The following is a 115,166-nucleotide window of genomic DNA, read 5'->3' as shown; positions in this document are numbered from 1 at the left end:
CTCTGTGTATGTATGTGTGTATATATACACGTATATGTATAATATATGCAATATACCATAATATATTTCAAGTATGTAATTATTAGGGGGAGAGGTATGACAGGATGACCAATAAAAAACTTTGAACTTAACAAAATCTGGGAATGGTGGGGAGGGGGTTAAGGTAAATGAAAATGGAAGTTCAAGTTGCTCCTTGAAAGAACCACGTTAAGATTTCCGACTCCTGAAGTTGAGCCTTCTGTATATATTTTTTTCAATATATGAAATTTATTGTCAAATTGGTTTCCATGCAACACCCAGTGCTCATCCCAAAAGGTGCCCTCCTCAATACCCTTCACCCACCCTCCCCTCCCTCCCACCCCCCATCAACCCTCAGTTTGTTCTCAGTTTTTAAGAGTCTCTTATGCTTTGGCTCTCTCCCACTAACCTCTTTTTTTTTTTCCTTCCCCTCCCCCATGGGTTTCTGTTAGGTTTCTCAGGATCCAGATAAGAGTGAAAACATATGGTATCTGTCTTTCTCTGTATGGCTTATTTCACTTAGCATCACATTCTCCAGTTCCATCCACGTTGCTACAAAGGACCATATTTCATTCTTTCTCATTGCCACGTAGTACTCCATTGTGTATATAAACCACAATTTCTTTATCCATTCATCATTTGATGGACATTTAGGCTTTTTCCACAATTTGGCTATTGTTGAGAGTGCTGCTATAAACATTGGGGTACGAGTGCCCCTATGCATCAGTACTCCTGTATCCCTTGGGTAAATTCCTAGCAGTGCTATTGCTGGGTCATAGGGTAGGTCTATTTTTCATTTTCTGAGGAACCTCCACACTGCTTTCCAGAGTGGCTGCACCAATTTGCATTCCCACCAACAGTGCAAGAGGGTTCCTGTTTCTCCACATCCTCTCCAGCATCTATAGTCTCCTGATTTGTTCATTTTGGCCACTCTGACTGGCGTGAGGTGATATCTGAGTGTGGTTTTGATTTGTATTTCCCTGATGAGGAGCGACGTTGAGCATCTTTTCATGTGCCTGTTGGCCATCCGGATGTCTTCTTTAGAGAAGTGTCTATTCATGTTTTCTGCCCATTTCTTCACTGGGTTATTTGTTTTTCGGGTGTGGAGTTTGGTGAGCTCTTCATAGATTTTGGATACTAGCCCTTTGTCCGATATGTCATTTGCAAACATCTTTTCCCATTCCGTTGGTTGCCTTTTAGTTTTGTTGGTTGTTTCCTTTGCTGTGCAGAAGCTTTTTATCTTCATAAGGTCCCAATAATTCATTTTTGCTTTTAATTCCGTTGCCTTTGGGGATGTGTCGAGTAAGAGATTGCTACGGCTGAGGTCAGAGAGGTCTTTTCCTGCTTTCTCCTCTAGGGTTTTGATGGTTTCCTGTCTCACATTCAGGTCCTTTATCCATTTTGAGTTTATTTTTGTGAATGGTGTGAGAAAGTGGTCTAGTTTCAACCTTCTGCATGTTGCTGTCCAGTTCTCCCAGCACCATTTGTTAAAGAGGCTGTCTTTTTTCCATTGGATGTTCTTTCCTGCTTTGTCAAAGATTAGTTGGCCATACGTTTGTTGGTCTAGTTCTGGGGTTTCTATTCTATTCCATTGGTCTATGTGTCTGTTTTTGTGCCAGCTTGTCTGTATATTTTTAAAAATAGTTGTCGACTACATATGAAAGTCACTATGGTATTTGTATTTTATTGCTTAGCTTTGAAATAATAACACTTAAGTGACAATTTTGACATCAGCTCAGATCATGATCTCACAGTTGGTGGGTTCGAGCTCCATGTCGGGCTCGGAGCCTGGAGCCCGCTTCTGATTCTGTGTCTCCCTCTCTTGGCCCCTCCCCTGCTCATGCTGTCTCCCTCTCTCAAAAATAAATAAACATTTAAAAAAATTAAAAGAAAAAAAATATTTTCCCTAAGGCTGAAGTTTGTCATTTCACCCCCTTACAAAATTTTTTGAAGAGCTAAAATTGGTATCAAACCTCAGAATTCTTTGTCTTGCCTAGCTCTAGATCCTAAAGGTATTCTCTTATTTTTTTTTCTAGAAGTTTTATAGTTTTAGAACTTACATGTAAGTCTATGATAAAGTTTGAGTTCATTTTTTATGAGATGTGAGACTCTGGTTGAAGTTCTTTTTTTTTTTTTTAATTTTATATTGTTGCCTATGGATGTCCAATTGCTTCACCATAATTTGTTGAAAAGGTTTCTCCTTTGGATTGCTTTTGCAACTTTGTCAAAATTGTCAGTCTTTCTGTACATGGTATGTATTTTATGTCCTGCTCAGACAGGTCGTCCCCATTTCAATAGTAAAAATTAATCTACATTCTTCTCGATTTTTTTTTACATCTAAATTTTTACTCTATCTGAAGGTTATTTTAGTTTGATTTTTTTATTTTTTTTTTATTATTTTTTTTTTAATTCTTTTTTTCAACGTTTATTTATTTTTGGGACAGAGAGAGACAGAGCATGAACGGGGGAGGGGCAGAGAGAGAGGGAGACACAGAATCGGAAACAGGCTCCAGGCTCTGAGCCATCAGCCCTGAGCCTGACGCGGGGCTCGAACTCCCGGACCGCGAGATCGTGACCTGGCTGAAGTCGGACGCTTAACCGACTGCGCCACCCAGGCGCCCCTAGTTTGATTTAAAAAAAAAAACATTTATTGATTTCGTTTGACAGGGAGAGAGTGAGCTAGTGGGGGAGGGGCAGAGACAGAGAGGGAGACAGAGAACCCCAAGCAGGCTCGGCAGTTGTCAGCGCAGAGACCGACCCGGGGCTCGGTCCCTGCAACTGTGATATCACTACCTGACCCGAAACCAAGAGTCGATGCCTAACTGACTGAACCGCTCAGGTGCCCCAAGGTTATTATTGTATTTTGTAAGGAAGAGCTAATGATCCAGTTTTCTTTTATTTCCCCAAAGGTTACCTAATGTCCCACTATCCTTGTACTCCCACTGATTTGAAACCTCACTTTTATCATAAACTAAATTCCTAAAAATATTTGTGGCTGTTCCTGGGCTCTTCATTCAGTCCCAATGGCTTGTCTGTTTGTTTCCTCTCCACTCCCAAACTGTTGAATCTATTTTAATTGTTGTTATTTGGAACCGGGTAGAGCCAGTTCCTTCTACTTCTCCTGTTTCTCTCCTGGATATTCTCACATGTACTTTTCCTTAGGAAATTCATTGGCAGGTGTAGTTAGCTATCCCCCAGACATTCCTTCCTTCCTTCCACAGTGTTGGGATGATGGGTATGAAGCTGCTGGCCAGCCTCAGACTACATTTCCCAGCATGCCCCTCCCTCTAAGATGTGGTCATGTGACTAGGTCTCACCAATGGGATGCCAGGGGAAATGATAAGGGTCCTGCTGCCCCTGATGTGGCTAAGAAGTGGGTCTCCTTCCCTACCTTTTCTATTCTCCTTTTCTGACAACCTTGGGAGCCAAAAGTTTATAATTGTGGGGACGTGGGCTGGAAGCAGCTGGTCTCTGAATCACTGCGTAGATGGTCCCCTGCTGAACACTCAGGCGTGAGAACAAAAACAGCAAAAAACCCCACTGCACATTTGGTGTGTTTAGCCAGTGACATGAAAAGTTTGTGTCACAGCAACTCCTGGTATTTTAACGGCTTTAATATCACTTCAGCAAGTTCTCCAAAACTCCTCGTCTTACTTAGGGTGGCATTGAATTTATAACTCAGAGAGACCTAGTATCATCACAATATGGAACATGACATCTTTCCGTATAATTAGGTCTTCTTTTGTGACCATCAGTAGAATTTAAAACATCTTTCTTACCATCCAAAGATAGTGATAATTAATATATGGGGCTATATTTCGGGAATCTCTCCATGCAGTCATATACGGTATACATATTTACTTTTCCCTAAATGGAATCATATGACACATGCTGTAATTTTATAAATATCCATGTTTTTTCATGTTTATTTTGAGAGAGAGAATGAGCGGGAGAGGGGCAGAGAGAGAAGGGGATGGTTTTTGAAGCAGGCTTTGCACTGACAGCAGAGAGCACCTGAGCTGAAGTTGGATGCTTAACTAACTGAGCCACCCAGGTGCCCCTATAAATTACATTTTTATTCCAAAATTTATTTATTTATTTTATTCCAAAATGTACATAGAGATCTACATACAGAGGCTGGAAAATTTGTTTTCAAAGGCCAGAGCATTAATATTTTTGACTTTGTGGGTCCAGAGTGTATTATTACAGAGGTACTTAACCATTTAAAATGTAAAAACCTGCTTAGCTTTTATTCAATAAAATAACAGGCAGCCAGCCAGAGCTGGCCCACAGGCCATAGTTTGCCAATCGCTGGTACACGTCATCATTTAAAAAACTACTTACTTAAGTAGTCTTATGTTAATGTACATTGATGTGGCTTTCCATATCAATTTGCTATTATAAATACTGTGGCAACATTGTGTGTAAACCCCTTCCCGCTAATGTATTTACCCCCAAAGGGTAAATTCCTGGAAATAGAATTGATAGGTCAGAACATATGATATTTTACTCTGATACATACCATCAAGATATTCTCATTTATGTTTACAGTCTCATCAGTTATGTGCAAGACCTCCTGTTTCACCACATACTTATCAAAACTGGATATTATCAAACTTTTGATTTTTTCGGTCCAATAAGTGGGGAACAATGATGTCTCACTGATGTTCTTACACTTACTATGGCTGTCTTTTTGCATATTATTGTGAATTTATTATTTATGAATTCCCTCTTTGTGCATTTTGCCCATTTATCTCCGTGATTTTTTCACATTGATTTGTAACAACTCTTTGCATAATAGAGATAGTAACACTTCATCATTTGTGGGCAATATTCCCCCCCCCCAGTTTTCCATTTATCTTATTTCTCGTAATCATTTTTCCTTTCCATTTTATAAGTTTTATATTTTATCTGGTTCAGGTCGTTAGAAACTTTTACTATGTAATAAGTGTCTGCTATGCATTACCAAGCCTCTCCCCTTTTATGATTACAAAAGCATTCGCCTGTGTTTTGTTTTAGTGCTTTTATGGTCTTTTACATTTTAACCTTTGGTTTATTCAGAATTTATTTTGAAGATTCACCCTTATTTGTTTGTGTGGTTTTGTTTTGTTTTTTTTTTTTTTTGTAATAAGGCTAGCCAGTTTTCCTAACATTTTTTTAAATGTTTATTTATTTTTGAGAGAGAGAGACAGAATGTGAGCAGGGGAGGTGCAGAGAGAGAGGGAGACACAGAATCCGAAGCAGGCTCCAGGCTCCGAACTGTCAGCACAGAGCCCGACGCAGGGCTCGAACTCACAAACGGTGAGATCATGACCTGAGCCGAAGTCAAGACGCCCAACTGACTGAACCACCCATGCGCCCCTGTTTGGACATTTTTAATCCACGATTTTGAACCCCGTTACAAATTTCCATGCATTTAGCCTAAAAAATGTCATTGAAAAAACTCACCAGATATCAAGGAACTGAGTATTTTGATTCTAGCAAGTTATTCACTTCTGGCTTTAAATGAAGAATTCCTTGAAAAATGAGGTATGCCTTATCTTTGGAAGCTTTTTTACCTGATGGCAATTTGTGTATCAAAGATAAAAGTCTTATTATTCAGGTGGATAGGGTTGTTTGTATGTCCCCTGAGCGGACAGATACAATTATTTAGAATTGAGAAATACAGATACAATTATTTAGAATTGAGAAATACAGCTATACTGTTGCTGTGCAGCTATACTTTGCGTGTATGTGTGACCACGATTACAGACACGAACAAGTTTGCACAATGGGTCGCCAAACCTAAATGTGGGGTGTCCCGATCGGAACAGGGCAGGGGCATCAAATGTAGGGTGCTCTGATTGGGTGGCAGCCGGTGGTGCGGGAGGTGAAAGAATTCACCCAGAGCAGAACAGAAGAGATCAGAGTTTATGGAATATACTGCAGGGGGGCAGCGGGCAGGACAGCAAAGCAGAGACTGCCTTATAGAGGGGTGTTGAGGGGTCGCAGTTATAAGGCGGAGTGAGGGAGCCTGGGGATGGATGGAATTTTCTGTTTTTTGGGAACTTAGGCACTGTGCCCGGTTGTGACTGGTCAGTGAGGGCCTCTGGCTCTTTTAGGGTGGGTCGCCTAAACAGCCTGTTTGCATTCAGCTCGGTGGCTTTGGGCCCTTTGGTTTTGCTCTATGCTAAAGAGTTAATGATCCTAAGATGACGTTTCACCAAATTTAAAGAATAGAAAAGGCGCCAGTTTGGGTGCAGCCTTGCATCCAAATTCCAGCTCCAGAGTTTACAAGTCTGTGGTCCTGAGCGCGGCCCTTCCCATGTCTGGGCCTCCGCTCTCTCATCTGTAAAACGGGTTAATAAGTATAACACCAATCTCACACTGCTGTTGGCAGGACTGGAGGAAAGCTGTAATCTGCTGTGGCCGGGGTTAGCCGCTGACACCCCAGTGCCCTCACGCCTGTGGTCTTAAGGTAAACTCCCTTCCCACCTCACACCAACACCTCAGTTTCTGGTTTTTTTGTTTTTGTTTTTGTTTTGTTTTGTTTTGTTTTGTTTAACAAGGCACAGTACATGTAGCAGAGTCCTTGACCTCGGCTTTGTTCCTGCCCACCCCTCCCCCACTGCTCCCGGAGTCCTGCACCCACCGCAGTCCAGTGCCACTCAACTTCCATTCTCACGCCAGCCCAGAAAGCCCTGGCCCAGCGTGGGCGGGACCTTGTTGCTCCATCCAGAGCTCGCCCTGTCCTCTGAGCCCCCTCTGCATTGGGCTGCTGGCTGGCGTCCCACTTGGTCCCGCCACCTTTCCCTTCCCTTGGAGGATACTTACCCCGAGGTGTCTACATTCCCAGAGAGGATGATCGGGAATACAGATGTCTGCTCTTACTGTCCGACTTCCTGGCGTCATGACAAAGAGGCTGTCGGATGGCCCAAAGTCAGGTCATCAGGGTGGCAGCCATCCATTCCAGGGCACTTCATCGGAAGGTGGCTTTTGCCCTCACACTTTGCCTTCTGTAACAGTTCTTTATGTGCCTGGCACATGTCCCTGATTCACGAGAACTTATCTCTTAATCATCTCTATTCTGGGTAGGCTGGCGTGCCTCTGGGTGACTAAGGCCTTGCCCTGCCTCGCACCCACCAACAATTGTCTGTGGTCCTGACACACCAAGGACAGGTTTGCTTGCTCAGATTTCAGAATTCTGAAATCTGAAAAAACAAAGGAAAGCTGGGGAAGAAAAGAGTGTTGTAAGTAGGAGTCTTTTTTTTTTTTTTTTGCAAGGGAAAGAAACCCAGCTCCAACTGGCTGAAGAAGGACAAAGACCTGACCGGGGAAAATCCAGCCTGGCTGGCTCGGGGCCCGGTGGGTGGACAAAATATCGAGCTCATCCACCTTGTGCTCCGTTTGCTTTCTTCTCCTCAGTGAGTTTTCCGTTCTCTTTGGGCTCATCCATCATGGTGGCAGTGATGGCCGCTGGTGACTCCTGGTCCCTCCGCCCCTCCGAACCGCCACCCCCTTCCCAGGAACTCCGGAGGAATAGCACATCTCGTTCCCAAAAATCTCCAGAAAAAATGCCCGGAATTGCAAGTCAGGGCCTGACTTGGACCATAAGCTCATCCCCAAGTCAGTCAGGATGGCCTGAGTGTTTGACTGGCTCGACCCAGGTGGATGTCCTGCCCTTGAAGGGGTGGGGAGGACAGGTTGGGGAGCTGAGTGGTGGCAGAAGGCTGTCAGCTCTTCCCAAATTGTGTGAACCGAGAGAGCCAACGGAAGACCTGTGGTTTCCCCCGGGAAAATCAAGAGGCTATCACCCAAAGAAAGAGGGATTAGGTCTTAAGTAGACACTAATGCCAGGTATCCATTACAGGGACAGAGCAAGAGAGAGAGCAGATGAGAGAGAGACACATACAGAGAGACAGAGATATTAGGGAAGCCGACCACTGACACAGAGGAAAAAGACATTTGCAATTTTAAGAAAAGAAGTTCCTTTTTTTTTTTTTTTGCTAGCAATCAAGAAAGAATTATTATACCCATGTTCCTAGTAGCATTATTCACAATAACCATAAGGTGGAAACGACCCCAATATCCATCGATGGATGAATGGATAAACAAAATGTGGCATATCCGTGCAATGGACTATTATACGGTCTTTAAAAGGAAGGAAGTTCTGACACCTGCTCCCACCTGGGTGGCAGCTTCATCGCAGGATTTTTTACCCAATACCCAGGATTCGTGGTCTTGCCACTTTGAAGCGTGAAGAGGTGGACAAAAGTTTATTAGAGCATCCGATCAGAAAGGAAGATTAGCAGGAAAGCTCTCTTTACAGAGAGGGGGCATCTGAAAGTGAATGCCCACGGACTACAGGTGAGGGTCCTGTTTTATAAGGTCCTGGTCAGCCCTCCCTTCCCTTCCCCCTCGTTCTTTCTCAGGTCCTACCCTTACTGGCTGGATAGCTCTACGTGCTGGGCTGTGCGGTCCTGACCGGCTCGACTCCATTGTGTGAGAGCTCAGACTGGTCTGTGGCCATATCAGTCCTTGTGGGTCATACGTTTTATGATCCACTACTTATCTTTTGTCATGTCTTTTGTCAGATTCCTGAGGGGAACCTGAGGGGTGTAGGTGGCATCGGTTACATTCTTAAGAGGGACCTGACGCTGGAGGGGGTTTGCTGTGATTAGCCACTCCCAGCATTGTTCCAAAATCTGTTTTTTCCCATCCAGGGACCTCAGGCCCTAACCTTTCCCTCTCTTTTTACCTAATTTACCTATCTTTTCCTATCATACCTTGAGGACATTATGCGAAGTGAAATTAGCCAGACATAAAAGGACAGATACTGTATGATTCCACTTATATGAGGTAGTCAGTTTCAGAGACAGAAGGTGTTTGTGAGGGACTGGGGGGGCGGGCAGGGGGATGGCGAGTCATTGATGGGTAAAGAATTTTGGTCTGAGAAGATGAAAACATTCTGTAGGTGGATGTCATGATGGCTGCATGTAATATGAGCACACTCCTTCCCCCCCGAACCGCACGCTTACAAATGGTTCAAATATTAAATTGTCAGTGCGGGAGACAAGCCTCAGATGAGGAGAAAATATTGCCAAACATATCACTGAAAAAAGGACTTGTATCCGGAGTATATATGCTAGTCCCAAAACTCAATAGTGAGAAAACAACCAAACAGCTAACATATGGGCTTGAAAGATTCGAACAGACATCTTAGCAAAGAAGATAGGCACGCGGAAAAAAAAAAAAAAGTTCAACAAAATGAGTCATAATTAGTGCAAATTAGAACATCTGAACTCCAAAAGACTGGTCATACCCGCTGTTGGTGACAATCTGGAGAGCCCGGAAGTCTCATACACTGCAGGCAGGACCTGGAAAACAGCTTGGTGGTTTTTTAAAAGTTAAATTCACACCCACCGCCTTCTCTTAGGTAGTCACTCAAGGGAAATGACAACACATGTCACTGAAAGACTTGTACAAAAATGTTCACAGCAGCTTTTTGGGCAGCATCCCCAAATTGGGACAAGGCCCATCCAAGGGCGAGTGGGGGAGGAGGCTGGGGCATGATCACACCGTGGAGACATCCGCAGCAACCAGAGGCAGGGGACCTCGTGCGTGCTAGAACCTGGATGATGCTAAAATACATGCGTCCAGGGAAAGAAGCCAGATGCTTGGTTTCACTTATGGAAAATTCTGGAAAACTCAAACCTATTCATAGTGTGAGAAAACAGATTAGTGGGGCGCCTGGGTAGCTCAGTCGGCTAGGCGTCCGACTCTTGATTTTGGCTCAGGTCGTGATCTCACGGTTAGTGGGTTCGAGCCCTGGGTCGGGCTCTGTGCGGAGCCCGCTTGGGATTCTGTCTCTTCCTCTCTCTCTGCCCCTCTCCCGCTCATTCTTTCTCTTTCTCTTTCTCTCTCTCAGAATAAACATTAAAAAAAGAAAGAAAGAAAGAAAGAAAGAAAGAAAGAAAGAAAGAAAGAAAACAGATTAGTGTTTGCAGACAAGAACAGGGTCACTAGGGAACTTTGGGGGATGATACATCTGTGTTTGCTGTCTTCATTGTGATAAAGGTCTCATGGTGTCAAAACATCAACGTTTAAATATGTGTAACGTATTATCTATCAACTAAACCTCAGTAAAGTTGCTCAAGAATTGATAAAAAAAAAATCCAAAAGATACTTCTGGTTTCTATTTTGAGACCGTTTACCTGTGGAAAACAAACTGATTCTGAGCCCAGTTACCTTTGACCTTAATTGAGTTGCTGGGCCTTTGAACTTTGATTTCCACATTTGCAAAATGGGGACAATACCTGCCTCACGAGACTGCCCTGAAGAAGCAGCAAGGTCAAGTTTGTTAAATGCTCAGTAGGAGGTCTGGGAGCGGACTCGACCCCTAACTTTTGTTGTTATTGACAACAATTTCAATTACTGGAATACTAAAGGGTGTGGAGTAAAGCCTTCTGATTTTTTTTTTTTTAATTTTTTTTTCAACGTTTATTTATTTTGGGGACATAAGAGACAGAGCATGAATGGGGGAGGGGCAGAGAGAGAGGGAGACACAGCATCGGAAACAGGCTCCAGGCTCTGAGCCATCAGCCCAGAGCCCGACTCGGGGCTCGAACTCACGGACCGCGAGATCGTGACCTGGCTGAAGTCGGACGCTTAACCGACTGCGCCACCCAGGCGCCCCAAGCCTTCTGATTTTTAAAGGCAGTTTCTAAAATGGCATATTCTTATATTATGGGCATAAAACCTGGCAGCCCAGGACACAGAGACTGAATTCAGTGTTCTCTCCCAGGGACCCGAGATTGGCCTGCAAATTCCCTCCTGATTTTATCCAAAAGGTAACTTCCTAAACACAGACCGGTTTTATTTGTAACTTTTTTTTATTGAAATGTAATATACACACAGAAAAGCACACAACTGTAACAGCTCAGTGACCTTTCACAAATAGAACTCACCCTTGCCAGCATCCAGATCGGGAGACAGAAGGTGGCAATGCCCCGGAAATCTCCACGTGCCCTGTCCTTGGCTTTGCTTTGTTTGGAACTTTTTATATAGGACATGTGCTTTTTCATGTCTGGCTTCTTCCACTTTGTGACATGCATCTAATTGTTAGCCAGCCCACGTGATTTATATTTTCCATACTTTCTCTCTTGCTACCTTTACAAACATTCTCATATCTTTGTTCAGACTTGAAGGATGAGAGGTTTTGCCAGATTTAGAGAGCAGTGTGGGTAAAAGAAATAGGCCATCCAAAGGCTTGAAGGTGTAGAGAACTATGGGAGACATGCATTTGGGGTAGATATTTCCTACTTAGTTCAAGTGTTTTCATAATTATGATCTTTCAAGTAGTTTCCAGATTTTTCTACAACAAACAATGATGAAATCAATGTCCCTGTGTATATACTCTTACCTATTGGAGGTTATCTTTTGTAGGATTGATTTTCAAATATGAGGCTTGCTGGGTCTGTGAGTTTAAATATTTAATAACTATTGCAAGATTGTGTTACAGAATATTGTAGCAATTTACATTTCCACTAGCAATACAGGAGTTTACCTATTTCCCCATCGCTATCAGTATTGCTGTTTTTAAAAAGGGGGTGCCTGGGTGGCTCAGTCGGTTAAGCATCCGACTTCAGCTGAGGTCATGATCTCGTGGTTGTGAGTTCGAGCCCCACGTCTGGCTCTGTGCTGACAGCTCAGAGTCTGGAGCCTGCTTCAGTTTCGATGTCTCCCTCTTTCTCTGCCCTTCCCCTGCTTGAACTCTGTCTCTGTCTCTGTCTTTCTCTTTCTCAAAATAATAAACACTTAAAAAAAAAAAAAACAATGTCTGTTCTGGGGATGGCCCGGTGGCTCAGTTGGTTAAGCATGTGACTCTTGATCTCAGCTCAGGTCTTGATTGCTGGGTCGTGAGTTCAAGCCCCAGGCTGGGCTCTGCCCTAGGCACAGAGCCTACTTAAAAAAAAAAAAAAAAAAAAAATTCTGTCCTGTTGCTTTAATTTGAATTTTCTTTTTCTGGCTTTTAGAGAGACTGAGTGTCTTTTCATGTTTGTTGGCCATTTGGTTTTACTCTTCTGAGAGTTATTTGATTTGGATAGTAGACACAAGGATAAAAGCCAAAGCAAAAAAAAAAAAAAAAAAGAGAACATTCTAATCACGCATACGGAATAAGCTTGTGGTGTCCAGCCCACAGTAGGTCCTTAGTAAATGGTAGTCATTCTACCGTTTTAATTGTTCACCATTTACAGATGGTGACAGTGAACCTTATTGATGAGACTTAGCAGGCTGCTTCTTGAGTCTGATGACCCTCCTCTGGCTGTAAAGGGTCCTGAAATAACCCACATGACTGATGTCTTGTAACCAGTGACTCAAAAGGGATCAGTCAAGGAAAGGACGTGCTTAGGTTTATTTATTTATTTATTTATTTATTTTTAACGTTTATTTATTTTTGAGGCAGGGAGAGACAGAGCATGAACAGGGGAGGGTCAGAGAGAGGGAGGCACAGAGTCTGAAACAAGCTCCAGGCTCCGAGCTGTCAGCACAGAGCCTGACGCGGGGCTCGAACTCTCGGACCGCGAGATCATGACCTGAGCCGAAGTCAGCCGCCCAACCGACTGAGCCACCCAGGCACCCCAGGACGTGCTTAGGTTTAAACGAAACCTGCAGTTTCGCAGAGAGAAAAGTGGAAAAAAAAAAAGAAAAAAAAAAGCTAGACTCTTTTCCAACCACTAAGTTGCCCTAAGCCCCTGGTCACCGTACGCTGAAAACAACGGCAGGGCGATTTAGATAGAAATAAAGCCACTGTTTCAGAAGAGACAAAGAGTTCTGCCTTCAGTTTCTGTGATTGTCCATCTCAGGATCAGCCTGAATTATCAAGCATCTGCATTGCAAATACTGGCTGGTTTCAAGAAGAAATCATTCAATTGAAAGCCTGGTGTCGCCAGGCAATTGGGAGAGTGTGTACCAGCCGGAAACCTTCTCTGCTGCAAGCAATAGAAATCTCAACTCCCACTTCCTGAAACAGGACATATATTGTTCATTTCACAGGCTCCCAAACTGTCTTGGGTTCACAGCGTTCCTGGGCCAAAAGGAATGCCTGCCGCTTCTTCTCATTAAACAAATAGGTCCAAAAGCACGTAGCATTTATGTCCTAACAACTTAGCCATTTGAAAAGAAAATACACATATATGGAAAAGTATTTTATTTATATTTTTATTTCATTTTCAGATGACTGTACATAACTCAGTTGAATTGAGTCCTTAAATAACTTCCATTATTACATTCTACAGGTAATTACCATGAGATGTGTGTCCCTTGGGGCACTGCACAACTTCCCAGACCTCGCAGTCAGGTTGGAGACCCTCTTACCTACATTTCCTCTTCCACATTGATTTTTATGCAGTACTTGCTTTTTATTATGGCAACTCCCATAAAGCCAGCTTTGCAAAGATATGATGTTATTGGAGAGAATGTAGGGCCATTTGATATTACAGCCTTGAACAACCTTGAGCTAGTAATTCACATGGTGTTTGACAGATATCGAGAATCACTATATTTCCCTTGAAGTTTTATAAGCCCCCAAAGCCCCTGTGAGTTCAGCGTGGCTCTCTGGGGTGCCCTGGTACACAATCCGAGAAGATCAGGTTAATTTAACAAGGAAGTCAGAAGCAGTTGGTCTTGGGGTTAGTCTGGTGGCTTAGTGATATCATCAAAGATCCACCCTTCTGGCAAGTTGGACCTCTTGGTCTCAAGACAGCTGCCATGGCACCAACATCACATTCTTGCCCCACAGTGCAGCTATCAAAGTGAGAAAGGAAGGAAGAGCAGTGTGACAGGATGACATAGAACTGCTTTTATACTCCATCTGGACCTGGTGGTGGATGGCAGACAGGTGTCTACAGCTGCAGAGACATCTTGAACTAAACAAGGATCTAAACAGAGATAAAAATCAGAGGCCTCCGTCATGTCAACCAGACCTGGGATTGGAAGACTGAGAAGTTTGCCAAGCTAAGCAAGTTCTCAAGGAGACACTATCTCACTAGCCCACCGGTTATCCTAGTCGTTTGCGGGGGACCAGTGTGTTGCTTATGGAGATGGCAGTCCACACGAGAAATCTTGAGTTGTGGAAATATGTTGTGCCTGAATGACATTCGGGTTTTCTTTGGAGAGCCACTGTTTTTGGAGCTACCAAGACAGTCCCTGGATCTAGCGAGGGAGGCTGTGTCTGGAGAGGTGACATCTAGTTGACCAGGGGTCACGGGAGAGACACCCGATCTGAGATTTAAACGTGCAGTGCAGGTTGGCCCAGGGGGCAAAACAGGACTTCAAACAGAGGGAACAGCGCTGGCAGGGAGGGGAGTGGGCACATGGCTCATCGGACTGTTTAGGGTTTGTGTGACGAGAGGTGAGTCAGGGTAGGACTCACAGCCTGTGTGGCCGGCTCTGGGAGTTCGGTTTTGCCCGAAAGCCATAGGAAGGGCTGAAAGGTTTTAACGCAGGGAAGGATGTGATGAGGTTGATAGTCTGGGGGAACAACAGCATCTATCATGTGGCAGAAATTTCTGGTGCTCACAAAAAGCCTTTCTTTTTCCTCCTGGGCACGTGGTTAGATTACATTTCCCAGACTCCTTTGTGGTCAGGTGAAGCCATATGACGGACTTCTGGTCAACCAAACATGGAGGAAAGGGATATTTGCCATTTTAGGCCTAGCCCGTAAAAACGTCCCCCACGTCCTCTCTCCCCCATCTGCTGGCTGGTGCAGAAGATCTGGGGACCTAGATCGTGGGTCTCCAAGATGGAGATGGCTTGTATCCCTGAGTCACCATGTCATAAAGGGCGTGCTATTGTGTCAACAGTGAATCGATTTTTATTATGTTAACCCATCTAAATGTTGGGTTCTTTTTTACATGGGTTAGCCTACTCTGACGAAAGCCACAACAATAGGTGCTCTCGATGGGGCCTGCTCTGATTGTGGCACTGTCTCATTTAATCCGCACGACAGCCTTATGGGGATGGGGGACGCCGTCTTCCCACTTCTCCAAAAGAAGACACTGGGGCTGAGGGAGAAGCCAGCAGGCGATGGTGGAGAAGCCTGATCCCCACCTGCACCCAAGTGCTGAACCGTGCCGTGCTGGCTCCCAGTACAAGAGGAACAGATTAAAATTGGCTGAGGCAAGGGGACCAGATGAGGAGCTATAGTGACCCCAGCTGGGAGTTCCTGCCTGTGACGCGGGGAAGGTATCAGATGATTGTAAGTGTTAACCGAGAGAATGCACGTGAGGTGTCCAGTGCAGGGCCTAGAACCTGGCAGGTGTATCCTGAACGTTTGATTTTTTTTTTTTTTTTCAAGACACTAAGCAAGAACTCGCGGAGGCTTGGGTGAAACCAGGAGAGACATGTTCTGGAAGCAGCTCTTGGCAGGACTTGGGCAAAGCGTGAAGGAGATGGGGAAGCACAAGGTTGGACAACTGCCTTGTGTTGCCATTTGCAGGGACACGGGAGGAAGGGTGTGAGACATCTTGTACAGCGTGAGCTGGGTACAGAGGAGGGAGAGCACAGGGCTCAAGATAATCAACCCTAAACCTTCCGAGATGTGCAGATATTCAAAAGAGGGGCTGCATTCCTGAGCCTCCAGCTGAAAAGAGCTTTTAGCAAACTATCAGACCCTGGATGGATTCCCCCTGTCCTGGAGTGGATACTTTTTATACTTTTTATCTACACAACCTTGGGCAAGTTCCGTAACTCTTTGTGCCTTGGTTTATCTTTGTGCCCTGAAGATAGGGATAAGAGATCATGGGGTTGTTGTGAATATGTGCAGTGTGCTCAGCACAGTGTTAGATATGCAGTAGGAGTAGTAAATGGGAGGCGTTTTCACTACATTCTCTTCTCCCTGATGTTATTTCTCTATGGATCTCTATCTGCACAGAAAAATACTCAGGTAACAGATATGAGCACTGAAAGAATCTTTGCCCATCTTATTCACTGCTACATTTCCAATTAGCTCTTAGAACTAGTTCATGGCAGGTACTTAAATATTTGTTGAATGGATGAATGAAGGAATGCATGTCTCTCCTCTTTTTTTCTTCCTCCGTCCCTCCCTTCCTTTCTTCCCTCCCTCCTTTCTTCCTTCCCTCTTTCCATCCATCCATCCATCCATCCATCTACCCGTCCATCCACCATCCACCCATCATCCACCCACCCTTCCATCCATCCATCTTAGAAAGATACTAGACTGTAGTGGCTTAACCCACAAGTTCTTTTTCCAATTGTGGTAAAATACACATAACATAAAATCTGCCATTTTTAACCACTTTTAAGTGCATAGTTCAGTGGCATTAATTACATTAACACTGTTGTGTAACCATCCATCTCTACGACGTTTTCATCTTCCCAAACTGAAACTCTGTACCCATTAAACGGCAGCTCCCCATTCCCCTCTGCCCCCCGCCCCCAGCCCCTGGCAACCACCGTCTCCTTTCTGTCTCTAGGACTCTGACTGCTCCAGAGACCTCCCGTAAGTGGAATCATGCAGCCTTTGTCCGTTGTGACTCAACCCACACGTTTTGCAATCACAAAACCTATGTGACCCTGGGAAACGTAACTTTCCTGAATCTCCACCTCCCCTTGTGGAAAAGTAGGAGTACCTACGTCGCGGGCTTACTGTTGAAGTGAGATAATGCATAGAAGGTTCTTCGCCCGGTGCCTGGCAAAGTAGAAGGCTTGTAGAAATTGCTCGATAAATACTTGTTACACGTAAATATCTGTTCTTCATTAGTAGACACCGGTGTTGTGCTGATCGTGTGTCTGCCAGTGTCATAAGCTCTTTGTCGTATGAACTCATTCAAACCACAAACGCCCCTGTGTCGCCGGTTCTATCGCTATCGTTCACGCTTCACAGCGGAGAATACTGCGGCGCAGAGGGGACAGCAACACAGGGCTCCAGAGCCGGTTCACGGCTTGGGATCCAGGCAGCCTGTTCCCGAGGCCCGCAGGCTTTCCCGCGACGCACGTTGTTACCGTGGCTGCCGCTGGCCGTCGGTGGGCGGACGGTCATCCGTCTACACGCATTCAGTCCTGGATCAGGCAGTGAGGGTGAGGGGAGTTGTTGAGGCCCCAGATACGAGGAGGAGACGTCTGAGGGAATCCACGGAAACATCGCCGAAAATGCGCTGGCCATTATCTCCCACGTGCGGTCCCAGCCCAGAGGGGCCCTCTTCGTGCTCACACGCTGGTCTCCTTTGGACCCTTTTGGTGGCCGCGGGGACCCTTGTGGTGGCTCCACGTCCTGCTGGGGAAGGCCTGGGGCGCTCCCCGGGTGGTGCAGGTCAGCCGGTGCCTTCTCCCCTTGTTGGCAGAAAGCTTAGCGATCCTTGACCATCCCCTGCCCTGCCCAGTTGAGATTAAAAAAAAAAAAGAAACTGTTTCCTCTTCTGGGCCCCAGGGCCACCTCCCACCGCGCTTTATTGCTTTCTTGGCACCCTAGGGGAGCCTCCGCAGCCCTTTAAAAGGAGCAGAGCCCGAAGTAGAATGAGCAGCCCCGGTCTGAGATAAGAGCCCGACAGCAGGTGCACTCTCCCAGCCAGCTCAGGCAAGAGCAGGTGCGCGGGTCACTCGGGCCCTGATGTCTGCGGAGGTGAGCCCGCAGCTGGCCTCTGCCTCTGCCTCTGCCTCTGCCTCCACACCCTGGCCCTACAAGGGGTGCTGAGAATTGACAAGGCTGGGGCGCTGGGGGCTCCTTTCAGGGCTTGCCTCCCACCCGTGTCCGCTCTCCCTTTTCCCCGCTGCAGGGGGCTGTGTCTGTGCGTGACGCTGAGTTTGTCGGTGGCAAGGGGAAGCAGCCAAGCATGGGAGGCAGGTGTCGTGAATCCTGGTATGAGCGGTTCCTGCAGCCCTGTCTGGTCGAACTGCTGGGCTCTGCCCTCTTCATCTTCATCGGGTGCCTGTCGGTCATTGAGAACGGGCCGGACACTGGGCTGCTGCAGCCGGCCTTGGCCCACGGGCTGGCCCTGGGCCTCATCATCGCCACACTGGGGAATATCAGGTGAGACCAGTTCCGAGGGATCGGCCTAGGCTAACCTGGGCGGGCAGAGGTGGGGAGCAAAGCTATCAGCGGGGACCCTGGGCACATACGCGAGTTTCCCAACATTGTACATAGGAGCGTGGGCTGGGGACTCGGACTGCCTGGGTTCAAATCCTACCTCTGCAGCCTATGGGCTCTGTGGCTTTGGGCAAGTCCCTCTCCAAACCCTAAATTCCCCACCCGTAAGATGGGGAGAAGAGAGTATTTTTTGGTTTTTTTCCTCAAGCCCACACATACACAATGCTAACCCAGTGCCAGGCACTGTTCTAAACACTTCCTCCCTCTCTTCCTTCTTCCCTTCTTTCCTTCCTTCCTCCCTCCCTTCTTTCTTTCTTTCTCTTTCTTCCTGCCTGCCTTTATATATATATATATATATATATATATATATATATATATAAATTTTTTTACATGTTTATTTATTTTGGAGAGAGAGCCTGAGTGGGGGAAGGGCAGAGACAGAGGACAGAGGCTCCAAAGCAGGCTCTGCACCGTCAGCACAGAGCCCAATGCAGGGCTCAAACCCACGATTCGTGAGATCGTGACCTGAGCTGAAGTCGGATGCTTAACCAGCCGAGTCACCCAGGTGCCCCTCTAAGCACTTTCTAGATATGGACTCATTGAATGCTCTCAACAACCCCTTGAGGGTAGTTGCTATCATTACCCTCACTTTCCTGGTGTGGCTGAGAAAGGCCACGGGACTCGTCCACGGTTTCTTGGTTAGTAAGTGGCAGAGCCAGGAGGAAGCCCACGCTGAGAGTCCCACGGGAATCAAACGGCACCAAGTGGTCAGCTCCAGCGTTGCTGGTGCCATTAGAATAGGGTTTTCCTCCAGCCTAGGGAAAGGCGGAGTTCAGCCACTCGGGAGCTCTTTTGCAGAGCCCGGGCACTGGTAAAGGGACGCCAGGATACCTCTCTCTGTCTCCTAATTTGGAGTCTGGGGTCTCATTCTGACTGATGGCCCCATCTCTTGAGGGCTGGAGCTCTGAGTGAGTCCGGAAGGGGTTAAGGGATGGTCGCCCACCAGGTCCTTCCTCTGGGCACCGTGGGCTCTGGGTGTAGGGCAGGAATGGGGCTGCCCGCTTCTCCCCGGCTGTCCCCCACATCCCTCACCCCACCAGTGGGCCCCTCAGGGAAAACGGGCAGGATCTGGTGCCTGTTTTCTACTTGGGCAAGGTCCTTGGCTCACTCTGGTGCTGCAGGGCCATCCTGGGGGGCCGCCTGGGGGGCCACCTTCGCTCTAGTGTTGGCCTAGACCTTGGTCTCAAGACTTCCTTCTGCTTTTGCGGGTGACAGTGGTGGGCACTTCAACCCTGCGGTGTCCTTGGCGGCCATGCTGATCGGAGGCCTCAACCTGGTGATGCTCCTTCCCTACTGGATCTCCCAGCTGTGCGGGGGGCTGATCGGGGCCGCCTTGGCCAAGGTGGGTGATCCCCACGGGGGCTGGGGTGAGGGGAGTGGGGAGTCGGAGGCGCCCCACTTTTTTCCTCTAGGATTTTCCTTCATTGGGATTGGGTGGGTCCTTTTCTCCCGGGAAGGGGGCCTTTGGCTCTCCTTAAACACACCCTGTTCTGTCAGTGCCTGGACATAGCTCTCCCCTGGACAGACCAGGAAGCAGAATTTGGGACTTGAAGTTTCTCTCCCTGAGACCATTTCTGGCTTTGGAATGGCTTTGGGTAATGTTTCTAGTGTTTTGCCATGAATTCATTCACTCACTCATTCGTTCATTCTACAAACTGAGGGTGTGGGAAGGCTCTGGTAACTCTCCTTGAACTAACTTCTCTGCCTGTTCTCCAGTTTGCCTGCCTTTAGACCGAGTCCCTCTACGTGTGATGGGAGTTAACAATCAGTTTATGTCTGGAATCTTCTTCTGGCAGGACGGCTACCGCCTCCTCCCTGCCACTCAAGTTTTTACAGGCCCACACATCACTTCACGGATGGACTCCCTCCTTGCCTCCTTCCCTTCTTTTTTCCCCTTCTTGTTGCTGTTAAGTCTCAGTACAACCAGGGGCCCTGCAGGATGTAGGGCTTGTAGGCGTGCGTGTTAAGGGGCGTGGGGTCGGGTTGGGGGAACAGGGGGCGCCCGTTAGCCTGGCTGGGATTCGGCCTGTAGCTCTAAGCACTGGCCCATGGCAGACTTTGGTCTGGAGTCCCATTTTGCTGTCTTCCCTGCCCTGGTCTCCCCGTGTTCCCCTTTGAGACCCTTATCCCCTGTCTGCAGAGTGGGGGCTGGACCTTCCCGCTCTGATCCCTGATGGAAAGCAGTTCCTAGGCTCTCCCTCCAGCCGGGCCACCCACAAACCCGCCCAACACAATCTGGGCAGTGCAGGGCGGAGGCTCTGGTCACTGAGCACACCCTCCCTGCGAAGCAATTCACACAGCTTCTCTCGGTAAATCTCCCGGCCGCGTCACAAGGAGCCACAGTCGGTTCTTAGAGGGCACTCGCTGCCTGAGTTCAGAGCTCCGATTACCATCACCTCCACTTTACGGAGGAGGAAACGCAGACGAAGTCAGTAGCTGGCCCAGGTTCAGCCGAGCCGGGAAGCAGCCGGGTCCAGATTTAGGTCCAGGGTCCAGAAGCTTGCTCTGCTCTCTTGCCTTTCCAGGTGCCCTGATGACTCCTGAGGCTGACTTCCTGTCAAGCCTCGGGGTTCCCTCACCCCTTCAAAGGGGCCTTAAAGGGGGCTGGCAGTGGGGTGCATCTGGTCGGATGTGTTTGCAAGTTGAGTAAGGTTTTTTTGTGTTCTTTTTTCCAAAGAGGATCGTCTAGTTACATGAGCTCTGGGGCCCCGACCCCTGCAGCCACTGCTGGGTTATCCCGTTTTACAGATGAGCAAGAGGAGGCTCAGAGAAGTCCGGTGGCTCTCAGCGAAAACTGAAGCTGGGGTACGCGTGACTGTGGATTGGACAGAGCCTGTCACTGCCCCAGCGGTTGGGGGGCACGCGCTTCCCCTCGCTGCCCGCCGTCCCCCTGCCCTGCCCACACGGTGAGGCCAGTGGCTTCTCTTCTCTCCGCAGGCAGTGAGTCCTGAAGACAGGTTCTGGAACGCGTCTGGGGCGGCCTTTGTGACAGTCCAGGAGCCGGGGCAGGTGGGGGGGGCGGTGGTGGTGGAGCTGATCCTGACGACCCTGCTGGCACTGGCTGTTTGCATGGGCGCCATCAACGAGAAGACGCAGGGCCCTCTGGCTCCATTCTCCATTGGCTTTGCTGTCACCGTGGACATCCTGGCCGGGTGAGCGGTCCTGGGCCAGCCTTTGGGGTTGGGGTACCCAAGGAGGCACCCCTCTGCCCCTCTAGTAAGTTATTGCCGTGATGGAACGTGGGCCTCAAATGACCCTTCTAACATCATTCCAGGGAAGTCAGAAAACTGGCTTCTCAAGTGAAATTTTCCTTTCTTTTGAAAAAAGTTTTTTTAATGTTTATTTATTTTTGAGAAAGAGAGAGAGAGAGAGAGAGAGAGAGAGAGAGAGAGATGGAGAGCAAGTGGGGAAGGGAGACACAGAATCCGAAGGAGGCTCCAGGCTCCGAGCTGTCAGCACCGAGCCCGACACGGGGCTCGAACTCACCAACTGTGAGATCATGACCTGAGCTGAAGTCAGACGCTTAACTGACAGAGCCACCCAGGCACCTGGAAATTTACCTTTTTTTGTAGCGTTAAACATTTCTGTGAGCTGTGTTTGTTCAGTCAGTGGGAAGCCAGGTTTTAGCCTCAGCCTCACAAAGAGCTTCCATACCCACTGACTCATCTAGGGTGAGCCCCTCAGGGGTTCAGGAAGGGTTTAAGGAGACAAGCTTGGGTCAGGGATTGTTTCTCCCATGTTATATATGAGGAAACTGAGCCCAGAGAGAACATACATGACTTATTTAAGGTCACTGGACAGTGGCAAATTAAAGGACAGATCTGGGATAAGAGCCCAAATCTCTTAGGGAAGGGGACAAGCCCCTTCCTTTTTTTTTTTTTTTTTTTTTTTTTTTTTTTTTTTTTTTTTTTTTTTAGTGTTTATTTATTGGAGAGAGAGAGGGAGAGAGGAGCAGAGAGAGGGGGGACAGAGGATCTGAAGCAGCCTCTGAGCTGACAGCAGAGAGCGGGATGCGGGGCTCGAACTTATAAACCAGACCTGACCCAAAGTCAGCCGCTCAACTGAGCCACCCACGTGCCCCGAGGGAGCCCCTTCCTAATGCCCACCTCCTTTCTTTCTCTTGGACACAGAACCAAGTCTAGGCGGTCCGGCTCTGCCGCCCACATCGCTGTCATCCTTTGGGAGGTGGAGTCTGGGGAGCTTGGGGGGGCGGGGGGCGTGCGGAAAGCGCGTGTAAAGCCGCGGCGGTGCTTTGCTGCCCCCTAGCGGCTATTGGTTCCTTTACAAGCCAATGATTCATCCTTTGGACTTTGGCTGCCGGGCAGGGGACCCCGGGAGAGCCTCAGCAACGCGGCAAGGATACCGACCCCAGAACCAGAGAGGTAGCCCTGGAGAACAGCCCCCTCCTCCTCCCGTAGGAGACGCCAGGCCCCAAGCTTGTGGCACAAGAAGGGCTAATAATGGTTAGCTAGATTAAACGCTTGTACGTGAATTATATTGTGAGTCTTGGGCTCCTAAGTGCATTTTCGCAGTGGCTCCTGACAAGAGCCTATGAGATAGGTACTCTGTCCTCAAGCGAAGGGCACACAGCTAGAAAGAGCTGGGCTGGATTTCGGATGCAGGTCAGCTTCACTCCGAAGTTCATGCGGTCGACGCTGACTGCTTGCCTTGGTTTCTTCAACGTCGACGAGGACCTGGACCCGTTTTCTCTTCCTGTCACCACTGAACTCTCTCTCTGCTGTCTGTTCTTCTAGAAGGGCGTGTGGGGAGTGACAGAGAAGCCTTCCACTTCCCGGTGCTAATAGCCTCTTCGCCTGTGTCTTCTTTGGGATCCACCCCCCTCCCCCCGCCCCACCAGAGCCCCACAATATGGTGGCTTCAAGAGGGTTTCTGGGTGGTGTGGACTTAAGCCTAGTTGGGGAAATGAACTTGACCTTGACGCGGGCTGGGGCCTGGCTGGGATCTGGCGACCATGTGGCTGGGTGTTTGCAGGGGTGCTGTGTCCGGAGCCTGCATGAATCCTGCCCGTGCCTTTGGACCTGCTGTGGTGGCCAATCACTGGGACTTCCACTGGATCTACTGGCTGGGCCCGCTCCTGGGGAGCCTCCTCGTAGGAGTGCTTATCAGGTAGGAGCGTGACCCAGGGTCACTGGCCCCTCTCGTGGGCACCTGGTGTCAGTTCCCAGAGCATCCAGGGCTAGAGGGCTGGGATCTCACTTGGGTTTGAAGAAGGGAAGAGGGAGTCTTTTCCAGAGACAAAGATTATGGCTCCAGGACCTTTGGTTCCAAGCGACGGAAATCCATCTCAACGTAGTTTACGTCCCAAGGGGGAATTCACTCACTCACATAAATGAGAAGTTCACACGTAGCACCGGCTTCAGGTGGTGCTCAAACAGTGTCTTTAGGACTTGGTCTGCTATCCTCTGGGCAGGCTTCATGCTCCGAGAGGCTCTCCGGGAGAGGCAGAGATGCTCGCTGGAAAAGCTAGGCTTCCATGTCAGCAGCTTAACAACCCCAGAAGAGATAAAACAACGGCTCTAGCAAAAGCCCGGGGTCTCACGTTCACTGGTTTGGACTGGCGCAGCATGGGTCGTGTCCTCCTCTGCATCCACCCCTGTAGCCACGGGGCTCAGGCACTCTTCCTGGCTATGTCGGGAGTTGGGGCGAGGTCAGCCTCACCTGCACAGCCACGTGGACCACGAGTAGGGGAGCTCCTCGCGGGGCGGGGGAGTCCTATCCACAGAGAGAACCGTGGAAATGGTGCCCCCAAGAGCACGCGTGCCGGGAGATGCCATTGACACGAAATGCAACGTGAGCAGAGCTCCCTGGCCTTGTGCGGTGGGGAACAAGGTGGATGCCACCACAAGGATAGTATCTGCTTGACTGCTTCCCCTTGAGCTCTCCTTTTGTGAGCTTTGAAGGTCTGCAGGGGCCTGGTGTGTTTTTTGTTTGTTCGTTTTCCCTGCTCCAGGCCCTGCAGGGACTAGGGTCTGGACTTGGTACACGTTGAACCTACCTCCCGCAGTCTGGGAGGGCACGGTCGCTGGGCTGGTCTCTAGCGTTTGCTGTCATTGCCCATCTGCAGTCCGGCTTAGCCCACGGGTTGGCGATGAAGGGCATCACTGTTGCTTTCGGAATGGCCGAGAGAGCATCTCCAGGGAAAGGTTACTGGAAAGCAAACAGGAAAGAGTTTCTCCCTTTCCCTGAGGGGATTTGGCTATTGAGGCTGGAAGGGCTCAGGAGAGCATCTTTCTGGAGAATTCTGGGCCTGGAGACACTTGATGAAGGGCTGGGTCTCTCCTCCAGAGGCTCGGGGGCCTCATGGGGCCATCTTTTTTTTTTTTTTTTTGTAGGTTCATCATTGGAGATGGGAAAACCCGCCTAATATTTAAGGGACGATGACCCTGGTGGCATTGTTGCGGCCCCACCCAGAATGCAGACAGGTCACCTTCTGCATTTCCTGCCTGGGCAGAGGCCCAGAGGAGCCCCTCACTTGCTTCCCCCCCATGTGCGCCTGGCTTCCCAGATAGACAGACTGTCGCTAAGTTCTGAGGATGCTCTATGTTCTCCAAACTCCACTGGGCTCGGTGGAGACCTCAGCCTGGGGGGCGTGTTGCCAGAACGAGGGAGAGGTCTTTCTCGGGAGGGAGGGTCCCAGGAGCTGAATAGGTGGCTGTTTATGCGCAGGAGTTCACTGCCCCCGGCCCCCTCTCCTTCTCCTTCTTCGCTGTTACAGAAGGGCCTTCAGGGCGTTTCCCTGCTTCCTGAGCTGCCACTTTAGCTTTGCAATAAATAGTCCACTATTTCCTTTTGGGTGCATTTGCCTTTCATTTCGGACATGGGCGCTGCTGGGGAGGAAGCAAAAGTCTGGGCTGGGCCTTAGCTGTCCGGAGCCTGGCTTAGGGTCCGCATCAAGGTAGGTACTGAGGACGTGGGCAGTCCTAGAGCCCGTCTTCCACCAGGCCAGACCCATCCTGGAGCCCTGCCAGGAGCTCAGAGTCAATCCCTGATCAGAGGCCGCAGGGTCCAGGGTCTGGTTTAGTGGCCAGTATCACCTAGGACACGGATCAGCCCACTTGAGGTGCTTGGCCAGGGATGGGCGTGGGTATGGGGGTCGGCCAGAGCTGTAAGGATCTCCCAAGGAGATCAATAACATGGCATAACATAGGTCTGGAGAGAGAGTGGTGTTTCGATGGAAGATATGACTATCACGAATAAGGAAGGATTGGAAAAAGATACGGAGACACATTCGTAACCTCATACCTTCCAAAAAGAGCGCATCATCTCTACCATCTATGGGTCACCGATGGAAGTGGGTCATTGTAACACCATGAAGAAGGGCCAGGGAAAAGTAATCCTCAACAACGAATGAAGACTCACCCACTTCTACGAGATGAGCAAAATGCTCACCCGAGTAAAAATGAACAAAATCACCGATATGCTTTGAGGCTGCCTGGTGAGAAAATGGGCACACCACATACCCAAACATCCAGAGCAGTTTTGGGAGACAAGGAGAATAGCAAATAACAACAACAACAACAACAACAACAACCCTAAAAAAAAAAAAAAAAAAAAAAGGAAAAAAGACAAACAGGCAATAATATAAAACCAGTAACAAGCAAATTAGAACATTTACAAAGAGTGACAAGTGTGAAAAGTTACTGTTTCATTTGTTTATGTGATGAAGTAAGCCTTTGCAGGATGCTTGGGTGGCTCAGTTGGTTAAGTATCTGACTCTTGGTTTCAGCTCAGGTCATGATCTCACAGTTCGTGAGATCAAGTCCTGTGTGGGGCTCGGTGCTGACAGCTCGGAGCCTGCTTGAGGTTCTCTCCTTCTCTCTCTGCCCCTCCCCTGCTTGTGCTCTCTCTCTCTCAAAATAAATAAACAAACATTCAAAAAAATTTAAATAAAGAAAGAAACCTTTGGTAAATCTAGTAAATAACAAAATAGTTATATATACATACACATACCTGCGTACATACAAACATATACGTGTACATACACACATACGTATACACATGCGTGCATATGCATGAACACGTGTGTAACTAACACTGATCATATAGTCCATGCTTGGCACTTTGCATAATGCTTTCTATGCCTTATCTCATTTGCTCCCCACAACCTTATGGGGTACAGCACAGTGGGTTGAATAGCGTCCCTGCACACTCATGTCCGCCTGGAACCTCAGAGGGCGACCGTATGTGGAAGTAAGGTCTTTGCAGTGTAATTAAGGTAGGGATCAATCAAGGTGAGATCGGGCTGGGTTGGGGGGGCCCTAAGTCTGATGGGAGTGTCCTTAGAAGAGACAGAAAAGGACACACAGAGACACAGAGAAGAAGGCACGCGGAAGAAGGATGGGGGCAGAGACTGGAGTTACTGCGTCACACGCCAGTACCAGGAGTCCCGGGAGCTGCAAGAGGCAACGAAGGTTTCTCCCTCACAGCCTTGGGGAGCCTGGGGCTGCTGACACCCTGATTTCAGACCTGTGGCCTCGGAACTGTGGGAGAGTAAGTTTCTGTTGTCTTAAGCCACGCAGTTTGCGGTAATTTGTACAGCAGCCCCAGGAAAGTAACACAGGCAGGTACCCTCACCCCTTCTCATCTTCCAGGGGGACAGATGCGGCTTCCAAGCGATGGTGTCACCCAGAGTCCCACAGTCTGTCGGTCGAGCCAAAATCTGAGATCAGGAATGTTTGTAGGGTTCATGATCTTTGCCATCACCCTTGGACGTTTCTGAATGAGGGACAGTATGTCTCCTGTCTCATCTCCTATTTGCCGGTTAGTCCCCATTAGGAGGGGGGCAGGAAGACACGCGCTGTACCTTCTCACTGCTTACTTGCAACTGGACTTCGAGTCCTGGTCTCTCATGACAATTTCTGGACCATAAGCTCTCAAGAGGAAGGTTGTTGCTAATTCATCTTTGCATCGCCACGTTATTTGGTGGCAAGTACGGCACAGGCTATGGCACAAGAACAGCCACTCAGATCAATGGCACAGAATAGAGAACCCAGAGATGGACCCACGAACAGACGGCCAACTCATCTTTGACAAAGCAGGAAAGAATAGCCAATGGAATAAAGACAGTCTCTTCAGCAAGTGGGGCTGGGAAAACTGGACGGCGACACGCAGAAGAATGAACCTGGACCACTTTCTCACACCAGACACAAAAATAAACTCAAAACGGATGAAAGACCTCAATGTAAGACAGGAAGCCATCAAAATCCTCGAGGAGAGGGGCGCCTGGGTGGCGCAGTCGGTTAAGCGTCCGACTTCAGCCAGGTCACGATCTCGCGGTCCATGAGTTCGAGCCCTGCATTGGGCTCTGGGCTGATGGCTCAGAGCCTGGAGCCTGTTTCCGATTCTGTGTCTCCCTCTCTCTCTGCCCCTCCCCCGTTCATGCTCTGTCTCTCTCTGTCCCAAAAATAAATAAACACGTTGAAAAAAAAAATTAAAAAAAAAATCCTCGAGGAGAAAGCATGCAAAAAACGTCTCTGATCTTGGCCGCAACAACTTCTTACTCAACATGTCTCCAGAGGCAAGGGAAACAAAAGCCAAAATGAACTATTGGGACCTCATCAAAACAAAAAGCTTCTGCACAGCTGGGGCACCTGGGTGGCTCAGTCAGTTAGGTGTCTGACTGCAGCTCAGGTCATGATCTCACGGTTTGCGAGTTCAGGCCTCGCATCGGGCTCTGTGCTGACAGCTCAGAGCCTGGAGCCTGCTTTGGATTCTGGGTCTCCCTCTCTCTCTGCCTCTCCCCCACTTGTGCTCTCTCTCTCAAAAATAAATACGTTTTAAAAAATTTAAACATATTATAACTAGTGTAGTATAATAAAAAATTATGGAGAGCCTGTGTGGCTCTGTTGGTTGAGCGTGACTCTTGGTTTCAGCTCAAGGCAGGAGCTTTGTGAGTTGGAGCGCCACACAGGGCTCTGTGCTGGCAGCACGGAGCCTGCTTGGGGTTCTCTCTCCCTCTCTGCTCCTCTCCCCCTCTCGCGTGCTGTCTCTCTCAAAATAAATAAACTTAAAAAAATTATATTACGGTGAAAAGGCCCTAAATTTAGGACCTAGTTTTTCCACTTTCTAGACCTGTGACCAAGGAAAATTTCTTAAATTTTGTCAATTTTTTCTTTTTTTATTCTTAAATGAGGAGAGTAATATTAAGTTCTCCAAGTCCTTTCCAAGTTCTAATGTTCTGGGAATCTACTGCAATAAATGACCTCTCCAAAGGCAAAAATAAATAAGTAAACAAATAAATAAAAATAAAAAATAAATATAAGAATGGCACAGGCAGGCTGATCCCAATGACTCTCAAAAGTCATTCAGACCCTCCAGAGTAGAATCCAAATTTGACCCAGATCATCCCCACCCCACCTCTCGTCTTCTCAGAACAAGGAGGAACTGGAAACGGGGGATGTCAGAGCTGGAAACTCCATGACAGTAAAATGCAGTGGCTACGAGTTTGGATTCTGAGCAAGATCCGAGCTTAGATCTTAAGACTGTTCACGTTCTTTGCTGTGTAAGCTTGAGAAAGGCAACTTCACGTCTCTCCACTGCTTTTTCTGTGCAGCGGAGGCAGGGCCACGGAATGCGTGGGAGTATAACCTGACGTTTGTAGAGCCTTCGCACGATGCCCAGTACAGGCGAAACGGAAGATGTGTCAGCTCGTGGTACGTGGTGTGATGTAATCAAAGGCTCTGACTTTGCAGGTACCAGAGTCATGGTGAGGGGCGGAGGTCTAGAAAGGAGCTTCTAAATGACCTTCGCACATGTCTATTTTTTCACCTACCTTCTTTGGGCCTCTCAAAGGGGAAGAAGTTGGGAACCACTCACGGCTGCCTGACCCCAAAACCCGGCGCAGCTGAATAATTTGACTAAATCACAGAGCGATCTAACGGCAGAGCTCAATAGAATCCAGGATTTGGGACACACGGTCTAGTTTTCTTTCCTTAAAAAAAAATTTTTTTTAATGTTTTATTTATTTTTGAGACAGAGAGAGACAGAGCATGAGCAGGGGAGGGGCAGAGAGAGAGGGAGACACAGAATGTGAAGCAGGCTCCAGGCTCTGAGCTGTCAGCATAGAGCCTGACGCAGGGCTTGAACCCACGAACTGTGAGATCATGACCTGAGCCGAAATCGGATGCTTAACCAAGTGATCCACCCAGGTGTCTTTTTTTTTTTTTTTTTTAATTTATGTATTTAAATCCAAGTTAGGTAACATATAGTGTAACAACGGTTTCAGGAGCAGAACCCGGTGATTCATCACTCACATGTAACACCCAGCGCTCATCCCAGCCAAGTGCCCTCCTTTATGTCCATCCCGCCTCCCCTCCAGCAGCCCTCAGTTTGTTCTATTTAAGAGTCTCTTCTGCAACTCTCCGTCATCAGCCTGTCCAAGAACCCTGGGAGTTGCGGCAGCCCCGAAGAGCAGAATGCCGGTCTCCTACCTCCTGCCAAGTGTCTGTCTCCGTGCCTGTGGTGCTGCCCGTGTCTCTCTGCCACGTGGTGCTGCTGTTGGGGCTGGTCCTCGGACGTGGTGCGTGCCCAGTTGCGCTTGTCCGGGCCAGGGTAGCTTCTTGGAAGAGGGATCCCTTACTGACACTTCCACACCTTCCATGTCAAACACGCTAGCATGACCCGCGGGCCCTGTGCTCAGGTATCCAAGCACCTTACGCCTTAAGGCTGCGGGCTTTCGGATCTTGTCCCCCTTCCTCCATTCTCAAGTGCCACCATGTCCAGGTGGGTTTTGGTATCCACCTCTCGTGCAACCCAAAGCCACGGTTTCCCTTCGTGTCCTCGGACTCATCGTGAAGTTTGGGCGGTGTGTGTGTGTGTGTGTGTGACTAGCTGTAGACCTTTTTTTTTTTTTTTAATTGAAGTATAGTTGACACAATGTTATGTTAGTTCCAAGGGTATGACAGTGATTGGGCAACTCCGTCCTTATGCTGTGCTCACAAGCATATTCACACTGCCACCTGTCACCATACAACGCTATTACATTGACAACGTTCCCTGGCCCTTCATTCCGTGATGTACTCATCCCATCGCTGGAAGCCCGTTCCTCCCACTCCCCGGCCCCCAGCTATGTTCCTTTTAGTCCTGAAACACAAAAACGTTCATTCACCTCCCTTCAAGTCTAGTCGATTTAACCGTGTCTAGAAATTGCAGATTTGTAGCCCTTACAGAATTGTTTTTCCCCTTAGAGCTCTAAAGTCTCTCGTGTCATTCCCAGACCTGGGTCTGTTCACAGACCTCGATGTCTGTGAGGGAACGGAGGCCAGAGGATGACGCCATCGTCTTCACTTCCTCCCAAAGGGTTGTGCCCATTTACTCAAGGAAAACACGGGAAATTTCCAGGGATGCTTAGACACTGACTCGGCAGTTGTAATTCGCGAGGACACCGGGCACCGGCGGTCCAGCACAGGGCAGAGGCTTATAGAGCCCGGGGAGAGGCACACGCGGTCCACCTCACGTTCAGGTGGATGGTCCCGAATCCCGGGACTCCTCTCGCAGTGCCTGCGACTTTAGTTAGAAACATGTCCTCGCCCAGTGGCAAAGTGTCTACACTGACTCTATGACCGTGGAGTTGAAATTGTTGCCACAAGAAGGGCAGACGGAGGCCGCTGGAACTCTTCCAGGGAAAACGGTAAATCTAAAGCCGCCCTGTGTCTTTGGGGAGATGGTCCATACTTGTTCAGGCCGCCAGGAGAGGCCGTGCGTGGGGGCCTCCAGGGCGAACTCCACCCTGGAACCAGAGCCATTCCTTGGGACTTCTCTGACCGTGACAGCGAACGGCGGTGGCCTCGCAAGCCCCCCGGCCCCTCAGGGCAGGGAGAGCAGGGAGCTGCAGTCACTCCGAAACTCTCTTGACACAGCCACTGGGACCTGCTTTTATTACCTCTGTAAGTTCTCTTTTCCCTTAATAGAACGCCTCCTTCAAATGATGGCAAAAACCAACGGGAGTCATTTATTTTAGACATTTATTTCACAGACAAGTTTTCAAGAAGACAGCTAAGCGAACGCGGATACAGAACAACGAAGAGACGCACGCTGACAGGTGGAACGCCCTCGGCGGCCGAGCGAACAGCTGCACGGGCGGCCGGCACTCCTTGCTTTGGGGACTGCCCCCACTCGTCACAGCCCAGTCCGGACCGGCCCCACCGCTTCCGTCACCGCAGCCACCTGCCACTGGCTACCGAGGGGGGGAGCGGCGGGGGCTGCCTGCTGGCGGACACGAGTGACCTGGCCTTTCTCCGCACCGCGCGGGCTCCCGGCACCCCTCTTCCCAAAGCACGCAGCGGTTCCGTGTGGCCTGCACGTCGCACGCCGTGGTGGGCCAGGCTGGGCACCTGGCCTTGTGACCTCTTCCTCATCTACACTGTGCCCCGTCATCTCACTAAACATTAGAGCCAGAGCAGTCTTGCAGATCAAGTTCAACGTGTCTCCAGACAAGGAACACGGGCCAGAGAGGCAGAGATGTGTCACACGACACTCAGTGATAGCGACAAGACTAAAACGTGTCCCTTTTGGTTTCTGGTCTAATGCTCAGTCGCCTGGGGCAGGTGGCCCTGAGGGGCTTAAGCGTATGTGTGAAGTTTCCCTCTTCAAAGAAGGTTTATGAATAAATTAGGGCATACGGGTAGTAAAGTCACCGGTAGGAACTGGAGGTATTTGTGGGGGTAACAAAGCAAGTGTAGGCAGGGAATACAGGCCAGTCTCCAAAGTGCCTTGGATAAGATGTCAGAGAATAAAATGTCTACTAATTCGAACTACTCTAAAAAAATAGGACTGGGCATAATTTTTAAAGAAACACAGTAGGGTCAAACAAATACGGGTTTTAGGTAATTGGCTGAGGTGGCCTGTATGTTTTGTTGAGCTTTCCAGCAGCCGGAACAGAGAGAGAAAAGGAAGAAGTTATAAAAATCACAGTGTTTGTAATTTTTTTTTTTTTTTCTGCTTAGGATCAGAGCTTTCCCTGGTACCGAGACCCAGAAAAAAACCTTTTCCTATGGATCTTCATAAAGGCAATGTAATGTGATATAAAAGACACATCACTACTCATTTTGACTTTCATGCTCCAGATGGAAAAAGACAGAATGCAAGATGTCTTGGCCTAAGACGGTGGGTGGGACCTTCTATTTCCTCAGAACAGAGACAGAGTTCAGGAAGTCAGTTTAACCCATGTCCAAACAGCCCCTTTACCATCAGGAATACGGGTAGGGGAACCCCGGTTCCACCTCTGCGTGACCCCAGACGTACGAGACTTCCACAGGACCCGCGTGTTCCGCTCGAGATGGAATGAATCCTGCACCCTTCCCGCCATCAGGCACGTCTGAGAGGCGCAGGTACAGACACAATTTGGGGCAATTCGGAAAAACTCTTTTGCAGGTGAAAGTGATTTTCTCACAGTCGAGTCACTGACCTTCGGCAAGTGACACGAAGGTAACCGGCACTAATGACCTTTTGCCTCGACACTTCCTCTGTCAGACTGCAGGTTCCTGGAGCATGGGCACCGTGTCTTCTTCCACTTTCGCATCCCCTCACTGTGCCTGGGAGACGGCCTTACACATAGCAGTACTTAATAAATACGTATGAATAAATCATCTACTTTCCTGAATCATGCTTCAATATAGTTAGTCCTGTGTACACATCGCTAAGTGGTGATTCCTATCAATGTATCAATGTGCATCTTCTCTAGCACTGGGATTCCAGAGCATCTACGCACTATCAGCACACGCCCACGGGCACGCACGCGTCTTACTGTGCTAGGCACACTACCGACAAGACACTGCACTCACCGTTAAAAGTCTATAACTCGGACCACACGCAGGAAGTCAACCTACTGAGGTGTGAACAATCGTAACATCTCCAACCAATGTAAATCGGAAACATCTATCAATGCATACCTGAGTCACCTGCCTTCCGGCAGGCCACACCCTATTCTGGCACCACGAACTCAACGTCTTTCTACACCGCCCACCCTCCTTGGTATTCTGCTGAACAGGCTTGGAAAGATTCAAACGTCCTCAAAGGAAAAACATGATCTCCAGATGTCTCCAAGTAAGAGGACACCTGACACGGGAGAGGAGGTAAGATCAAAAGTATAATCTCTACACAGCCCTGACTCTGGCTGTCCTTCCACTAAAGTCGGGACTTCCCTTCCCTAAGCCAAAGCCGCCCCAGGTTGCCTATGTACTAAGAGTATAAATGTCACTGGTCTCATCCTGGAGGAACCAGCCTTGGATGACCAGGTTCCCTGGTTTCACCTGTAACTTCCAGGAATGAATTAATTACCTCCCTTCCCACCCCCACCTCCCCATTTTGACTTTTCCTTCAATACCCGTTGGGCTAGTGTGAGGGGGTTATTGAAGAGATTTCTCAGACCTACAGGTAAACGAGGAAAACAACAGTGTTCTGGATTGGAAGTTTCTGCACATCTTTCCACTTTTCACTCAGTAACTATAGAGTATATAAATTACTCCAGGCTCTACAGTTAGGTTGACGACCCTAGGAACAGGGACTAGAAGCCTCAGAGACGGAGGGTGTATTTAACAAACAGCCTGGAGGTGGTGCTCTGAATGAGGTGGGGATCTGATCTACAGCAGGCCCAAGGGGTCTGACTGCTGTTAGAGAATGTTTCCGGTTTCTACCTCACTTCCTCCCTAACCTCTTAAAGTTTTAGAAAACTATTATTATGTAATGTCATACTAAGCCGTGGGGTTGGGAGGCATAAAATGTGCCAACATGCCAGTCGCGTTCTAGGTAAGACCCAGAGCAGGTGGAGGGCAGAACGTGTCTGAATGAAGATTCTACTTTATGTTAATGCCACACACCACAGGCATGCATCCTGTTCAATCTGGAGAGGGCCCGGTAGTTCAGGAGAGTCAGATAAGAGCACCCGGAACAACTAAGAGGTAAGTGTGGGACTTACGAGAAACGGTAAAAGGAACCGGATAATTACGTAGAGGCTGGAGAAACCGCAGCCGCGGGCAGAGGGGTTCAGTCTTCAGGTGCAGAAAAGGTCAGCCTGGTGGGTGGTGGGTTGCTTCTCGTCTCCACGGAGGGTGAGGGGGCAGTAACGTGGTTTCAGTGGCAGAACCTCCACCCTCGCTCTGTGGGTCAACCGGCCACCAAAAGGGCACAATTGCAACAGACTTCTGAAGGGGGCTCAATCTCCTTAACGACTGCCTTCAAAGCCAAGATGCATGCCATGTCATCCTGATCAGACTCCTGAAAGTTCTACCCCCAAAAGAAATCTGGGATCAAGTTGCATCCAGGATCCCACACGGTGGACAATGGGAAACCTTCGGCAGGTCGGGTCTGCTCGAAAACAACTTTCACAGCGCGGAGGGACCTTGAATGTTGCTGGACTCGGCAGTCCCACAGCAGAGGCCTTGACATGCCGAAGGGGCCGCCGTTCTGAACCCTGACAGATGTCCTCCCCACTTGGCCAAGGGAGACGTTGAGACGCACAGAAGGAGAGGAACGGATAGGTCAAGTCAGAGGCAGAGGTGAGGACGCGAGGCAGGCCCTTGGTTGGTTTATTTATATTGTCAAGCTGGCCTCGGGAATCACCCTCCCGAGCTAAGAAAAGATCGCTTCCGAGGATGAGATCGGGTGAAACGACTAAAGGGGCACGTTAGGAGGAGGAGACGTCAACGTCAAAACGTTTTCCTGAAGTCATCAGTCTTTCCCTTCGGCGGGCTCTCCAGGGCACAGGCGGGTGGTGGGTGTGGCAGAAGCTTCTCTCTGGAATGAACCTCCCGATGCTTGGCGAGGACAGAGCTCTTACTGAAACGTTTGCCACACTGGGCACAGCCGTAGGGCTTCTCTCCGGTGTGTATCCTCCGGTGCTCGCGAAACCTCGTACAGTTATTGAAGCTTTTTTCGCAGTCCACACATTTGTAGGGGTTCTCGCCAGTGTGCACCCTGCGGTGGGCGCTGAAATGGGAGCTGTTGGTGAAGCTCTTCCCGCACTCCCCGCACTGATAAGGCTTCTCTCCCGTGTGCGTCCTCTGGTGGATGATGAGGCTGGAGCTCTGACTGAAGCACTTTCCACACTCTCCGCACCTGTAGGGCTTCTCCCCCGTGTGGATTCTCTGGTGGGCACCAAAGTTGGAGGAGTCGTTAAAGCTTTTCCCACAGTCAAGACACTTGAACGGCTTTTCTCCCGTGTGGATTCTTTGGTGTCTGATTAGGCTCCTGCTCCTGCCGAAGCACTTCCTGCAGACACCACACTGGTAAGGGTTTTCCTTCTGGTGGGTGACCCGGCACATCAGACGAGCATTCCTCCCCAAGCCGTCTCCGTATTTGAGAAGCCGGTAGGGTCTCCTCCCCACCAAAGGCCTCGGATGCGCTGCGGCTCTCCCTAAATCTCGAGGCTGAGACATCAGCTTTCCCTGCCTGACCGCTTGAAGGCTTTCCCAGTGTCTTCCTGAGATGCATTCCCTTTTCCGGTATTTACCTGGATCAGCGTTCTGGGAAACAACCCTCTTAGACTTTTCTATCAGTGCCCGATGCTGTTCCATGTCCTTGTAGATTACCTGTGTTGCATCCTCCTTGATACTACGTCCAATTTCAAAATCTGGAAAGGAAGAAAGAAACGAAAGACGAGAAAGATTTCCGAGCGGTCCCATATTAACACAAACAACACGGCCTACGAGGCTTTGTTAGGATCCCTGTATTGTCCTCTGGCCTCTTAAGTCCTGTTACCCTTCTCTGATTCATTACGCCTTATTTGCACTCTGTTCCCCCCACAGCCAGCAACACCTCATACAAAGGAGGCTTCCAGAAATGTTTTCCAAAGCAAACTGTTATTCCCCATCCATGTCCTGAGTCACACGGGACCAGCTCAGCTTTCTCCCCAAGTTCCACTCCTTCCCACCCTGCTTTCAAAATTTCACATCTGCGCTCACACACCCCGTGTGGCACTAGTGTTCAGAGCAGAGTCCAGTGCCCAGGTTCCTCAATGGACCTCCAAGTTCATCAATATCTGATCACGTTTCTTTCTCCTCCCCAAATGGTCTTTGTCACTGCTTTTCTCTGGCTGTCTCGCACACGGGCCACACGGGCTCAAATCTTAATTCTCCCCATCCCCTTCCCCAAACTGGAATTACCTTCCCTCACGCTTTCACCCACACCCCATACACACTGCAAGGTGCATCCTGAATGCCAGCTTTCCAGGAAGTCTGCTCGACAGACAAGAGTGAGGTGGTGGAAAGACACAGGCTTTGGAATCACACAGCCCTGGTTCAGATTGCATCCTGGTCACTTATTAACTATGTGGTTCTGTATTAACTTTTTATTATGGAAAATTCAAACATGTAGCAAAGTAGAGACTACGGTATGTAACATGAACCTCCACAAACCACTCACCTGGCTTTGACAATGACCTACTTCTGGTCAATCTAATTTCACCTCCATTCCCACCTGCTTCCTGCTCCCTCTACCCAGGTTGTTATTATTATTATTATTATTATTACTTACTTTATTTTTTTAAAGAGAGGGAGGGAAAGAGAGGGAGAGCATGTGCATGCACGAGCAGGGAAGAAGGGCAGAGGGAGAGACAATCCCAAGCAGGCTCTGTGCTGTCAGTGCAGAGCCCAACGCAGGGCTCAATCCCACAACCCTGGGACCATGACCTGAGCTGAAATCAAGAGTCGGACACTCAGCTGACTGAGCCACCCTGGTGCCCCTACCCAGATTATTTTGAATCAAATTCCAGACATCATATTATTCCATCCAGGTTTGTCTTACCCCCAAACCCTCGTTCCTCAGCACTTTGCTGTGCTGCCTTGTTTCTACTTGCCAGTTTCAACACGCCTCTCCCTGCACACACCCCTCTCCTTTCAAGCACAGAGTTGAAACTGCAGATATCCCTCCCTCCCAAGTTTGGTGGCTGTGGCATGGGTTGGGGAGAGGAGGGCACCCATCAGTTGGTCCATTAAGGGAAAGCCCTAACCATGCCATCATCTTCTTTCATTTTGCAGTTCTTCTGAAGCAACCTCATTGGGTCCAACATCGTCCCGGGGTTTGGAGGAAGTCATAGCCTCACGGTTGGCTCTGACAGAATCTGACAATTCATGGACAGGCCTGTAGCTCGATTTAAAAAATGAGATTCATAAGGGATGGCACCAAAGGACTTTGTTTCCAGTAATCGAAACCAGGGTCATGTAGCGCTTAATGGTTTCAGCCTTCAAACTACAATTTCCCACGTCAACACTAGCAGAAAACATATGTACGTTCCTTCTCTAGCATTTGTTTCGAGTAAGCACAGAGTGCTGGAAGGAAGATGGTGACAGGTGAGCGCAGAAACAGGAGCTCAGCCTGAGGAGGGCTGTGGAACTTAACACAAGACTGATGGGGGAGCCTGGTTTGGAGACTTTTACAAAAGCCTAGGCCAGAGACAGAAAAAGGCGGAACCAGGGCAGTGGCTGTGCTGACTAAAGAGGGGACAGAAGTTCCAGAACCGTTGACAAAAAAATGTTATCTGCTTCGATGTATATGAGGGAGAAAGCATCAGAAACGTCTCTAATGTGTTCAGGCTGGATGTGAGAGGACACAGGGAAGACCCAAGGTGTGGGAAGAAAGACGGTGACTTAGTTTTGAAAATTTTAGGTCTGGGCCGCTGCAGAGGTAGATGCCCGCGAGGGTACCAGCAGTCAGCAGGGAAACACGCAGGTGGGGCTGCGGGGCTGAGAACCAGAACAGAGTCTCTCATCTTGTCGCTGCCTAGACTCTTCCTCACGCACATCACAGAGAACTGAGATGTCTGTGTTTTCAGCCTACTTGCTCTGAGTTTTTTCTCCACATACGTCATGTGTAATTCCAAGTTCTTCTTCCGCACAGGATTTTCAGAAGAGATGAAACATGGGCGCATACAGACCAACACTGAGGCTGAGATCCCACAGACTGAATCCCTAGAATGTAAGCTCCTTCCCTGAATAGAAGCGCCGTGAGAAAAGAGACTGTGTTTTATTCGCTGCTATATCCCCTGTTCCTCATGTAACACAGGGCACTCAAATATCTGTGGAATGAATAAATACTCACAAGCAAAATGCCAGAGCTACTGACTTCTCAGTAAATCCCACTTTCCCCTGATGGTCCTTACCGCTCGGGCTTTGCAGTAGACCCGGGGGCCCCTGGAATTCCGACTCGTGTACGATTTCCTCCTCACTCGTTCTCTCGCTACCAGAATCTTCTCCCGTTGCCTCCTGTGAGGTCTCCTCAGGTTCCCAACCTGTGGGTTCCTGGGACTCCATCTCAACCTCCTCTCTCTCTTGCGCTGAGGGTGATGGGACTTCTTCTGGAGTGTCGGCGGAAGGGGCAGCGGCCCGAGAGTTGATCAGCGCGTCCATCTCCTTGTAGAACGCACAGGACTCCAGCACGTGACCGTTTTTCACTTTGCGGTAGCTCTTCTGGAGGCTTTTGAACTTGGTCCGGCACTGCTCCGGCGTCCGGAGGAAGCCGCACTCCCGGAGTTGTTCAGCCACGGCCCCGTACAGCTTGCTCTTCCGATGACAGGCTTGGAGGGCTTCGTAGAATCGAGTCTCCCGCAGGATATCAAGAAAAGTCTTGGTTTCCTCGTAGCCCCAGTGCACACCTGCCAGGGAAGGATAAAGTTCAAAGATGTAAGAAAAAGAGTCTATAGCCTCTAAATATAAGGAGTAAAGGAAAGCAAATCCCATTCACTGTGGCAATAGGAACTACGATAAACCTGGGAATAAGAGTGCAAAATAAAGGAGAGGGTCTATATAAAAGAAAAAATCGGTAATTTACCGAAAGACATAAATGAACTATAAAAAATGGAAAGACACTCTGTTTCTGGATAGGAAGACTCAAACTGTACAGACATCAATTTCCAAATGAATCTGTAAGGTCTAAATAAACTGATCTCAAAGTTTCCTTGGCAGAGGAAGAACGCAGTCCCCCAAATCTGCCATGGCTATGGCGGTCAACTGAGGATACAACTATCTTCTCTAAATGGCGAAGAATAACAGATCAGGACACGTTTTTAGCCAGCCTTCCTTGAAGAGTACAACTGTGTCCAGAGTAGTCTTTGATGTCCCTGAGTCCTCTACTTGGAGAGAGGAAATGATCTGCAAGATAGGCAGATGCTGTGCTGTTACAGCAGAGTAAACCTTTTCAGGACGTGTCTGAACACAGTTTGTTAAACTGTGCTTTCTGTGCGTTTTGTAAGATGAAGTCACTTCTGTCCTCAGTCTCACCAGGTGGCCTCCTCCAGGGTGGGCACTGCTTTCCCGAGTCTGGGCCCGCCCTCGTGTCTATGGATTTCCAGATTGCTGAGGACCTGTATGTGTACGATGTATCTTCCCGTCTTTTCCTAAACTGTCTCCCTTGAACAGATGCGGTCATGAGGACACCCCCCCCGCTCTCCTTCCTGGATTTATCTTTCCACCCTAAGAATTCACCATCTTTTCGTCAGGCGGAGTGGAGAAACTTTCCTGGTAACAGGGACACCGGGCAATGCCTCCCCGCAGTAAACATTTGCGGAATGCCGTCATCGATTTTTTTTTATCTATTATCTCATTTCACACTAACAACCCTGGAATCCTCAGTTGCAGTTTACTGATGAGAAAACTGAAGCTCCAAGTTCTTACATGATGTGCTTACTGTCACACAGTCACTAACTGCCACTTTAGTTCTGCATGTTCCCAGTCCCCAGATTTCAACGCCAGCCTCCGTTTACATGGTATGTGGTGTATCTTTTTCTATCTTTTAATTTCAAGGCCTCTGGTCTTCACATGTATCTCTTGTAGGCTATATTTAATTGCCTTTTTAGACGACTGATCATCTTAGTCTTTTACGTTTGTAACGAATGACGTATTTGGATTTACATTTACCATTTTCCTGTGTTTTCTATTTGACTTGTCTACTTTGTGTTCCCTTTTCTTTCCTTTCCTGCCTTTTTCTACAATTCCACTTTTCACGTTTTTTCGGTTATACATTCTTATGCTACTTATCCTAGACAGTGCAACACCGTATCTTTGACTTATTATCCTGCAATTCTGCTAGCTGCTTTATACAAGGCTCAGATGCTGGATTCCTCACAGTCCTTGGACTCCACCTATCTTCCTTCCACAGGCTCCAAATACGCAAATCCATGCTGCGCTCTAGCCCGTGAACAGCCCTTTGCAGCAACAACCCCCCACCCCCCCCAGAGTACTTTCAGCGATGGGGGGCAAGAGGCGCAGGCCAGCGCTCCCCAGGTTTGGCTGCCTCTGGTCTACTCCTGCTACCACAAGCCCGTATCATCCATTTTCACACCCAAAGCAAAGAGCACAGTCCTTACCGCTCAGGTTCTGGAACAAGACAGGGGCGCCACGAATCTCAGACTTCCGGATGAACGCAACACCCCTCTCGTCACCATCGGATGCCTCTGCGGCTTCCTCCTCCTCCAACAAACTGGTCTGTTCTTTAGCATTGACATCAACTCTCTTCAGTCTGGGGAGAGAGATAATCTCCTTTGGCTTATCAGCGGCTGAAGCATGGGCTGCGGGGTTCAACAGGGCGTCCATGTCCTCAAAGAAGGCACAGGGTTCCAGCACGTGGCCGTTTCTCACCTTCCGGTAGCTCTTCTGGAGACTTTTGAACTTGGTCCGGCACTGCTCCGGCGTCCGGAGGAAGCCGCACTCGCGCAGCCACTCGGCCACGGCCCCGTACACCTGGCTGTTCCGGGGACAAGCCTGCAGCGTTTCATAAAAGCGAGACTCCTTGAGAATCGCGAGGAACGTCTTCGTCTCCTCATAGCTCCAGTGCACGCCTGCTATTTTCTCATCTTCCAAACCCCAGTGCTGCTGCTCGCCCCACATTCGCCCCGCACTGCGTGCGGGGATCTGAGTCGCGTGAACCGGCTTTTCCTTGATGTAGTTGCTTCGGAGAATACTCCTTTTGTTAGAAGAGTGTACACCTAGGGTCCATGGCTCCTTTCTTTGCTCCAACCGGGCAATCTTGTTAGACACGGACACGGCACTTCCTACAGGGAGAGAAATACATTCCATGCTGAACACGGAGGCCGTAGCTGCACAGCCTGATCTGCTGCCATAGCGCGATGTCCTGGACACCTGTTCACACCTATCCTTGAAAGGTCTTGTCCAACCCCCTTCTCTTTTAGAAACTTCCTCAACCATGACAGTGTGCAGTACAGATATTCCTCCTACTTATGGTGCAGGATATAGTTATTCTGACCCCTCTCTTCTTTGTCACAACCATCTAGGAGCTGACATTATCATTTTATTTCTCACGTAGGCACCACCTCTTTCTCCAGCTAGTTCTTAAGGGAAAGTCTTTAAGGTTAAGAAACATACAGTTTATTACCTTTGATTTCCTCTCAGTGTCTAACGTTGTATTAGTTTCAGTGTCTGCTCCTAACCAGTATTTGTTACTTATAAAACAAAGCGTGTTCATATCTGCCCACCACATACCCCCACTCCAACCTGCACGTGCACGCATGCACGCCTGCGCGCGCGCACACACACACACACACACACACACACACACACACACACTGGGGCTAGGACAGGCGAGAAGGCAAGAATTTGTGGATACATCTGACAAGGTTAATAGGAAGAGACAGAAGGCCAGGGAAGCATACCGACAATCTGTTGCATTACAGCACTATGGAGATCAACGGGTAACGGGTCTTAAACGTGAACCCTGGCTCCATCACCTGCTTTACTCTTGGGCCAGGGGAACTTTCTCAATCTCTGAGCTTCAGCTTCCTAGGGAATGATGGCCTCTATTCACAGAAGTGCTGGGAATATTAAATAGATGATCGCCTGTGAAGTATCCGATGCCCAATAGGTATCGTAATAAAATTCACTTTTCTTCCTCTAGGTAATACACACAGAAACTCCACGGAACTCTCAAGGGAAGGAGCATCACAGCAAATCCTTTCTGAAAGAACCCCGGGGATGGAGTTCTTTATTTTTACTTGATATAGGAAGTGTAGGAATAATGAAAGCTCAAATTTCCACAGTAAGGACCAGGCAGGCAATGCAACTGAGGGAGAAATGTGGCAGTTCAGCACCAGCTCCTTGATTCAGCTCTGGCGGATTGTTGCTATGTGAGAAGGTGGGCCCGTGGTGCCTGACATTTGATTTTTCAAGATACACAGGAAATCCAGATTTACAAACTAATTTTAAATTAAAACTCTGTGCAAGGCCAAAATGTGTGTATAGGCTAGATTCGGCCTATGAGTCATCCGTTTACAGTCTATGATAAAAGATTGGGGCAGCTGTCTCCGGGCCTGGGCCTTTCCACATATAATCACCACTGATCCTGAACAAAGTGGGGGCTGGGGGAACCAACGCCCCATAGTAAAAAAATTTGTGTATAGCTTCTGACTACCCCAAAACTTAACTACTAATAGCTTAGTGTTGACTGGAAGCCTTACAGATATCATAAATAGCCTATTAATATGTATTCTGCATGTTATATAGATTACATACTGTATTCCCATAATGAAGTAAGTCAGAGAAAAGAAAAGGTTATTAAGAAAATCTTAAGGAAGGGAAAATACATTAACTAAGTTAACTGTGAGTACTTTGGATAGATACTGGACTGTATTTATTGAAAAAAAATCCCCATAGAAGTGGACCCATGGAGTTCAGACTATCTTGTTCAAGGATCAGCTGGCTAAATCTGAATTCTCAGAGGATGACCCCCAGCCCGCCAGTGGCACTTTACTCAGGGCTCTCACACGGCACCCTCCAAGGCCTGGGTGCACGCTCCAAGGTCACGCCAAGAAAGGCCTGCGTGAAACCCTGGCAGGACGCTGGGTGCCTGCTGCTACGGGAAGACCACTTTGCCACCAGGGTGTGGCAACCTATGTTGGTCATTCTCAGAGGACTTAGTTGCGTTCTGATTATAAACAACTGTTGGTGTTATCTTTTTTATTCGGTTTGATATAGTCCATTTTATAGTCTCTATACTTCAGTGTCTACAGGTAGTGTGTCCGACAGAACTTTCTGTGATGACAGCAGTGACCTCTAACTGTGCTTTCCAACACGGCTATCAAATATCTTAACTGCGACTACTGCCCCTGAGGAACTAAAAGTTTTAACTTTATTTAATTTTAATTAATTGTACAAATTTAAATAGCCGCTACCCTATTAACACATATCTATAACGTGTCTAGTGTGGATCAGTGCACATTTCGGGCCTGTAATTTTATTAACAAGCAGTCTTCGACTTTCAGCTTACATATAAATGTACTGTACTTGTCCCCACTACTAATGCAGGTGACATAATCCTTCAGAAGTCTGCTTGTAAAGGGACACTTCAGTGGTTACTTGTGCCTGTAAATTCGTGCTATTCAAATAACTCACAATGCACTATCAAGGTATTGAAATTGTATTGTGGTGAATTGTACTGAAATTACTTTTTTCCTTTCATCTGTAAGATTTCCACCCATCCAACAAATATTTGCTGGGCACCCACCCGTGTGTCCAGCTATGTGCAAAGTGTTGGGTTGCTACAGTTAAACAAAAACAAATCTTACAAAGACCTTGTGACTTTATGGTACTATTAGTCTAGTGGTATCTGTAAGCTTATATTTAAGTAATACAAATGTGACAGTCCTATATAACCCCTTGCCAATGTCTTCACCCCTAAGTTAGAAGAATATGCATATATTCTAAACTGGAAGGGAGGAATGAATGACTGAGTTAAGACAGCATGGACAAGAGAGGACTAGGTCTGGTAAACCAGGCCACAGAAATGATTAGACAGCATGGAGGTCCTTTAAGTGTTGACATTTTAATTATTGTATGATTGGTAGAAATAAAGATACAAAAAATCCCCAAATCTTTTATGTGCAAAGGGAGGGAATCCTTACCCAGGGAGACCATGTTCCCAGCACTCTCTTTCCTAATATCCCGGTACAGGTCTCTGTGAACGGGAATCTGATGTACGCTCTTCTTGTAGGAAAGGCCTCTCGCCACGCGGACATCTTTCACTGGCCCCTGTAACAACAACAGCAATGACTACCGAGATCACCACGTGGGTCTTTAAAGGGGGAATGGTCGTGGAGGAAACACAGAAGGGAGGGCCCTAAGGGAGAATTAAAATCAGGGAACCAAGTGTGTATGATGTGCCAGATGAAGCAGATGTTATAAAGGATCATAAGACAGATGATCCAGCAAGGAGTCTCATTACTCAGAAGGCTGGGTCCGGTCTTCTCTGCAAAAGGGGCAGGGGGTAGGGGGTGGGGAGGGGAGTCTCTTTGAGGGGGCGTAGAAGTTTGAGGGCAGTGAAGGCACGGAAGTCCTTGTGACTGGATACTCTGGGAAGGCAGAGACAAGATCTACAATTTACCTGAGACACAACAGGTAGTGGTGTGGTTGTTCCTTCCTGACCTATGTTGTTCCATTCAGTAGCAGGGACAGGAAGCCAGGGAGAAGGCCGAGCTGTAAGAAGACAGAGAAACAATTAGGGTTCTGGGCTCCGGCCCTTTAATTCGTGCAGCTTCTCCTTTTAAGAAATGAATGTGTGTGTGTGTATACGTACATACATATACGTATATATATACACACACACATATATATATATACACACATATACGTATATATATATACGTATGTATATACACACACACATATATATAAAATTAAAAAAAAAACCCAGTAAATAGAAATTGATCATTTCATCAGTGAGTTCAGAACAAATGCCCGAAACCAGGGTACCCTAAAGCAGGGCTCACAGATGCGAACGCTTTCAGGGAGTTAGCAGGCAAAGTAGATTATGAAAGGGGCCAGGTAAGGAATGGGGGACCTGGAGAGCACGTACACCACCGAAAAGGTGTGGCCAATGCCCAGTCCCAGTTGATGCTTCACTGTGATAGTCAGAACTTCTAATATTTTTCAGGAGAAGCCAGAAATCTGGACTTTTCTATGAAATCTCAAAAACCTTAAACATGGGAGGCTCAATTGGTTAAGCGTCCAACTTCAGCTCAGGTCATGATCTCATGGTTTGTGAGTCTGAGCCCTGCTTCGGATCCTCTGTCTCCTTCTCCCTCTCTCTCCCTCCCTGGCTTGCACACATGGGTGCATGCGTACTCTCTCTGTCTCTCAAAGGTAAATAAATATTTTTTTAAAATCTTAGGGGCGCCTGGGTGGCTTGGTCGGTTAAGCGTCCGACTTCGGCTCAGGTCATGATCTCATGGTCCGTGAGTTCAAGCCCCGTGTCGGGCTCTGTGCTGACAGCTCAGAGCTTGGAGCCTGTTTCAGATTCTGTGTCTCCCTCTCTCTCTGCCCCTCCCCTGTTCATGCTCTGTCTCTCTCTGTCTCAAAAATAAATAAACGTTAAAAAAAATTAAAAAAAAAAACAATCTTAAACCTTAGAACTAAAAGCAAACAAATGCATAAAACCCCCAAACCAAAAACACATTGCAGGTGAAACAAAAGAAGTCTGACTTGGCATGTGAATTACCAGTTTGCAATCTCTAGTATAAGTCATTCAAAGCTTCAATATGCTAAACAAGTTAGCACACATAGATACACAGTCCTGGACAGGCAAACACACAATACACTCCCTCAAAAGTCTGTGGTCTAACTTCTACTCTGCAACTCACTACATAGGGAAAACTTCCGGAATGGATTTTACTGTGGTCGAGAACTCAAAAGCTTGTTCTGCCACTTTCTAAAGAAGCAAACTGAACCACTTCTTTGGAAACACAGTACAGGTATCCCTTGCTTTTCAAAAGTTCATGTCATGCCACTTACTTTTACAAAAGACACACATCAGTACCTATTTTTGCTAACCGGAAGAAATCCAAAAAAGGATCTTCACTTTTCCCAAAAAAGGGGGAAAAGCAAAGATATTGTTCGGAGTTTGTTTTGCAGTGAGCTATTAAAAAAAAAAATTTTTTTTTAAGTTTACTTATTTATTTAGAGAGAGAGTGAGCAGCGGAGGGGCAGAGAGAGAGGGAGACAGAGACCCCCAAGCAGGCTCTGCACTGTCAACGCAGAGCCTGATGCAGGGCTCAAACTCACGCACCGTGAGATCATGACCTGAGTGGAAATCAAGAGTCTGACTCCTGACTAACTGAGCCACCCAGGCGCCCCTGCAGCGAGCTATTACAGAGGCAGTGTGCATCCGAGCAGGGGGAGTAGCACGACCACAGTGTCACTGTCCCCGTAAGCACCTCGACAGAACCCAGAACATACTTTTCCACTTTGTGAATTATCACCCTGAGCTGTCAAAACCCAGAAACACCATAAATTTACTGTAGCTTACCAGCTACAGTAGTAACTCAGAACATGTAATCCATGTGAACTTTGAAATTAAGAAAATATTAATATTTGCAATGAATTCTATGACAATGGGAATTTCAGGAAAGGTAAGGAGGTTGGGTGCACAGTAGTGAATCTTGCCACTTGGTGAGGGACTGTGTAAGCCAGACAGATTTGAAGTTTAAAGATAATTGCGCCGTTACGGGAGAAAGGAAACTGACATTTACTGAGCACCACTGTGTACTGGTCTGTTTACGTTGCCTCATTTAACCTACACTAACCACCTTATTATTTTCCTTTTACAAATGACAGAATGGAAAGTTTGAGAAGCTTAGTAACCTGACCAAGGCCACACAGATAAAGAATGGCAGAGCTAGGTTTTGAGTCGGGTTGTCTTCCTCTAAAGCCTAATCGCTTCACCTCTATGCATTAATGTGCCCTTCCGTATTACTTGCCCGAGGACAGATGGAGACAGGTGCAGAGACAAGAAGATATAAACCCAAGCCTCCTACTGTAGGTTCAGTGATCTTTCCATTCCTCTCTTTCGGCCTGATACCAGACTACAGGGATGGTGAGATTACAGTGGACGGGAAAGACAGGGTGTTTAATTTCCTTCTACTTGACTTATTAATGCCCAGGGTGGCTATGAAACCTGTGTTCCCTTGTCTATGAAATCTTACTGTTTACCTCTCTCATATGCCACTTCTGGGATGCCTCACTTGTAATTAAAAAAAAATTATGTTTATTTATTTTTGAGAGCAAGAGAGACAGAATGTGAGCAGGGGAGAGGCAGAGAGAGAGGGAGACACAGAATCCGAAGCAGGCTCCAGGCTCCGAGCTGTCAGAGCAGAGCCCAATGCGGGGCTTGAACCCACGGACTGTGATATCATGACCTGAGCTGAAGTCAGACGCTTGCTTAACCGACTGAGCCACCCAAGTGCCCCTGGAATTTTTAAAAAGTAAATATCTTGTTTCCCTTTCCAAACAGTTTTGAAAGTTGTTTATAGCCAGCCAAGAACATATACACATATACACACAGCAGGACTGAAAAACACAAGCTGATTACCGAAAGGAGATTCTTAAGTTACACTGTAAGACCTCGAGGCCAGTATGGGAAAGCCAAGTTTTCCCAGAGTCCATCCCTATGAGGGCTTTTACTTATGCTGCATGTGTTCCCAACTCCTGAAGCTGATGAAGTCTTGCTCCCCAAATATTTAATTTATTCTCAAATATGTACTGAGGGGATCCTAGTCTGAACCAGTCACAGTGTTATGGCTAGAAAATAAATCTGCCATGGTCTCTGCTCTGGGCATGCTCTGAGTCCTTCTCACCATTCTTGGGTAAGGGCCGATGCTCTCTCTTCCAGTTCAGCTGCTCCTCCCGTCCTGAGCGGAGGCTTCCAGCTTCCTCCAGAGACACCAGTCTGGGTTGGGTCTCCACCTGCTCTGGCTGAAAGTCCGTTACCTCCCATGCTGCTCCCAGTGGTACCTGCTTCTCTGAGTGCACAGGACTGCTAACCTGGGAAATAAAACCAATGCCATAATGGAAAGAGGGAGGAAAACAGGGCCCAAAGAGGACCAAATTTCCCCCAGGAAGACATCCAAGAAGGAAAGAAGATGTGAGAAGGAACGAAAATTTCACTCCATTCACAATGGAGCCTCCAAGGGCATTGGGTGAACAGTACTGTCCAGGAGTCTAGGCGAAAGGGAGCAGGAGAGTGCTCTTTATTAGTATACAGAGGGGGGAAATCTAGCAGGAGTAAAATACAGAGCCTCCTTGTTATTAGCATAGATATGGAGTTCTCACATCTATTAGGTTCACAGAGAAGCGAAAGCTATCAGAACAGAAATAAATTCACTAGTGAACTGAAAACAGAAAATTAATTTCCACATGTAGTGTCTGTGCCTGACCAACACAGCAGCCTGATAGGCAGGTCTTTATACAATGCAAATCCCGTGCAAGGTGAATCTGCAAGTCTTGCAAATCTTGCAGGATTTCATGAGGTTAATGAAAAGGCTCTTGAAAATGACTAGAAGACCATGAAATGCCACCGACAAACAAAGATCTGGCAGTTAAGCTAGACAAGAGTGACAAGGATGGTGGCATTGAGGGCACTTTGGAAAACACACACTGAAATATTAAAGGACTAGAGAGAGCCCTGGGATAACTGATGAAGTCTGTCCTTTCTTTTTTCCTTTCATTTTTTTCTCTTTCTTTCTTTTTTTTTTTTTTTGGTTGTTGTTGTTGTTGCAAAAATAGCCCTCTTTAGGAGCAAACTACAAAAGTCCAACCCTGCAAAGCATAACGTGGTGTTCCCTTATATAATTTTTTTTGGGAACGATAATGCCAGAGATTTATACAAACACTTAGATGTATAATGTTTAGCTTCCTTTGCAAAATAACATTTTAACCAAGGTTTTTTTTTTTTTCTGTTTAATATGAAATTCTGGTCCTCTTTCAAATTGATTCGCTTTAGAAGTCTCTCAGTACCATTTATCCCTGCATAATAAGCCCTATCTGCAGGGCACCCCGGCCCCCCTGCCTTAGCCATCCCCTTCGTTCTAAAAACAATTTGGAAAATCCTCTCTCACCTGCTGTCTTAGTCTTCCAGTCTCTTTCTCCAAATGTATTACCAGGGCCACCGCCTCCTCTCCACTTTCCGGACACTGTTTCTGAGCCCACGCCTGAATCTTCTCGGGCAAAATGGTGAGAAACTGTTCAATCACCAGCAGCTCAAGGATCTGCTCCTTGGAACGCATTTCGGGCTTCAGCCACCGGCAGCAAAGTTCCCAGAGTTTACTGAAAGCTTCATGGGGTCCAGTCACATCCTCGTAACAGAATTGCCTGAAGCATTTGCGAAAGGTCTCAGACTCAGAGCTCTCCGATCCTTCCAGAGTGGGCTCCGATGCCCACTCGGGGTCCTTTTCTACCTTCATTATTAAGCATCCCTCAACCTCCAGGGGTGCGTCCATCTGAGGGTCCAGGGATGCATCCATGCTCTAACCCCGGGGTCAACCTCACGTCTAGCTCAAAGTAGACGCAAATAACCCAATCCTCCGAACGCTCCCTGCTTAATGATTTTGGAAGTGTGGGAGGGTAGGGACGTGAAAAACGGCAGTGTCAGCAGGAACAGGGTACCCCAGGCTCATTAATCAAATCTATCCTAGGCGCTTGAAATGGTGAATGTGTACCCTAAGGTCCCAAACCCGGCCTCTCCTCCAAAGAAGATGGGGTTTTCCGGGGTGCATCTCTTTAGTGCAGTGTCCAAGACCCAGGGCAGGGGATTGGGAGAAAATCTGGGGAACTGAAGCAAGGGTGGGCGGGGGCGGCCGCCCGGGCCAGGAGGGGGCTGGGCTCTGCGGAGGCGAGACCCCGGGTGGGTGGGGCCGGATGTGCAGGCCCCGCCCGGCCCGGGGATCGGGGTTCGAGGCTCAGCCCCGCGGCGCTCCCAGGCCGCTGCGGGAGCCGGTGAGGCCGGTGGCGTTCGACGCCAGCGCCGGGCTCTTCCGGGCCCAAATCGGTCCCGGCCGTCCTCAGGAAACCTCCGCACGCCGAGGAAAGGCCGCGAGGTGGTTCCGCCCCTGAGGGGAGAGAAGCCGCGGGGACCCAGCGAAGCTTCGTGGGGGGCGGCTGTCGGCCCGGCGCGCACGGCCTGCTCCGCTCCGCCCGCGGACTGCGCGGGGGGCGCTGGGAGCGGCGGCCACGCATGCGCCGCCCGCGACCGCGCGCCGCGGGGTCCGGGGAGGCTACCTCGCGGGCGAGGGGCTGGGGGAGAGGGCTGCGTGGTGGACTCTCGCGAGAGCGCGCAGCGTAGCGACTCGCCGCTGAGGGACTTCAGGAATGAGGGGGGCGCGGAGAAACTGCCCGGGGGCGGAGGGACACAGTCGGGGGCCGAGCAGACATTTTGCGGGAGTCGGTGGAACTGCCTGGAAAAGGGGGGTGTCCGTCAGCGGTGGATCTGGGAGGCGGGGAGACGTCTCTGAGGTGAAGGAACACTATTGGGGAGGGGGTGCAAAGGTCGTTCTGCGGCGGAAAAGGGAGAGAGACGGGGGACTCCTTTGCCTGGCGGAGGGGTCTGTGGCAGAGGCATGGGACGCGTTTGGGGTTGCTCTGCTGGTACCCTTCGTCGGGGGGCTTGGGCGCCAACCCCTCCTGCAGGAGCGTCTGGGCGAACCTGTCCAGGCCCCCAAGAGTGTTGTGGGGGCGCCCTTTCTGTCCACCGCTGCGGGAGCACCTGGGCAGCCCCCTTCAGGCCCCCAAGCGTGTCGCGGGGGCGCCCTCTCTAGTCCCCCAAGGGTGTTGCGGGGGCGCCCCGTCTGTGCCCCGCTGCGGGACCGTCTAAACAGCTCCAATCAGGGCCCCAGGGGTGGCGCGGGAACACCCTGTCGTCTCGGGGTCCTACTGTCGCACGCTCTGGGAAAATCTGGTGTGGCTGACCGTGAACGGGGGGGGGGGGGGGGCGGTCCTGGCCCAGAGTCCCCGCTCCTCCTCCCCACCCGCCACTGTGGTGCTGGAAGGAGCTGTTGACGCCTCCCAACTTCTGTGAAACTTGGAGCGTTGCCTGCCTGCCCATCCATCTGTTCCTTTATTGATGAGGTGCCGGGCAGTGTTTTAGGCACTTGGCATACATCAGCGGGCAAAACAAAAACCCCTGTTTAGGGGTCGGTAGCCTATTAGAAAAGAAAGCTTAGTGACTTCTTTTTCAGCGGAAATCTAGTTAAAATTCGACCTACATATGCTAGCAGCCCAGAAGCTAGGAGTAGCGTCTACGTCACAGGGAAGGTCCGAGAGAATCTGTCGGGCAACCAATGTGTGCAAAGGGGTTGTCTTTGCACAGTTTACTTTTCTTTCTTTCTTTCTTTCTTTCTTTCTTTCTTTCTTTCTTTCTTTCTTTCTTTCTTTCTTTCTTTCTCGTTAGTACTTTTTGAGCATCTATTTTGGGCCACACGTGATGACAGGTGGCGAGTGAAAACAGCCCTCGTCAGTGTTGCACTTTCAGCCTGCTGGGAGGGGCAGGCATTAATCCCGTAATCCACGAGCTAAAGTACGATTATTGTGACTGCAACAGGACCACGAAGAGGAATGTGCTGTGTAGATTAGAGGGATTTGACCTCGCTAGTCAGGCGGCTGGGAAGGTTTCTTTGAAGACGTAGTGATAAGGAGATCCAAAGACGGAGTGAGAGCTGATGGGGCAATGGCTAGTCCTCACAGCAATCCCATAAAGCAGATACCATTGCCTCCACTTGACAGTTGAGAACATTGAGATCTCCATGAGGTGATCTAACCACCCAAGAAGAGGGTCTTTAATATGCTTGTTGGGCCATTTGGTGGTTCCAGGAGAGACAAGCGTCACAAGCAGCCCAGGGGCCTCGGAGAGCATGGGTCACAAACGCACAAGCCTGCAGAGCTCAGGCAGATGCCATAAAAGAGTGAAGTCGGCAGAGTGCAAGACAATAGGGAATGGTGGGGACTGCAGCGAACTGGAAGCCACATTTTCTGCCTAAATGAAACAGCCAGTTGGAATTCACACGCCCGGCAAATACATTTATTTGTCTCCCTTACCAGAAGGTTAGCTCAGTAAAGCTGGATTTTTTTTTTTCCAATTATGTTCTCTGGGGACTTAGAGCAGCGCCTCACACATAGTAGGCCCTCAACGTTACCTGCCATCCATAGTCTCTGAATGGTTCTTACCATGAGTGTGCTTACATTCATTCTCTTATTTTATCCACCAGCCTCTCTCTTGGCTTCTTATTTTCTTCTGACGTGGCTGCTGCAAGAAAAATCCCTAGTGGCACCCCCCCCCCAAAATATTTAGGTGCGTCTTCCTTTTGTACCTCTCCACCCTCTTCATATTTTAGCTCCTTTCCATCCTAATGTGCTTGGCGTTCTATCTCGGTTCCCTCTACTTATCTAGACCATTTAACACTTAAACAGTGTTTTTGTTTTTGTTTTGACTTAGAACTTTAGTGTATTGACCTTGGGCCCACCCAGAACTTCAGTGTGTGGACCTTGGGCTCACTCACACAACCACCTCCTACACTCAGCCTCATTCCCTGCAACCCTAGGCCGCGGCCCCCAGCTGCTTCTTATCAGGGACAGTGCATGAGAGGTTTCCTTTCTTAGAAACTGCTCTCCTGAAACATCTTGCTCCTCAAGCAAGTGATCGTCTATAGACGTCTGAACTTCCTATTGCATCACGCCGACTTCCGCAAGACAAATCTCATGTGCATGGGAAAGTTACAGCCTAGCCTTCTCAAAACTCCACTTGGAACAGAGGGTACTGGGGCTTGTTGTTCATTATCTCTTACATGTAGGATCCTAAGGTCTTTAGGAGTAATTTTTTCTTTCTTTTTTTTGGTGGCCTCTCAGTAACACACATGGATATTTTTAATGGAAATTTTCAAACATAAAAAAGTAGAATTAATTCTCATGTTCTCCCCTCCAGTTTTAACAATAAGCCACTGTCTTTGAATGATCCCCAGGGAAACATTCACACCAGTCTTTCTGACATCACAGCTGTCTTACAAGCTGCTTTAGAGCGACCTTTCATGTGCCATTCCTCTGTCCGTGGTGCTGATCCACCAGCAGCCACACTAGCTGCTATATCTTGCTTTTGGTCAATGGGATTAATGTAGTGTTACCACAAAAGTAAACATTAACTATACATGAAATAGTTCCAAGAAGTGCTATCTATGGCCTATGCTAAGTTAAAAAAAATCCAAGCTACAGAATATCCTAATAATGCTAGTTACTTCTCATTTCTTTTATGCCCTGAAAATTTAATTCATTTCTTTAAAAATCAAAAAGTGTTCATGAAGAGGTTGAGTATATCTATTGGTGTGCCTATTTTGGACACAGAATTTTCAGCTATGGTTTATTAACCAAGCCATAACTAGTTGAAATAGTTTTCCTTTTTACAAATTAAAAATCACCTCTCCCACTGGTTCATTAATGATGGGCAGATAGCTGACAGAATAACAACCGTTAAAATGTTCCAGTGCCTTTCACTCCACTGAGAAATACCATAATGAAAAATTCTTAACTATATATTCATATATAGTAGTAGTCAACAATTTTTTTTTCTGTATATATCTCTATGAGGCACCATGCTAGGCACTAGTGGGATAAGTATAAGGCATAATCCTTTTACTCAAAGTATTAAGAGTAAAATGGGGAAAATTAGTCCTAGGATTGTCACCTGTTAGAATAAATATGGTAGAGGTATGTATAAAGGCCTGTGACACTACAGGCTAATAGCCTCTCTGGTTACCAGGAAAAGCTTCATAGAGGGAATCTGGAAGGATGTTTGGCAGGAGGAGAAAGAAAGGCATTCCAAAGAGAGGTAACATAAACATGAGTGGTATTCTCATGTAATGGTATGAAGCTAAGTGTACCATGAACTTACTATAGGGGAAGGAAGTGGTGGAAGATAAAGTTGTACAGACAGGTTGGAAGGAATTTGGACTTTACGATGAAGGCAATGTAAAGTGTGCCCATTGTTGCAAGAAAGTGAGGGCATCTCTCTGTCTCTAGGAAAAAGAATTCTCCCTCATCTAGACTCCTAGAAATAGTGTGCTAAGAGAATACTCAGCATACAGGGATTTGAGTAAGAGGGTTTCTAAGGCCTATTTTTCTATTCATCTCCCCATCCATTAAACACATATATAGAAGTTAATTCTGTTTCAGGTAAAGTATTGAACACTGAAGACAGTGGCGAAGGACACACTTGGTTCCTTACATTCTAGCGGAGCTTGGAGAAGGAGACAAAGAATATACAAGTACCTATATAAGTAAACAGGATAATTTCCGGTTATTGTAAATACTAGAAGGAAGATAAATAGGGTGATAGAACAGACAGTAACTGGGGCGAGGGTTACTTTAGAAAGTCTGCTCAGGGAAAAGATTCTCTGAGGATTGATATTTGAGGTGGAGTGTCAAGGATGAGAAGGAAGCACATATGTGCAGAATCTATGGAAGAGCTTTCCTGAAAAGGGGACTAGCAAGTGTATAGAAAGGCCCTGAGGTGAGAAATCGTGTGAGGTGTTCTACAAACCAAGGAGACAGCATGTCTGGAGCATAAAGAGCAAGAGGAGAGATGGGTCCAGAGTAAAGATGAAGGCAGGCAGGGGCAAGACCATGTTGAAAGAGCATTGTGGGCCATAGTAAGCAGTATGTCCTTGATTCTAAAAGTTGGCATTTAAGGATTTAAAGCTACTGAGTATTGTGATCAGATGTATACTTTCTCAAAATCACACTGATGCTGAAGAGTGGACTGGAGGCAGGTAGAGTAAAGAATGGTAAGATACGGGCCTACAGATTTAGTTCTGGCAAAAGATTGGTAATGGCTTGGGCTTTGGTGTGACAATAGAGGTGGAGAGAAATGGATGTGTTCTATATATTTTGAATACAGAGCTGTTAGGACTTGTCTTGCTTGGTTGTGGAGCATAATGGAAAGGGAGGGATCCTCAGTTTTTTATTTGAACAACTTTGATGGTACTATAGTTTTTGACGTGGGAGACCTCATAGAGTCCAGTTTGTTGGAGTGGAGTAATGGTGAATATTATTAATGCTGTTTTGGATGCCGTAATTTTGAGATCTTTATTAGATATGTAAGGTTCAAATGGACAGTGGGTATGCCTCAAGGGAGAGGTCAGAGGTGGAGGTATAAATCTGGAAGTCATCAGCATTTACTTAAAGCCGTCAGATTTGATGAAAACATATAGGGAGAGAACACAAATGTAAAGGGAAGAGAAGGAAGGCCCATGCTCATTGTTAAGTAGATAGCAAAGGAGGGGAATTGTAAATTGAATTCTGTGCCCCCCAATTCATATATTGAAATCTTAACCCTCAGTACCTCAAAATGTGACCTTATTTGGAATTATGGTCATTGCAGATAAGTTAAGATGAGGCTATGCTGGAATAGGATACCTAATTCAATATGACTGGTGTCCTCATAAAAAGAGGAAAGTCCATGTGAAGACTGTACTTAACTACCACAAGCCAAAGAATTTACTGGAAGCTAGGAGAGAGCCTTCTCTAGAGCCTTCAGAGGGAGCACAGCCCTGCCGGCAGCTTGATTTCAGGCTTCTGGCCTCCAGAGCTCTGAAATGAGAAGCTTCTGTTAAGCCACTCAGTTTGTGGTGTTTTGTGATGGCAGCCCTAGAAAACACATAGAAGACTAATTAAAAATGACAAGAAATAAAAGGAAGACCACCACAGTGTGGTGTCATGATGGCCAAGGAAAGCATGTGTTGCAGGAAGAAAGGAGTGGCCATTTTTATTGAGAGATTTTGTTGTTTTATTGTTTTTTTTTGTTTTATTGTTTTTATTGTTGAGAGATTAAATGAGAGAAGGAGAGAGAAAGGGCCATTGGATTAGATTTTGCAGTATATTTGGGGATTCTTGCTCTTCCCATTTCTTGTGCTTGAGATATTCCATATCTATCTCTTGATGATGATTTTGGTTATATTCAGCTGCTAGAAGGCAGTGGGCATGCCACCAGAAAGAGTGAGCTGGTAGCTTTTCCTCTGGTTAGAACGTTTCCTGTCTCTCCTGGGAGTTGGAAGATGCCGTGGCAGTATCCTGTGCCTTCCTTCTTTGCGTCCATAGCCACTGCTTTATTCTGCAGAAAAAGGTGCTTGCTGCCTACTCCCCCATGGCGTAAGAGTGTCAGTAGCTGAGTTGACCATCCAGTTGCTCCGAACTCAGTTCTCCATTTACTCTACCATTCACTACCCACTGCTTGCTATTCTGAGTTTGGACTTCCCCCAGAACCACTCCCCTTCATAGCCGATCCCTTCCTGCACATGTAGGAGTAAGCTCTTCTCCTTCTGTTCAGAAGATCCATTGTGTACCTTTTCTTGATTTTCATCAATATTGAATATTTATTATTTAGCAGCATCTTTTCTTGGGTCATTTCCAAGAATTTGGGCTAGGAGCAGAAATAGGCACTGGCATACGGTCTGACATCATGTCAGTGCTCTGATATATTCCTTTTGTTGTGGATTAATATTGATTCCATCATCATGCCATGTTTGTGCTCATGAAGCACATATATCTTTTGGCTGCCAGGGTCTAATCAGAGCTCACTGGCAAAGCTCCTTAGACATTTCTTCTGAGCTATGCTCTTTGAATCAATACCACGAGTGGTAGTTCCCAATAAATGTAGCCTTTATTGACTTAACAAATAATTTGTTAATTATTTACTGCGCACATATCACAGTTGGTGATATAGAGAAATATAATGTGTGGTCTCCATTCTCAATGAGTATACTTGGGAAAAAGAGGCATTCACATGAAGGATGCTAAATAACAGTTCATGAATTAAGCAACATGAAGACTTTATTGACCAGGGCTAGAAATCTAGCTTACATTGTATTAAGTAAAAAAAAAAAAAAAGTGTATCCCTTGTATTCTAGTGCTTAGAGCAGTGCCAGGTACACAATAGGCCTTCTGTAAATATTTGTTGAATGAATGAATGAAGGGAATTTATTGTCTCACATAATTGAAATGTCCAGGTGATGTTGAGGTTTAGGTGTAGCTGTATCCTATCGTGTCCTTAGGCGTCTGATTCTCTCCTTTTTTTTTTTTTTTTTTTTTTTTTGGCTCTTCTTTTTTCTGAATTGGCCTAAGTTTTAGGAAGTTTGTCTCCATCCTATGGTGGTTGCTGGTCTTTTGAAAGAGAGATTCCTCCCTCCCCCTTTCTCAGTAGTTTCAGCAAAAATCCTGGAGCTGAAACTCATAGCATTGATTTGGGTCATGTGCCCAGCCCTGAACCAATCGTGACTAGGGGATGGAATACTCGATGCATCAGGCCTAGTCACATGTGCACTCCTGGAGCTGAGCCTTTTGAGCCACATGGACCAAGAGTTTGGAAGGGCTTTTTTTCCTCCAAAGAAAAATTGGGTAAGTGTTACTACCAGCAGAAGGAATGAAGGATGCTATCCAGGCAAAACTAATGGATGTTTGTTGTTCTAAGGCATATAGATGTCATAAGGCAATAGATAATTCCACATGATTGTATCAGGAAGTGAGTATCAGCTCACAGGCTTTGGAAGGGGTCAAAGCAAACCTCAAGGAGGAGACTGAAATTCATTTATGCTTGAGAAGTGAGCAGGAATTGACTTGATAAGGAAAAGGAATTCTAGAGGTGAGTGGGAATAGAGTATACATAGTGACCCAGAGTGACTTGAGTGGGTAACTGGTGAAAGAGAGGGAGGTTGGGAATGCCAGAATGTGAGGGTGACCTGGACAAGATGACCGTGGGCACCATAGCTGCAGCCACGCTTTAGGCAGACCGTGCTTGAGCCAGCCTATAGTGCAATCTCTACCCCCATCTCTCATATCTGGGTTCTAACTTGCCTTTGCCTTTGGAGTCCTGGGAACACCTGTTATTGACCCCAGTGCCTGCTTGTGATGCTGCTTCCCAGTTGTTAGCAAAGGCTGATGTCCACTTAAGCCCTCCTGTGATCAACCCAGCTCACCCTTGTAAGTGACTGTGCCAAGTCTTTTCAGCCTAGGGCAAGAAAAGTACACTGCAGACCTTTCCTTATTTTCAGAGTAAGCCAATGCAGGCTCATTCCAACACTGCCAAACAGAAGAAAAAACCCTTTGCATCGGAATCAAGTGTAGCGACAGCAAGTAGCAATTTGTGAACAAATCAAAGCTCCTTGGGTGCAAGCTGCACCCCTCTTGGGTACCCCCACTTTGCATCTGTGAATCTGTAGAGAGACTCAACAACACTTATCCTGGGGTAATCACCCAATCAACCATGTACATGTAAACAAAGGGATTCCCTGAAGGAAGGGAGTCCAGCTTGCTGTTTATATAAAGCCAATATATATGCAGTGTTTATTATGAGCCAGGTTCAGTTTTAAATAGTTTATGGATATTAACTAATTGCCTTCTCAGGCCAATCCTGGGAGGTAGATGCCATTATTTTATCCTTATTTACCAATAAGGAAACTGAGGCTCAGAGAAGTTAAGTAACATGCCCAAGGTGTCCTACCTACAGAGTGTAGGATCCTAGGTTCAAATCCAGGGGATCTGAATCCAGAGTCTGTGCTCTTCACCATCACTTTGTGCTGCCTCGAACTCTGTTCCTTTAGCCCACAGGGACCGGAAAGGCAACTAAGCTCTGTGCGTTATAGAAAGGACTTTGATGCTCCTCGTAGCCAGTCAGGAAGAGATTTACAGTCCAGAAGCTGCTACCAACATTTCCTTTCTGTTTTATGTGTCCTTTCACGGACATCAGCAAGCCCCCTTGATCTTGATCTCCATCCCCCCATCCTTTTCCAACAAGAGCCACCAGCCTTCTCGTGCACTTGATTCTCTCATCTGTCCTGATAAGACCCATTTGCCCTGAATTCTCACATGTTTCAGAGCAAAGTACCTAAAAACTTCAAACCCTTATGGCTAATATTGATCAACTCTGCTAGGGTAACGGATGCATTATCACACTAAAGGACTCTCTTCAGAGCAGGGGAGAAATTGAGGAGGAGGGCCGGTGGAAATGAAGGGGCAGAGGATCCCATCTTGCCCCCGTAGTGGATAGAGCTGGATAAAAATGCTAAGTGATTAGGTAGACTGATGGGCCCTATACTTTCAAGACCAGCAGTACTGGTGGGGATATTAAGAATTTCTTGTAGGAAATGCCGTAAGCCTGCAGAGAGGCTTGGAAACAGAAAATGGCGAATGGTTACCTCGGCCAGATGTATCTGGGTTTGGGTCTATGAACCGCCCACTTTTCCCTGTTGGCCAAGTACTGAAATGGAGTCAACAGATGTGAGCATGTGTAGGAAGGGCTGACCAACTGCTCTCTCTGAGTTGAGCAAACTTCTCTCTCTCTCTCTCATTTCTCAGTACATCTGCTTATATGGAAGATTGAGTACCAATCCTGGAACTCCGATCCTGACATCAGAACCCCAGTGTTTCCTCTTACAAGCACTGTCAAGTGGGGCTGGCTGTCCTTCAGACTGTCTTGTTTGGGTTTTGAGACGAGATGTCCAGCTGTGTCTTCATATATGTGGCTGGTGCTGTGCATATCTTTGCAGTTTGAGCAGGGTCTATGTGAGTCCGCACTTGACCGCGCCCAAACTGTGATCTGGGAACGGACTAGCGGGCCGTTTTTCAAGTGAGATGCTATCCATGCCAGTTCTCTGCAGTCGCTGGGAAGAGAAGATCTGTGTGTGGAGCTCTTGATTGGTCTACCAGCTTGCCATAAATAGAGTCTGCTCGACAAAGAGGTCTGCACAGAGGAAAGAAGAGGGGAGGGTGTCATAGAGTTCCGAAGTCATTATTTGAGCGTCCAGACCCACTAGCACCTGAATTCAGAGCCCCTAGTCTTAATTTTTTTTAGCCGATACATCTCTTGCTTTGCTTAAGCCACTCGGAATTAAATTTCTGTCACTAACACCCCAAACAATTCTGACTAATATGCAAAATAAGTAATTTACGCGCTCTCTCAGGTGACTTAGCCATTATCTCCATTTGACGGATGAGGAAATGGCAGTTTGGTTCAGGTAATTTGTACAGACCTTGTTGGTAGTCGGTGGAAGACCTAGGAACTGGTACGAGGCTGATCTTGAAACTAACTTACGAGAATGTTCTTTACCAAAAACCTTGGAAAATGTTTTCGGTTTCGGTTTCTCCGAGGAGCACAAACACCTGTGATTCAAAGTCTCCTTTGGAGATGCCCTGTCGCTGCTTGCTCCGTTCCAGAGTTGACTCATTGAGTTGTCGGGCTGACTCGAATTGTTGTTTATACGGTCTGTGAACTTGCAGTTATGGTATTTTGTAATTTTGTTTTCCCTGCCGTTCCGCCAATGCGCCTTTGTGAGCAAACATTGCCTGTGATTTAAATTCACCACAGTAATGAAACGTGCGTGCGTGCACACACACACAGGCACACACGCTTCTTCAGAACAGCCCACAGCTTTCTGATTAATCACATGTGTAAAGTACAGTGTTTACAGGAAATCAGCAGGTGGCAATTAGCATCTTGGAAATTACCGGGGAAACAACTGGAGCTGCCACTTCGGGAGGGAAACATGGCGGAAATCGGCAACGCGACAAACCCCCTCGGAGCTGGGCGTGGGGGGCTGCCGTGCCCACAACAGCTGGTGGGGGCAGCCTGGTGTGGGTCACAGGCTGCTTGCCAGCCTCTTTCTTTTCCTCCCAACACCGACGAAGCAGTCTTCGGGTTGAAATAGTTGGAGTGAAGCAGTTGCCTGACAGGCAGACCGTCTTAGAACAACCTTTAGAAAACACTCAGTAACAGCAACCACAACAACAACACTACTCAGACCTCCGTCTGGCACAAGCAGACGCTGGCATTACTGGGCTGGTTGTTAAAATACGAACTGTGGGGGGTGCCTGGGTGGCTCAGTCAGTGAAGCGCCCGACCCCTGGTTTCAGCTCAGGTCATGTCGGGGTCTGTGCTGACCGCTCAGAGCCTGGAGCCTGGTTTGGATTCTGTGTCTCTGTCTCTGTCTGCCCCTCCTCTGCTCATGCTCTGTTTCTCTCTCTCTCTCTGTCTCTCAAAAATAAATAAACATGAAAAAAAATGATGTAAATAGCCATTTGCGTTGTTTGGTGAGTTCCTTTTTTACTTAGAAATAGGTCTGTCTATTTGGACGATCTCTCCATGTCTGTAGATACAAGTCTACTTTGTTATTTTAATGATTCCATCTATCATATGAAGAGTTGGGTGCACCATAAGTTACTTACCCGCGCCCCCATATTAGTGGGCATTTTAGAGAGTTTCCACATTTTCACTCTTCCAAATAAATCTTCCGTAGACACTTTTGCATGTGCGTCTTTGTGCATGGGGGGCAGGAGGTGGGAGGGGGAGAGGTGGGGGGGGTGTGGGGTGGGGGGGGTAGTAAGTTTTCTTTAGGTTATACCTACAATTGAAAGCGCTCTGTCACAGGTCATTGCATGTAAAATGATGTTAAATTTTGCCTAATTGCTCTCCATAAAACTGTGCCAATTAGCATTCTTTTTTTTTTTTTTAATTTTTTTTCAACGTTTATTTATTTTTGGGACAGAGAGAGACAGAGCATGAACGGTCAAGGGGCAGAGAGAGAGGGAGACACAGAATCGGAAACAGGCTCCAGGCTCCGAGCCATCAGCCCAGAGCCCGACGCGGGGCTCGAACTCACGGACCGCAAGATCATGACCTGGCTGAAGTCGGACGCTTAACCAACTGCGCCACCCAGGCGCCCCACCAATTAGCATTCTTAATGATGAAGGAGACCGCCTGCTTTACACCTCTTTTATTTCCCACAGATTTTTAAAGGAGGTATGTATTTTTGTTTTAGGAGTGTATGGCCCAGGGCTGGGTAACAGGACTTAAAAACAAAGAGTCTCTGTCTTTTAGATTTCCCTAATGACAGGGAGCACCTTTTCATGTGCGTATTGGCCCTTGAAGTTTCTGTTCAAGTATTTCGTCCATTAAAAAAGTAGGGCTTTGTGTCTTTTGCATTTCAGTGCGTGGTCCATTTCAAGCACATTTTTGTGTATGCAGTGAGGTAGAGGTGGAGGTTCTTTTGTACTTTTTTCCTATATGGATATTCAGTTCTTCCAGCATCATTTGTTTAAAAAAACTTCTGCCCTCTCTTTTGCATTGACTTGGCACCTTTGTTGAAATGAGTGGATTGAATACATGTAAGTCTTCCTGGATTCTATTGGACTCTATTCTGTTCCATTGATTAGCCTATCCCTACTCTGAGTCTTTGTCTTTTAATTGGAGATTACTGATGTAGTTTGTTGACTCCCTTCTATTGTCCTAATTTTTAAGTCAGGCCCAGATTTTCTCGGTAAAAGCAAGGGATAAGAAAAGCAAACAAGAGAACTGTCAGTGCTAGGAAGCCAATTCACAAACCCATCAGGAGACGGAGCCCTGAGTTTTACTTGTGCTGGTGTCGCCTGCCACTGATCAGTGGCTTTCAGGTGGCAGAATTAGGCAACCTGGCTTTCCCAACATTCTCTGCCTAAGTCATGCCCATGTCAGTGTAGGTAAATAGGGCTGCGGCGGTCAAGAATTTCCCGAGCGTCCAGTCCCTTAAATGTACACCCCGAGTCCGTTTGCCACTCCTATCCTTTGCTAACGGCCGAAAAACCTTCCAAACTATGCCCCAGACCTCCTGCCAAAGTGGAACCTGCTAGACCCGTGTGCAATTCTGCCTACAACCCCTGTTTATTCTGTCCACTTCATGTGCATGTGACGTCTCTAATCATACTATCATTATCAAGAAGAGGAGACCCTCTGTGCCAGTTTGCTCGGGCTGTCCTAACAAACTACCATAGGTTGGGGGGCTTAAACCACAGTAACTTCAAGGTGCTGGCAGAGTTGGTTTCTTCTGGGGCCCGTCTCCTCGTCTTGTGGAGGGCCATCTTCTCCCTGTGTCTTCACACGGTCCGTCTTCCCTTTTCTTAGAAGGACACACCAGTCAGCATTGGATTAGTGACCTCATTTTAACTTCTTCACCCCTTTAAAGACTCCATCTCCAAATACAGCCACATTCTGAGGTCCTAGGGGTTAGAACTTGAACATTTGGTTTGGGAGGACACACTATTCAGCCCACGACACTCTCTCTCGGAATGGTCAGACGTGGGCTGGCCCATTCAGTCACTGCTCGACTCAGCTATGATTTTGGCTCACCTCACTCCTGTAGCCCCAAGAATATACAACCTTGTTCCCTCTTTTCCCAAGGGCCTTTCTGAATTCCCAACTCAATTTGATTACTATTAACATGACATACATAATATATCCCAACCCTTTGTAAATGTATTTCTTACATTAATATATTTCTCTTCTTTAACGCAGTCGATTTTAGCCTTTGATCAATTTGCCTTTTTAAGAGTTTTGCTTCCTTTTCCTCCCATGATATTTTACATTTTCTGTTTGTTGTGATTCCTTGTTCTTTGCCCCCCACCCCTGATCCCCATTCTCCTGCGTAGTGTTGCATTGATTGAGTTTCTTTGACTCATTTTTTCCATATTGGGTTTTGGAAATTATAGATCTTATTCTGTTTTTCAGTGGTTGCTCTAATATTTTAACACATTAAAAATCATTACAAAATTAGAGCACAAATACGAAAAAAAAAGAAAAAAGCAAAAAGCAGAGCTATATGGAAAGGCATACCGTGAAAAACGGAAGTCTTTCAATTCCAATCTTCGGCCTCTCATGCTACTCCCCGCAAATAATCTATTTTTTAACCACTTCCCTTTTTAAGTATTCTGGTCGTTGCTTCCTTAACTTAAATAATATTTTTATACTTTTACTTTTTTAATTTATCTTACGTAGGCAGTATTTACTGGTGCTCAACTTTGAAAGGTAAGAAGTGATCTTTTTAAAAATCCCACCACCAGATTTAGCTAGCTATCTTTTTTATTTGTAGTTCTCCTAGCGATCATTCCTATAAAGTCAATATGATCTTTAAAATTTAATTTCTCGTTCTGTTATCTTTCGACAGTATCTCTTGGTACCATCAAAACTGTGGATATTAGTATTCTTACAATTTTTTACTTCCATCTGCCCCCCCCAACCTTCTGTACGTCGCAAGGTTGATAACATTTACATTTTGCTAATAGGTTTAGCACAGAAATTGAAAATGAATAAACACCACTTAACAGTGTTATGATGATACAAATGTTTTTCATTGCAGAGCCAAGTGATATGATAGGACTTGTAGAAAAGTCTGTTCTTAGAATCCATGAATCAATTGTGCAGAATCCCTTCCTGTTGTAGTTGGCTTCATATTTGATCCTAACTTTCTTATATGGCTTTTTTCTTTTTGGTCCTAGAATTTCTAATTTCCTCCCCCAGCACCCCTCTGCCCCCCAACCCAAGAAGCATGTCCTTGTGATTTCCCTAAGATTGCCAGTATTTCTTTCTTTTAACTTTTAAAATTTATTTTAATTTTTAATTGTTTTTAGAGACAGAGAGTATGAATGGGGGAGGAACAGAGGGAGAGAGAAAGAGAGAAGCAGGCTCCACACTCAGTGCGGAGCCCAAAGTGGGGCTCGATTCCACAACCCTAGGATCTTGACCTGAGCTGAAATTGAGAGTCGGATGCTCAACCGACTGACCCACCCCAGCGACCCTGATCATATTTCTAACTGAGATTTCTAACTCCACCTTCTCTCTGTTTAAAGACATCTACCCTCGGACCCCCAGCTCAGATATAAACGACGTGCTACCCAAGTGGCTGGTGGGGGGGGTGTCTCCTGTCCTTGTACTCTTAGGTTAGTTCCATTCTATCTTGGAGGCTGTTTTTGTTTTTTAGGAATGAAGACTTGAGAGGTCAATTTTCTGAATTCTTAAATGTCTGAAAAGATAACTTTATTACATTTTATGCATAGTTCGTCTATTCATAGATTTATATTTTTTCACCTGGGGGAACATTTGCTCACATTATCTCTTTTCTTATTTTACCCCCTCTGTTCTCTATGTTCCTTTCTTCTTGAGCTACTGATAGACCAGTGGTGGAAGGTCTGTATTTCTTCTCTATGGCTCTGAACTGTGTTTACCTCAGACCCTTTTGTGATCCATTCCGGAAGTCTCTCAGCTCGATCTCTGAGGTCATAAATTCAGACTTCACCCCATGATGCTATGCTGTCCTGATGCTGAATGTCTTAAACAATAGCAAATATGGTTTTTAAAATTTCTTTGTTTTTTAAGAAAAGATTATTTATTTACTTATTTTTAAGTAATCCCTACACCCAGTGTGGGGCTCAAACTCACAACCCTGGGATCTAGAGTTGTATGCTCTTCTGATTGAGATAGCCAGGTGCCCCAGTTTTTAAAATTTCTAAGTCATTAAATTACTTATTTTTATTAACATGATTTTTTTAATGGATGTGATTTCTTACTGAATATTTCTGAAATTGTCAAGTATATAATTTTGACTTTTGCTTCTTCAACTAATTTTTTTTTAGGGTTTTTCTCCTCTTACATGAAGATTGTGCTTTTCTTTCATGGCACTGGTTGTCTTCAGAGGTTAGACTAGAGCTTGAAGCCTAGATTCCACATAATTTTCCCTCATAACTTCATGGACGTTTCTTTTCCACCTTCTGATATTCAGTGCTTAACAAGTCTGATGTTGTAATTATTTTTTCCCTCTGTGGGAACTGGTTTTACGTTTTTTTATTTCTCAGAATTTCTTAGTGCTTCTAAGTTACTCTTTTTTTGTCAACTGAAAGATAAGCACACCTTCAGGAATCACCAGCTATTTGGGAAATAACATTACTAAAAGGTTGATAACGATTTGAGTGAACTGAAAAACCAGCACACAAGGAAACGGGAAAATAAGAAATATGGAAAAGAAAGCCTTTAAATAAGCAAAGCTCATGTTTTAATAGTCGTTAGACAAATCACATTCAGAAAATGTTTTGCAGGGGCACCTGAGTGGCTCAGTCGGTTGAGCGTCTGACTTCGGCTCAGGTCGTGATCTCATGGTTTGTGGGTTTGAGCCCCCCCACCCTACCCAGTAGGGCTCTGTGCTGACAGCTCAGAGCCTGGAGCCTGCCTTAGATTCTGTCTCCCTCTTTCTCTGCCCTTCCCCCGTTCACACTCTGTCTCTGTCTCTCAAATGTAAATAAACATTAAAAAATTAGGGGCGCCTGGGTGGCTTAGTCGGTTGAGCGTCCAACTTCGGCTCAGGTCATGATCTCGCAGTTTGTGAGTTTGAGCCCCGCGTCGGGCTCTGTGCTGACAGCTCAGAGCCTGGAGCCTGCTTCGGATTCTGTGTCTCCCTCTCTCTCTACCCGTTCCCAGCTCATGCTATGTCTTTCTCTGTCTCTCAAAAATGAATAAACGTTAAAAATTTTTTTTTTAAAAATTAAAAAAAAATCTTAAAAAGAGCACACTGCTATAAAAAATTCAAGATGCATTAAGTCATTGAAAAGACACCATTGCAAATATAATCTGTGATGGTTTGTCCCAGCATGCAGCATAAAAAGACAACACAAAGGAAAGAAAAGAAATTGAGAGAAAAGTTAGGAAGTAGGAAGGATAAATCCAGAACTCCCTGGAAGACAATACAATCAGCACTTTCAAATTTGTGAGGCAAAATGATTTTGAACTGAGAATTTTATGTTCCCCTAAACCAGCATTCAAATGTCAAGTTCTCTTCCTGCTTGAACAAGAATGAGAGTTCTCTTCTGTGAACTTGGGGTTTCTTGCCAGTTTGCTGGAAAGATCTGTTTTTATGCCTGTGGGACCCTTCTTAAGGCTCTCGTTTTCTCTCCTTTTTTTCCTCTCTTTCTTAAATCAAAAAGACCAATCCATAGTCTTTTTATGTCTCAGAAACAGAACTCCTCAAAATGTCTGGTTTTTAAAAGATGAACAATTCTGAAACTATTTTATGTGTATCTTACTAAAGAAATGTGTTGTGGATAATGAGAGAGAAATTTCTCACTGCTAGAAAAGGGGAGAATGTGGAAAAAGGAAAGGCTAGAATAAACCTGGTGGTGTTGAATTGGAACTGGATCCAGCAGTGTGAATTCATGGTTTTAACTATTGGTAGATAAATTCCAGAAATAGACATATTGTGTATCTGTCCATCTGTCTCTCTGTCTCTCGATGTATCTCTGAGGTGGGCTGGAAGCAATGACACCCCAGTAACTAACAATGAACGTGCCTAGTACCCATGTCGTGGTGTGTAAACACCATTCTCCAATGAAAGGAGGAGTCAAAGTGGCTGAGAGAAATGGCTGATTCCAGGGCAAGGGCAAGGGCAAGGAAAGTACAATACTTTTTTTTTTTTTTAAGTTTGTTTATTTTGAGAGAGAGAGAGACAGCGCAAGTGGGGGGTGGGGAGATAGAAAGAGAGAGGGAGAGAGAATCCCAAACAGGCTCCTCACTGCCAGCGCACAGCCTGATGTGGGGCTCGAACTCACAAAGCCGTGAGATCATGACCTGAGCTGAAACCAAGAGTCAGATGCTTGACGGACTGAGCCACCCATGCACCCCTGAAAGTACAAGGAAGTAACTCAAATGATGGGGACATGTCAAAAAGACTCAGGAGCCCGTGTTAAGGGGCCCCCAAAGGCCAAACCTGGGATAGTTTGAACGCCAAAGTAAATAATAAGTAAATAGTGATGGATGATGATCTATAGAATTACATAAGAATCTATGCGTCCATATAGATTTAAGTACATACATGGATGAGTAAATAAGTGGAGAGGCGGGAAACCTTTTGCTCACAGTTGAATTCCAAGTAGGAAGTGTAGAAACACTGAGAGAATTTAAATAATCGCCATTTGGTAATCGCGACAGTCCTAACTGTTTCTGGCAAAAATCACCAGTGGATGCTAAAACTAGTAAGCAAATGTATGATGAGAAACTGAACACTTCACATAATCTCAGAGTACCTCCCCAAAAGAAATGTATTATTTACAAAAGGAAAAATAGTAACTTTAGAGTGGAGAAACCCAGCAGAATCCCCTTAACTCAATGATCATATCTTTCTGCACTGACTGTAAATCTCCAAGCATGGGGATTTATTTCCGTTGTATTAACTCTTATGCCTGAGCCCCCAGAACAACGTTGGGCACATAGTAGGTGTTCAGTAAACAGCTTTTGACTGAATATCCATAGTCATGTTTATGCCTATATTTATCAGCTCAAATTCATTAGGTACATTTTTTTGTGAACTCTGTATCCTTACTTATATTTTATTTACTTGATCTGTCAGGGGCCAAGAAAATGGAATGAATGCTTATTGCCTTTGCATTTTTGTCTAATTCTCCTTATGAGTTCTGCTGTTCCTGTCGTAAGCATCTGAGGGCATGTTATTTGGTATGTAAACATTTATGATGGTTCGATCTTCATGTGGGTTGTACCTTTGTCATCATCAACATTGACTTCTTTGTTTAGTTTAATACTTTCTTCTTGTTAATCCAATCTCACAGTTATGATGCGACTCATGATTTCTTTTTTTTCTCTGCATTTTCTTTTTTAGTGCTCTAATTTATTGCCTGTTCATTCATTTCAGCCAATACATTTTTCCTAAGATTCTGCCCTCTTTTCCTGTGTTATCCCCAGCAGTCTAGAGAGACATGACTATTTTAAGGCAGATTCTATTAGCTCTAGCAGAATGATTTCCTCTTTACGTCTCCATCTGTCCGACTGTCGTTTAGCATATTTGTTGGATTAAATTTTAATGATTTTTGCAATAAAGACGTTCCATTCTCTGTAGTTTTGAATGTCCTCAGGCCAAGGATGCCCCCATAGTCTGTATACTGGCTTCTCCTCATGGATCACTGCAGTTTTCACCTTGTGATACAGTTAAAGCAGGACTTGGTGTTTCTTCACATCCCCTGAAAAAGAAATCACACTTCCCTAAGCATTAGTAAGCAGTGCAGATCTCACTGAAGATCTCATAGGGAAGCAACAGAGAGTTTTCAACGGCACTTCATACGGCACACAGCTTCAAAAAAATGCCTTCTGTGGGGCGCCTAGGTGGCTCAGTCGGTTAAGCGTCCGGTCTCTTGGTTTCAGCTCAGGTCATGTTCTTGCAGCTTTGTGGATTCGAGCCCCGAATCGGGGATCTGCACTGGCAGTGCGGAACCTGCTTGGGATCCTTTGTCTCTCCTCTTTCTCTGCCTCTCCCCCACTCATGCTGTCTCTGTCTCTCTCTAAATAAATAAGTGAACTCAAAATAAAATGCTTTCCTCAAGGTGTCTCCTAGCCTGTTTCTCTTGGGCTGAAGCTTCCAGAGCATCAGGCTCCAGCCACCCTTCCCCCCCTTCTTTCACCTTCCTTGAGAATTGTCTTTCCCTATCTCAGATCAGATAAGCTGGATCCCTCCTAGCTTTTGTACCCAAACCAGCAAACCATTGCCATTTATCAGTACTGCCTTCCCCTTTGCCAGAGACCGGTATAGAATGATGAGAATAGTTGGCTATTAGCAAACAAAAAAGTCCTTTGGTTAACACCTACTTTAGAGCGGGGTCATATGATTATTTTTTATTTCTTTTTGAGAGAGAGACAGCGTGAGTAGGAGAGAGACAGAGAGAGAATCCCAAGCAGGTTCCACACTGCCAGCTGCACAGCCGGATGTGGGGCTCGAACCCACGAACCATGAGATCGTGACCTGAGCTGAAACCAAGAGTCCGCCGCTTAACCGACTGAGCCACCCAGGCGCCCCGATCGTTTCTTGAGAGGGGTCACACTTGTCCCTCTGGTGGCTGGCCAAAGTGGACAGTGTTTCCAAGCAGGGTCACATTCCCTGCTTCATGGGTCCTCAGCTGAACCCCTTGAGGTATCGTGAATGTCAAAGAAGACAAAACCACAAGGTTGAGGGATTTGTCTCAAACCACTTCCGTGTGTGTGTGTGTGTGTATGTGTGTGTGGGAGGGTGTGGGCAGGACTAGAAGGCAGGTCTTTTGAGCTGAACTTCAGCACTGTTTCTCTTCTTTTTAGCGGGTACACTTTTCTCGGGCTGCAACCCTCCAGTGTGCAAACACGTCACCTCCTTTGATCTTTATACCCCAGCTTGGTTTCTATTCTGAGTCCCGCTGTGCGGAAGGTGGGAATGTAATCTTAGTCAGTTTAAACTAAGTTCTTTTAATTCTAGCTTTTCTCAGTCCGTTCCCATCACTCTCAGTCAATTCCCTCATGTTCTCTCTCCCCCTTGTGTCGGTGTCCCGGGGGGGGCGGTGCTCACGAGGTTCCTTGGCATCGGTGACCCCACCCACCCACTCTCGTCTGTCCCCTCTGGCATCCAGTAATATGGCTCATGTTCATCTGTCCCCAGGTTTCCTCTGTGTCATCCTCTGCCAAACTGCAAGGGCTCCTTGGGGGCCCGCCATCCATCCCTCAGCTACCCATGGATCCTTCCTGAGCGGAGGTAGAGGCAGGGAAAGAATCAGATGGGGACTCAGAGCAGGGGCAGGAGGGGCGTCCTGGTTGGGGTGGTGACAACTCACAGCTCTTTATCCTGGATTTGCTGCTTCACATTTGTGACTGAGCAAAAGGCACCTACCCTTTTGTTGGGCTTCAGTAGGTCTGGAGCAGCCGGGAGGCCCGGACTTTTGTCCTGATTTAACCATGCACTGGCTAGTGAGATGGAGTGCACGGTTCACAGCCTCCCAGCATCCATTCTCTCACCTGCAGAATGGGCCAACAGTGTCCACACGGTCTGTGAGCGCGTGGGTAAATTTTGAGTCCTTTAAGAAGTGGAATATATGGGCGGACGATGAATGGGTGAAGATGGGGAGGGGTCTCCTCTCCCCTCTGTTAAGGGCTTCCTGACATAGTCAGGCTTACCTGCAAGGAAAACAGGGGGCTTCTGTCAACTGGTTATCTTTTTCCCCACTGGGGCAGCGACCTTGCTCCTTCAGGCGACGCTTGTGAAGGTGCCAATCCAGAAGCCGACAGCAGAGGGCAGCCCGCGCCCAAAAATGACGGTACTCTCGTGCAGGCTCCCTGGAGTTCTGAGCCTGCATGGCCACGGATCATGATAACGCGTGTAGAGTCCAGTAATACTGGAATCTGGGAGCTATTTGGTTTTGCTCTCTATACTTCTTTAAAATTACTGTTTGAGGGGCGCCCGGGGAAGCTTAGTCGGTTAAGTGTCCGACTCTTGATCTCAGCTCAGGTCACGATCCCACCCTCAAAGGTTGAGCCCGGCATGGGGCTCCGTGCTGACAGGGCGGAGAAGCCTGCTTGGGATTCTCTCTGTCTCCCTCTCTCTCTGCCCCTCCCCTGCTCTTGCTCTCTCTCTCTCAAAATAAATAAGTAAATAAATATATAAAAAAATATTGTTTGAAAGGAACAGTTGGTTAAAAAAATTAGACGTGTACGGGAGTTGACAGCAGACTCCTGATAAGACCCGCAGGGCCTACACGGCATCCCACCCCACCTCATTTCACATTTCTGACCTCGAATCCTGCCCTCTCCTCTGGCTCCAAGCCTCCAAGCTTGTTGTTCCCTCTCCCTGGAAGATTCTTCCTGTAGGTATCCGTGAGACTCATTCCTCACCTCCTTCAAATCTTTGTTCAAATGTCACCTTCTCACAGAGGTCTGGTCTGGCGGCTTTCTCATGTAATGCACGCCGTCCCTCCCCCCCCCCCCCCCCCGGACCCTCCCCATCCTTATTTATTTATTAAAAAAAAATTTTTTTTTTCAGTGTTTATTTCTGAGAGAGAGAGAGAGGGAGATAATCCGAAGCAGGCTCCAGGCTCCGAGCTGTCAGCACAGACCCCCACCTGGGGCTCAAACCCACAAACCGTGCGATCACGAACTGAGCCCAAGCCCGACGTTTAACGGCCTGCGCCACCCAGGCGCCCCGCCCCGTCCTCATTTAAATGGTGCCCGGTGATGTCATACGTTATTATTTTCGGTCTCCAGAGTGCTTGTTACCCTTGGTCAAACAACATATTGTACTTGGTCATTATTAAAATCTGGCTTACTCCTAGAATACGCGCTTCATGAGGACAGGAACACATTTCATCTTTTTCCTTTCCGTGGGTACGTTGTCAGTGCTTAGAACAACCCTGGGAGGTCATAGTAGGGGTATAGGAGGTATTTGTGGAGTGAAACTGCATGGTAGCTTTACTTCTGAAAGACACCCGCAGGAGAATATGATAAAATGAATTGGCATCTTTTAGCCGCTCGTTCTGGAATTCTGGGATTTGGCATTGCGGGCGGGGCTCTGCTGGGTGGCTTTTCTGTTGTAGGCCAGGCGTGGCTGATCGCAGCCGGCCTCGCGTCTGTCTACACAGGGCCACTGACGCACCTTGACTTCTTCCACCTTGACTTTCCTCTCATCCGATAGCAAGCTGGCTGGCTCGGGCTCATCACGTAGTGGCTTCCAAGCATGTTGGCAGAGGCAATTCCCAAGCGTACAAGTGCGGTTAAACCTGCCGTGTGTCACATTTGCTGTGGCCTAGGCAGGTCACGTGACCAACCCACACTCATGGCGGGAGGAGTTGCGAAGTCACATTGAAACGGGGAGGAGAAAGGGCGCCTGGGTGGCTCAGTCGGTTCAGTGTCCGACTCTTGGTTTCGGGCCAGGTCATGACCTCAGGGTCCGTGGGATCGAGCCCCGTGTTGGGCTCTGCGCTGCTTGTGCAGAACCTGCTCCGGATTCTCTGTCTCTCTTTCTCTCTGCTCCTCCCCAGTTCGTACGCATGCTCTCTCTCTAAATAAATAAATACACATTAAAAAAAGGGGAAAGAGAAGAATTTGGGGCCATTTTGGCCATCTTCCATAGTAAACGTGATTCACTTATCTTCTAAAAAGATAATATTCCATCAGTAGGGTGTTAAGGTACCTGTTTCTCCAACCCATTTCGGGACTGGGTATTACCACAGGAAAAGAAAAAGAATTCGCTAACCAGATAGGTGAGAAGTAATGTGTTATTTGCTCAGAGAATTTAAAAGACACCCCTGGTAGGAGGCAGAGCCTGACCTCTAAATACAGGCTCTCACCTGGCTTGTGGTACCTGCCCACTGTGGGGAGGGGCACCAGGGCTACCCTTGAGTCTGGGCTCAGCCCCAAGTCCTCTGGACTTGCTTTGGCCAGAGGAGTATTTGCAGATGTGATGTGAGCAGAGGCTGCAAACCGGCTTAGTGCTCGCTGTCCCTTGTAGCTTTCTCATTGCCACGAGACCATGCTCAGGGTAGCGCAGCTGGAGAGTGAGAGACACTTGGCACAGAGCTGACTTAGCCCAGTCACCCGGCAGAGGCCGTCCGGGTCAGCTGACGGCCGGCCGACACAGCAACACTCAGGCAGGCCCAGCCAAGATCAGCAGAGCTGCCCGGCTGCTCCTCTGCTGACTCTCCCTCCAGGTGTGTGTGTGTTTGTCGTTCCCATCTCCCTGGTTTTCCCTGGCAATCGACAAGTTTAACGCATAGAACTATGGGACTCCACAGTGCCGGGTTACAGAGGAGCCCGCTTAGACCCCAGGGTCTTCAGGCCTCGGGGAGCCCCTGTAGCTACGGCTGGACCTGTGGGCTCAGGCATTCCGTGGGAGCGTCCTCTACAGCCCTGGTCGTCCCTTCCTGGGCTCCGGTAGTTTCTCCAGCTCTGGAGAGCTCTGATGGTGAGGAGGCTGTTTGGCTGGCCTAGGAAAATGTCCAGTCGTCAACAAGCTGGCCAGAGCCAGAGCCGACATCTGATGGAGAGGGTCATGAATGGCGGGAAAGGAGGCCGGCCGCGGCTGCCCAGAGCCTGACTGGAATGATGGATGGGAGGCCTAGCACGCCGGGAAGGATAGAGATGTTTATGTTTCCAAAGGCAGGGCACTTTCTCCCAGGGCACAGGGCTGGTGGAAACAGGGTCGGAACAAATCACTTTACATTTTCTCTCTTTGATTTTTTTCTTCTGATGAGAAATAACTCTTGCTCCCAGGGCACGATAGACCAAGGGAACTGTGTTGGAGCTATTACATGTATCCCATGAAAATATTTGTTTCTTGAATTTTCATCTTATGGGACTCTGACCTCTCTGAGAATATGATGAAAGCTATGGACCCATTCCCCAGGAAAAATACTCATAGGTGCAAATGTTTACTTATAATGCCAGGGGATTTATAGTTTCTCTGAAACCCACTCATGGAACCTAGATTAGGGGATTCTAGGAGAGAGGGAGGGAGAGAGAGATGGAGGGAAAGGGAGAGGGAGAGAGAGGGGGGAAGGGGGAGGGAGGGGGGAGTGGGAGAGAGGGAGGAGGAGAGGGAGAGGGAGAGAGGGAATATACTGGAAGAGAAAGGAGGAAGGCCATCGTGAGGGTGGTGCAAAGAAGTAGGGGGAGTTGAAACAAAATGTTGAGGAGTTTGAACCAAAGATTGAAGATTCCTCTGGTCCCAAATATATCCCTTTCCTTTCTTCTTTCTTTCTTTCTTTCCTTCTTTCTTTCCTTCCTTCTTTCCTTCCTTCCTTCCTTCCTTCCTTCCTTCCTTCCTTCCTTCTCTCTCTTTCTTTCTTTCTTTCTTTCTTTCTTTCTTTCTTTCTTTCTTTCTTTCTCTTTTTTCTTATTTATTTGTAAATTTACATTCAAGTTAGTTAGCATATAGTGCTCTAATGATTTCAGGAGTAGATTCCAGTGACTCATCCCCTATGTATAACACCCAGGGCTCATCCCAACAAGTGTCCTCCCTGATGCCCCTTCCCCATTTAGCCCATCCCCCCCCCCACACCCCCTCCAGCAACCCTGGAGTTTGTTCTCTGTATTTGAGTCTCTTGTGTTTTGTCCCTCTCCTTGTTTTAATATTATTTTTGCTTCCCTTCCCTTATTGTTCATCTGTTTTGTATCTTAAATTCCTCCTGTGAGTGAAGTCATATGATATTTGTCTTTCTCTGACTAGCTAATTTCACTTAGCATAATACCCTTTAGTGCCATTCCACATAGTTGCAAATGGCAAGATCTCATTCAAAGTTTCTCTTTGAACTGTACCTGGAAATTCCTGGGTTATGAGACATGAACATTTTTTAAAGATTTCTGGATGCCATTGCCTTGCTCTCTGGATTCCTGGAATCAGATTTCAACTCCCACCAGTGATGTCTGAGGGCTGTGTCCCCCACATCTTTTCAGTGCTTGTGATTTTCTGACTTTTGCATATGAAACTAATCTGAGGGGTGTAAAGTGTTATGCATATAGATTTGGTGGTAGGGTGTGGGCAACAGCACATTTAAAAAGCCCTTCAGGCAAATTATTGAGTAGCCAGGGTCAAGAGCCACTGATCTATATACTGAAGATACCCATTTTCACTTAGTTGTCCATCAGCAATTTCAGACTTAGTATGTCCAACACTGAAAGCTTGATTTCCCACCTCCTCCCCTCTGCTTACCCATTTCTCCTGGGATCTTACCATCTTGGCAAACAGCATGCATCATTGTTCTTCCAACTGGTCGAGCCACTGATTGCCCCACTTGCTCTGTCCGTTTTTTTTTCCCCCCAGTCCATCAGTCAGTCCTGCCAATTCTCCTTCTAAAATCCTTCCATACCTTTCCCTTTATTGCCACCACCCTAGCCAAAGTCACCACCACGTTCTCTTCCCGGGATATTTACCACAGTGGTCTCCAACCCAGTTTTTTGTCTGTTTGTGTTTCTTTTTTTTGCCTTTGTTTTTACTCCTCTCCAGAGCATTCTCTACAGAATGAGCTTTCAAAAATGTGAGCCAGATCATTTTATCCCCCTTCAATTGTTTCCCGAGTGTGAAACACTTTATCGTGTCTCTTCGGGGTCCTGTGGGGTTTGGCTTCTACTTACCTCTCCAGACTTCTTCCTTTGGTCATTCTTCTGTCTTGCTCACTTTGCTCCAGCTGCTTTGCCCTTCTGGTAATTCTTGGAACACTCCAAACTCAGCCCCTACGTCTGAGACCCTGCCACGTCTTTTCCTTTGATCATCCTTACTTCAGTCTTTTTAGACTCCATACTTATCACGTCTCAGCATGTCACCTTGCCTGAGAGCCACTCTCTGACTGTCCTGGCCTAGAATCAGCCTCCTATATTCTTTATTATAGAACTGTTGTTCCTTTATTTATTATTTAGTTGCTTGAAGACTTTTTGTATTCTCCTTCAACTAGATTATAAACTCCATGAGGGCAGGGACCATGGCTGTGTTGCCAGATTTAGCAAAACAGACAACGCAAAAGACCAGACAGGAATTATGTCAAACTTTATCACTTTGGGGAGAACTGACATCTTTACTATCTCAAGTCTTCGAATTCATGTACATGGCATGTCTCTCTGTGTATTTAGATCTTTGATTTTCTTTCTTTCTTTTTTTTAATGTTTGCTTATTTATTTGGAGAGAGAGAGAAAGAGAGTACCAGCGGTGGGAGGGGCAGAGAAAGAGGAGAGAGAGAATCCCAAGCAGGCCCCACTTGAGCATGGGAGCCTAGGTTCCCTGGGCTCACATCTGTGAGATCGTGACCTGAGCCAAAATCAAGAGCTGGACGCTTAAGCAGCTGAGCCACCTAGGCACCCCTTAGATCTTTGATTTTGTAAGTTTTCAGCTTTATGTAATTTCTGAACATGTTTTTTTATATTTAAATTTATACCTATATCATTTTTTGAGCAATTATAAATGGTGTTATATTTTAAATTTTGGCTTCCATGTGCTCATTGATAGTACATAGAAATACAATTGATTTTTGTATATTTGTCTTGTATTCTGTTAACTGGCTGAATTCATTTATTAGTTCTAGTTGTTTTTTGTGGATTCCTTGGGATTTTCTGTGTAGAACATCATGTCATCTGCAAATAGAGACCATTTTATTTCTTTGTTTTTAATAGTGTTATTTATTTGAGAGAGACAGAGAGAGTGGGGGAGGGACAGAGAGAGAGAGGGGTAGAGAGAGAATCCCAAGCAAGCTCCATGCTGCCAGCACAGAGCCCGATGTGGGGCTCAAACTCACGAAACCACGAGATCATGACTTGAGCTGAAACCAAGAGTCGGTCACTTAACTGACTGAATCGCCAGGTGCCCCTGTTTCTTTTCTGATTAGTATATTCCTAATTTTATTTTCTTACCTTATTGCACTGGCTAGAACTTCCAGCACTATGTTGAACAGCAGTGGTGAACAATAGCCTTGTTCTTGACTAGCTCATTTGTTTAAACACAAACCTGCAATGTTCCATGGAGAGACCAAGCATAGGTGTTAATGTTAATCTCGCAGTCAAACCAGGCCTCACAAGATACCACCTGTGTGATCTTAGAAGAGTAGCTTTTGCCTTCCCCATATTCCCTCATCCCCAAAGTTGAGATATTTGTGCCTTGGCTTTGTTAGAGGGCACACAGGATGCAGAGGTTGGGAGCTAGGTTCCCTGGGCTCGGATCCCAGCACCACCACCACTCCCAGCTGTGTGATCTCAGGCAAGTTTCTTACTCTCTGTGCATCTGTTTCCTCCTCTGTGAAGGGAGGAAAATAAGATTAACCATGTCATAAAGTTGTTGCAAAGACGGACTAAGTTGATAAGTGTAAAGTGCTTAATACCCCGCACCCAGGAAGAGCCAGGGAAGTGTTTGTTCTTGTTGTGAGGTTTGAATGAGGTTTGAACGTGTGTCAAATGCTTGGCGCAGGGCAGATGCTCAGTAAAGCTTTTTCTGACACTAAGTCTCATGCTAACTAAAAATGACTAAACAGCGCTGAAGGGCTTGTAATGAGAAGCAACAACCTCCTTCCTCTTCTCTGGAGGCAACCATTTTTACCTTTTTGAGCTATTTTCTAAATAATGAGCTCCTTTACCTGTTCCTTGATGTATCAACTTTAGATATTATCTGTTTACATCCTGAAATAATGGTTGAGGGTTTAGCTCTCTTATACTCCTATCTCCCATCCTTTTAATATAACGATATCGCTGTTTATAATTCGATCACTAGCCAATACTGTTCACCGAAGAGCCAAAAGGTGTGTTGTGATTATATTTCTTTTCCTGAAAAATTTTCCTATTGCCCTTCTTTTTTTTTTTCTTTCATTTGTACTACTTGCCTTTCTCATACACATCATTTTTTCAAGTGCTCAATCCTATCAGTTACTCTATCAGATTCACTTTTTTTCTCCCCTAGTGACTTCCATGTCTTATATTATTTTCTGTTACTGTCATGACGGTCACAAAAAAATGAGTCTTTTTCCCTTTCACCTCCAGCCTAATATCACCCCCCAGTCCCCACTGGCCGTCGTTACCTGCCTGCGTCTCTCTTTGTTCCTTTCCTTTTCTGTCCATTCTTCTGGTCATCTCACTTCTCTTTCCCGGCCATGTTCCTTCTTGGTCTATCCATGTGGCCTTCTCAACAGTCCACTCATAGTAGTAGTATTATTACTCTGTCAGTCAACTTTTGGCTCATTATAAATCAGCATTTTGAAGTGTTCTCATTTACATAGGGCACCCCAAAGATAACTTGATCCACAGCAAAAAGGGCAATTGTGCTAATGCATATGTGATTGAGGCAGAGCCCTTGCAGGGAGTAGCTAGCTAAGGGCAGCTGATTATAATGAAAGGCTTAAGTAAGGCAGAAATGCTTCAGACATGACAAGAACACAGGCTGAAAGACCTGATGATCTATTTCAGCAGAAAAATATCCATCAAAAGAGAAACCTCTCCTAAAGGAGTGCCCAGCTGAGGTGTGGGTCTTAGAAGAGCTGGATCCATATTTTAGGAGCAACAACCCACTTTGTTGACAGGTCGTAAGTCAAGAAACAAGTTTAATAAAGAATTCATTGAAAAACACTATTTCAACACCAGGCTGTAAAGGTGGCCCCAGAAGAGTAGGACTTAGGGTTTTTGAACATATTACTGGTTGATATCAGATGTTGAACTTAGAAAGGCTACTTCCCTAAGATTTATAGAGCAGTGTCCAAGCATCATGACCTTGGACCTACCCCAGAGGCCCATGCATTATCTAAAGGAATCCATTCGGACCAACTCGGTACCTATCTGGCTTTCGCTGGGCGTTCTCTGCTCGTTAATTCCTGTTGTGTACGAACTCGAATTACCTCTAGACAATGGCTCTCACACTTTCCCCACCTAACTTCCGCATGACTGTTCAAACAACCGGATGGTGTAGAAACCAATTTGACATACATTTCATATATTAAAAATAAAAAATAAAAAAAATAAAACAACCGGATGGTGGTCCCTGGAGCCCATGTTGCTTCATGGATTTAGGCTTCCACTTCACCATCTCTTGGTGTCCTAGTCATTAGTTAGGATTTTACCTCCCTCGTTCATCTTCGACCCGTCCCGTGGCCTGTGCAGCTTGAACGGACACTGCTTCTCCAGCTCCTGTTTTATTAAACCAACTGCTGATGCCGGTTCCTTGTCTGGTGTCTGAGTGGGGTCCACCCCAGGCCTTCTTTCCCCCGACCGATCCCCACTTTCCCTGATACCTAGAAGAGGGCGTCTGGCAAGTCCTCTCATTCAACCTCCCTGCGTGGCATAATAATTTCTCTTCTCTCAGAGGTGTGACCTAAGGGTCATACTCCGAGGCCACGCCCATTATGAAACTACAGTGCGGGGCAAGGGAGGGGGAGACTCTATGTAGAAGCACACCCACCAGCTTCGGAAGTGCTCTTTGTTTCCACCTCACCTCAGTCTCATGAACTGTTGAACTTAGTTGCCTTTTCTCTCCTTCTCAATCATCCTGCCAAATAGTAGCGGAGATGAGATGACCCTGGACAGTGGGGACGGCTGGGTATTGAAATCAGCTTGTTGGGTGCTGTAGCAGAAGCGGGGGGAGTGGAACGGAGAGGTCACAGCCGATGACTTCACCGGGGTGAGTTTTGTCCTCAGTCAGCATTCATCCTCTCTATGCTTTATGCACAGTCTTTTTTGACTCCCCCAGCTCACTGGGGCCGCACACATACCTGCGTCAGCCCTGAAAGGAGCCTTCTGAGGAAACAAGCCCCTGAGGAAGGTTTTCCCTGGCCAGGTTCCCCTGAGACTTCTGCCATCATTGCTGCCACCATCTATTCTTCCTTCTGGTGACAGAATGCGTTATTCTCCCTGGGGAAACACTCCTTTCCCGGCACTAAGCCTGTGTTCCAGGTAGCCTATGACCCAGGTGTGCTTAATCCGGGTTCCAGTCCCTCTGGCTGTCGTGTTCACTTAGGGATGGCACGTGACCCAAGCTCATCCAGTCACTTGTGATCACTCCTCCTGTCGGAAGAGTATCCTCTTTCCATTAAGGTTGTTGGGAGGATAAAACCTAAACCCAAAACTGACGTCAGCCGTCATGCTTTGATGAAGGGTCAACTTGCTTGATAAAGCAGCCCACATACAGGAAAGCAGAGTCAGGCAGAGATGGGGAGAGATGAAACTGAACTGGGTAGCCGTCATTTGAGCCCCTGGATCCAGTCGTGCCTGAAGCTGTATTTGCCACCCCTTGACTTTACAGCCATTTGAGCCAACAGTAGTCCCTCCTTAATTTTTTAAAAATTGACTGAATGCTTTTATTATTGTTATTGTTATTATTATTATTATTATTTTTACATAAGTCAGTTTGACTTTCTGTTAATTGTAACGCAAAGAATTCTGGCTAGTACAACCGGTTATTTTATTGAAACTCCCGTACTCGGAGGAACATGTTTGCCAAGTTTTATGGTGCATTTTCAGATATTTGTTTCCCCAAAGTTCTGTCATGATGTTTTGGGATTTCTCCTCTTTTCTCTATACTCTTTCCCTCAAGGATTCTTTCTATCTCAGCGTTGGAACTATGATTGGTCACCCATGCTCCTCAGCATCAGCAACCTATTCGGGAGTCAGAAACATGCTTCACTCACATTTTCCAAAAGCAGTTGTCTTTTAGGTGGAAGAATTCACGACGTACAAGTGGAAAGATACGGAGGTTTCCCATCTTATAATATCCTCAGCTTGTGAACGGGTGTACATTTTAGCAGGGAAACAACAGAAGGTGCTTCGGCTCCCAGGCCAGCCCACAAGACCAAATTCACCCCGTAGCGTAGGTGAACAATAGTGCTATCCCTGATTATCCCATAGGATCAGTCACCACTGATGGGGTTATATGGGGATAGTTCATTCAACATTCTACCCGGAGAGAGAGTAAAATCTGTTTCCCACCTGTATTCCTACCGTCTCTCACCCCCGACTGCCGGATACCGCGGCAAGGCTTCTACTAAAATTCTGGGACCTACCATTTCAGCGGGGTCCCCTGCAACTACCATTTATATGAAGAGACTCTTTGGTCTAACCCAGATCATCTTCACTGGCGTGCAAAATTCAATACATACAGAATTGAACTCACTCCTTCCTCCCCAAACTGTCACTCATATTCCCTAACATGGTGGGACAGCTACTGGCCCAGTTGCTGAGGACAGAACCCAAGGAGTCATTTAAGTCACACATCCCCTCTTAGTTACTTGCTGTCGTCAACCAGTCGCTGCGTCCTACACGTTCTCACCTCAGATGCTCATTACTCTGTTCCTTTTTCTCCACCCCTCCAGTCACCTTCGTCATTAGGCCTTCGTAAGTTCTCATTGGGGGCTTTCACCTCGGAAATGGTCTTGCTGCTTTTTCTGGGCTCCCTTAGTCTCAGTTGCACGCTTCGGCCCGGGAGAGTGTTCTTCAGTAGGAGTCTGGTCAGATTGTGGCCTGCTGACATCCTCCGTGGCCCCTCACGGGATTTAGGCTTAGGTTCACGGCCTTGTCTTAGGACACAGGACTCCATGTGGTCTGGTTCTTGACAACTTCCCTTTTGCTTTAGCCATTTGGGGAGTGGCCACACTCATTCTTTCCATAAACATTTTTCCAGTGCCAGGGACTGTCCTTTCTTGGCACTGGGAATACAGCGGTGAACAGAAACAAAATCCCTGACCTCATGGAGCTCATTTTTTAAAAAACATTTTATTTATTTTTGAGAGAAAGAGAGCAGGCGTGGGCGGGGTACGGGGAGGGGCAGAGAGAGAGGGAGACCCAGAATCCGAGCTGTCAGCACAGAGCCCGATGCAGGGCTCGAACCCATAGTCTGTGAAATCATGACCTGAGCTTAACCGAGTGAGCTACCCAGGCGCCCGGCATGGGGCTTCATTTTAACTGGGGATGGTGTGTGTCAGAGGCAGTAAGTACGATGGAGAGAAAGCAAGAAAGGAGTAGAGAGTGACAGGTGAGGGCGGCATAATTTTAAAGAGGGCCCTCAAGGAATAGCTCAGTGAGGAGGCGATGCTTGAACCTTGACTTGAAGAAGGTGAGGGAGCAAGCCGTGTGGATGTCTAGTGGAAGATGCTGTAAGTGCAAGGGCCCTGGGGTGATTTCAAGGATCGGTAAGAAGGCTAGCATGGCTGGAACACAACGGGAGAGTGAGAGGGAGTGGGTTCAGGCGGATCACATTGGGTCTCGTAGACCCTTCATTGTAGCTCCTTTGTTATCCTGAGTGAGATGCAAAACCACTGGATTGCCCTGATCCTAAGAGCAATGTGCTCTGAACTTATGTCTTAAAAATGAATGATTTGTTCCCTAGAATGTGTCACAACTCCTCCTCCACCCTGACTGTGATTGACATTGTTCTCCCTGCTGGCAACAGTCCTCCTCACGTCTTCGTTTCTCTGAGTCACCTCTTCATCGGGACCTTCCCTTACCCTGAAGGTCGACGTAGGTGCATCTCTCGGGTCCTCATAGCCCCGCACATTATACGTGTTTACGGATTGAGGAAGTGAATGAGTAAAGGTGCAAATCTGGTGGAAAGTGAAGAGTGCCACGGATGCCAGGGGGAGGCAGAGAAGCAGACGCTCCTCTTAATAACTAACATTTCCCGAGCTCGCTATCTGCCGAGCGTTACGCTAAGTGCGTCCCACGGATCGTGTCGTTTAGTGCTCTTCTGCTATTGATGCTGTTTCGAAACCCATTTCACAAGGAGGAGACTGATCACGGAGAGGTGAAGTGACTTATCTCAGGTCCTATACCCGGCAAGGGATGGAGATGGGACTTGAACCAGGCAGTCAGGGTCCAGTGGGACTTCATACCCGGCTAAGGGGAAGTAATTCATTTTTCCGTGGGCTTGCTTTCTGGAAGATCGCTGAGCCACATAAAAACTACGGAAAGCGGGTCTGGACAACCGAACTGCTACAAAAGTCCAGGACAGGCAGTATATCCAGCTTATTCTGGGTGGCACCTTGTTGCTTCTCTGAGACAGCATCTGCACAAGTCAAGGTAGAAAGAAGTGTTCTCACCAGAGGCAGTGGGAGAACTAGGTGGAGGCTTTAAGAGCAGGGCTTCGTGTCAGGTAGACCTGGAGGTGGCTCCAGCCACCCCCCCCCCCCCAGTTGTCACCTGTGGGACTTGGGGAAGTAACTAAGATACCCTGGACTCAGCTCCCTCATCTGTAGAATGGGAATGTGATTATTTGTACGGATTACATTTGATGAGTCTGATAAAGATCCTCCAGTCCCCAGCTCATGGCTCTTCATGTGTTTTCTCCAGTTCTCCTGTCTCACAGCAAGACGGCCAGCAGACCCAGCCCTAGCAGCCAGCCTGCCCCATCTTTTTTTTTTTTTTTTAATTTTTTTAAATGTTTATTTATTTTGAAGGAGAGAGAGACAGAGTGTGAGTGGGGGAGGGGCAGAGAGCGAGGGAGACAGAGAATCTGAAGCAGGCTCCAGGCTCCGAGCTGTCAGCACAGAGCCCAATGCAGGGTTCGATCCTACAACCCTGGGATCGTGATCCGAGCGGAAATCAAGAGCCAGACGCTCAACCGACTGAGCCACCCAGGTGCCTCTTCTAAACTATCGTTTTAATGGAAAGAAAGGAGTATCTACTGGGGGTTCACGCAGAACGTCACAAAAACGTAGAGAGGTGGCCTTGGGATAACTGAGGCACGGTGACGTTATGTGATGTGCTCCTACTCACACACGGGATTGAGGCAGAGCTAAGCCGGGGTCCTGGAGTTGTCTGACCCTGGGACCAAATCGTTTCCTGCCTGCCCAGTGGCATCAGATAGAGGAGGCTCCTGCTGGACCGATGAGCGAGGCTGCCCCAGGGGCTAACGCTGTCAGACAAGTACTTTGATTAGCTTCTCCAGTGGCCAGTGATACAAACCCACTATCAACTGGCTTACATTAAGAAAAAAATGTCCTAGAAGGGACACTGGGATGTTTGACATAAGAAAAAACAAACAGTTAGAACCTGGGCAGGCTGCAAGCAGGATCTGTCGAGTCATTGAGATGCCACAGAGCTGTCTCTTGTCTCGTTCCCAGGTCACATATTCCCACCTCTATTTGCTGGTCGGTATGTATGCTTCGTACTTTTTCAAGAGACTGGCTCTGTCTGCTTTTACAATCCCGGCGGACCCTGAACTCCCAAGTTACAGGTCTAGCATCCAAACAGCTTCCCATATTCCCTAGCATCTATCCCTAATATCCTCAGCTCCAAAGAGAGAAGAGATCTGTCCCAAGCTGAAGCTGTGTCCACACTGACCCACTGAACTATGCTGCGAACCAGGGCCAAGTAGGCAAGTCAATTTGACTGAAGTCCAAAAGGGAAAAGGTAGTTCTCAGAGAAGAGGGTGGGTCAGGGGCTCTTGGGTCAGTTATGCTAGAAAAAAGTTCTAAGTAAAATAAATGACAATGAACTGATCATGAATACGAACACCTAAAATATTTTTTTAAAAGCGAAATTTTAAAGGATATGAACACCTTTATATGATTTAGCATTTTTCTTTATACAGGTAAGCTGCTCAGAATGAAATTGAATCTAACCCCAATTGTACCACTAGGACTCAAAAGAAGGATACGTTTCTAAACCTGAAATTCTACAAGATTGCAATCAGCTCCTGTGGTTTGAACTTCAGAGAGTCTACAAAGTCAATAGTCTTTACAGGGGACTGTCGTCCTAGTTCCCGAAAAGCCTCTGATGCCTCCTTTCATTTCTTTCACTTCTAAATTTTCTATTTTTTTTTGTTTTTTTACTGTTTATTTATTTTTGAGACAGAGAGAGAGAGAGAGAGAGGGAGACACAGAGCGCAAGTTGGGGAGGGCAGAGAGAGAGGGAGACACGGAATCTGAAGCAGGCTCCAGGCTCTGAGCTGTCAGCACAGAGCCCGTCCCAGGGCTCAAACTCACGAACTGCAAGATCAGACCTGCTTCCTAATTTTCTAATTACCATTAGTACCCATAGCCTCCTGCCTTCTCTGAGACTTCTTTCCAAGAAGAAGTGATTCCTCACTAATCAAGTTTTCTTTTTCAGCAGATCGGCATAAGCCGGAAAAGGAAGAGAGGCATGTTTCCGTAATCTCGATGCCTTTCTTCCTAAAACTCCACTGCCTCTACTCAACACCAAGTATTTATTTATTATTTATTATTTTATTTATTTTTATTTATTATTGAGCACCTGTGAGGTGCCACGACTTGCAACGGAGGCAGGTTCTAGTGGCTGCTGTTTTATTATCTTGCTGCCCTGATAACAGATCTTCTTAAAGGACAGAGTCGCATTTTCTCAGGCTTTCTAAAGAACATATTAAAAATTAGCTGGGGCGCCTGGGTGGTTCAGTCAGTTAAGCGTCTGACTCTTGGTTTTCGGCTCAGGTCATGATCTCGTGGTTTCATGAGTTTGAGCCCTGAGTGGGGCTCTGCAGCACAGAACCTGCTTGGGATTCTTTCTCTCTCTGTCTCTCTCTCTCTGTTCCCCGTCGGCCCCCTCACCTGCACTGTTTCTGTCTCTCTCAAAATAAATAAATACAGTTAAAAAATATTTAAGCTAGGTTATACATGGATATCTCCAAATATGGATCTGGAAAATTCAAAATGAGTTGAAGATTTAATACAGGTTGCTTCCCCTCCACCCCCTTTTAAAGCATATACCAGAATTTCTTCAGCTTACACGTTTTCAGTACTCTTGGACTGACGACATGGTTTATACAGCAGGTTATGAGTCCGAAAGTATGTTGTTCCCTCTCATAAGCTAACTTGTAATTGAACCTTAGCTGAAGTGTGTACCAAACTAACACTTCCTGTTAAGGATGTTGGAAAGTAGTAACGCATTCTTTGATTGAGCCAGCTGAGACGGTTTTGGGGGGAGAGACGGCTGGGGTCTGAGATGCGCCCGCTTCCTGTTTGTGTGTTTGATCCTGGAGCAAAGGCCAGCCTTCAGGACAGCTGCTGGAGCACCCCAATCCACGTTTGTTCACGAGTTTCTTTTGGTCAGGAGACGAACACCATGAACTCTCCCAGTCTCCTTGCTGAGAGGGGAAGGATGCTGCGAAACCTGGCTTGTTGCCAAACCTCCTGCAAATGTCTATTTACCGTGCTTTGCAGAGAGATGTCGATGATTGAATAATGATGCTTGAGTTCTTGACTGCAGCCTGTGGGGGATGCCTCTCTCGTTTGCCACCTGAAAAGCTGCAATTACCAAAATTGCTTGTAATGCCTCTCTTTTAGGAGTTCCTATTAGGAACCCCTTCAGGAAAATTCGTGCATGCATTCATTCATTTCTGTCTCCTCATGGCCCGTTTGAGCAGACCCGTTCTACCGAAGCGCAACGACCCCGCCTACCAGAAAAGACAACTCATAAATTTGGATGGCTAAGACGAGCTGATCACCTGGGATGAACCCAGTGGCATGCTGGGAGGTGTTTGGCAGACAGCCTGCTGAAAAAAGTTGAAAGCTCTGATTTGTAGTGTTTGCCGATGTCCCTGGTGTAAATACGGTCTCCGTGGCTGAGTTCGAGCCACCAGTGTGATGCCATTTGAAGGCGGATCTGGTGGGAGGTTGTGTGCCATGGCCCCCGTGGGTCCTATGGGCTGGCTGTGTGTGCGCTACACCCAGATGTTCACACCCCTGCTGCTGATCTTCTTTTCCCCCTCCCCCCTCCCCTCCCCCTCCTTCTTTTCTGACCTCTTAACCCCAGCATTTGCTTTCTTCTCCCTTCCTTGTTCCTGGTTTGAACTCTTAACCTGTTCTGCAGCCCTGACTCAGTTCTCACCTCTGGCTCCTTTGGATTTCTTGTGTGTGATGTGTTCTCTTTCCAGCCCGTGGGGCTCTCCCTCCTCCTGCCCGGCTGCTGCTCCGGCACTTGCCATTTCAGGACTCGTGGACAGAAACTCCTTCCCAAAGGCTCCACTCTGGGAAGCCAAGTCCCTGCTCTCATTCACAAGGCAGACAGGCTGCGGCTCCCGCAACACAAGCTGGGGGTGGTGGCGAGGGCAACATTCACAACGGACAGCACGGCCATTATCAAGCGAGGGGACTGCGTCAAGGGCACGCCCAAATTCGGATCTCCACCCTGCCGCTTCTTCTTGTATTATCCTGGGCATGGTACTCATCTTGCTGTTTCTGGCTTCTCATCTTTAGCACAGAGGGCCTCATTGGGCTAGTCCTTGATGGAACAGATTTATATTTATAAAGTGCTTACAATAGCGCCAATCACCCAGTATGTGTCGTGCAAATGGTTGTTAAATAAATGAGACCCATTCCACAAATATTTACTGGGTACCTAGTTTGGGCCAAGTGCATGTAGGAGGGATTGTGGGCACTTTGGAGACCGAAACGGTTTCTTCTCTTCGCTGTTCCCAGTGTAGCTCAGGGAGGGGACGTAACGTGTATACACAAATTGCCTTGATGGAAAGAAGAGAGGAAAATAACAATTATTGAGAATTATGTGGTAGATACTGTGATAGGGACTTAATGTCCATTATTTTACTTAATATAATTTGGTTATTATGTAAGAGATATCATCTTTATAACATTTACATTAAAAAATTATTAGAAAGACCATGGGGCCCCTGGGTGGCTCAGTCGGTTAAGCGTCTGACTTCGGCCAGGTCACGATCTCGCGGTCCGTGAGTTCGAGCCCCGCGTCAGGCTCTGGGCTGATGGCTCAGAGCCTGGAGCCTGTTTCCGATTCTGTGTCTCCCTCTCTCTCTGCCCCTCCCCCGTTCATGCTCTCTCTCTGTCCCAAAAGTAAAAATAAAACATTGAAAAAAAAAATTAAAAAAAAAAATTATTAGAAAGACCATGGGGCCCCTGGGTGGCTCAGTCGGTTAAGTGCCCACTTCAGCTCAGGTCACGATCTCACAGTTCGTGGGTTCGAGTCCCCCCCCCCCACCCCGGTCAGGCTCTGTGCTGACAGCTCAGAGCCTGGAGCCTGCTTCAGATTCTGGGTCTCCCTCTCTCTCTACTCCTCCCCTGCTCACGCTCTGTCTCTCTCTGTCTCTCAAAAATGAGTAAATGTTAAAATATTTTTAAAAATTATTAGAAAGACCAAACATTTAAAATCATCTGCCTGCATCTTTTTCATGGATTATCAACAGTTCCTTTTGATTATACAGTTTTGTTTTTTTTTTTTCCTGATGGGGCATTCATGTTTTTAAATGAATTTTTCCTTTTATTATGGATATTTCAAACATACACAAGATAGACGCAATGATACAACGAACTCCTAGGTACCTGTCATCCAACCTCAATCATTATCAACCGACGGATGATAATTGTTTTGATTTGTTCATCTCCCTGCTCACTTCCCCCATCTAAGTTATGAAAAAGGAAGATTCCAGACATCCTGTCGTTCCATCGGCACCGTTCTCATTTTACAGGTGAGCAAAGGGAAGCTTAGAGACTTCAGACGATTTGGTGAAGGTCACACAGCTAATAAGTGGCAAAGCCGGGACCCAAACCTTGCTCTGTTTTACTCCAAAGCTTTTAACTGGAATGCTAAAATTTAAGAGAGGCTACAAGAGCTCAAGGGAGGGAAGAAAATGGGAGTTTAGAAGGGAATCCGAGACGGCTTTGCAAAGAAATGGCACTTTAGGCCATAAAGCGGAGGTAGAGACTTTTCAGAGAAATGAAGAGCTTGCATTAAGGCACAGAGGAAAGCGATTGTGCGTTGAGCAGTGGGTTTGAAGAGTATTATTATTTAATGCGTGGCAAACAGGTTAACTCGATCAGAATCCTTCAAGGGGAGGGCCTTGTTTAAAATGCTGATTGCTGGGACCCCACCTTGAGGGAGGGACTGACTGTGGTTTGGGGCGTCCAGATCTATTTTTAAGAAGCTTCCCTGGAGTGTCTGATGTGCTCTGCAGTTTGAGGACCACATGGCCGCATTAGGCGCATTAGGCAGGACCAGCAGGACTCTGGAGATAATCACTCAGCAATTTGGCTTTTGTTTTCCACTGTCTGTTCAAATCCATTCCATATAGCCCTGAGGGAAATCCCAGAGAAGCCCCACGAAGTTCCAGGTCATTGTTAATCAGGTCTCCACTCATCTCAAGCCGAAGAAGAGTTTTATTTCAGCAAATACATCCCATGCAATACTTCAAATTCAGCCGAAAGATTTTTGCAAGGAGAGTGAAAGCCTAGGCCATGCTCGGGCTGGCAGTCTACGTTGGGGAAGCAGAAAGCAGGGATCTTTTTCTCCCCCTGGTTCAGACTTCTCCCCTTGTCCCACTCATCAGATTGCTTCCAAATTTTCCAGAGCGGCAGTGGAAGGAGGGACAGTGTCAGGTATAGAAAAAAATGCTTTCTTTTACTTTAGCACTGCTCTCTGGAGAATCAACTATTTTGGTTTTGCAGATTCCTAAATTGGTCTTCGTATGTGTTTGTCCTGTTATTCAGCTTTGATGCCGAGTTTTTAATTTTAGCAAGCCATTATTTAAATTTCCAAGAGTTCTGCTTATTTTTATGGTTGGCAGCCTAATTTTGATTTAAGAATGTGACATCGACTTAAATAGCTCTTAGTACATTCATTAACTATACTCACGTCCGAGTTCTCTTTGGATTCCCGTGTTAACTTTACTTCATTTGGTGTTAGTTTCTCTTTTACTCAGCCTCCTACCTCTCTTTCATGCTGTTTGCCTCAACTGTTTGGTTGTCTGGATTGATCGGTGTGGGTCTTCCAGTGCAACTGAAAATCACTGGCTCAGGCAGTGAAAGTGGATTATGATCACAGGGGATTTGTCGTGGGAATACATAAGGACAACTGAGTTTTCCTGAAAGAATGCAGAAGATGCTTGCATTCTGGGCAAGGGGACTCCTTATCTATTGGGCCATCTGGAAGCGCCTGGAGGCACTGATTTGCTTCTCGCTCAAGCCCTAATCCTTCCTCATGGGATCCACCTGTGGCAGACCCCCTACTGCATAAAGAGGAATGTTCTTTTACCCGGAGAATCAATAACGCAAGGATGATTCAATATTAGGTTATCTAAATTACCATGTTAATAAATCAAGGGAGAAAAACCATACAATTTAGACAAATGCAAAAACACATTTAGTAAATTTCAAAGTCCAATGCTGATATTAAACATTTGGTTACATTACAAAAATGGACATGTACCCAACACGACAAAATATGTAAAATTCACGCACCTTTGTACACATAGCAAAAAAAGTCGTTTTTCTTCACAGTAAAACATGAAAGGGAAGGGAAAAAAAATGACACCTACAGTCACCACTATTAATATCTTTTTAGTATATAGGTAATAAATGTTATATATAAAATTTAAAAATAACAGAAACATACAGTGGAAATTGAAAGTCCCTCCTCCCATCATATCATGCTCAGGGAATAACCGATATGAGTATTTTGATGACTTTTCCCCAAATTTTACTTTCTTTAGCAAATACTAAGACTCATAATGTTTTTCAGATGGATTACAAAATAGGATCAAAGAAGCAGCCAACGCACTTAGACAGGAGTGTAGAGTAGCATGATAGTTTCAATTCAGGACACGAAGCTGTTGTTGTTTTTAAATTCAAATCTATTTTTTTTTTGAAGTTTTTGTTTTAATTCCAGTTAGTTAACATACAGTATGACCTTCGTCTCAGGTGTACTGTTTAGAGATTCAACACGGTCATACACTGGGTGTTCATCACAGCAGGTGCACTCCTTAATCCCTAGCATTGGTTTCACCCATCTCCCCACCCACCTCCCTTCTCAGAACCGTCAGTTTGTTCTCTATAGTTAACATTCTGTTTCTTTCTCTCTCTCTCTCTCTCTCTCACTCTCTCTCTTACCACCCCCCCCCCCGCCAACGTTGTTATTTACAGATGTTTCAATTATTTATTGATGTGTAACAAACCACACCAAGACTCTGTGGCTTAAGATAACAACCCTTTTATTTGCTCAAGATTCTGCCAGTTGGAATGGTTCTTTCTCCTCTCTCTTTCCATGTGGTCCCTCCAGCAGGGGAACCAGACTTCTTACAGAGTAGATCCAGACTCACAAAAGCACAACAGTGGAACCTTCTAGGCCTCCTTAATTCTTGGCACAGTGGAGTGCCATCTCCACTGCAGTCCATTGATTAAAAGGAAGTCACAGGCCCAGTGCAGAATCAATGGCAAGGGACTACACAAGGATGTGAATACCAAGAGGCGTGGTTTGTCGGGACCACAGTTTAACAGACTGCCACCGCAGATGATACACTTTTGGTTATAGACAACCCAAAAGAATCAACTGGAAGGTAATTAGTAAGAATAGGAGAGCTCAGTGAAATGACCGGCAACAGAGCAGTTAACAACAATTATACACCTCGGGGGGCCCCCGAGTGGCTCAGTCAGTTGGGCGTCCGATTTCAGCTCAGGTCATGATCTCACGGTCCATGAGTTTGAGCCCCGTGTCGGGCTCTGTGCTGACAGCTCAGAGCCTGGAGCCTGACTCCGATTCTGTGTCTCCCTCTCTCTCTGCCCCTCCCCCACTCACACTCTGTCTCACTCTCTCTCTCGAAAATAAATACACATTTAAAAAAATTTTTTAAAAAGCAATTATATACCTAAGCAATGTTGCAAAGTTTAATAAAATCAGAGATAGTATTTACCATGAAAAGTTTACCATAGTTATTTTTCATGAACATTTATTTAGCCACTACCACATAATGAGTATTATGCCAGGCTCTGGCGATATAGAGGGACACAGAATAGACACAGATTTAACCCTCATGAAACTTACAGTCTAGAGAATTGGACATACATTAAACAAAGTCGCAGAGGTAGGAGAGAACTGGTGCATTAGTTAGCTATTGCTGTGATGAATGCTGTGTAACAAATAGCTCCCAGGTCTTAGTGGCCTAAAAAAATAAATACCTATTGTTCTGCTCAAGAGTGTCTATCGCTGGTGAATGCTAGTTTTGCATACAGGGTGGGCTCAGGTCTGTTCCACTCATGTCTCCATGTGAGACCAGCAGCTAATTAGAGTGCTCTCCTGTCAGATGACAGAAATCCAAGCCAAACTGTGCCTGCCCATTTAAAGCCTCTGTTTGCACTGTTTACTTACATTGTGTTGGCTAAAGCAAATCACATGGCCGATTCCAATAGCAATGAGACTAAGATGTCTAATTCTATTACAGGGAGGAAGTGAAGAAATAGACATGATGACCTAATCAACCACCATCAGTAATTTCAAAAACCGAGGTGAGTCCACTGGGGCTTGGGTGTCATGAATGAGGACAGTGGTGGGATATTTAAGGTTGAAGTGATTGATGGTACAGGCCAGATCGTTTACAGCCTTGTTGGCCTTGCTAAGGACGTTGAATTGCATCTAAGTGCAATGCAAGGCCACTGGGGCTTTCAAGCATGAGAGTGATTTGGTCAATTTACCTTTTAAAAAAATGCTGCTGTGTAAAGAATGGAAGAAGAAGAGAGAACATAAAATAGTTATCGCGTTATTGTAATGAGTTAAGATGGTGGCTTGGTGTGGACAAGGAGACTGATAGTGTAGATGAGGAGAGGTCAAGGCGTTGAGTTATGGTATCCTTAGATTTGGTCAGGAGTTGGACGTGAGGTCGAAGGAGAACTCAGGAATGACTCAGGTGCTGGACAATGGCACCAGGTGAATACAGGTGCCCCAATTGCACCGGGGAGGATCTGGCAAAGGAACAGAATGTGACGAGGTAGATAAAAAGTTCAGTTTTGGAGATACTGAATTCCATATTCTTGTGAGACAATAGCCATAAATATCTAGGGATAAACTTAACAAGCATTGTGAAGGATCTATATGAATAAAACTATAAACCTCTATTGAGGGCCATAAAAGAAGATTTGAATCAATGGAGTGTCAAACCTTGCACTTGAATAGGAAGACTCAAAATTGTAGAGATGTCAATTTTCACTAGATAAATCTATAAATTCAATGCAATTTCAATCAAAATTTCAATAGCATTTTTTTTTTCTTCAGAACTGGTAGTGATTACCAGGGACATTCTCTAGAAGAAGAGTAATGAGAAGTAACCTTCTCCATTATATATTAAAATACATTATCAAACAACAAAATTTATAACAGCAGAACATAGACCGAGGGGGTGCACTGATAGCTCAATGGCATGGAATAAAGTGTGGAAATACGGATCCAGGAACGGATGAAGATTTAGTATGTTACCAGGATAGCATATCCAGGTGGTGGGAGAAGAGACTCTTCAGTAAGTGGCTTAAAGGCAACTGGATAGCTGTTTGGACAGAAAAAGAGACAAGGCAGCATCCATGAAGCTCTACTTTTCTCTTTTTCTCTGCTGTGTACTATTCTATTTCAGTATAGCATGGGTTAGTAAGTTATATTCCTATCGATGTGCTTTTAGGCTCTTCCTTTTTGTTATAAACAATAACGTGAAGAGATAACTCTTATATAGCATCTTGGGACAAATGTGTGAATTGTTCTCTAGTGCAGATGCAGAGATGTGAAATTGCTGGTTCAGAATTGCACGTACTTTTTTTTTTTTTTAAATGTATGTTCTCGGGTTGGAGCCCCCAACCCGGGGCTTGAACTCAAGACCCTGAGATCAAGACCTGAGCTGAGATCAAGAGTTGGACGCTTAACCAACTGAGTCACCCAGGCACGCCTACTCCCCCCCAACTCCTTACTATTATTAAGATTTAAGCTTAATTTTTTTAATGTTTATTTATTTTTGAGAGAGAGAAAGAGTGCAAGCGGGGAGGGGGACAGAGAGAGAGGGAGACACAGAATCCAAAGCAGGCTCCAGGCTCTGAGCTGTCAGCGCAGAGCCCGACGCGGGGCTCGAACTCACAGACCGTGAGATCGTGACCTGAGGCGAAGTTGGACACTTAACCGACTGAGCCACCCAGGTGCTCTGTTATTATTATTTTTTATTAAGGACTGCTTCATTTCCATTTTGAAATCCCAGACGAACTCCAGCAACAGGGGACAAGAAAACAGGCATGAAATAAGCTCAAATAAAATGGATGGATCAAGTTAATAAAAATAAAAGCAGAAATAAATGAAACAAACAAACAAGGAACAATAGTTGAGATGATCAATAAAAGCCAAAGCCGGAGGTTCTGAAAGAATGATACGCACGTACCAACTTCCTGCACGTATGATGAAGGCAAAGAGAGAAGACACAACGTGATATGATGCAGGACGAGAGGGCACGGACACAGAGGAGATTCTTAGAATTAGGAGACTTCTTCGTGCAGCATCCTAGCTGAAGTCAGAGGGTGAGGTAAGAACCGCAAATAAGGAAAGTTGCCGGAGAAATTCTTTTGTCAGCTGGGCTGATGTTGGAGGTAGATACGCTCTTGCAAAAATCTAACGATTTTTCTTCGGCTTTGAATCCCATCGTTATTTTTTTGGTTCATGGCCGACTTATATGAAAAATGTCTTTAAACTATTGAATTACCCTCAGAGCGAGATGCTCAAAGGTAGAAACGGACTGACTGCGTGGATAGCAGTCACGTCTTGCTCGTGTGAGGCATAACTTCTTTAACTGGAATAGCAAGAGGAATTATCCACGTGGTTTAAATTGTTAGGCTCCCTTTTCCCTTCTTTTCTTTAAAAAGATTTTTTAAAAAATGTAATAGAGCATACATAGCAAATTCACATAATAAATGTATGAATGATATGATCCAGCTATATAACTTCATACCCATCCATTTGAAAACCTAGATAAAATGGACACAAATGTCAAGGAAATTATAAGTTACCAAAAATTGGTCCAAGAAAGCCAACAGAAAACACTTACAAAAAATAGAAATGGTGGTTAAAGGCCCATCTACCAATGTGCCCCTCCCTCCCTATCACCCAATACTCAAGCCTTTTGTAGTTATAAGTCAAGTTCTGCCAAATCTCGGAGGGGAGCTCGCTCACATCTTATATTTCAGAGCTTAGAAAAACACAGGGACCCACCAATATTATTTTGTAAGGCTAGTTTATTTCTGATTTCAAGACAAGAAACTACAATTACAGGCTAATCTCACTTATGAATGTAGAGGCCAGAACTCTAAATAATACCAGATAATTGAATCTAGTCGTGTATTAAAAGAATAATAGATCTTGATCAAGTAGGATTTATCTGAGAAATTCAAGTTGGGGAATCAATGGAGATATCAATGTACCTTACTGTATTTAGGGATTAAAGGGGGGAAACCATTCCATGGGTACTGGGGAGACGGTTGCTAAAATGCAACATCCTTTCTAGATAGAAATAGAAATAGTCATAAAGGGTATCTACCATAAATATACAGCAAATATTTTTTTATTGAAGTGTAAATGACACGCAATGTTACATTAGTACAACATTGTGACTTGACAACTGTTTACATTATGCTATGGGGCTACCGTCTGTTCCCATGCAATGCTGTTACAATACCATCGACTATATTCCCTGAGCTAAAATACAGCAAATGTTACACTTAATGGTGAATCTTTAGAAACATTGTCATTAAAGTAAGAAGCAACACACGGACGCCTGCTTTAACTACCAATGATTACAATGCTACTGAGGGCCTACCCAAGGCAACAGGATGAAATAAATGTGAGGAGATAAATACTGGACAGGAATATAGAATTTACAGAATGGCATTAACTGAAACATGAGCACAAAGTTCTCTCTGCTCTCTTTGCTGTCAGTGACACTTAAAAAACAAACACACAAACCCAAACCACATAAGGAGCATAATATATTTCCTCTTCTGTAACTCGATTATATACATGGAATATCTCTGTATGGGCACACATACCTTAGGTGAGTTAATGCAGTTTGTTTAAGTAGGTCCCTACTGATGAATGTTGATTTCTTCCAATTTGCAAGGTGGGGGGGGGGGTGGTGGAGGAATATTGTAAACACTTCTTTGCCTTTAAGTCACTGTATTTGAGGGTTAGATGTCTAGATCTTGAATTGCTAGATTAAAAACAGCCCAGATGTCTTTCAGCAAGTGAATGGGTAAGCAGATTCTTGTTTGTTTTGCAGTCCAAGCCATGGAATACACCCCAGTGATAAAAAGGAACAGGATACAGGGGCGCCTGGGTGGCTCAGTTGGTTAAGGGTCCGCCTCGGCTCTGGTCATGATCCTTGCAGTTCAGGAGTTTGAGCCCCGCGCTGACAGCGCGGAGCCTGGAGCCTGCTTCAGATTCTGCGTTTCCCTATCTCTCTGCCCCTCCCCTGCTCACACTCCGTCTCTCTCTCTCCCTCAGAATAAATAAGCATTAAACAATTTTTTAATTAGAAAAATTTAAAAATTAAAAAAAATGAATAGACTACACAACTGGGAAGAAACTAAGGAATTATGTTGGGTGAAAAAAGCCAATCCCAAAAGGTTACATGCTATGTAATTCCCTTTATATATAACATTTGTAAGTGACACGATTTAGAAATGGAAGACAGCTCAGTGATCGCCAGGGGATGGGGTGGGATAGGATGTGGAGAGTCATGGGGGGAGGTAGGGCGGGTCAAAAAAGGCAACAGAGATGATCCTTGTCGTGATGGAACTGTGCAGTGTATCTTCATTGTCGTGGTGAATCCTAATGGGGATAGGTGAGTCCAAATGTGAAATTGTATAGCACTAAACACACACACACACACACACACACACACACGTACAAGTAAGAAGGGAAATCTCAACCTCAATGCCGATATCCCGACTGTGATACTGGACTCTAGTTTTGCAAAATATTCTCACTGGGGATACTGGGGTAAAGAGTACACGGGATCTCTTTGTGTTCTTTTGTGTGAATCTACAATTACCTTTAAATATATATTAAAAAACTTTAAAAACACCTCGAGTTAAAAAAGGGTATACATAATGTTCAATTTTTATTTTTGGCAAGTTGCCCTCCGGAAATGTGCTTCGCTGTGTACTCTTAATGCCGATAGGGCATATGGGAGAGTCTATGTTCCTCCAAATTTAAGCAACAAAGAGGTACTACTTTTGGCATGTCAAACTGGAAGGAATTAAGAGTGATATGTATCCCGCTGTTGGCCAGAGTGTGGAAATAGTTACTCTTCAATGTCATTAGTGTGTGCTGTATGTTGGGGTCCCCAGGAAGCAGATTCTGAGGCAGAGTCATGGGTAAGGGCTTTTTTAGAGCACGTTAATGGGACCCACCAGGAGGACAGGTGGAAAGCAGAATTGGGCACCGGGAGAAATTGAGCTAAGACGCAGTCTCAGCTGGGGCACCTGGGTGGCTCAATCGCTTAAGCATCCGACGTCGGCTCAGGTATTGATCTCACGGTCCGTGAGTTCGAGCCCTGCGTCTGGCTCCGTGCTGACAGCTCAGAGCCTGGAACTTGCTTTGGATTCTGTCTCCCTCTCTCTCCGCCCCTCCTCCACTTTTATTCTTTCTCTCTTTCAAAAAACAAATTAACATTAAAAAAAATTTTTTAAAAAGAGACCTCAGCTGACCCTACAGATAGTCTTGATGCGTGGATGACCCTTCCGAGGTGTGTGGGTCAGTTATTGGATGCACCCATTGTGCCAAGACTAGGGTGGCTTATGACAGATACTGACTGATGTCAAGCGGCTGAGCATTTTGTCCCCTAAAGTGTACAGTGCTTTGTCCCTGGTGGATGCTCTGTAATGGATAGGAATATACCAGCCTCTGTGTACTTCCAATATGCACCTACCTTTTCTCTGATGTATCCATCACTCTCCATTTAGGCCAGGCCAGTCTCTCTGCTCATTGGGTTTACATATATTTACACCTCAGTTCCCTTCTCTTTCCTCCCAAAACAGATGGCCAGCTGCACCGGTTTGTATTTTTTTGCTGTGCAGACATTGAAATTTTTTTATGAGGTCAATTTATTTATCTGTATTTAATCTTTTCTTTTATGGCCTCTGGATTTTGTGCCACAGTTGGAAAGGTTTCCCATTCTGAATTTATTTTAAAATCCATCTTTGTTTCAAGTAATTTTTTTTTTACTTAAAATTTTTTTGTCCTTTTGAGATTTGTTAGGATATAAAAGATGAACGGAGGATCTAGAAGTATTCACTCAAAAGGCTAGCCAGCGGTCTCAACACCATTTACTTACTAATTTATAACTTAACCACCAAACTGAAATGTTACCTCATCATATACTGAATTCTCTGATGAAGCTGATGAATAATTTCTTAAATCTTCTTAATACTAAGCTGTCTTTGCATTTCTGAAATGAATCCTAATGCTCCTGATTTATTACTCTTTTATGTTTTGTTGAATCCTGTTCACTAATATTTTATCTAGGAATTTTGCATCTATTTTCAACCATGAAAATGGCCACTCCTTTTTATTTGACTGTGCTGTAGTCTGACTGTTTTGTATAGCAAAAAAGGATTTGGAACTCTTGATTCCAGGCTTAGCCCCCAGGATAAGCTGAAAGTACACCTGTTTACAGTGTGTGTGTGTGTTTCCTAGAAGGAAACTCTCCCAAGTGGTCACTGAGGATTGAGAAGTGGGCTAACACACCCAGTTAACCAATGTCCCCAAGAAGAGAAGGGAGTCCTTACATCGGGAGGGCAAACACTATGTTAGGCATCTACTGCTGCATAACAAACTAGTACAAACTTAGCAGCTTAACACACATACACGTTTCTCACCGGTTCTGTGGGTCAAGAGTCTGGGCATAGCTCAGCTGGTCTTCTGTCTGGGGTCTCACAAGGCTGCAATCAAGTCATCAGCCACAGCTTGCTTCTCATTAGAGGCTGGACTGTGGAAGGTTCTGTTCCCAGGTCCCTGAGGTTGTTGCCAGAATTCATTTCCTTGTGGCGGTGGGATTTATGACAGCTTGTTTCTTCAAACCCAGTAATGGAGAGAGAGAAGAAAGACCCCGAGTCTGCCAGCATGAAAGTGTCTTAACATTATGTGACATCATCAGGGGAGCCATCACCTTGTCATATCCTATTGGGTGGAAGTCAGTCACCACACCCAGTGGGATAGGGTAATGAAAAGACCTGAATGCCAAGAGGCAGGGACCATGGGAACCACCTTGAAGTCTACCATGCCACCACGTGTCACTGCCCTACCTCTAACCTGCAAAATCACCCGAGGGAGAGCTTTTATGATCAAAACCTGAATTTGCCGCCAGGTAACTAGAGATCTTACCTGAGCTGAAGAAATTTAGTCTACCTGCCAAATATTTTCCTTCAAAACCCTCGTCTGCAAAATACAAGGGGAAAAAAAACCCACCAGACACGTGAGAAAAACCAACATCACAAGAGAGGTATGGAACCCACCAAACAGTGAAACTAACTTCTGAGAAAGGATTAAAGAGGGAAGGAAGAAAAGATTGGCCTTAGTATGAGTTCCTCAGAGAGATTCAGGAGTCTCTCAGAACCGTAGAAAGCCACTAAGAAAAAAATGGGAAATCAGAGGCCCTGAAATTTTAAAGTAGGATTGTAAAACAAAACTCGAGTCAATAAGAGGGCTGAAGACTGAATTAGAAAACCGGAAGTAAGGGACTCTTGCAGAACATGGAATAAAGGATCCAGAAGTGCAAAGCATAAGAGACAGATTAAAAGGGAAGATGGCCCTTATAGTTACACAGTGTATTGACTAGCTGTTCTAAAAGGGGATAGAGAATGAAAGGGGGAGCAGATAACAGAAGCGGTAGAAGAACATCTCCTAGAGCTGAAGACAGATGTACAGAGTGCTGAGCAGGGTCACTAATAAACAATAAAAACCCACTAGGACACATTAGGTGAACTTTAGTACCCCAAAGATAAAGAGAACATTCTTGAAACTTCCAGAAGGGAAGAAACGAGATTTCCAAGAGAGAAAAGAGAATTAGATTAGCATCAGACTTCTCGGATCCTCAGAGAAAATAGAATTCGAAATTCTGAGAAACTCGTGTTGAACCTGAAATCCTGTATTCAAACTATCAGTCGGGTATGGGGAGAGTAAAGACATTTGTCCTCTCTACAGATATTTAGGAGTTTTATCATTGAGAGTCCTTCTCTGAAAGCGTTATTTCAGAATGTACTTCAGCAAAAATGAAAATGGAAATTCAAAGAGAAGGGAAGATCTGGGACCTGAAAAAGGCACAGTGATAACACAACAAACATTTAAGGGTACAAATTTTGATGGGTAATGCAAACAGGGCAACAATTTAGAGTAAAAACCCAGATGCTTTCCACACGGGGAGTGGGATTGGAGAGCTGGGGGGACAAATGAAAGCTAAGGGTGTCATCAGAAGGAGGGTATAAACATTGATTAACTATCCCTGTGGAGAGAAAAATAAAGTTTACATTTGTATCTAAGTATTCTCTCTATATTTGGAGATATATAGATATAGGCACTCTACAAGTAGAAAAGTTGAACAAAGAAAACTTCATCAATCCCACAAAAGTTAGAGGGAAAGGGAGAAAAATTAAGACAGACAACAGTAGAAAACATGAAATACAGTGGAGACAATAAACTCAAGTATTAGCATTTGGATTCAATGTAAATGAAATGAAGGGGTGTGTGTGTGTAGATTGTTCGAGTTATTGTACAACTGCTCTTTTATTTGTGTGATTAAAAAATCTTTTTTTGGTGGGGCGCCTGGGTGGCTCAGTCGGTTGAGCGTCTGACTTTGGCTCAGGTCATGATCTTGCAGTTTGTGGGTTCGAGCCCCGTGTCGGGCTCTGTGCTGACAGCTCAGAGCCCGGAGCCTGCTTCGGATTCTGGGTCTCCCTCTCTCTCTGCCCCTCCCCTGCTCATGCTCTGTCTCTCTCTGTCTCAAAAAAAAAAATAGAATAGTTTAAAAAAATTTTTTTAATCTTTTTTTGAACATAGGGAATAAGCCCTGTTCCTGATCTTGAAGAATTTATCAGTGTAGCTGGGGAATAGGCAGGTGCCCACCTGTAATGCAAACCAAGACAGAAAGTAGGGAGAGAGGCTGTGTACTGTGTTGGATGAACACAAAACTCAGCCTTAAAGGTGATAAAACAGGGGATGCTTTTCAATAGAGATGTCCCCAAGCACCTTCTCTCATCATACTCTGACAGGTCCCCCTCTCTGTCAGGTGGTGGAGAGGGAAGAATCAGGAGGCACTGGGTAAGAATGACAGTGTCAGCCACGTGCCTCCGTTTCAAAGCAATGGAATGTTTTCAATCAGGAAGAAAAATGGAAAAAACAAAACATAAACAACCCGACTTTTCTTATTTCATCCCAACTGGGTTGTCTGTCCCTTTGCAGTTGCTATGACAACAGCAGCTCTCCTTTCTCTTCATTTAGATCTCTTTCCAAATTGAGAACAATGAATGTAAGAGATCAGAAAGTGGGAAAAGCAAGTAGGCATTCAAGGCATTAGTATTATTTACCCTGGAGAAGAGAATGCTAAGAAGTAGCAATTATATTGTTCTGGGCTATTAAAGGTTACTACTACATAGGTAGTTCTCTGCTTGGGCTCAAGATAAAATCAGATTTATTTGCATTGGAGGGAAATAGCTTTCGGGAGAAAAAGTCCCTGATAGAAAGTTCCGCGGGACTGCTTTTCCTCTCCCAGGGTAGATGGCTGAGGAGGCAGTGGAATTTCACATCTTGCAGTGAGGTCACCTTCCCCAGGAAAGTTCTTACTCAGTGAAACAATGTATCATAACAACGACAAACAACAAACACACAGAACTGACTCTAAGTGTTTTTATGCTTAAATATAGAATACCACTCTAAGTGTTTTGTGCTTATTATCTCACTTAATCTTTGCACCAATCCTAGGAGAAAGAGACCTTTATTTTTCCCATTTTATAGACAAGGAAACAGAGGGTTAGAAAGTGTAGCGTCCTGCCCAAGGTCACACAGCTGATGAATGGCAAAGCTGGGATTTGAACTCAGGAAGGCTGTATTCTTTTTTTTTTTTTTAATAAGTGTTTATTTATTTTGAGAGAGAGACAGAGAATGAGAGAGAGTGCACACGCAGGGGAGGGGCAGAGGGAGGGGTGGGGGAGACAGAGAATCCCAAGCAGGCTCCATCCATGCTGCCAGCACGGAGCCCGATGCAGGACTTGAACCCATGAACCATGAGATCATGACCTGAGCTGAAACCAAGAGTTGGATGCTTAACCCACCGAGCCACCCACACGCCCCAAGAAGCCTGTATTCTTAACCAGAGATAGATAATCTGTCTTGTGACAGATTGCCATTCTCTTGAAACAGATCCGGTTGCCCTGGGGCCTGGGAAAGAATCCGTGTCCAGCCCTAGCAGATGTGAGTTAGCTGTAGTCTTATGGGTCCACTCATTGGGTCCTATAACAACCACTTACTGACTGCCTACTGTATGCAGTACTTAGGTAGTCACTGGGGAAAGAGTGGAGAGCAAGATGGATGAAGTCTTATAGGGCTTACAGTCCAGGAAAAGACCACAACATAGAACCAAACAAATGAAGAAGATAATTTCAGGTACTAATGCATGCTATGAAGGAAATAAAACTGGGCAATGAGACAGAGGTTAAAGGTTAAAGGATGGGTGGGCTGCTTGGGCAGGATGGTTGGGAAGGTCTTTCTGAGGAGGTGACAGCTTGAATTGAGACCCAGCTGATGGGAAGGAGCCGGCCATGTGGAGATCTGGGAGGAGGCAAAGGAGCGGCAAATGTAAATTTGGGAACAAGCAGGACCGTGGCGTCAGATCTTGGTGAACGAGGGTAGGGCAAGTGTTGGAGGTTGGGGGGTGGCCTCAGATGGGTTGGATTGACGGGCAAGGTCACCATTCGGGGTGCGGGTATACTACCGGCATTTAAGCATCCTACGGTGCACAGGACAGCCCCCCACCAAGAGAATTCTCCAGCCCCAAATGTCCGTGGTTGCGAAACCCTGATCTCTGCGTACGGGACTATAGCCTTAGAGGCCAAGGAAAGGAGACTGAATTTTATTCTAAGTGAAAGAGAATCCATCAGATGACTTGAAGCAGTGGAATGTCTTGATGGGATTTGCATTTCAGAAGATTAACTGTGACTGCTGAATGGAAAATGCATTGTAGGGAGATCAAGAGTAAAAGCTGAGATTTTTGGATTAGCAGCCGTAAGTAATGGAGGTGGTGGCTTGGTTTAGGGGAGTAGCAGAGGGTAAGAGAGGCAGAGGTGACCAGGCTCACTGATGGGCTGGAAGTGGAGCTTGGATGAGAGAGAGGAATCAGGCACCACCCTCAGGTTGTGCACAACCTGAACAACTGGGCAGTGGATGCTGGCGCTGCATAATTATATGGAGAGGAAGGAGATTGGTGATAAACGGGAGACACTAGACACACTAGGTGTGACAAACCTATTGGCTATACGGGGGGAGATGTCACATAGGCTGTTGGAAATATAGTTACATAAGCGACTTAGGTCACTAAAGTTTCTTCCTTTAGAAAATGAGCAGTGGTCCTAAACTCCTATGATCCTGGAGCGATACAGCCTGGGCAGGGGGGATTGGATTTGATGGACTTTGGCAGCATCATCCAAGTCTACATCTCCCTGAATTTCCTCCTCGGGATACTGCTATGCAAATAGACAACACATGAGGAAATCAGTCCTATTTTGCAGAAACTAAATTATGCGGCCTAACAACTAATCCTCCTAAGGAGCCAGAGTAAGTTGGTAGTTGAATCATCACCTGGGAGCATCCCAAAAACCAGGGGTGGGATCTCCCCGGCAGCCAAGGGAGATTAATAGAAATAAAATCGCACCATGCCACAAAAGTGGCTGTTTTCATCGGCTGAACCTCCAAGGAGGGGACAGGACCTCGGACGATTGTAACCTGTGATTCTCACCAATGTCTTTCCCAGCAGCCCAGAGGCTCTGTATCTCCTCCCAGAGTCACTGTGATCTTTCCAACAAGGTTTGGAAAGACCGGAAGCAGGTACAATGCCGTGTTTTAAATTTGTAGCTGTTCCTTTGGTGTCTATATCCACGGGCTGAAAAGGGGCTCATTCTTTTGAGGTAACCCGGAGCCAAATGAGCTGAAACATATTCTGGTTTGTTTTTGTGGAGAAAATGAAATGACATGAGCGGAAAAGAAGAAGGCTGGGCGTTAAGTTCCCTTTATTTGTATTGTTACTGGGGGTGGGTGGGGGCAGCAGGGTCCCAAGGAACCCACCCCGCCCTCTGCTCGCGTTGAGTGGCTTTCCCCGGCTGTGATGAGGTAACGCCCAGGGGAAATAATCTGACTGTGTTACTGGTAATTAAATGGAGAATGTCGAGTCTCCCAGAGGACCACTGCTTATTGGAGAAGCAGAGAGCAGTCTCTGCTTGCAGCCCCTCACTGGTGGAAAAATAAAATGAGCCTTGTTTTGATGAAGTGTCCTAGAGCTAGGGGAACCTCCCGCGAAGGGCACGGTCTCCAAGACGTGCAGAGTGTGTTGTATGGAACCATAAGGTAAGGCAAAAAAGAAAAAAAGAATCTTGGCAGTTAGTTTTGGGAGGGGAGGCTGGATATTAACGTGGATAAGTAATTTCTCAAAGGCTTGACACATACCAAGTTCAGGAATATGGATGTAATGTTGAAATAAGAGTCTTAGGAAACTATTTTGAGCTTCTGGGCCATACAGTTTCTGTACAAGTACCCAACTCTGCCTTTGAAGCGTGGAAGCAGCCACAGACCTATGTGACCGAGTGAGTGTGGCTGTGTCTGGATAGATCTTTCTCTACAAAAACAAATGGAGGATAGGATTTGGCCTGCGAGCCATAGCTTGCCAACCTCTGATTTAGAGAATGGTTCTTATACCTTACTGTATACTGTGTAGGGGCTTTGATGCCTGACTGCCCCTCCAGACGTTCTGAGGGTGGTCTGGAGTGGGCCTGGACATCAGTACTTAAAAAAAAAACTCATCAGATAATTTTTTGTGCAGCTAGGGATTAGAATCAATGGTTTTAGAGTTGTGGCTTGCACTTGGTCACACAATGGAGTTGTGTGTGTGTGTATGTGTGTGTGTGTGTGTGTGTGTTAAGAATACATCTTTATAGATACTGACTTAATTGGTCTGGATATGGTTTAGGGATCAGATTTTTTAAAAAAGCTTCCCAGGTGATTCACTTGTGAAACCAGAGTTGAGAACTACTAGTCTAGAAGGCGAGACAAACGGGCAGTTTCCATACAGCGTGATAATTGTCCAACAGGAATAATTTTAGCAAGTGAATTGTTTATTTACTCATTGAATAAGCACTTACACAGTTTTGCTCTGTGCTAACCAAGGGTCTGAGGCATTTATAGATATTAACCCATTTAATTTTTACAACATTCTCTAGGGTAAGTACTATTTATATCCCATTCTATAGTTGAGGGGACTGAGGCACCGAGAATTTAATTGGGAACAGAAGGCATGAAGGTATTTTAGGAATGGCTCCCAGGAAAAGGTGATGTCTGAGTGGAGACCTGAAGGGCATGTTCAAGAGGGCCGGGTAAGTGCAGGGTGAGACGGGGCATAGAATGAGCAGTGCTTCCCGGGGCGGGGGTCTGTGCCAAGGTCTGGGGGCGAGTGACGGCACGCAGCTTGGCGTCTTCTGTAAATAGCAAGTAAATTGTGTGGATGGGGGGTGTCGAGTGTGTTCTTTTCTTGGAGAATTCAAGAGTTTTCTTTTTTTTTAATTTAATCTTTTTTTTTTTTTTTTTTTTTTTTTTGAGAGAGAGAGCACTAGCAGAAGAGGGGCAGAGGGAGAGGGAGAGAGAGCATCCATGCTGGGCACAGAGCCTGACATGGGGTTTGATCCCACAACTGTGAGATCATCACCTGAGCCAAGATCGAAAGTCGGATGCTTAACCGACTGAGCCCCTCAAGAGTTTTCTTTAAATGCAAGATGAATGCCTAGACTCAGCAATCCGGTATGGTGCTCTTAAAAATTTACTGAGAGTGTTGCTCTCCTGCGCAGTGTTTTTAACACACACACACACACACGCGCACGCGCGCGCACACACACACATACACGCACACACACACGCACACACATACACATACACGCACACACATACACGCACGCACGCACACGCACACACACACACAAAGAACAAAAGACCAAAACAAAGGGACATAAGGAAACTCTTGAGAGTGACAAGTATGTCTATTGCCTTGATTGCAGTGATGGCTTCGTGGGTGTATACATATGTCCGAAACCATCACACTGTATTCGTTAAATATGTGCAGTGTTTTGTACATCAATTATACTTCAAGAAAGCTGTTTTCAGAAAAGAGTTTTCAGTGAAGTGGGGGGGGGGGAATTAAGTTGTTTTTAAGGAGTGAATGAAAGGGAATGACATGGGAGGTGAGACTGAAGATAATCCCCACTAGAACCTTGAAGAAGACAAGAAAGATAGGGAGGGAGCAAGGAGGAGAGAGAGTTGGGATTGAGGGCACCAAGATTTATTTTATCTTATTTTATTATTAATTTAATTTAATGTAATTTTAATATACATATGTACATATTTTTAAATTTAAATTCAAGTTAGTTAACATATAGTGTAATGATGATTGGAGGAATAGAATTTAGTGATTTTTCAGTTATATGTAACACCCAGTGCTCATCCCAACAAGTGCCCTCTTTAATGCCCATCATCCATCTAGCCCATCCCCCCACCCAACACCCCGCCAGCACCCCTCAGTTTGTTCTCTGTACTTAAGAGTCCTTTATGGTTTGTCTCCCTCTCTGTTTCTATATTATTTTTGCTTCCCTTCCCTTACGTTCATCTGTTTTGTTTCTAAAGTTCCACATATGAGTGAAATAATATATTTATCTTTCTCTGACTGACTTATTTTGCTTAGCGTAATACACACTAGTTCCATTCATGTTGTTGCAAATGGCAAGATTTCATTCTTTTTGATCACTGAGTAATATTCCGTTGTGTGTGCATGTATGTATACACACATATATGTGTATATATGTATATACACGCACATACATACCACTTCTTTATCCATTCAACAGTCAATGGACATTTGGGCTCTTTCCATACTTTGGCTATTGTTGATATGCTGCTATAAACCTGGGGATGCATGTGCCCCTTCGAATCAGCACTCCCGTATCATTTGTATAAATACCTAGTAGTGCAATTGCTGGGTCGTAGGGTAGTTCTGTTTTTAATTTTTTGAGGAACCTCCATACTGTTTTCCAGAGTGGCTGCACCAGCTTACATTCCCCCCGACAATGCAAAAGAGATCCTCTTTCTCCGCATCCTCGCCAACATCTGTTGTTGCCTGAGTTGCTAATGTTAGCCATCTGACAGGTGTAAGGTGGTATCTCATTGTGGTTTTGATTTGTAATTTCCCTGATGATGAGCGATGTTGAGCATTTTCTCATGTGTCTGTTAGCCATCTGGATGTCTTCTTTGGAGAAGTGTCTATTCATGTCTTTTGTCCATTTCCTCACTGGATTATTTGTTTTTTGGGGGGCATGGAGTATGATAAGTTGTTTGTAGATTTTGGATACTAACCCTTTATCTGATACGTCATTTGCAAATGCTTTCTCCCATTCTGTCGGTTGCCTTTTGGTTGTGCTGATTGTTTCCCTTGCCGTGCAGAAGCTTTTTATCTTGATGAGGTCCCAATAGTTTATTTCTGCTTTTGTTTCCCTTGCCTCTGGAGACATGTTGAGTAAGAAGTTGCTGTGGCCAAGATCAGAGAAGTTTTTGCCTGCTTTCTCCTCGAGGATTTTGATGGCTTCCTGTCTTATGTTGAGGTCTTTCATCCATGTTGAGTTTATTTTTGTGGATGGTGTAAGAAAGTCGTCCAGGTTCATTCTTCTGCATGTCGCTGTCCAGTTTTCCCAGCCCCACTTGCTGAAGAGACTGTCTTTATTCCATTGGATATTCTTTTCTGCTTTGTCAAAGATTAGTTGGCCTTATATTTGTGGGTCCATTTCTGGGTTCTCTATTCTGTTCCGTGGATCTATGTGTCTGTTTTTGTGCCACTACCACACTGTGTTGATGATTATAGCTTTGTAATACAGCTTGAAGTCAGAATTGTGATACCTGCAGCTTTGGTTTTCTTTTTCAGGATAACTTTGGCTTTTTGGGGTCTTCTCTGGTTCCATACAAATTTTAGGATTGTTTGTTCTAGCTCTGTGAAGAATGCTGGTGTTATTTCAACAGGGATTGCACCAGGATTTATTTTAAATGAGAGAGAGTTGAGTAGGCTTAATACTCATAGGCAGGGGCCAGAGCAAAGAAGGGAAAGAGAGCAGATTACAGAGCAGGGTTCTTGAGCAGACACAGGGTCTAGAATGTGTGAGGACCTGTTAGCAGCCAGGACCTCCTTCTCTGGCAAGAAAAGGATGATGTGGATGCGTGGACTTTGTAGGTGAATTGGCAGGTAGGAGGAGAAAGTTCTATCTGATGTTTTATTTTTCAGTTGTGGCTATTTTGGACACAAGAGACAGAGATATTATCAAAATCCAAGTATAGGTGTTTAGTCTAATAAGGGTTCTCAAATATTGAGAATCTAGAGATGGGCAGTTCAGGGGTGAATCAGCTGCCTGATTCACCACACTCAGCATGTAGCTTTTGCTTTCTTGGCCACATGATGTTTTACTGTTCCTCAAGCATCATGCCTTATCTCCAGGCAGGAAGGAAGAGTAAAGTGCATGTCAGTTGAGGCTTTTTTTTTTTAATAAAAAAATTTTTTCCCCTAGAGGCACCAACAGTAGACTACAGTTTATCTCACTGGTCAGACCAAGTCACATGGCCATCCATCTGCAAGAGGTTTGGAGAGGCAAGTATATTTAATTGGGCATGCTGTCCTCCAAACAAAGCCAGAGTTGTGTTATTCAGGGGGGAGGGGGGAAAGGAGAAGGAAGAGTGGATAGGGAAAAAGCAAGGTCTACCACAGACTACACGAAGACTCTTAAGGGCCCAGGCAACCAAAGGAGAGCCAGCCTTACAGAATTTGGCACTGAGAACTAAGATTCTCCCATTCTAATGGATGGTAGAGAATTGCCGTCTTCTCCCCGTACCTCTGCTCCATTTTCCTTTCTCTGCTGACCAGCTTCCTCTTTTCCATTTTGTTTCTACTTGATACTAACTTCTGTGTACCCACAGATCATACTTGCTACACAACTGACCTTCATTCAGCAGCTTCAGTTTCTCAATTTCACATTCAGGAGACTGGATACTTTTCTGAGCCAGGCTTACAAATGATTGGCTATTGGCCAGTCAATGGATGATCTGAGTTTGGCTGGACAGTGGATGGACTCGTGTGAGGTGAGTCTTGGCCATACCCTCACTGCAGGAACTGTGAGGAGTAATTTCCCTTTGAAGGAGCTCTATGAAGGGAAGGTCGTATAGCATTTCTGCTTTCATGGGAGGTAGAAGGTGAGGTCTTAACCCAAGGGTATACAGAGAAGAGGTGGATGAGAAAGTTCAGGAGACTAAGCATCTGAAGCCTAGAAGATATTCAGAGCAGCTGGAGGGGTCCTGTTGAGTTTTCCGGCCAACATTTTGCAAAGATTTCATTCTTTGTGATTGTGTGTTGTCTCTCAGCAGAGCTCACAGCCTAGTGTAGATACATGGGATGCAAATGTGGGATTGACCCAGGGTTGGAATTTTCCTAGGTAGGTGAAAAATTCAGACATTAGTAAAGAGGATTAAAAGATTAAAAAAAAAATCCAAAGCTGATATGATTATCAGCCTGTTGCCAAAGAAAACTTTTAGGATTTGAGACTTCAGAGTCGTAGCGTTTCTTGTTGGATGACTGCACGGTCTAAGGTGTGGTCATGGAGACTCATGGAACAAAGGGAAGCAGGGGAGAGGGCCGTGGAGTTGGGAAGGCACAAGATTCGAAAGGCACGGGTAGTGGATGGGTTGTTCACATAGATACTGAAGTTGCTTGGGATGGTGACAGCATTTGGAATGGAGAGGGAAATGGTTTAGTAGGGTATGGATTATTTACTGATGGAAGAAGGTGTCTAGGAATGCATGGGTAGCTATGATGTGAAGGTACGAGAGTCAAATCTTAGCCTCATTCGTTAGTTCCCTCTCTCCCTCACTATCCATATGCAACAAATCATCAGGTCTTGTAGATTTCCTCTCATAAGAATGTTCTCTAACTCACCTACTTATGTCTATTTCCGCTGCCATCACCCTAGTCTAAGTCATCATTTTTCTCCCACCTTTACCACCATCCTAACCAACGAACATCCACTTTGGGCTGTCTCTGAGCCTTCTCCACACTGTAGCCAGAGTGATCTTTTTAAAGAATGTGTCTTATTACTGCTAAGGACACTTCAATGGCTTTCCATTGCTCTGAGGATAAAATCTGTGTAGGAAATTATATTTTTGTGCAAAATACTTGATGTCCCTCCCTAGCAGAGGGTTCTAATTCCCTGCCTCCCTGATATTAGGCTCGGTCACGTGCCTTGCAGGGGGATTATGTAGTCCTACCCCATGGAAGACGAAAGTAGCCACGTGACTTGCTTGGGCTAATGAAATGTGGGCCAAGGTGATATACGTTACTTCTAAGCAGAAGCTTAAGAGCCATATATATGGCTCCTCCTTTCCCTCTTTTCCCTCTCTTGTAAGAGTGTCATTGGCCCCAATAAAGGCTGATCCATCAGGCTTGAAGACAATGCAGAGACAAGACCCACAATGGGCATATCACACGAGTTAGAAACAGATGGCTATTGTAAGCTACTGGTATTACTACAGCAAAGCTTAATATGGTCTGTAAGGCCTTGAATGATTTAATGATTCGGTCCAAGTTCTCCAGCCTTATCTCTCAAACATTTCCTCACAGCTTAAATGTCATTTCCCCAGAAAAGTCTTTTATAACTCCCTTCCTCCCCTGGCAACACGGGGCTAATTTAGATCGACTGTTATTCTACCTCATAACATCTTTTTCATTTCCTTCATATCACTCAAATACAGTCTGTAATATTTTTCTTTTGAGCATGATTATCTGCCTACTGCAGGAGAATGTAAGTTCAGAGAGGGCAGAAATTATGTATGTGTAGTTCTTCCTCACGTCCCAGCGTCTGGTACACAATAAGCACTCAATGAACATTTTTTGATCAAATGAACATATCTGAGCGCAGATCACAGGTGAGCCCAGAAGAGGTGGGTGGAAAGCAAGAAGACAGAAACAGGTTGTAGGCAGGGGCTTGTGGTGCCCGGAGAAATGACTGCAGACAAAAGTTCACAGGGGAGGGGGGGGGCGGGGCTCTTATAAGACGCCAGTCGCCATTTCTACAGGTAGAAGGGTAGCCGTTCAGGGCAAAGAGTGGGCTTGTACATGAGGCTACCACCGTGCCTCTCCTCTCTCCATTCCTTGTTTTGGGATTTCTCGTTCCGTCTACTTGTTGAACACCTTCTGGATGTCAGGTATTATCGGGGATGCAGTTAGTAGATAAACCAATGCTTAGCTTCACGAGGGGAAGACAGACATGAACCACATAATTACAGGAGTGCCAGATGAATCCTTCAAAAGAGAAATTCAGCGGCCACAGGGAATCCCACAGAGAAGCAAAACCATGTTTACGTTTCTGTTCTCTGCCTCTTTGACTCTTTCTGTGTGTAACGTCCTTCCCCTTGATCTTCGCTTGCCCAAATTTTATCCATTGTTCAAGGCCTCCACTCAGGAGGTATTTTATTTAAAAAGACCATAATCCCATGGTCAGGGGATTTCTGTTAACTTGCCAGTGGTCGTGAGATGCTGTGGTCCAGGGTCACTTTATGTATTTTTTTAATTATTTTTTAAAAAAATTTTGAATATTTTTTAACATTTATCCATCTTTGAGAGACAGAGAGAGACAGAGCACGAGCGGGGAAGGGGCAGAGAGAGGGAGACACAGAATCGGAAGCAGGCTCCAGGCTCCGAGCTGTCAGCACGGAGCCCGACGCAGGGCTCGAACTCACAAACTGCGAGATCATGACCTGCGCTGAAGTCGGATGCTCAACCGGCTGAGCCACCCAGGCGCCCCAGGGTCACTTTAAATAATGGTATTTCTGTTCAGGTCCTTCACCTTTATGTGAAGAGTTACAGGTGTTCTCAGTGGGATGCTGTCAGCATTTACTGGGGTAGAGAGAACTAAGGGGGTCTGGGTGTCACTGGCAGCATGAGTGATATTTCCTCATTGCCTTATATTAAATCCTGTAGCCGGACCTTCCTCCCAGGCCCTACTGTGTTTTGATGGAACTCTATGCCTTTAGTCCATTCTACCTTATCTTGTGTGTTCGTGTTTTCCTCTTACTTTTCTGTAAGCTCCTGGAGGCAGGAGCCATGTCTGATTCATCTTTTTATCCTCCCTATGGCTTAGTAGAGGTCCTGTCACAGAGAATCTATTTACTCAATAAATGTTTGCAGAATTGAATTGTGGGGGATACCATTGCTCCCCAGGGCGCTATTAAATCAGATCCATTCTTTTTTAACACCATCAAAAGATATTGTCATAGCATTGTCATTGATTCAGAGAATCCGTTTCCAGAATTTTACCTATTAAAATTCAAAAAAAAATTTTTTTTTATCATGGGAATAGATCCACATGGTAAGAAGTCATATAACCCAGAAGCACTTATTGGCAAAAAGCAATAATAGCCTTTCACCCACCTGTAGTCTTCTCTCTGGAGAAACTCTTTTTAACTATTTCTGTTTGTTTCCACCAGACTCTAAACAATATACGGTTGCCTTGGACAATGTGGGGAGGTTTGGGGCATGGAACCCCTGTGCAGTTGAAAATCTGCATATAACTTTTGACTTCCCCAAATACTTAACTACCACTAGCCTACGGTTGACTAGAAGACTTACCTATAACTTAAACAGTCGGTTAACATGTATTTTGTATGTTATATGTATCCTACACTGTACTTTTACAATAAAGGAAGCTAGAGAGAAGAAAATGTTATTAAGAAAATCATAAGGAAGAGAAAAATACAGTACCATTCTGTATTTGTCGAAACACATCCACATCTCTTGTTTACTGCAAGCAATTTTTATTTCCTTTTTTTTTCTATAAAAAATGAAGATTTAGTTTGGGTACGTGAACGCTTTTCCTTCTGTCTTCTTTTCCCAGTAGTTGGTATATTTGTTTTTAATTCTTTAAATTTTTTTAAAAAGACTTATTTTTGAGACAGAGAGAAACAGAGCACAAGCAGGAGAAGGGCAGAGAGAGAGAGGGAGACACAGAATCCGAAGCAGGCTCCAGGCTCTGAGCTGTCAGTGCAGAGCCCTACTCAGGCTTGAACTCATGAACCGTAAGATCATGTCCTGAGCTGAAGTCGGATACTTAAGCAACAGAGCCACCCAGTCGCCGTTCTTTAAAAATTGCATGTATACCTTTGTATAATATAGTTTACATGCTATTCCTCTCTTCCCATTTCTTGTTTTATCAATGTTATTTTTCTACATTCTCTGTAAGATGAGGACCTTAGTGCTTCCTTTTTCCTTTTATCTCAGCTTACGCTTCTACCTCCCCTTTTCTGAGGACTACCTTTGTATTTTAGTTGCCAAGACAGTTAACAGCTACATTCTTTCTTCAAACACAGTCAAGTTGTTCTTTGCCATTAGGTTGACAACAAAGTTGAATACAAACCAATGCCCTCATTATCACAATGATGTAATTATCCTTTAAGCCTGGACCAAGGATTGAGCCAGGATTACATTTTCTTTTCTATGGGTATAAAGTCACAACCCTTGGCTCATTCAAATAAGAATGTCAAAGCATCAAGGTTAAAAGATTTTTATATTCTTACGTCAGTTGCTTAAAATCATGACCCATTTATTTACTTTCATGTTTAGACCATGGCTTCCTTATAATTTTTTTTAAGCCTGGAGTTTCTGATTGTCTCCTTGTTGCCAAAAAAATAATGTTCCTGTATTGTATTTTCAACCTTCCTACCCTCTCAATTAAATCATTACTGAGACCTCTTGGAAGGAATGGGATGGGGGAGGGTTGGGGAGCCTAAATATATATAAATATATATATATATACATATATATAATTATATATATAAGTATATATAATTATATATATAATTATATATACATATATATAATTATATATATGTATATATAATTATATATACATATAATATATGTATATATAATTATATATACATATAATATATATAAATATATATTTATTATATATAAATATATATAATATATATAATATATATAAATATATTATGTAAATATATATAAATATATATATAATATACATAAATAATTTATGTAAATATATATAATATATATTATATAAATATATATATATATATATATATATATATATATATATATATAATTCTTTTAAGTGTGATTATGACCAGGAATAATTATACCAGGTTCTGAACAATTTTCATTTTCATGCTGGGCCAGATAACTTCTCTGTCTCATGTTGGACTTACTCGTAGTTTCAGTTTTGTTATTCTTGGTCCCTTCAATTTCTTATCATCAAAATGGGGATAAGAAATTCAAACTATGTCCCAGGAAAAATGACGAGGAAGTATAATTCTTGGCCATTCAATTCTTGGGGGAAAAAAATCTATATACAACAGCTATATATATGCAAATTAAATACATGAGCTATATATAAGGTTATTAGGTTTGTAAGAGAATATAGATCGCGTAGGAAAGCTCTCTGTCTGAAAAGTACAGGGATATTGTAAAGTACATGTCATTTTTATTTCTGTGGTAGGAGCTATTAATTCATGATCCTCTGTCCTTGGCCTGGAGCACAGGATATCAGCTTTAGGATCAAGCCTTCTCAGTTCCTGAGGGTGGAGGCTGGAGGCTGGAGCCTCAGTAGGCTTAGATGTCATGTGAAACCATACACCTGACCTTTGGAAGGTGCAAATTCTCTCTCCTACTTCTTAGTATGGCGAAAAGACCTCATTGGGGTTTTCCAAGTGGAGAAGAGAAACTTCCTGACTGTCCCAGGCTTTCTTCATCTGAAAAGGAGCAAAAAAAATCTCATTAAATCATACTCTGAGGCTGCCCAGGCAGTTTTGGGTTACTCAGAAATTAAAAAGTCTTGGAGGTTCCTTCCCCCTAGCCCTACCCCTTCCAGTCTCAGTGTAAAGGGCCACTTTCTTAGGGCACTGCCTCCTTGTCCAGAGATGAGGTCAAATCCTCTTGCTACAGACTCTCTGAATTGGTCAGGACCCTTTCTCCTGCAAAGAAGGGGCAGATATTCAAGTCAAGCTTGTTTAAGCAGAAACACAACCCCCCGAATCACGTAGCTGAGAAGACCCTGTAGCACAGCTAAAAACTCTTCTACAGAAG

At 45.8% G+C, this 115,166-nt stretch overlaps 2 protein-coding genes and 1 long non-coding RNA gene across 4 annotated transcripts; 2 read left to right on the top strand and 1 right to left on the bottom strand.

The window, feature by feature from the left end:
- The first annotated feature begins 16,163 nt into the window (after nucleotides 1-16,163).
- Nucleotides 16,164-24,970, top strand: AQP8 (aquaporin 8). The gene is made up of 6 exons (XM_043560259.1): nucleotides 16,164-17,638; nucleotides 17,793-18,046; nucleotides 19,379-19,505; nucleotides 21,101-21,315; nucleotides 23,156-23,290; nucleotides 24,517-24,970. The coding sequence occupies exons 1-6, from the start codon at nucleotides 17,627-17,629 to the stop codon at nucleotides 24,563-24,565; spliced, it is 792 nt and encodes a 263-aa protein (XP_043416194.1). The 5' UTR covers nucleotides 16,164-17,626; the 3' UTR covers nucleotides 24,566-24,970.
- Nucleotides 24,971-31,129: 6,159 nt separating this feature from the next.
- Nucleotides 31,130-50,088, bottom strand: ZKSCAN2 (zinc finger with KRAB and SCAN domains 2). The gene is made up of 7 exons (XM_043560258.1): nucleotides 49,011-50,088; nucleotides 47,751-47,937; nucleotides 44,504-44,595; nucleotides 44,025-44,151; nucleotides 40,479-41,162; nucleotides 38,277-38,768; nucleotides 31,130-35,750 (listed from the first exon to the last, which is right to left on the bottom strand). Exons 1-7 carry the CDS (start codon nucleotides 49,413-49,415, stop codon nucleotides 34,828-34,830), a joined length of 2,910 nt encoding a protein of 969 aa, XP_043416193.1. The 5' UTR covers nucleotides 49,416-50,088; the 3' UTR covers nucleotides 31,130-34,827.
- A 225-nt stretch (nucleotides 50,089-50,313) lies between these two features.
- Nucleotides 50,314-95,503, top strand: LOC122471533. 2 transcript variants are annotated; one of them, XR_006294204.1, is made up of 3 exons: nucleotides 50,314-50,403; nucleotides 92,160-92,223; nucleotides 93,948-95,503. It is a non-coding gene; the product is annotated as an uncharacterized LOC122471533 (long non-coding RNA). The 2 variants fall into 2 exon arrangements; XR_006294203.1 differs by lacking the exon at nucleotides 50,314-50,403 and adding an exon at nucleotides 51,306-57,568.
- Nucleotides 95,504-115,166: the final 19,663 nt, after the last annotated feature.

This window comes from Prionailurus bengalensis, chromosome E3 (assembly GCF_016509475.1).
Source record: "Prionailurus bengalensis isolate Pbe53 chromosome E3, Fcat_Pben_1.1_paternal_pri, whole genome shotgun sequence".
NCBI lineage: Eukaryota > Metazoa > Chordata > Mammalia > Carnivora > Felidae > Prionailurus > Prionailurus bengalensis.
The sequence above is the reverse complement of the archived record's forward strand: the minus strand, read 5'-3'. Positions and strand labels throughout refer to the sequence as shown.

Coding starts and splice junctions, on each gene's coding strand:
- AQP8 (XM_043560259.1), top strand. Junction 21,316..23,155: donor ACCGTGGACATCCTGGCCGG/GTGAGCGGTCCT, acceptor GGGTGTTTGCAG/GGGTGCTGTGTCCGGAGCCT. Junction 23,291..24,516: donor CTCGTAGGAGTGCTTATCAG/GTAGGAGCGTGA, acceptor TTTTTTTTGTAG/GTTCATCATTGGAGATGGGA.
- ZKSCAN2 (XM_043560258.1), bottom strand. CDS start 49,415: ATGGATGCATCCCTGGACCCTCAGATGGACGCACCCCTGGAGGTTGAG. Junction 44,596..47,750: donor TCGGCCCTTACCCAAGAATG/GTGAGAAGGACT, acceptor GTCTTCTTACAG/CTCGGCCTTCTCCCTGGCTT. Junction 44,152..44,503: donor CACTACCTGTTGTGTCTCAG/GTAAATTGTAGA, acceptor TTGTTGTTACAG/GGGCCAGTGAAAGATGTCCG.